This window comes from Eucalyptus grandis, chromosome 4 (genome assembly GCF_016545825.1).
Source record: "Eucalyptus grandis isolate ANBG69807.140 chromosome 4, ASM1654582v1, whole genome shotgun sequence".
Lineage (NCBI taxonomy): Eukaryota > Viridiplantae > Streptophyta > Magnoliopsida > Myrtales > Myrtaceae > Eucalyptus > Eucalyptus grandis.
The window spans coordinates 33,148,237-33,290,153 of NC_052615.1; the positions used below are offsets into that span (position 1 = coordinate 33,148,237).

Sequence of the window (141,917 nt, forward strand, 5' to 3'; positions counted from 1 at the left end):
GTAATACTCTTGCTTAGGCTTGTCTACTTTCCATTTGGGCTAAGTAGGCCTCCTACTCTTGATGACTTAGTGTAATTTGGTCAAAATGAAGTTGACCCATCTTAACATTGTGGCTTGACTAGACGCTACCGAATTTAATCATGCAAAGCTTGATTTTCCGCTCAGGAAGTAGTCAACCTTCTCGACTCAATTCAATGGTAAATGATAGTTTAAGTGAGAGAAAGAATACCCATAAGTGCCTAAGAATTTACATCGAGTTGGCCCGTTTTAACATTTTAGCTCTCTGTCCAAAAAAACATTTTAGCTCGACTTAATTTGATTATGCAAAGCTCGGTGTTCAGCTCGGTAAGCAGCCAACCAGCTCGGCTCAATTCGACCGTGAATGTTGGTTTAAGCTAGAGGAAGAATGACTTCAATTAAATTAGACCGTTTGATAATGCGTGGAGCTGTATTCGTATCTTGTTGCGGACGGTGGAAGCATTTGATCGAGTAAATACACGTCCAACGCGTGGACAACTTGGCTCCTTTTCCGAGGCTGCCCGCCATTCCCATGGAAATGGAAACCCCATGTCCAGCAGGCACGCTTCCGAAACACCCTCATCGTTCTTTCTTCTTCTTCTTTTTTTCCCATCTACTCCTTTTCAGCCTTCAATTCGTGTAAATCGAATGAGATCATCCAAAAGGGTGCTGAGAAAAGTACGGTTGAGGGTGAGCTTGGCATTTTCCAAACATGCACATGCGCTGTTCGACGTAATGCCCAAGTCGTGTTGCAGCTTCATGGTGATCAACTACGCGCTTCTCGCGTATGCTTAGAACATCTCGACGTTCCCGAGACCATACTGTATAGCAATCGAGATGTGTTCATCTAGAAACTTTAAATGCCGCTGTACTGTTATTATTTATTCATTAGCGCGAGTTTACTGTCCACGTTCTCTCATATTTATGCATGGAAGAAGATAAGATTTTTGGAAGATAGTTAATGGTGATATATAGGAATAGGGTGCTCAGTTTAATGTTATTTGTTCCTTTTCTTTGGCAATATCCTATTGTTAGTAATTGCATTTCAAAGCTTTCTTTAATGAGTACTTGCGTTATTAAAGCTCGTCTTTCCCTTGTAATATACAGGTTTTTGTAGGGTCAAGTTGTTCGATTGCTGGGATCAAAAGATGCTTCTTGGTGAGCTTGAAGCTTTTTGGTCTGCATAGATTGGCTTTGAAATGCAAAGGCAGGTCTTTTACTCAAAGGACTTGATGCTTGATTGAATTCCTCAAATTGGTGAAACCGGGTGTCGGCTCATCAAAAGCCTGGCCATTAGCCTAGTAACCCTGGTTGTCAAGCAGGGTTGATGAAGGGGTATCTCATTTGAGGTTAGTAATACAGTCATCTGTGATAGCCAATAATGCGAGATGAAGATTTTGTGCTGAAACTATATGTGAGCTTGTGCAAGTGTTGGGTTATACTGACTTGTACATGAATGGCTTTAATGAAGCAAGGAGAAATTATCGTGCGTCATTGCACTGGAAAGAGCCATCTCTTGAGATTATTTTTTCCTCACTTCAGTCAGAAGAGAGCTTTATCATGGAGGCAAAATAGAGAGCTCGTATTCTGCAAAAACACCAAAACAGCACCAAATTCAAGTCAAGCACTTTTGCTGGAGAAAGTTGGAGTTGCACTTAAAGATCACAAAATAGAAGAAGCCTGGTATATATTTAAGGATTATAGAAAGTCATATGATATTCCAGATTGTTCCCTCATCAATAGATTGCTCACTGGACTTTCGTACTCACCTGACCCACAATGGCTACGCAGAGCTTGTGATTTAGTTTTCAAGCACTGGAAGAGAAAATCGCACCTTTTTCATGTCGAAGTTCTAGCTAAGTTGGCTCTCTCAGTAGCGAGAGCTAAAATGCCTGTTCCCGCCTCGATGATCCTCAGATTGCTGCTGCAGAAGAAGTACCTACCGCCCTTTGACATATTGAATTTAGTATTACTGCATATGGTTAAGACAGAGATTGGGACATATCTTGCATCCAATCTACTGTTTCAGATGTCTGACTGTTACCAGCATATAACCATACGCGGGAGCAATCTTCGAAACAAGATGAAGTCTGACACGATTATCTTTAATTTGGTGCTTGATGCTTGTGTGAGGTTTGGATCAGCATTAAAAGGCCAAGACATAATCGAGTTTATGGCACAGTCAGGAGTAGTTGCGGATGCACACTCGATTAATATCATTGCGCAGATTTATGAGATGAATGGCCAGAGGGATGAGATTAAGAACTATAAGGGTCATGTTGATCGCATTCCAGTTGCACTTGTTCCTCATTATCTGTCTTTCTATAATAGTTTGTTGAGCTTGCATTTCAAGTTTACTGATATCAGTGCTGCTGCTGAACTTGTCTTGGATTTGGATAAATATCGCGAGGCTCTTCCTCTGAACGTTGAACAGAGGCCTCACCTTGTCTCAGTTGGATCTCCCAATCTCAAAAGTGGACTGAAGATGAGAATTCTGCCCGAGCAATTGGATATTGATCGCACCTTTGAAGCAGAAAGGAAAGAAGATCTTGTTGCAGTTAGGAATGGAAAGTTCAACCTCACCAGCAAAGCTCTTGCCAAGTTCATATATGGATACAGAAGAATTGGGAGTATCAATGAGCTTTCAAGGCTGTTGTTAAGTATCCAGGAGCAGAAGGCATCACCAGGCAGAAATAATCTGTTTCTGTGTGTGATTAATGCATGCATAGGTGTAGGTTGGATGGAGACTGCTCATGATCTCTTGGATGACTTTGAATTTTCTGGGGCTGCTATTGACTCTTCTGCGCATATTGCAATTCTGGAAGCTTATTATGAACGAGGCATGCTTAAGGAAGCAAATGGACTGGTAAAACAGATGAAGAAGAGTGGTGTGCTCAGTAGTTGTTTTGATGAGACGACCATCTTCACTAATGTTCTGGAGAAAGCAGCCACAAGTGAACCCAGTTCTAATATGCCATCTGCTGTTGAATATTCTGATCTGACCAAAATGCTGGTTCAAATTATTGAAGAGGAGGAAAAGTCCACTCCGTGTGTGCATTACGAGCTGAATACCTCAATTTACTTTTTCTGCAAGGCCGAAATGATGGAGGATGCTTTGAAAACCTATAGAAGAATGCAAGAAATGGAAATCCAGCCCAATGAGCAAACCTTTGCAATTTTGGTGCGTGGGTATTCATCTTTGCAAATGTACCGCGATATAACCTTCTTGTGGGGGGACATGAAAAGGAGTATGACACAGGATAATTTAGTGATAAGCAGGGATATTTGTGAATCCCTGGTGCTGAGCTTTATTCGAGGTGGTTACTTTGAGAGAGTAATGGAGGTAATTAGCTTTATGATGGATCATAAACTGTTTGCTGATAAGTGGATGTACAGAAAGGAGTTCCTAAAGCTCCATAAGAATCTTTACCGGAATTTAAGTGCATCGGAGGCTAGAACAGAAGCTCAAAGAAAGAGGCTTGAGCATGTTCGTGAGTTCAGAAAATGGGCTAGGATCGACTAGTTTCCACTTTCCGACGGACAAAAGATGGGCTTCATACTCAGCGATGCACTAGTTATGGGAAGTCAAAGCAAAACGTCAAACTTGCATACCCTATAGTTTTCTGGAGATTGGAGTCATTGATATCTTCACGCCCAGTAACCAGAGTAATCTTCTGTCTGGTTTTTCTGTCATCTCTAAGTTAATGCCGGTGGAAATTACCCATCCTTTCTAACATCATGCATATCAATTGAACTGTAAATTGTCTACTTTGTAAAGCTCTTTTTTCTCATTTAGTGAGGTACATATGCCATAATTCATGTTTAGAAATTGGCTGTGGCCGAACACTGAGATCAGAAATGGTCGGTACTTATCTCTAATGCTTGAACCATCACATTCTTCCTATCCTCTCGCCTTGTCATTTTTCTTGACGTCTAATTTTCACCACCAGTTGAAGCATGAGCTTGAAAGCAAGGCGAGATGGCGTATGGAATAGCAAGTCTAACTAGACATTTAAAGTCAAGAGTCACAGCTCGGTAACCCTCCTGTCGTACTTTGGCTGTTTTGTGAGTTCATTCATCCCTCTCGTATGATGCAGTAGGCGTTTGTATCCGGTGTTATATAAAGATATGACACGGATAAAAATATCTCACCTAGTCTGGGTAAAACTTTCGCACCTAAGGATAGGGTGCACCTGAAAATCTGTATTGCACCATGGACAGCCCCTCTGCCTCACAGCCACGAATGCCGTCTTCTTCCGCACCGCCCATATTGCCTATGCTCTCCCTTTTCACCCGCATGCTTGTGAGAAGAAAGTCGCCAGGATCGCCGACCTAGTCGCGCGGCTCGCGACATACTCAGAGAGGTGCAAGGGCCTCATCAAGTAGCCCTTCGAGCTCTTCCACTTTTGTAGCACTCTTGCCGTCTTCGGTGTCGAGCATTGGCCTAGGGTCAACCCTACACCAATCCTAGACTAGTCCAATCCTATCGGCCATGGTGCAATTTCCAAAGGGATTGAGTCAGTCCTTAATCCTGGATCCCTGGACCAATACAGTGCAGGTTGGTTCTTGGTACTTGAAGTTTAAGGTTGTTTCAACCCAAACCAACCATAACTATATATTATATATCTAATACATTATTTATAATTTTTTTATATAGAGAAAATCCTAAATCAAATGGCGTCGACAATATTAAACGACTCCTTAATGAGGAGTTCAAGTAATTTTATACTATTGGTTGGTTCTTGGTACTTGGAGTTTAAGGTCGTTTCAACCCAAACCAACCATAACTATATATTATATATCTAATACATTATTTATAATTTTTTTATATAGAGAAAATCCTAAATCAAATGGCGTCAACAATATTAAACGACTCCTTAATGAGGAGTTCAAGTAATTTTATACTATTGGTTGGTTCTTGGTACTTGGAGTTTAAGGTCGTTTCAACCCAAACCAACCATAACTATATATTATATATCTAATACATTATTTATAATTTTTTTACATAGAGAAAATCCTAAATCAAATGGCGTCGACAATATTAAACGACTCATTAATGAGGAGTTCAAGTAATTTTATACTATTATTTAATAGCTTAGATTTTTAATGAATTTACGACATCAACAGCCATAATTTACAAAGAAGGAAAATATCTCTATGAGGAATTCCCACGGTGTCCAAAATGGCATAAACAACTCCTAATGGCGTCTTCTTTTAATACTCGTTATTTTTTATCTTTTTTGTCCTCTTACTCTTCAATTTGCCGAAATTGAAAGAACCAACTTTCCCACTCATTGCTCAACACTCGCTCCGCTCACTTCTAGTCACTCGTGCCACTCAAGGCTCAACGCTTGTCGCTTGTGTTGCTTGCCTCTCTTTGCTGACTTTGCTTGTCGTTGAACCCATTGAGTCGATCTGATCATTAGTTGCCTTTTCAGAGAGTACAAAAAATGAAACAAGAAAATTATTGGTTGGTCCTGAATTGACCTGGAACCTAATTGAACCCATTAGGTCAGTTTAATTCTTGATCCCAAACTCAATAAGGTCGGTTCTTAGTTCCCAAAATGAAGGACCAATACTATGTACGTTGGTCCTAGGGTTAGGGGGAGGGTCAACCCAACTTGGACCATACTCATTCCTAGTGTCTTCTCCCCTGCCAACCAGCCTTGGATTTGGGCTAGCAAATGGACTGGATCAAGACAAAGTAGGATTCTTGCATGACGGAGGTTGACGTCGAGCCCTAGATCATTAAGTACGAGACTATACGTGATCATATGCACAAGAAAATTGAATAACTTGGAGAACAAGGTAGGTGCTAGTCGGAGTTAAGGTTGGTCAAGATATTGAAGTTCTAAGTGATGGGAAGATTGATTTGATTTTTTGAAAGTTGTAAAGCTCGATTGTCATGTACATTTGGCGCTCCTCTAGTTTTGCGTCAGTTATGGTCACATGTCCTGGGAGAATGTCAATTTGATTTGAGATATCAGTATCCATGTTAGATTTGGACATTTACCGAATAATATGTAGGACATTACAAATTCCATCGCGGCTTTATTACATCCAACCTTTCCTATCTAGTAAAAACATTTAAGACAACATAACGCAACTTTTGATATTAACTTCACAGTTGTTTGCAATTAACCAATGGGGCCGGAATCTTTATTCAGGCCCGGATCCCGGCCTGAGAGGGACGTAAGGGGTCACTCTCCGCAGGGAAGTTCTCCCTCTGTTTCCCTCATGAGCAATTTAAGGACTTGCTCAAGTCCCTACTTGGGCCAAGGATACCAGCTCGGCTGACCCTCCCTACCCCGAGAGGGTCCCTGGCTTGTTCCTTGGATTTTTAGGGGGATTCCCTAGGATAACTCCTTACCCGGTAGTTAACCCGCATAAGCTTGGGAAGTCTTTTAAAGACCTGCTCGGGTCCGAAAAATTACATCTTCTTATTCAGAGGAAAAGTTGCTACCTTAAGATTGATACATCGTTCTGACCAAAAAAAAAAAAAAGATTGATACATCGAGACTGTCTTTTTTTTTTTTTTGGGGCATTGACGACTCTGATGATCCATGAAAATAAGTTTTCGGAATGAAAGCATCGACCCAACCGGTCCGGTCCGGCGAAATTCGAACCGGGAACAGTGTCCACCGAACCGGTTCAGCCGAGTTACGGACCGAGTCGCCTCAGTCATTCGACTCACTCTCCAAGCCGCGTTTCAGAGAATGCGTATATAACCATCTCTGCTCGCCATCGTCACTAAAACCTCGCCCCAATGGATTTCTCCGAGCAGGACGTCGACGTCTTCGGCGAAGACTACGGCGACGGCCGCGCCGCCGACGGAGACGGCGGCGGCGGCGGCCGCCGGAGCGCGAGCCGCCAATCGTCCTCCGGATCGTCGTCGCGGTCGTCCTCCTCCTCCTCCTCCTCCTCCTCCGCGGCGTCGTCCTCCTCGTCCTCCGGATCTTCGTCCGACGGGGGGGACAGCAGCAGCGACGGCGGGAGCCCCCGCAGTGGCGGGAGGGAGGAGGACGAGAACGGGGAGGATTTGGAGAACGTCAGCGGCGTGACGAGCAGTCACCGCAGTGAGTTCGAAGAGAAGGAGACCGATCTGTTCGGGTCCGATAACGAGGAGTACTGCAAAACTCCGGCTACTAGTCGTTTTCCGATTCCCGGTGCGATACTCTTGTTCGCGATTCTTCAGCTTTCGTCTACTTGTTGCCGGATTTTTTTTTTTTTTTCTGGTTCTTGATAGCGTATGATTGGAGCTCTGAGTGCACGCGTTTTCCTGTATGTCGGTTGATTCGAGGGAAAGTTACAGTTCAGTTTCGCCGGAGTTTGGAGTAGTATTCACGAGGATCACCGAACATAGGCTTCGCACGCGGGCGAAACTAGGCAATTTTCATCTTTTATGAACAAACAGCCATTGTACTTGAACAAATGTGGCCTTTCCGGCTGTAATTTAGCAGAATCGCTAAGAAGTAATGTTGGTACTTTGTGTCTATTTCATCATTTTGCATCCTTGTGCTGATCAGTGTATCTCTCTTGGCAGTACTGCCCCCTATTCGTACCAATAACAGTCAGGGCAGAGGGACCTTTGGTCGAGGTCGGTGGCAGGGCGGGCATCCAAATGGTAGGGGAGCAGGTATCCTTCCCCGCCCTGGACCTTATCCACCGAGGCAAAACTATGGTTTCGGACCGAAGTTTTCCAATGGTCATCGTGATGAGCGTTTTGTTTCCGAACTTAAGCTTTCCAAGAGTGAAGAAACGTTATCGAGGAGATGCATTGCATTTCAGGAGGTATTTGACAGCTTTTAATTAGATTTTCGCTGCATCGGTTTTAGTCATGTGATTGTCACTTCATACGTCACGTGCATAACTCAAAGCATGCAACACAAAGCGATGACCATTGCTATTGGTATTTTTATTATTTAGATGTTATTTGCACAGATTTCATGACTGAGAACACTATGCCTTTTATATGGCAATGTGGAATGACCAGTATAATGAATATCGGAACAGAATCATTGTGGTTGTTTTCCTGCTGATATCCAGTTTTATTGTTTTTGGAGATGACATTAGTAGTGGTCTTTTCGGAATGTACACTAATTTCTATTAGCCATTGATTCCTTCTTTAATGAGATGCTGGGGGTAAATTATATTATCGGATTAGGAAGACCTAAAATGGTGTGCATTATGATTATGTGCGCTGATTTGTTTAACAGCCATGTGAACTTGCTTGCTATAGCCGTGCAGAAGGTGGAGATGTCTACTTCGATGATCGCACCTTGGTGAGCTCTGGGTGCTCCTTTCTCTGGTTCATTTCCTGCTTTAAGTCAGCAAGTTTTTCCAATTCAGGCTGTACCTCACCTGAGGCTTTATTTTCTGATTGTAGAGGCTCTTTAAACGTTTCATAACAGAAGACGTGGGAGCTGATCTCAATGAAGGTTTTGACACTTTTATTGAGAAAAAAGGTGTGCTTGCTGTTTTCATGAAATATGAATTGTTGCAAAGACTAATCCTTGACGAGAGTGACATTAGAAATTTCAAAAATGGGCATAGGATGCTCACATGTGCCTCTCTCTCTCTCTCTCTCTCTCTCTCTCTCTGTGACAGACTTGGGTTCCGAGGGTTTTGGCGACCTTCTTGCTTGCGTAAGGGACAAAAATATCCCACTGCAGAACATCCATTTTGTGGTATGGGACATGCTGCATTTGACTTGCATCTACTTGAATTTTTCTTAAGTCCTAGGTTTAATTTCTTTCCCTTTGGGTTTCTGTGACTGCAGACATTCCGGAACAACCTCAATAAGGTAATATATTTTCCTCTTTATGAATTTATAGGTATGGAAATTTTTTATCAATTCATAAGAAACATTGTGGTGCCAGCCCATTTACGAAATTGAATACTGGAAAGGCATAATAAGATTTCTACTCATCTTTGAGTGTTGAGCCATTTCTTTGTCTTGTCATGTAATTATTTCCTTTCCTTCATCGAGTACTATTATTAAATGCTCTTATATATATTGCATGTCAATCCTATTTTGAGGAACTGAAAGTACATGTGACGTTCAATCTGAAGCCTTCACATCGGTGTCTTATGCTATGTGTGCTATTTTTGTTTTGCAGATATTGGCTACAGCTTATATTAGGAATGAGCCTTGGGAGATGGGCGTGCATAAAAGGAATGGGGTTGTCTACCTTGATGTTCACAAACTTCCAGAAAGGCCTCAAAGTGACTTAGACCGCAGAAGGTACCATTACACGTGTACTCAAGGGTGTACATGATTTGCTTGACCTATTTACTCAGATATGGATATGAAAACTCTCTTTTGTACTTTTATGATTTCCTTCTCTTTCAGTAAACTAGGTTCCTCACGTTGAAATGTAGGCTAGATTAGCTTCTGAGTGGCTTTGATCTTATTGGTAGTTTTCTCTGCATGAGAACAAGGACATGAATTTATAGAGAGTTTCTGCTGGAAGCTGCATGTCAGATGGATAAAACCAATCTTAATAGTTGAAACTTGTGATATGTCTTTGGAAATCCCCTTTTATTTGCTTCTTTTTTGGGGAAGAGAAAATAAGGGGTAGGGGTGTTCAAGTTTACCGACTACCCAGGGGATGACATTTGAAGCAAACGGATCATTTTCAGTCTTCACTTAAATGAATATATGTTCAATACTCAACAATGTTACATGTTTTATAGTCATTTCATGTTAAATAGGCAAACCAACATAGGTGTGGAATTAGATTGCAATCTCTATGAAGCCTTCTGAAGTAGGTGTTTTGTGGGAGTGTTGCTCCTCGATTTTGTACTTGTAGTACTTCTTGTGGGCATTTAACTTATGGGGAACCATTTTGGCAGGTACTAGTCTTTCTTTACTATTATGGTTTTTAACATGACACTTAAATCAAGGATAGGCGCTTTTCTTTTGAAGGAGTATTCTTTGTTAGTTGATGTCAAGATCATCTTAATAGAATTTGAAATTGGATCTCATTGCAGTCGTTTGCTTATGTATTTAGATCTTACTGGGGATATTGCTTTGAGAACCTTGCAACTGAAGACCCCCAAAGAGCTGTGGGAGAAGGGATACATCATGTCAATGCCAATGTTGAATACTGTTCTGTGATAAAAACTAAATTGGGGGCTCATCGAATATTGATGGGGGCTGAAATGGATTGTTGTGATGCAGCTGATGATGGAAGGAGATTTTATATTGAGCTGAAGACCAGCCGTGAGGTCAGTGAGATTGTTTGTTGCTTGTGTCCTTTCTGCTACAATTTATCTTCTTTTTTTAGCGTCAAACAATTAGTGGTCTTCACCTTACCAAAAAAAAAAAAAAAAAAAAAAATTAGTGGTCTTCTCTTTATTTTCTCCTCTTGACATATTTACCTACTCTGCAGTTAGAATATCACACTGAAGAAAGATTTGAGCGAGAGAAGCTCCTTAAGTTCTGGGTAAGCTTAGCTTCCCATTTTCAATGTCATGGTTCAATTTATGTTCTTTCTTCCTTCATCCATTTTTCTGTAGCTGTTGATATGTACTGGTGAAAATTCCTTTAGATAGTCCTCTATATGTAATTTAATGATTGTATAGACATAATTTAAGTGGACATTTTACCCTCCTAATTTCGGATTGATAGTCTCTCTGTGTGGATTACCTTACTATTTCATGTATCTTGTACATTTCCCACTTAATTACTGCCAGATCACTGACAAATCACTTATCTTTTGTCGCAGATTCAAACCTTCCTGGCCGGTGTTCCTTGTATAGTTATTGGATTCAGGTAGATCTCATGTCTTGTCTTCTTATGACATTTCTATCACCACATCTGTACTCAAACTCTGAGTATTACATGGTGGTGAGTTCGGAGTAGGTTGGAAGACCCTATTTTCCTTCTTAGCTCTCCTAAAGGACATCCAATGCAGAGAACTTCTTCACTCCTCTGTTGCGTTGCCTTATCGTATTATAGTTTCTGCATTATATGTAGGTCTATCTTGCTACATTGAACATTTTAGCCCTGAAAACAATTGATGGGCGACGCTGTCATTGTAGGGATGATGCTGGCCGGCTTGTCCGGACAGAGAGATTAAGGACCAAAGACATAACTCAGAGAGTAAAAATGAAGAACTATTGGCAGGTGAGTCATGCTTGTGGCAATTCTTTGTCGGATGGCACTGACAGTTTTGCTTGCTCTTTTCCAACCAATGCACATTTGAGCCATCTTGAGATTGAACCAATTACATCCTTGCATGGCATGAACTATCCAATCCATGTCAACAATGCTCTGTATGATTATCATGGTTCCTTTTCTCTAAGATTAAGTTGGTTTTATGTATTGCTGCTGGATTAAGACTGAGGTTATTAAATCCGCAATGCAAGAACTTGAGCAAGAGAAGCAGTTCAATTTCGTTTTCTTATTCAATGAGAATTGGTTTTACTTTTTGATTTCCATGAGCGCAAGCATCCTCATGGGGTAGGGAGGAATACAAGTTGCACTTCAGCTGTCCAAAGTGAATTTTTTGGCAGCATTCTTTCTTGCTTCCCTTTGCGTGAATTGAAAATGAAGTTGGCTGGCAGGGAGGAGTGTGCCTGGCATTTGCTGATGAAGTCCTCTGCTGGCTGTATGGAACAGTCAAAGAAAGTGAGATTCACATTTCTATATCTCATTACCTTTGTAAGATGATTGCGTAGTTTTGTGGTGGTAACACTTACGATCTATAGTGATGTGACCTTCTCTTGATTTGGTTGTGCATTTTCAGATGAAGACTACATACTGCAGTTTGCTCCACCATTTAATCGTTTGGAGCTTCTGCAAGCTAACTCTTGCCCTGATGCGATTACTAACCATGTCACGCAATTGTGACATTTTCGGAGGTTTGCTCTGAAGATCAACATACGCAAAAGGGTATGTCTCTATGATCAACACCTTTTCCCCCATTCTCTGTTCTGCCTCAAGTACAATAGGAAATGAAGCCAACGCTCTATCTCTAATACTGAATTTGGCAGCGCCCAATTTTTGTCTCCCCAGAAGCTTCAGACCTTGTAAATTGGGCAAAGTGGTAACTGAAGATATCAGTTTGCTAACTCAGGCATCGTCAGAGCTCAGGCCATCATTAAAAGCAGGCATAAGCGGGGATCACCATTCATGGATGTGTAATAGAAGTTTGCTTAGAACTTCTAGCACGAGAGACGTTTTCGGTTTCCCAGCTTTGTCTGTGCATCTGATTAAATCATTTTTCCGAATCTGCTGCTATAATTATTTGTGCCCTTGGCACTAGAAATCCGGTGGCCATTTGCGACGACGCCATCCTCAAGATGATGGCATATGCTCGCGGTAAGCAGTTGTGTAGGGAATGTTTGACGGTTCTCATAAAGCTGGGGTTCGATTCTACCGTCGGAGTGTATGTCGTATTACAGGCCTGTTGTCAAGTAGGGGCTAAGCTTAGTGACAAGACGATTTAGACGAATCAGAATCCATCATGTTATGTAGTCATCTCGGCATGCTTTTCTTAGCATCGTGCCCCATGAAAATGGTTTTGCGTTGACAATTCCCGAGTTCCTTTTAAGGTCCGATTCATTCTGGTGGCGAGGTCGGCATATTCCGCCCACGTCCTCTGGTCTACCCCGGATGTTCCTTTTCTTTCTAATCGTCTCTCGAAAAATGGCAGTTGATTTTTTGATTTATTTTTTTAAAATTCCGTACTCGTGGAAAAGCAAGCACTCTTGGACCTAAGCAAGTCCTTAAACTGCTTCACCTTGAATCGGACATCCCAGGGTGCTCAGTTAGCTCATTTTACAGGAGTTTAACTGGGATTACGGGATAACGTCCCCATTGGGCTTCCCTGTCAACCCCTCCAAGGGAGGGGAGCCCACCTCGGATTCTCGTGAAGCCCTTCTCCTAGCATATTAGGCAATGAAGAGGCCCGGTAGCCCCCACGTGAGTGGGCTATCCAGGGTGGCGGACGTCTCTCGAAAAATGGCAGTTGATTCTTTGATTTATTTTTTTTAAAAATTCCGTACTCGTGGAAAAGAACTCGATTTTGATGGTTGGGGGCATTTAAGACGGGGTTCTTCGACGCCATCGAGAACTCGGGGGGGCGCCCTTCTTTCGGTCAAGTCTTTGGGTGGAGAATCCTGAGCAAAAATCTAAGTCGACCACTGTTGCTGCCCTACGGTAAACCGAAAGCGACCGAAATTCGTTTGAAAGAAAAGGCGAAAAAGAAAAAATGCTTATTTGGCTGCTTGTGGGGGTGCGGTATCTGCTGCGCTGTGCATTGAGCGATGGAGACGAGATGGAGAGGGAGAGATTTAGGTCGAGCGGCGAGGGGCACGGGATCGTTGTCCCGTGACGTGGCGGGCGGATGTCGACATACATTCCCACAGCTGTCCCGTGGGCCCCCACACCGTCTCTGCGGTCTTTTTTTTTTATATTATCATTCTTTCTTTCGAATTTCAAATTACCCTTCTTCTCTTTTTTTATTTTATTTATTACCCCATGTTGTCCTTTGTTTTTTTCCCTTCGGAATTTGCTGAAAAAGAGGGCTTACGGTGGTCCGGATACCAGCCCGAAAATATCCCCCACAGCCACACTTCCCTCTCGCCACCCCGTGTCGCGTATGCCTACCCTCCCCCGTTCACGAATAGACGTGATGTCGACGCGCGGCCAAGCACGTGATCGTGGTCCCCCTCCGGACGGGCTTTATTTTTTTTTATCATCGGAAGAAGCCTATGAAAAAATAGTAAAAAAAAAAAAAAAATCCCGATGGTCGGTCGCCACTTTGCCAAATTTATTTCCATTCAGGATCAATCTGACGAGACCCAGCTCCTTCCATAAATCACCTGTTTGATAGGCGAGACTAATCTACAGGAGCCTAGACATTAATCATCGTGAGAAAATATCTCTCGATGAATGTTTTCCACGTGCCGATCACATCTGTATCGTCACGTGTAGTGTAGTGATTTTGTTGTTCAATGCAATCTTAATTTTGGATAGAGCTAATATCTTTTTGTGTGAAATGAGTATTGATTAGATTGTTAGTTCCATATGTTTATGTAGTTGCCAAAACTACTGATTTGAAATTAATAGAGGGATTAGCTATTTAATGACCTATTCTGTAGAAGGTCAAGCAAAGAAAATCTTTGGGAAGTCTTACATAGAGTAAAGTCGTCATCATTACATTCCGGTAGAAAAAGCCGTGACAGGCAAAAACAATAAATGCATTTAAGTAGTGCTACTAAGGCCTTCGAGACGTAACTTAAAAATTGCATAGAATCACGGCTCATTATTCCTTTCATAAAAATATACCTCAATTAAGAAATACATCAATTTCATCCACATCGTCACCAACACGCTATTTAAACAGAATTAAATTATGCATGAACCGTGATAATAAAGCCCACGACACGTTACATAAAACTCAAAAAGGACAAGTGGCGTCATTATTAACGCGTCTCTTTCACATATTCGTGTATTACTAATTTTATATACGATGACCGAACGAAGTAGATTTCAACCGGTTGCCGTGATCATGGTGCATGCATTGAAAAACCAGTTTAGAGCTACATCGATCGGCAACAAATATTACAATCCCATCGCAAATTGTTCCTGCCCCGACAAATCAAACATAGAAATAAGAAAAAATAGAGAGAAGAGCAAGCAGCAAAACGAAAAAAAACACTAATAATAACTAATAATCCCAGAGATTCCTCATTGGCCAAAGCTAAAATGCTCAAGCTGTACCCCGCCGATTTATCGGCACCTGCACCATTCACGCCCCCTCCTCCTCCTCTCTCTCTCTCTTTCTCTCACTGATTCCTCCTAAGCCTTCGAAAATCTAATCCCCCCAAAACGCCCCCACTCTCGAAAGTTTGCATCCATCCTCGACAACGCCCTCCAGAAATGAGCTCCCTTTCCCCGCCGCCGGAACCCTAGCCGATCTCCGGCGAACCTAGGGTTTATCGCGCTCCTTTTCTCCCGGCCTCGCTCTCCCTCTCCCTCTCCCTCTCCCTCTCCCGTATGCCGGCCTCCTGGTAGGGGGGGAATCTCGGCGGAGGAAAGTTGGGGTTTTTTTTTTTTGAAGGAGCAGGAGGAGGAGGAGGAGAGGGGATATGTATAAGGACAGAGGAGGCGGAGGAGGCGGCGTGTCGTCCAAGTCGGAGGTGGTGGTCGGCGTCGGCGGCGGCGCGGATCGGAAGCAGAGGATCAACATCCACGAGGTGCTGGACAAGCACCTGCTCGAGCGGTCCTCCCCGTCCACGTCCCGCGTCGTCAACGGCAAGGACAAGCCCTCCCCCCACGCCGTCATCCTCGGCAAGGCCCCCTCCGATCACCGCGATTCCGCTCGCTTCAAGGCCAACTCCGATGGTTCGTCTCCTCTCCCTCCCTCCCTCTCTCCCTCCCTCTCTCTCTCTCTCTCTCTCTCTCTCTCTCTCTCTCGTGATGTGTCGTGTGGGTTCCTTCTCGTGCGCGTCGTTTCGGATTCAGTCTACTTCTCGAAATGAAAGAAAAGGGATTCTACCCTGCGTCTGTGCTTGTTTAGAAGTGTTGGTTGTTTCAGCACGGTGCATACCCATCGATACGTATATCTGTCTGTATGAGTTTGGATTTGCTCGGGTATTTCGACGATTCAAGCTTTTCAGCTCTTGATGTATTAGAGCTTGTTGAAAAATTGCGGTGTAGTTTTTTCTTTTATTAGTTTAGGAAAAGAGTTAATTGTGTCCCCTGTCGAATCTTGGTATTACGGCGGAGTTTTTTATACTTGAGTTGCCAAAATGAAGTGTGATTTTCAGATATCGACTATTCATTATGGCATTTATTATGTAGTGGATTCTTTTGTGTGTATTTAATTGCTTCCCTGTGTTAAGATGATCTCTCTGTCTCTCGCTTTCTCTTTGAAGCAATTATTTGTAAGAACTTGTACCTTTTCTATGTCATTGGCAAGTTAATGCGCTGCGGAATTTGCAGTTCTTGAGGATTCTGTAGAAGCTATTGGAAATGAGTACATTCTCTGGTCCCTCTTAAGTTTGGGAGCATCTTCGATGTCCCCTGAAAATAAGTTTTGCAAAAATAAATGAGCCTTGATGATAAGCCGACCTAAATAGATTAGAGTGTTTCTCCACCCTCGGGCAAATTCCTGCATGTCTTTAAAAATTGTAGACTTTAAATATGTGCTTTAAAAGAAATGATCAGTATCTTAGGAGATACGACTAGTCATAATCAAGTTTTCTTTGGAATGCATATTCATAAATTACTTCTGTGAATGAGGTCTTGCTGTATTTGTAGGAAAGAACAGTTGGTTGCCAGTCAACTTCTAGAAATCCAATTGCCCATTCGAATTTTTGATTAACCCTGCTAATTTGTCCCAGGCTATTCCCACCAATGGTCATTGACTAGTTTTTGGTGTAGTAATTATAGTGTGTGATCGGCAGCATGGACTTACATAGTGGAAGAGTACTTATGTAGATTGGATTGGTTATACTAGTTAAATCAAGTCGTCGCTTCTTGACTGCAATTCTTGTTTGCTTAGGAAGTTGTGAATGGTCCTAGTAATAATACATTTCAATATTTATCTATATGTTTGATTATAAATTGTGCATGGGTGTTCTTTTTGAAACTTAGCTTCTCTCTAATCACACATATTTAGGATGGTGATTACTTTATCAGCACATTGATTTGAGGAGGTATATGCTTGTCTGTTATTACAACTTGAATGACCGTTCTCCTTACAAGTTGCTTCTTGGTTAAGTGAGAGCATTGCCTCAAGTCCATGCTAGAGGATGGCCAGCAGAAAATGTCCATACTTAATTTAGAGTAAAAACTAGGTTGTTTTTTTTTTTTAGCACAAGAGGTCACTCGTTTCTTGCAGTTTCCAACATAACAAATACATGAGCTGAGACAATGCAACGCAGTGTACCCTCTCCCCCAAGATTTGCAACACCACCAACCAGAAGCCTTTGGGCAGAGAGTTTCACTGCATCTCCCTTTCCTCATAAGTAGACATGCATCGCACAGAAGTCAGTGTAGTCACCGGCATGGAGTCCCCAGCCCTCCTTAGGTCTCCCTGCTCTGACTTACGAGCACGCTGGGTTAGAGTTAGAGGTGCCATTGGAGCAGCGGCAGCAGCTGGAGATATTTAATGACTAGCCAAAAATCCAATTTCATGCTAGCAAACAGTTGTTGAAGAAAGAGAATAACATGAGAATTGCAATGGAGTCTGTTTTTGCATAATCTTTTTTTTGGCTCCACCACCACCACCGGCATCATCATCATCATCATCATCATCTCTCTCTCTCTCTTCTTTTTTTTGTACTCTCTTTTCATGTATACACATAGAAACTAAATCACCCCCATCTTAAGATCAATGAATATAGAAAACCTATGCCATCCTTCAAAATGCCGGAAAACCCTGTATCAGAATCAATACAGCGCTGCTTGTTAACTATACACTGGTTTTTGTAAAATAAATGCCAAATGTGATATTCCAATTCTATTCGCCACTGCCCAGCTCGTCTTCATCTCGATCTGGGTCAGACAAGATTTCCTATGGAACTCTTAAGGCCAAGTTAGGTTGACATCCTCAATAGGATAACTTGCTGCATATGGTTGGAACCCTATCTTTCCATCGATATCTGGCCCAGGCGAGAGCTTACCTTCCTCTGTGGATTCTTGTTAGGATCTGTGTTTACATTTAAAGGTGAACTTGAGCTCTTAATATTAATTTCATTATCGGAGTTGTGATCGACAACCTTTTTCAGGCTTGGGCATTAGAAAAAAAATTCGACTGTGAAGGGTCATCTTGTGTTATTTAACTACAGACACTAGGTTCTATGTTTCAGCTACATGCATGAACCCTCAGCTTGTCTTTGAATATTATTTCTAATGCCACAAATATTGGGGTTTGCGAGTGGGGCTGTAGCATCAGGCTGACAGTACAGTTTATAATCAGAGCGACATTACATGTAAAATGTGAAGTTGACGTAGGGGAACCTTTCCAGAAGCTCAAGTCAGTAGTGGGGGAATGAATCCTCCACTCATAGAATGAATCCTCTTTTAAGTAGGAGTTCTGCCAGTTGGCTCTGTGCTTCGTTTTGTGAGACATCATTTCATATGAAATCACTGACCTTTAAACCAAAACTGACACCCCTTCTATGAAAAATGCGTATAACCATATTCCAGTTCAGTCTGGCATGGGAAGAACATAAAAGCATGAAATCATCACAGGAATCTTTTGATGACATGGATGCCTTTTCTAGCACATGCTGGAGAGTCAGTTAAAGGATTGTAGTTTACTAAATGCTTCGTATTCTGGCAGAAACAAATTTTATCTGTGTATGTCGTGGTTTGTTGGAGTGTCCAGTCATTCCTCAGTTACATCACGGCCCCTAATGTAGTTTCATTTTCTAGACCTTGCTTCATATCTGATTGCCTTCAGCTTTTGCATGAAGTAGATCTTATAGAACTGGAGTATCACTTTGTTTAGGGCAACATGTGGATTTTTCCTTATAAATGAAATATAGCCTTCTACTACTTAATGCAGCTAACTGTTACTTTGGAGCTTTCTAATTTGTCCTCATGGTTGTTCATGGTTGTTCATTGTAGAGGAATCTGAAACAGATAGCGAAGAATCAGACGTGAGCGGTTCTGATGCAGATGACTCATCTTGGATCTCATGGTTTTGCAATCTTCGAGGAAATGAATTCTTTTGTGAAGTTGATGATGATTACATACAAGATGATTTCAACCTGTGCGGTTTAAGCAGTCAAGTTCCTTACTATGATTATGCACTTGATCTGATTTTGGATGTCGAGTCTTCTCATGGTAAGCAAGAGCACTACTATCATAATGCTGGAACAGTGATGAGAGCTGTACTGCATATTGCATGTGTTTTGTAAACCTGGGTTCTTCCATACACGCTTTTCCATTCATGGTCGGTTTTGTTTCAATTGTTTAATGTGCATGGGTTATAAAGATTCTCCTACAGTAAGCTTGGAACTAGAAATCGTGATGTGGCATGTGTAAGGATTGGCTGCTCTGGTATTTCATCTGGAGTTTTAACATGTTAGTGCTTGTGATGCATTTCACTGGTATGGGTAGGTGACATGTTCACTGAGGAGCAGAATGAATTAGTTGAATCAGCTGCAGAGATGCTTTATGGCCTAATTCACTCCCGCTATATACTGACTAGCAAAGGAATGGCAGCTATGGTGAGATTGCACTCATGAGCACCTGTTTAGTAATTAATTAGAACTTTACTTAAATAGGTGACAGATGTGTTATCTTGTTTAATATCAGCTGGAGAAGTACAAGAACATTGACTTTGGTAGATGCCCAAGGGTTTATTGTTGCGGACAGCCATGCCTCCCTGTCGGGCAATCAGATGTTCCTCGTTCAAGCACCGTAAAAATATACTGCCCAAGATGTGAGGATATATATTATCCTCGATCCAAGTACCAAGGCAGTATCCTTAATTATATCATATTTCTTTTCTGATTATATTACAGCTAATATTCAGCTAGTATGCATTGCATCTTAGAATGTGATAAGAAATGGTTGGTAATCCTTTGTAGATCTGTGATATTTTAATTTCTCAGAAGCAGCCTGTGTCGACTGAGACAAACATGTGCCTTTCCAGCATTTAGACTTTTCTTCCTGTAAACATGTGTTATTATGAGCTGGGGGATAAAACGACCCACCTAGACACAGAACTTGTTTTTTAGCTTGTTTAACTCAGGATATGAAAATAGAAGGTATGACCAATACCAAATGAGGTCCATGTGATCGGGATGATCATCAAAGACAAGTATTTGATTGTTGTAAAATTGGTGCATGCTTTTCTTCAGTTTCTGGTTTGAGAATCATCAGTACAATAGGTCCAACCATTGTTTCTTTTTTGATAGATCCAGCAAGTGATTTATGATGTGGAAGTGTGTGCATTGCCCTCAAGTTTGAAAGCATCCTTAACTCTACCTAGACATTGATGGTGCATACTTTGGAACTACATTTCCTCACCTATTTCTGATGACATATGGCCATCTGAAGCCACAGAGTACATCGCAGAGTTACGTTCCTAGAGTTTTTGGGTTCAAGATGCACAAGACATGATGAGTTGCTCATACAGGGGATCATGAGTACGGATTCTGCCTGGAACAAATGCTTTCTCATGGTCCGTGTAAAGTGGCTATTCAACGAGACATCATGTCAGGGTTCTTCAATATCTTATCAACGAACTATTCACATACATAAGGAGGAAGTAACCGGCATCGGCTTGGGCTGGCATCGGCTGGCATCGTAACTACATTCCTCTGCACCAGAGGAAGAATCACTTCAACCTCCTTGGGATGGTTCCTCTGCTTTTCTTCGCTTTTAGCTGCAATCTAGTTGCAGTCTTCTGGTACTCTTGTGTGTATCATTCCGTAATTCTTTAATTACCGACAAATGAAGCTGAAATTTTTCAGGACATAAGTTGTTGAGATCGAGATTATATGATTCTATGGCCATGTAAAGGCGTTGCTAGCTTTCATAAGGTAACCCTTAGAAAAAGGAGCCTGAGAACTTTATGTTGAGTTGAAGGCTGGATGGATATGGTTTTTCACTGTCAATCCTTAAGTCTGCATCCGCCCTCAGGATGATTCTGCTTTCTTTTCACCCCTTGGGTTTGGGCCAAGAAGTGAAAAACCTGGTGGTTGATTATTTTCCCCGTTGAAAGACGTCCTTTTACATGCGCCGTGCTCTCTCTCCCTCTCAAGAAAGAACGAAATTTCCGCACTCTTTAATGGCTTCCCGTTACTTCTCAATATGACTTTTGATGATATTTGAGTACCTAACTTGAGTTGATTGGCGTAAGTTTTACGTTTTCATAATCGACGAGGGATGAGGGAAAGGTCGGCATTCGCCTGAATTGCGGCGATGTACAATCATGATGTCCCCATCATTAGAAAAATAGGGATTGGACATCAGAGACATTATTGCACAAATTGACTCCCCGCATCATCTAGAAATATAGATAAATGGACGGCTTGGACTTGATGAATATGGACATTCCGGTCATGCTTTCAAATGTATAAAACCCCAACTCTTCCTCAAAGGGAGTGTTCATGTAACGTGGCATGTCCATTTTTTTCTCCAATGATAATAACATAAAACATATAATCTCAGACACGTTCTTAATCATCAGATGAATTCATATGGGACATATCAGTTTTTCTCATTTTCGTTTTATATTACATAAGGTGGTATTTTGGATGCGCTTATGATAAATGAGAGGATGAAATGGGTAGTCTATGTTTTGATGTGCTATCAAACATCAACACGACGAGGTGCTTTGTCGTGTTGTTGGATAATTTATTATGGTGTTCTTATTTTTCGAAATCTCATTTCAATGCCTCTATCTCTCTCTTGATTTGTCATTTCATCTTCCCGTCCCTAGTCAAGGTTCACAACATATGTACGATATGCAAAACTCAAAGCTAGCATTAGCAACACTTAGCGGAGGACCTGTCCATTTCATGTATCCTTTCCCAACCTCTTGATGGATACGATCAAGTAAATAGAACACGAAAAATTTGTGAAAGATATGGCTACACTGTCCTACCAAGCGATTCAGGGAACGTGGGCGAGATGAGGACAAAGGGTTGTGGCTAATGCAAGGCCATGAAAATGAGATGCATGATGCATAAGATGGATAAGAACAGACCGGAAGCCACCCACTCCAATCTCTGAGTCACAGATGTGGAGGATTCAGCCCTTTCCCCAATAATATCATAGGATATATATTTAAATATATGATGATTAAAAAGATTTTCGGTTGCTTCAGACAAGCACTGACCACCACATGGATTTGACTCAGCTTTTATTGTTATCCTAAATGATATGTCGCTCATTCAGATGCGCCCTTTTGAAGCTTATTGCGGAAAATCCGTTGATATTCAATAATAATGATAATAAGATAAACAATTCTTATCTTCTGACATTCGCGTTCAAAGCTGTCCAGCCAGGTACAGGATAAGTTGACCCACCTTGGTTGGATTGAAAGTTAAATGTGCCGTAAGTTGTTTACCTAGAGATGGCCATAATTGCATATTACTATCTTTCATGTAGAATTCGCATCTTAGCAATCCTAATCCAAGCCCAGCTAATGAATTTGCTGATCTAATGCAGTTTACCATGAAATTGGGAAGGAATCGGTTAGTATTACAATTGTACAGGAAGCTAATTGAGAGTCGTGTTAGGTCATATTAATGAATGCTCCATCATATTTAATGAATAGACTTCATTTGTTTCGTAAAAAATGAGTGATTCTAATTCTTTTAAAATTATCGCTTATATAGCTTAGAATAATTAGTTAATAAAAAAAGTGTTCATTATCAATAATAATATATATACACATTTTCATGGAAGATGAAAATATTTTAGTTCATTCAGTTTTTTAAAAAAATACAAATGATCGATTGTAAGAATGCTTTTTAAATAATTTATTTTTCATCAAATAAACACGTCCTCACAGGAAAAAAGAACGATCTATTCGAAGTTACCATTTTCTTTTTCCATATTTAGTTGCTGAACGGGCGACATCAAGATAGCGCGATGCTATTTTTGCCATTCAAATGGCTGCATGCACACCCATTTTTAATAAGAAACTTTCTCGGACTTAAATGCCCTTATTTTAAAGCAAGCTGACGCAATCTGTATTATCCAATTTGGTTCCCTGAAAAGAAAATTTTAGATGTAGATGTTGCAACTTAAACAACTTATCTCGTCCATTTCTTCTTTTGCCTTTTCAGTTAGAAATGAAAAAAGAAGAACAAATCCACAAGAGAATAGTGGATATTCTCGGGGCCTGATTCGCAAAAGGAACTTCTATTAAAATCACTTTGATAACTACATTCATTACCCATCATCTTGTATAGACTAATCTATTTGATAATTGCTCCTCTTGTGAGATAATCTTTAACTCGAAAAAGGAGCAAATTATTCAAATTTTTATTTGCGAGTTCAGAGATAAGGTTTGGGTTTGTTAAACTTTTTTGTACACATTCAAAATTTCTTAGTATCTTAGACGTGGGTGTCTCTCGAAATAAAAGAGGAGATGTGAGAGGAGAGAGAGAGAGAATTGCAAGCCCCTTCATTCATCAATTTAATTAGACTTGCCTTCTTGCAGAGGATATTAGTCAATTATCATAATAGACCGAATTCCCAAAAAAAAAATCCAACTTCAGATCCATTTTAACTTTTTCTCAAGTTTTTTTGGTCTAAACTCTAGGTTTAGTTCTAAATTTGCCTCAAACTTTCTTTTTTGTCTAAAACAAAGTCACAAACTTCAACTTTACTCAACCACTGTGATTCGCCCCAATGGCCACCCTTCCAACATGGAAGGGGGAGGTGAGGGGTTCAAATCCCCACCTTCTCAGGGGGATGAGAGTGAGGACGCGTAAGTTTCAGGAGTGGGTTTCAACTCCCACGCCTTGCAAGAGGCAGGGCAAAAGTCAAAAGTCTGAGAGTGAGTGTAGCGTAGGAATAAAATAGGACTGACAAAAAAAAAAAACTTCAACTTTACTCCCAAATTTGCCCCCCTAATCTTCCGTCCAAAAGACATTATTATTTTTTTGATAATCCAAGGAATCCCATAAATCGATAGCCGGCGATCAAACTCTGGAGAAGCAACTGTAGGACCCACCATCACATAGTACTCTAGATAAGAATTTCTAACGACGCCTATGATATTCGAACTCCTCCTTTTCATAAGGGCACAATATTCTAGGTAAGAATTCCTAACAACACTCTGAGATTCAAACTCCTACTCTTCGAAAGGGAGAGTCTTCGTAATGGGGAGAGAGCCTAAGCCAATTGCGTCGCTGCGAGCGGTGGTTCCAAAAAACATTGTTAGTTGTCCCTAATTTTCTTAATTTTCTATGCAAAGAATACTTTTGTTTTGGAAATAATTTCTCACATCATCTTGCTAATGTGGATTTATTATTGATATGGGATTACCATGTCAAACAATTAATGGCGATTTTTTTTTAGACAGAGGATTAACGGGAGAAACTTGATACAAAATTAAAAGTTTATAATTTTTTTAGAGGCAAAAATTTTCCTTAATTTTCATACTAAAGAGCAGTTTCGTTTTAAAAGATCATTTTCCATGTTACCCTGTTGATATTGATCTAATACCATTGTGGAAATGCCACATCAAATATCTAATAACAATTTTTGAATAGAGGGTTGACAAGCCAGATTAGAGACTTGATTAAAAATGTACGATTTTTTTTAGATAAAAAAAATGTCGAGGTAAATCTCAGATTGGATATAAATTTTGAAGTTTTTTCAAGTCGAGTATAATAATATCTCACTTTGCTGCGCGTGCAGCCATATGAGATGTGAAAATAGACCCGTCCTAATATTACTCTTTTTAACAAAATTCTACATATTAAATCCATAGCATCCACTTGGAGAACGAAACATGGCCAAGAACCTATTTCCCTGAAACCCAAGAGCTGAGACTGAACCAATCGAAATCTCTGAGTACTCAAGTTGACTATTTGCTCATGAACTTCACACTGTTGGACAGGAACCCGCCACCAAATCAGTCTATGAAGCAAAGCTCTTGGTCAACCTATCCCGTCACCAAAACCCACCCACAAAAATAATAGTTCCCCTAATTTTAAAATTCTTGAGGGCATGCCTCTGCTGCATATAATTATAAGATAAACTTAATAATCAATCTTGTCATCACCACATTATCAAGTGTCCTATCTGCTAATCCCCACATGATGCCTGTCAAATCTAGTGTTATCGTCTGATTTTTTCTCTTTTTTGACTTTTAGGGTAAAACCGCGAACTGACCCAAAATTATGCAGATCCATTGAAACCAGTGGCACGTAACGTAAATTGCGAGAGAAAAAGGGGGCACTTTTGAATTACTTTTTTGCTTTTTATCTCGAAAAGGGTAAGGTAGGAGGGGGGAGTAGGGACCTGCCGGCAAAAAGGACGAGAGGAAAAGCGCTGGAGTAGCCGCAAATTGGTCAACTGGCGGACCGCCACGTGGACAAAAGCGAGGGGGTTCACCGGCGACCGGAGCTTCCGGTTACCCGCGGGGCCTCCCCTTGTCACGAGAGAGAGAGAGAGAGATGGTTTCATGAGAAGAGGCGAAGCGACCGCTTGGTGGCAGCTAATTCCCAGGATCCACCTTGTGAATTGGCATTTTTGCCCTTCACGTGACTAGGGATTTGCAGTTTTGCCACCTTTCTCGTTGTTGGCAACGCTCTTTCTTCATTAGTGAATCGATGGTTACGTTTGTTCAAAAAAATCGATGGTTACGAAAGCCGAAGTTCTTTTTAAATTTGAGCATACATATATTTGTATATATATTTATGATATTTTATATGATTTACTGGTATAAACTCAAATATGGATGAAATCTAACTTGTATGTTTATTCTTTAAAAGAGCAAAGTTGAACGTAATATTATAATATTTTGTGAGGTGAAAGCCTAGCCAACTATACATCCATTCTCATGAGCACCAACATCATGTTTTTAGGAGTCGTGTAACTGCAGTTCAAAAGGTAAAAATAAGTTGCACAAATAACGCTCAAAAGCCTATTTATCATTAAGAAACATATCCTTTTATTCTTCTTTCTTATATTTTTCATTTCATTTTTCTCCAACCTTAATCCTTTTATATCATCAATCCATAGATACGAAACCTATATAGTTTCCAGATAGAATAGTGAAGCAATGTTGGGAGAGGGGTTAATGAACACAACGCTATAGAGAAATTATGCCATTAAGTGATTGACAAATGAATATTGAGGCAACTTGATCATCTTCGACTTAAAAGGCCTGTTTAACAACTATGTAAAAAATCAACACTTCAACTCTCAATGAGAATAAGTTGGTTTGATATCTTTAAATATAATCAACTTAAATGATTCAATCAATTCACTTAATTTGATGGGCGAAAGATGAGTTACCTAGGTAATTCAATAAATAAAAAAATTGCTGGTAATCTCAATAAAACACACCAATAAGAATGATCTTCTAGGTTTGATGGGAAATTTATACTATTTTGCTATCAATTTCCAATTATCATCATGCAATTTTTTATTTCTATCAGAGGCTCTTAATAGTATAAGTACTTAAATTTAAGCACTTGAAGTCTCCAGCACTTAATTTTGAACTTACCACACAATTCAATTAGGGTTTGAAAATTCGTGTCAAACCTTAACTGAGTCATTTTTTTCTCCATTTAAGATTTATGCACATGGGAGAGAGAAATGAATAAAAAAGAATCAAATTAGTATATTCCGTCCATCAAATCGGACTGAGTTGAGAAGAAAAACTCGATTACATCAGCTTAATAAGTCGTACAATTCAGCACCATTTTATAAGTTTCATGGCTCGATCGACAACGAATTTCAGGACTCCCGGCACGATTATTCTCTAGGGAAGTGAGAGTGCCCATCTCTGTAAATTCACGCGAGGCGGAGGGGCGTTTGCGTCAAAGCATCTCCGGATGACTCGTCACCCAATCCCGAACGAGATCTCCTCTGCCCCTCCCTCCCTCCCCCCCCACCCACCTGTTCCTGTTTCTACAAAGAAGCACACCCCTCATTCAACACCCAAAACCAGAACCAAAAAACCACTACCTTGACAACATCAAAAACCGCCCCCACCCACATAAACTCGATTCACACATGTTCACTCGCCTTGTCCGAAACACCACCCCCCTCCCACCAGATATAAAAAAACCAAAGATCGATCCTTGATCCTTCAATCTCCCCCCCACCAAAACACCACACCAAAAGCAATAGAACAGAGCACGGAGTCGATTGCAGAGCGAGAGAGAGAGAGAGAGAGAGAGAGAATTCTCGAGATATACGCGCGCTGACCACCTTCGGTTGATTAATGCATCACAAGGAATCCGAGCTCCTGATCGGGAAAGACAGCGCCGGCCTCTCTTCCGATTCCGGCAACGCCCACCAGCAGAGCTCGGGTCCCCACCAGCAGGAAATCGCCGGCCTCGCTCCGGACCATCATCATCATCCTCATCTCTCCATCCAGATCCCGCCCGCATCCGAAACCCACCTCGACGATGAAGGCGCGCGCGGCAACAGCCCCTCCACGAGCCAAAAGACCAACCTTTCGACCCCCCACAAGCGACCCATCATGACCCAGTCGCCCCTCGCGTTCTGTCGCTCCAGCTCGCACTCGCCCGTCGCCGGCCGCCACCCGCACCAGGGCCTCTTCGGGTCGGGTTCCGGGTCGGCCCGGTTTTCTTGCTTCGGGTCGCTCGCGGGCCCGTTCGGCACCAGAAAGTTCGCGTCTTGCAAGTTCTGCCACCAGCTGTGCCGCGTGCGTTTGCTCGGCGTGCATCTGCGGTTCCTCGTTCTCATACTGGTGCCGGTGCTCTACTTCTTCGCGTCCAGTCCTAACCGTTCTTTCTTGCTCGAGCTCATCTCCGTGGTTTCCTTCTCCGCGACGCTGTTGATATCGCTCAATTTAGCCATCCCGAGATTCCCCTCGATTCGATTGCTGTTTTCGCGGTCGTTTCCTGCGAAGATCGCGCCGTTTTCGGCTTCGAAACCGGCTCGGCCTGTTGTTTGGTCGATCGGGCCGAAACCGAAGGTCGAGAAGAGGGCGACTTCGGGTTCGTGGGTTCAGGTTTATCGCAATGGGGATGTTTACGAGGGCGAATTCCACGGAGGGAAGTGTTCAGGTAGCGGGGTTTATTACTATTACAGGAGTGGGAGGTACGAGGGGGACTGGGTTGACGGGAAGTATGATGGTTATGGCGTCGAGACGTGGGCCAAAGGGAGCCGGTATAGAGGACAGTACAGGCAGGGTTTGAGGCATGGAGTTGGGGTGTACAGGTTTTACACAGGGGATGTTTATGCTGGGGAGTGGTATAATGGGCAGTGCCATGGTTGTGGAGAGCATACTTGTGAGGATGGGAGCAAGTATGCTGGAGAGTTCAAATGGGGTGTCAAGCACGGGCTCGGTCGGTACCATTTCAGGTAAACTATCATAAGAATGTAATTGATTTGTAAGTGCACTGAGTTGGCATTCCTATAATTGATGCTGATTGTGCGTGTCTTTTTCATGGATATTCCTCACTTATAGTTCACAAGGAGAAGGCACTTCATTTGCTTATTTGTCCTTCTGTGAGAATCTTGAAAATGCATTTGTTGTTGCCACTGTCAAGTTTGCTGTGATAGAACTTGTTGCATAATGGGTTTGCAATTAATTTATTGCCTGAGTCCTTGGTATTTTCTAGAGGATGCAGCGGCTTTTGGACAACATACACAAGCTGTTGTCAATGAGACCAGCAATTGTTTTATAAGTCAATGATATGTGACAAGTGAAAGAAGAACTGAAGCCTACTGATTACTCTGTTTCAATGCCAATCATTGATAGCTTTCTGAGTTTCTATTAGTCATCACATTGAATGTGGACTTCCTTCATGATAGTGATGACTTTCTTGTCTGATGAAAAGGGCAGAGAGTGCAAAAGTTCATGCATGACCTGAGTCTTGGTTCTTTAAGTTTCATTGTCAAATTTGTCGCATAAAACAAGGAGCATGGTGCCTTATGTGCAAGACAGAGTGTAATGGTCATGTCTGCCTGAGTGCTTTGTCCTAAAGTTCCATTATTAAATGCCGGGACCTGTTTGTTGGAGAACTACTCTAAAGCATTCTTACTTTTCTCGAAAAGCTGTTATTACCGTGCAGTTGCTGCTAGGCCATAAGTACATCAAATTTTATCCTCACAAAATTTATCAAGTCATGGTAACTTAAAAACTCATTAAGGAGTTTTCTTTATAAACTGCAGAAATGGGGATACGTACTCGGGGGAATATTTTGCAGACAAGATGCATGGCTTTGGAGTGTATCTGTTTGGAAACGGTCATCGTTATGAGGGAGCTTGGCATGAAGGCATAAGGCAGGGTTTCGGCATGTATAGTTTCCGAAGTGGGGAGACTCAATGCGGTCACTGGCACAAGGGGGTTCTTGATCCCCCTGGCTCACCAAGCTTTGCTGGGGGACCAAACTCATCATCCAACATGCACTCGAAAGTCCTCAATGCGGTACAGGTAATAATTTCCTCTTTAGATATGTTACTGTTTGCAACTCTGGCTTAATTTACCACCATACATGGGGGACTATTTTCATCTTACATGCATGGTTGGGAATGAGGGCGAGTCATCACTGGCACTCTGCCTTTACTATCTATTGCAGAATAGAAAAGTGATGGGCACTCTTTAATTTTCTGTTGCTATACCTGTGCTTCTAAGGATTTTCAGTTGCAAAGGCATTTGCTATGCTTGTTTCTAGGAATTAACTCATTCATTGCGGGAGTGATTGTGTCATGGTATCTTTAGGAGACCAACTTCATTCCAATAACCAACAAACAGGAAATGGGTTTCTCAGTGATTGCCTTTGCCCTCAGGAAGCACGACGAGCATCTGAGAGAGCACATGAAGTCGGGAAGGTGGACGAGCGGGTGAATAGAGCTATAGCATTTGCTAATAAGTCGGCCAATGCAGCGAGGGTAGCTGCAGTGAAAGCAGTTCAAAACCAGGTGTATCAGGACCATACCCCTGGTGATCGGGCATTGCCGGTTCTCATATCTTAAGCAACTAATCCAATTGCATTGGACAGATGCCAGCAAGACAGGTAGTAGTCGGAGACACTTTCTTCTCCTTTTGTTTTTCCGATTTCCACTCAGTTTTGGCGACTTGCGTTATTGCATGCCCATCAGTCGCATGTAATCCCTTTAAAAGCGGTCTTCGTTTCTGCGGTGCCCTCCTGGAACCACATACAGTCATCAAAAAGCTAAAATGGCTGATTGAGGAGCAGGATGAGGTTTCTATATGTACTGTAATAAACTTCTTGGCTTTCATGTGAATAGACGTGTTGTAGCTTTTCGCGAGAGAACTGTATATGAGGGCAAGTCAATGCCTTGGCCCGTTTAAAAACAGCTCTTTTGTGTATTAATTCTACACTGCCGGGCTGAGCTGAGAGCTTCGGCAGTTGAAAAACAGAGCTCGAACGTCAGCAATTTTACTGAGCCTGCATTTGTCAATGTCATCTTCAAATTCGGCGTTTCGGAGTGCAGTGGGATCGCAAAACAGCCAAAGGATGGCTCTCTACAATGTCCTTAAAAAGGCATGTCGAGTAGCTCGAAGCCACATCTCTCGCTGTCTTTGAGAGGTCAAGTACCTGCGTAGCCAAAGGGACTCTTGCAGGTTCCACAACCGTTCTGATCACAAGATCAGGACTTAAAAGGACACCGAGGCTTCATTAAGTTCACTAGTCAGTTCATAGAAATAGATTTAAGAAGAGTTTAACATCCTCAACCGTATTGCTACCCAGGAGCCAAAACAATTCCAATTGGCATTGGCATCGATCCAGACCAGTGTCGTATCACTTAAGACACAAAAGTATCAACATACTAGGATTGCGTTGAGTATCTTTTTGGTTCTTGAAAACAATTTTTATTTTGAAAACAATTTTTATTCAGAAATAGTTATCTTCATTCCTGTGCCCGAGAACCAAAAAAAAGAATTTTTTTTTACATTTTATTTCTGTCGCTTCTCTACTATAGGGAATAGAAAAATTAACCGACGTTATTAAATGGATTTCAGTTTTTTTTTTTTGGTGGTTCCAGGAAATAAAACAACAGAATTTTTTTTTTTTTTTAAATGATGGCTATCAACGGGCCTTAGAAAAAGTGGGCCGTATGGGCTCGGCCCGGCCCCCACGAGGCCCATTTTCCAATCCACGGCCGGTGGACTCCAGGCCCGCAACGCCGAGGTGCGCCGGCGTTTCGAATAGGCGCGTGAGCGGGAGGGGAAGGAAGGAAGCCGTTTGGTCTGGTGGAGGGGGGAGTGGCGGTGGGCCCCGCGCGAAACCGCTCGAAACTCCGCAATATGCGCGGCTTAAACGCCTCACGATGTTGGCTTCCCTGTAATATAACCTCCCCCAAAAAACTATTTTCCTTTTTTAAAAATCAATATTTATTAAACAAAATTTCTTTCCAAATTTTTCTCCCCTTTTCCTGCTAAAGAAAAAAAAATTGGCTGTAATTTACGAGAGGCTCCTCCACCACCACCACCACCACCACCACCTCCTCCTCGGACCTCCATAGTTTTATACCACGCATCGCTCTCGATCCGATCGCAGCACCATCCGTTCCATCCGTCGACGACGACGACGACCGCCGCCGTCCGGCGATCATCCTCCGCCCCGGCCCCCGCCCCCGCCTCCGCCGACTCTCCCCGGGGCCGCATTCTCCGGCTTTGAGGCGCGCGCGATTCGTCCGCCGGGCGATGGTCTGTCCGCGACGCGGGGGCCGCCGCATTTCCCGAGCACGCGGTGTCCGCCGGTGGCCGGCCTGCTGATCGGCGTCTCTTCTTTCTCCCCGCGGGATACCGTTTCTCGAGGTCCTGACGAGTGTTCGCTAGAGTTTTCTCCGAGCGAGAGGAAGTTCTTCGTCGCGAGATTCGGCGTCGGGAGTTTGGAATATCGTCAGCGGCTCGCCTTCGGGGTTTCCTCTCGGCGTCCTCGAGAATGGACGACCTGTCTGCGATCAGCGAGGAGCTGGCGGAGCTGGACGGGCAGATCTCCGACATCCTCCGAGCTCTAGCGTAAGATTCGGTTTTTTTGCTGTCTCCGCGGTTTTGATGCGTCGCGGCTGCGTGTTTTGGAGTCGATCCTGTCCCCATGGATCGGCATTGTGTTCGCCGTGGTTGATCTTTTCGTCGCATGCTTGGTGAAACCAGATTCGTAGCGAGACTGCCGTGTGAACGCGATCCGGAGTAGCCTGTACGCATTTCGGACCGCGTTTGTCGTTTTAGCTCTCGTTAAGCTCATTGTTTTCCTGGTATCCTTCATTATACGCATTTCGGACCGCATTTCGGACCGCGTTTGAAATTGGAGGACTGATCACGGGCATTGTTGTTCAAGCTCTAGCACGATATGCTTTTTGATCTGTGTAAACTGCTTCGTGGCGTGTGTTCGAAGTCAATTTACCCTCCTGGCTCTGTCGTTGTGATGGTCTGATTCTTTCAAATGCTTTGATTGCGGATTTACGGTGACGCCATACAATTGTAATTCCGAGTCCCATTCTCCAGCTAGCTCTAGCTTAAGCTCAGCTTTAGTTTACTGTTCTCTGTTTGTTAGATTTCATAGACCGCAGCATTTGTGGTTGCTCTTGTGCACAAATGGATTGAGAAAATTATTGCGGGTAAATGTGCTTCCTGGTGTCATTTCTTTTATAAGCTATGACATATAATTTAATGGTCGATGCTATCTCATTGCTGTCCTCGGTAGTTAATATAAACACTTTGCATTTAATAGTTTAATTCCAGTTTGATCTCTGTGCTGAGCTTTCTGGTGTCTGTTCATTACATTTCAGAGGCTAAAAGTAGTTTCTTTTTTCTTTTCTCAGAAATGGATTCCAGAAACTTGATAAGATCAAGGATGCCAACCGGCAGAGTAGACAATTGGAAGAGCTTACCGATAAAATGCGTGAGTGTAAGAGGTGAGTGTATGACCGATTATGTCCTCTCTCATTAATGCTTGTGCAAAGAGCTTTTACTGAAGATATGAACCTCAAGTGGATCTTGCTTGTTTACCTAACTAGTGATTGCTGCGACACTGGCAGCCTTAGTATGGTTGTCTGAATCTTCTAGTCCATGTTAATGAAGAGGTGCCACCTGATTGGTTTTGAATTTCTACATGGATTAACTGCAGAACAATAGTTTGCAGTGTGAATCCCTAATTTCAGTTAGCATTGAATTATAAAGATTGCTCCGGCGTTAATTTGGACATGGACAGAAGGACCCAGGCCAGATGCTTAAAGTTTAAGTCTCTGCTCTATCATCAGACAATTCACTTAATTTTCTAAACCCACCTGCCAGAATGAAACATGGTCTGTCATGTCTGCTAAAGACATGCTTGGATGTCACCCTTATAGTTAACTTGGAACTGTAATGTGGTGATTGGACATGTCCTATAAATGATTTTGCTGCATTGTTTCTCCTTCTCCCAGTACTCTATATAATGTTGCTTAATGGTATCATTTCAGGCTCATTAAGGAGTTTGACAGAGAAATAAAGGATCTTGAGGGTAGAAATGATGCAGAAACCAGCAGAATGCTGAATGAGAAAAAGCAGTCAATGGTTGGCTTTTTAATAGGACATTTCATCGATGATGTTGCTGAGCTTCATGTTTTGCAATGAACAGAATTAACCATGCTGTTCAATGGGTATTTTTGCAGATAAAAGAGCTTAATTCATTTGTCGCCCTAAAAAAGAGGTATGCTCGTGTCCTAATTCTGCTTCTGCAAGTAACTTCAGGAGTAATCTTTCTTAGAGGAACCTACCATAGAGATCACTCATTCTCTTTTTATTCATTGCGTACCTGCTAAGCAATTACCTTCACTACATGTACATGTCAACTTTAATTGATTTTATCTGTGTTGTCCAGATGATTGAACTTCATACTACTATAGTAAAACTGGTGGATGCTTCGAAACCTTTTATTGAACTTGTTCACTTATATTTTAATGCTGTTGCAGATACACAACAAATCTAGAAAACAAACGAGTTGATCTCTTTGATGGGCCCAGTGAAGGAATTGGTGAAGATAATGGTTTGCTCGCTTCATGTAAGTGTATCAAAATTATTATAAAGCGGTCACCCATCATACTTAACGCAATTGGAATAAGGTTTCATTTCCCTAGTTCCAATTTTATTGTTGACCTCAAAATTACCCTTTACGGGCTATAATATAAAGGTTTTGCAGCAAGTTAACAACAAATGATGCTCTTTCCACAACTTTGGCAATTGGAATAAGGTTTCATTTCCCTAGTTCCGTTTTATTGTTTACTAGGACATGCTTGTTCAATGCATGGATAGCGAATAGCAAACTCATTGCTCTGAATCCAAAATCTGTATGCCTCGAAAGTAGGCAATCAAGCGAGGATTGAATTTGTTAAATGTAACTTTAAACTTCTTCAGAACGCGTTGAGCACAGAGAAGAAATTCATGAGAATAATTTTCTTGTGGTGGTAAAACAAATCAAATTTTGAGAGTGTGATGAATTAAACTCTCTTATTTACTCCACTACATACATTGTGAATATTGTAAACATAGGTCCATATGATAGGCTTGTATAAGGCCAACCGTGGGTGGTGTCAGCTTTTATTGTCTTGGTTCTCCTTGTTCCAAAAAATAATTTTTCTCACAAAAGCATCGTTTAATTCTCATACGAGCTATTTTGTGGTATATTGTTCTGGAGGGATATTGAGTATGTTGCTAATGCATCTTCTCGCGGCCCTGCAAGTATACTCTTTATGTTCCCATTTCTTACCAGCTTATTCTCGATTGCGTGCAAACAGCCTCAAAATTTTGAAGAGCTTGTTGAGATTCCCCTTTTGACTTAATAAAAACTGAAGTTACTGGTAAATAAGGGTGGTTCTCCAATAATTTTTTGATGTTAGAGAAGTTCAATTAATCTTCTTTTTAACTGGTAACTCATTTTGGTGTATTTTTATATTTCATTGGCAAGAAGTTTACTGGGTTTTATGCTGCATATCTTATTTTCTGTATTATTCAATGATGGGAGGTTTCTTGAGTTTTATCCGCATCTTGTCTCAGCCATGACAAATCAACAGCTAATGGACCATGGAAACCAGATGATGGATGAGACAGATCAAGCCATTGAGAGGTCCAAGAAGGTTTGTTACTGCACCATGACTTGAAACTTTTTAAGTTGTGATGTCAATCTCATCAGTATCTCATCCCTTTTCCTTTTTTTGGGCTATTACTATTTAGATGAGGACTTCTGTCACCTGTTTAGGCTTCTTCCAAATGTTAGACTGAGTTCCGTCTTCTTGATATGTCTAACCTTCCTAGATCTCCCCAACAATTCTCCCTCTTTTATTTTTTATTTTATTGAATTTTTTTTTTTCCGTTTTTCGTTTTGTTTCGTTTCGTAACCCCTTTTCCTTCTATTACATATAAAGATATATAGCACAAATTGGATTGGGAAAATAGCAAAGTCGTACATGCTGTTAGTATTTTGATTGATAAATTTCATCTGTGATGAAGAAGAGCATTAAGTTTTTCTCTTCATTCCGATAGACTGTCCAAGATACCGTCAATGTCGGAACAGACACTGCAGCAGCTCTTAAGGCTCAGGTTTGTAACAGCAAATTGACAATTCAGCATGGTTGTTTTGGTACAGAAATTAGTTTTTCTCTTATCAAACAACTGTTCCTGTTTCCAGACTGAGCAAATGAGCAGGATTGTAAATGAACTGGATTCAATTCATTTTTCAATCAAGAAAGCATCTCAGCTGGTCAAGGAAATTGGTAGGCAGGTCAAATTTCTTCACACTTCTTTCTTTCATTTACCAAAAATTGCTATTATTCCACTTAGCTGTGAGAGTTCGATTTTCCTCTGATCTTTTCTCTTTGGGCTTTAGGTTGCAACTGACAAATGTATTATGGCGTTTCTCGTCCTCATAGTCATTGGCGTTATAGCCATCATAATTGTGAAAGTAAGTGCTCTGCTCTTTCCATGATAGCAAAGATGAACCTAGTATACTCTTCTTTTTACGTGAGGTTGCCTTTGCATGAGGTGAGGGCAGTGTTGATCCTTCTATTGATGTAATCCACGCAAGTGACTTAGGTCCACCTTCTAAACTTCATTCATGTTCAAAATATGATTGCGCCACCAGTAAATCAACTGTTGTGCAATGTTTCACTCCTCAGACATTGCATCTGTGGGATCGAACCCTAATTCTTCCTAGACAAGCTTGCGCACTTTTCCGATTTCTGTTCTTTTACTTTTAACCTGTGCATGTGGAAATTAATTGCCATCGGTTGTATGGTTGGCTTCCTGTTCTTCTTGCAGATTGTTCACCCAAATAACAAGGACATCCGTGATATTCCGGGGTTGGCACCTCCTGCTCCTACTCGGAAACTACTTTGGGACCGAAAGGAAGATAGATGGTAACCGTCATGTGGTAGATCTCGTCATCCACCCAGTTGTTTGATGGCTGTGGCGCTGCAGGCTTCCCTTCCCCGTCCCGTCTGCTGAATTCACGAGCAATTTCTCTCGAGTATTTCACTTGGATTCTCTCGGCTTTTCAGGCTATATTCTTTTCATTAGTTTTGCTCCCCAAAAAGAATTGAGAGATCTACTCAGGTGATGGATATCTGTGCTCGTAATTTTTCAGACACTCCTCACCTCAGGATAGGAGTCACCGGGTTGCATTCATCTTTATTTGTGATGTGTATTTGAACAAAATGGTCCAGAGAGTTTGCTGCTTGCTTTCCTGTCTTTCTTCCCAGTATATTAATTATCAGGATGTAACTATGCGTTCGCGTTTCCGAAACGGCCAATTTACAATTAGATCACATTATTTCCCTGATGTACTTTGGGACTGCTCTCTCCATTGATGAATTTCATCAAAAGAATAACAAAAGCCCCCGAAGCATTACTTTCGTTGGGCATATTGTTCTGCTGGCGCAGACAATTGGCGAATGAATGCAATTACTACATCTCCCGTGTTTAAATAACCGAGAGATTTTATAGTGCATTTGTTTGGAGGCATAATAAAAGAAAACGTTTTTAGAGAAATTATTTTTCAAGAAAATTGATAACTTTCATTTGTTTGATGATATAAGATCGAAAATATTCTTTTTGGTATTTGGATTTTATTTGGAAAATGATTTTAATTTTATAAATCTATCTTGAAAAAAATTCAGATTTTTAAATAATTTTTTTAAATTTTATTCTTTCCCGTTCTTTCTTTTTCCTTTGTATTTTGTTTATTTCTTTTCCTATTTTCCTTCTCCCTCTCACCCGCCTCTCCACCTCACCCACCGCTCCTTTCTCCTATCCACCATTGCCGCTGCTGCCATCTCCGACGACCTCGCCTCTCTTTCCCACGACTCCATCCACCCGAAGCTTGGCTAATCTTGAAGCACAGTCAATCTCGAAGCTTGAAGCTTGTCCAGTCTTGAGCCAAAAGCTCGGCCAAGATCTAAGTGCAAGCACAGGCGGACGAGGCTTGACCTCGAGCGAGAGCGACGGGCTTGAGCTTTTGACCTTGCCGGCCTCAATTGAGTTCGACCTCATTGGAATATGGTGAGGTCGAGCCTCACCACCCCGTGCCTGTGTGCAATCACCGAGTTCCAACGACCGGCCAAGGGAGAAATAAAAAGAAAAAACTTAAAAAGTTCCAGAGAAGCAATTTCGGAAAATTCCCACCTTTTTAGATTTAAAAATTCACCATTATAAATTTATACACCAATATTTTTGTTGATCAAAAAGTGTTCTTAGCTGATTAGTTATCCTCTTTCCAGGGTCAGAAAGGCAACGCTAGAATTTTCCCTTTAATAGGAAGCAATCTTGGCCCGAGAACCATCTGAATTGAAACTGAAAAAAAAATACCTCCTTGGGTTGTTTCACATTGTCAAAACTGCATGTACGCGTCGACAAATGTACACGGTTATGGTACAGGTAAAAGATGGAAAGTCAGAAGAAAAGGAGGCACCCTGCTCATAAAATTAGGGCAGCCATTTCTGTTTGTTATAATGAAGTAATGCTCCTACCTATCATCTGAATTTACCAAGAAAGTGTCACCGGACGAACCAATATGTGCTCTCCTAGTCAAGATATATGGTCTGCGATTTGCTGGCAAGCCCGTTGTAACAAAACCAGACGACCTTTCAATTTTCTCGACGACTAATAGCCTTCCAGTAAATATAGAGCTCGTCATGAATGCAATTGAACCGCTGGTTCATCGTGAACCCGCACAGGCTTCCAGTCAGAATCCTCCTTGGTTTGTCTCAATGCCATGAAGTGGAGAGCGTCACTTTTGATTTGATAAATGTGACATGCCCACGGATATGACTCTGGCTCAGTCCATATCTTTTGCTCTTCGAATTCCGTCTGCTCAGCAAGCGATTCTGCCACACAATAGACTAAGTCTGGTTGCGGTTCTGTGAAATTGGGTATGGCAACACATCCAAGAGAAACAAATCCCTCTGGTGCTCGAGGATGCCAAATTGAGATGGGGGTTGTGTAGTCATCTAAGCAGTTTCTCCACACCTGGACAGTCGATCACAGTGGTATCATAATATTTTGTCAGACCCAAGAATTGAAGCAATATAAAGAATATGGCACCCACAAACATGAGCAACGCATTGAACTGCATCGGATTAAGTGGGCATGTGGTTTCCACTTTCATCAACCTAAACGCATGGAAGTCCAGGAGCGGAGCACATTGTTCCAGATGTTTTTAGGAATACGTAAATTTCAACGTACTTTTGTCCATGTGCGTCTCTCTCCACATGGATGTACAATATTTTTCATAACCAACACCCTTTCCTTATTACACTTGACTCGTAAGGATTTAGATGACCCAACTTGCAAGAGTCTGAGACAACTGTGACTCGACCAAAAAGGCAGGATACTCCATAAGGTACAGAAATTAGCCTCTTAGATATTTTTTTAAGGTCATGTAGCCTCTTCAGATTTGAAAACGCCCTAATTTTCCTCTCAAATTCATGTTGTGATTGGTTCCTGGGTGCCAAGAAAAAGTTCCATTTCATGTATGCTCAAAAGAGTGCCAGTTTAGGTCTCCTTACCAGGTCATAACCTATTGGAAGGGCAAAAAGTCTGTCGCTGTTACTATAAACAGCGGCACAATTTGGTGGATGTTCACCAACTCGAGCTATATCTCCAACAGAAACATACCTACAAGAGAAAAGCAACAGGTCCAAAATCTATTAAGATATCAGAAGCCAACAATCATCACCTGAAACGGAAACATGTTAATAACTGCAGCTACAATATTGTACTTCATCTGGCCAAAAGAAAAGGAGAAAGCTATATATCATAAGGCCTAGAATGACCTCACTCACTCCCCCTCTCCCCTGCTCCCCATATGGACTGGAAAGCATGAATTCTCTTACTAAGTACTGATGCGGGAGCATCGCCCCATCACGCATCAAGTACTCTCTGAACTGCTAGCAATCTCTATCCATTCCTGAACTAAACCACTCCATCTCTGTCTCTGTCCCTCCCCGTCCCTTCCCCCCATCCCACTTGGGGGAAAGAAAAGGACAGCGTGATCTGCCTAATGGCTTCCAGGACCTCCTTAACAGCAACTAACTACAGTTTATGCATTTTAAACCAATATGAAAATCCCCAAAGTACATAAACAGAAAAATTCAACTCTATTGAAATAAAATTCATCAAGAGCGTCAACAACTTTATAGATCCACAGTGAAAACCATCATAACACGAGCTGCATGAAACCTGTGTGACCTCTCTAGTCCATAAACCTCTCTCCCAATGACTATCACAATCTCAAATCGCCGTACCATCTTTTTATCCAACAAACCATCAATAGGTACCCAACTCGCCTATCAGAAGTCCCCATTTGGATGTGAAGAGAGATACAAATAACATAGTTGAATTTCATTCCCAACAGGGATTGAATTTCTCTTTTTTTTTTTTTTTTTTTCATTTTGCATTTCTCGTCAAAGAAATAGAAGAATTTCCATTCCATCAATCAGTATTGATTAATGGGAGAGATGATCAGCCATTCAGTCACTTATCATAGTCACCACCCAGCAATGTTTTCTAATACATGAGTCATCTCTAGTGAATCTAACACATCATTATTACAGCTGTCTAGTTCTAGATGCTAAGGGTTGGTTTGATAGAATGGGAAACTAAATACTGAGAATTTTAGTACCAGATTTTAATTGCTGGAAATCTTGAGTACTGTAAATAAAAGTAAAAAATTGCTCGATGATAACTGAAAATTGATTACCAAATGCTATGAGTTTCTCACCAAAAAACGAATGATATCATCATTGGTAAAACTGGTAAGATCCTAATTCATTGTCATTGCCTTTTCAATTGAATGAACTGATTAACCACTTAATTAACATATTAAGCAGACCTTTTACAAAATTGAACCTGTCAAATCAATGATAATTAGGATTATCAACGTGCTTTGCTAAATTGCTGAGTTTTCAATTTTCATCACTTAATTGGGCTATCAAACTGGCCCCAAGTGAACAATGGTTCCCCTTCTAAACCCCAAACTTGTTGTTAGAGCACAAGCACAAGGAACTCTGCACCCACCAAAATATTTCTGAAATCACCATAACTGCAACATACCACAAGGACCGTGTATGCTGTCTATGTGATAAAAAGACTAGGTGAAAGGAATTTCCTTCATGACTGCCAAAAAAAATCAAGCAGCATATCTGATATCGCGTCAAACTTGAAACTTACCCATTTGGACAAATGGGTCTCCAAATGCTACAGATTCCAGAATGGTCTGAACTCTGATAAAAGAAAAAATTGAAATTTCAGTAACGATCAAACTCAACAAATTCTCAAGAGATACCCCAGTAAAAGAGAATCCAGTAGATAGAACATTGCAGACTGAGATAATTGAAGAAGCACCTGCTTTCTGCACAGATTGCAACGACCCTTTGTTTCTCGTTCGCTGCTCCAAATCTTTGTGAAGTTGATGCTATGTTTAACAAATTTCCTATCATCTGGCACAGAGTTGGAAGAGGAGAACTCTCTCGATCTTACAATGGCCTTGTTCAGGTTAAGTGTCTCCCTCCCATCAGCCTCACTCCAAGCAAAATATACATGTCTCTGGCTTGAAGGAACCTATGAGCAGAAAACTCACTCAGAATCACAAGAATAAGCAGTCATTAAAACAATCTTATCCCACAAACAAACCTTCAGAACATGGCATTTCATGTCAGACTGATATGCTTTCCACATTTTCCGCACAACTGAACAGACTGTGACTGCTTGAGGTACTGTTCCCTCAGTTTCCACCTCAGTAATGCATTTAATAACTCTCACAAAATTTTCAGATCTTCTAAAACTTTTAAGATGAAGGATTAAGTGGGAGGGCTGGTTACATCCTGCTTTTGCCAACTCCAGTGCCATCAACTCTTGCCAAGACACATCCCACATGATCTTGCAAGGTCTCTTATCCATGTTATTGAGATCCAGGCACTACATATGCACACACAATTAATAGTATCACAATTTTTGCATTTTTATATTTAATTGGTGAAGGTATACATATTTTAAGATTCCTTTATTAACCTGAAGCAGCATGACCCTCTTGCTGGTCACCAAAACAATCCTTTGGTAGGGCACAACAAAATGTTCTTCATAATAATCTGACCAGGCAAATTTAGACGGTTCCTTGAAAATTTCAGTGCATCCAAATCGCCTGCTAGCTTCTGCAAGGTAGAGTATCATCTGGAAGCATAATGTGAACAAATAGGTTAATCATTTTTCATCACTCCATAAAGAAGATAATCATCATGCTTTCTTCTTAGACAGTAACGCATAATTAATTGTGCTAAAAAAGATAAAAGGAGAATGTATGCAGAGATAACTACTAAATTTTAAGCAGGCACTGAAGTTTTAGACAGGTGGAATGTCTACATAGCAAAGCCCCAGACAATGGGGAGAACACTTTCTGGCCTATTGATGCATGTACACCATCAACATTTCACAACTAGCACACAATATGCAATGTTCAATCTAATGAGATCTTTGAGACTATTCATTAGAAAATGCCTCCCAATAATTTTTACCCATCGCAAGAATGGGACAAGTGTTTCATTTCATTTCAACTAGATCATACATTGTTTGAGAAGTCTGTTTTTCAGGACTACACTTGTGAAAAGCTACTTTTGTGTATGTATATTATTATGAAGGGATGTATAAAATAGTAGGATCTAAAACCACTTACTAAGCCAAAAAAAGTGCTTTGAAAAAGGATAGCACGTGTGCAACTTCATTTACTGGTGTTAATGTACTGCGACCAAAGCTGGCTTTAATAGTGACAGAGTTGCACATGAGACGTGACATAAGCAATGTCTACGCCAAAATATTAAAAATTATCCTCAGCTCATAATTGTTTCGATCCATTTTAACAAAAAAACTGATGAAAATCTTATATTCTGGGGATGTTCTTGCCAAAAAGATAAATTGTATTCTTCTATGAGAAACAAAGATAAATGAAGAACTAGAATTAAGAATGAACTTATTGGCTTTATTGCTCCGGTTCTGGCATATTCGATCAGGGTCACAAAGCTAAAACCTCTCGTTGATGTTGAAAAGTTTTCTGACAAACTGTCTAACATACACTAAACAATATCACAGAAATATTTTAGCATCTTTTTCAACACTTCACCAATAGTATAAGCAAGACCTTATATGTAAAAGATGACATGTGGACAGAAGTGCATAACACAAACAACAGCAGATTTGACCACAAGAACAGTAAATGAGAGAAACTGACAATACGGGGAAACATTGGAATTTGAACCTTTGACCATGCTTTGATATTAGACAGCCATTTGCCTAAACAGGTTATAAGTGTAGGTATAGCCTATTCTTCGCCATTTCCAATCAAGACAGATGACATGGATAAAAGAAGGCATTAATTTTTTACCTGACCAAGTGCCTCTCTCTCACAATAATCTCTCAGAATGCCATCAGTGCGGATAGCTCGAGGATTTCGGATTCTGTGGAAGCTAGTCTTGCTATTTAAAACTTCCAAGCATTTGGCACAGCTTGCCCCTACTCCATCAACAGTCATTGAGAAAAAGTCCAATGCTCCACTGAGTGGTTGAACGACAATCCCAAGGAAAGCACGTCCGACCCCATGAGCAAGTCCTAGAGGACCACTCTGCTTCGCACTCTCCACAGGCTTTGTCACCACACCAGACACCCCAAAAGCAAAACCTTGTGCTAGGGCTTCTGTCCCCCGAAGAATTCCATCACCCACCCCAGTGATTCTCCTTGATCGTACCTAATCCAACATACAGTGATGAGCTCAGTTTAGGAAAGTAACTGATATAAATCATCAGTGAGAAGTAATTACCTGCTTTGAACGTAATTGCAGAAACTGACCATCACTTGAAAGCTCAGCAAACCCTCTACTAAGAGAGGCCAATGTTGAACTCGCCATCCCAAGTACATCTACTGAAAACAACAGATGTAAAGGATTATGTATCAAGTCCCTCATAATACGATTTCCAATAGCAGGAAGGATAGAGCTTTTGCGCATGAATCTGTCTTTGCGCATAACTCTCCTCAGATGCAGCTGGAGAAAAAAGAAAAAAGAAAAAAAAAAGAACGAGATTAGGATTGGTTCAGTGTCACGACAAGAATGGAGCTTTAAAACTGATCAATTTCATAATCTTAGTCCCATGGACACTCCACCATGACCAACAATTGTTGGTACTTCATCGACATTTAACTGTCTAAGAACCGACATGTGGAAGTATTAACATGACATGCAAAAAGCTGGATATTCCATAGGCCAAAGTGCTACTAAAAAGACCAACGATCTAGCATCACCTCATGAGAAAGCACAGGAAATACAATAATAAGGATCAATTATTATTGGGAATCAAGCTCACCTGTATTTTAAATGCATTTCCAATAGCAGACAGGACGGGACTCCAGACCCCCAGAACACCATGAGGTCTCTGAGCAGGTGCTGTCTCTAGCGATACCTTCAGTCTGACCTCTGAAATATCTATTGAACTGGTAGAAGAGACAGACTACGATTACGTATCTCTTCAATAGTCTTCATTATAAGAAAGTAATATTTGAATAATCGGATCCTCTTTCTCAAGGGAAAATTATGCATCACTTAGTTGAATGTTAGTAAAAGAAAATGTCTATCATGTAGAGAAGGGAGGTCTACTGGAATAGTAAGCAAATTGGAGAAGTTCTGAGCTTCATTATGAGGTTGCGACAGGCCCAATAGTTGGGTATTATGCTAGAAATCTTCAGATCAACCAACAAAGGATTTGTCATGGGGTAGGGGATATGCAACTCTGCATGAGAAAATGAAGATGCCACCATAAAAGATACCATTCTTCATGACTAATGCTACTGTAGCTAGAATAATGAAATCAGTTTTTAAGATATACTATAACATTGACCAATTGGTATTCAGCAAAAAGGTTTGGATCTACCAATAAGAATTTTGATGGGACAGGAAATTAGACTGCCTGAAATTACAGAGATGTACAGTAAAAAGTCCTTGCATCTCAATGATACAGGGATGGACCATATTGATAACAACAGGAAGTCAGTGATCTGTCCACATCCCAATTCGTATGATGCATGGACTGATTGTGGCCTTTAACTGATGATGAGATTTTTACTATGAAAATGTCATACTATGATCCACGGGGATGGAAAGAAGCAAGCAGAAATTTAAGGGCTGCCATTTTGAAGGAAACTCAATGACTCGTGGCTCCAGAGGGCTTTCTTGGCTAATACCATTGGTGATTTGAAACCTGAGTGATGATATTTGATTCCTGAAGATATTCTTTTCGCATACTACAAAGGACAGAGAAACCAGTATACACTTGAGTCCTTATTATCATAGATTCAGATCACTAAAATCTGCCTTCATGTCTCAAATGAGACAGCCAGGAGGCTTTGCTAATTCCTTTTAATAATGATTGCCAACGGGTAAGTCAGCACAGTAGTAGTCGTAAATCCCCTGACAGATAGATGCATATGACACTACAGGTGCATAGCTATAAGTATTCTCTACCAAAGACAATTAGATTCTTGTGTGCCCTTCTATTTCCAATATTGCATTCATCACAGTCATCCTTCCAAAATTGATATGGAACTGAAGAATCCATATCAACATAGCAACCTAGTTCGATCAAGGCAGTGTCCTAACCAGGATGTCAACGTTAACAAAATTCAGTATGCTATGCCCACAAAATGACCCAGCAAGTATCACCACTTCATCAATGAGAAACAGAAGCAAAAATGGAGAACATGCGTTTTGATGTCATATATGATTATGCAATGTTGTAGGAGACGATTCCAAATCAGATTTAGAAAATTAGGTGGCATTCAACTGTGCATCTAGAGTTATCCTTTTCCTAACTGTATGAGACATCCATATTACTAGCTACACAAGAGAATCATACTTGACTTGTATCTCTGGATCAACTTGTGTGACACTAGAAGTTTGGGGCAAACGGTCCATCTGGATGTTACTGTACAGATCCACCAAAGCCCAAATAATAGGTTCATGGATATTGAGCCTCCACCACTTATCCGTCACCTGTCATGTCAATTTAGACTGGCATCAGATTGACAATATCTGCTTCAATGTTGTCTTACCACATAGGCATTCAACATTACCCGTATCTGTACACGTGGATAGACCACAATGCCATCAGGGTTCTCATTGCAAACTGTAACAGTCATTTTGAATACTGGATGATGCAAGTCAGTGGCCTGCTCCGGAGCTAACAACACAGGCATAAGAGTTAGAGGGAGCTGGTTGTCAATCTGCAAGCACCCCAGAATGAGCTTGAATCTGGAAAACAAACCCCAAATAAGGACCTTCTTCGCCCAAAGCTAAGATTTTGGCAATTGTTCAAAGCAGAATAATATATAACAATTAAAATTCACTCATATTATCCTCCTCACGAATAAAATATGCTAATTAAGTTTTCCGAAGTCGAAGGTATACTTAAATATTCAGAAAGGCTGCTGGAAGCAAGCATCAGATGAATGTCTTTTAACTCTTTCTTTTCTTCTGCTAAAAGAAAAATCAGCATCATCCATCTTCAATAGATTGCATTTACAATACCATACTAAAAAATGTTTCTTCCTTGAAATTCACTACTTCCAGAGAGTGGTTGCAACATGCATTATGGTCATCCACAAATTCATATTCACTTGCTGTATCAACGTGCTTAACTACACCACCCCCCCCACCAAAAAAAATAAAAGAATAAATGACAGTTTGAAATATGCGATTAGGCATTGCTCTTTAAATTTGCATATCACTGCACAAAGAATTAAAGATTTCTCATTTACTTGTCATTAGGTAGTGTAGGGTGCGTTTGGATGGGCATTTAGAAAGCCCATCCAAGCCCCAAAGCCCTTTCACCCAAAAAATGGGTGTTTGGCAACCATTCCCAAGGAGCTTTCAAGTGAAAGTTTCCCCTTGGGAATGCTGAAAGCTCAAGGCTGGTGGAGACCAGCCTTGAGGCTGCGTTTGGTTCAGCATTTGCAATGGACTTGAGCCCAATGCAAATGCTGAAAGCCCAAAGCTACTTGGGAAAAATGCGATAGTATTTAGTAAAAAAATTTTGCAAATGAGCTTTGTGTTGAATGTGTGTTTGGTAAGAAGAACATTTGCAATGAGCTTTTGATGGGTATAATGTGTATATATATATTTTCTTTTCTTTTCTTTTTTTTTTTTGAAAAATCAGCTAAACCCTTCGCCGGCCGGCGAAGGGCTGCGGCCGCCGGCGGAGCCAGATCTGGCGCGCCGGCGGCCGTCGGGCCGAGGTTGCCGGAGGTCGCCCGACCTCGCGCGACCCTAGGCGGCGGTCGCCGGGTCGCGCGACCCTCGCTGCGGCCGCGAGACCCGGGCGGCGGTCGCCTGGGTCGCGCGGCCCCCGGGGTCGAGCGACCCTCGGCGGCCCGACCTCGTCGCGCGACCCTCCGGTCGCCCGAGGTCGGGCGACCTCCGCGACCCTCGCCGAGGGTCGCGTGACCCTCGCCGGAGGTCGCCCGACCTCGGGCGACCTCGGCCAACGGCCGCCGGCGCAGATCTGGCTCGCCGGCGGCCCGCAGCCCTCGCCGGTCCGGCGAAGGGTTTACCTGATTTTTCCAAAAAAAAAAAAAAAGAAAAGAAAATATAATACCCATAAAGCCATTTCCAAATGTTTTTTTACCAAACGCACGTTCAACTCAAAGTTCATTTGCAAAAAATTTTACCAAACACAAGCTGCATTCTCCCAAATAGCTTTGGGCTTTCAGCATTGCATTAGACTCGGGGCTTTGTTTGGTTCAACTTTGGGGAAATGGCTTTGCATTTCCCCAAGTATATTTAGAAGAATGGGCATTTGGTGAATGCTGAAGTGTTTGAGAGTTCTTTTTTGGTATAGCATTTTGCAAAATAGCTTTGAGAAGAAAAGAAAAAAGAAAAAAAGAAAAGGAAAAAGGAGGAGGAGATGTTCTTGACGCAGAGGAGGGGAGCGAGTGGGGGAGGCGGCCGATGGGCGTGGTGGGGGAGGCGGCGGGTGGCTGTGGGGGGCGGCCGGTGGGGTCGTGGTGGTGGGAAGGCGACGGGTCGCGCGACCCACGCACCGCCGTCTGTGGGTCGCGCGGCCTCGGGCGCCGGATCGGCCGGCGAGCACCCGCTCGGCTGTCGCGCGCGACGCCGCCGAGGCCGCGACCCACGCGACGGCGGTGCGTGGCAACCGGATCACAGGCGGCGAGCACCGCTCAGCCCGTGGAGTGGGTCGCGGCGCCGCCTCCCGACGACCCACGCGACGGTGGTGCGTGGCGACCGGATCTGCTCGGCCCCGTGGCGTAGGTCGCGCGACGCCGCCCCGAGGCCGTGACCCACGCAACGGCGATGCGTGGCGACCGGTGCTCGGCCCGTCGCGTGGGTCGCGCGACCCGGGCGACGCCGCTGAGGTCGCGACCCACGCGACGGTGGTGCGTGGCCACGGCGGCGTGGGGCGACGGTGGTGTGTGGCCACGGCGGTGTGTGGCGACGTCCGTGTGTGCGTGACCAGCTCCAGCTGGTTGAGCTCCGCCGGCTGGGCTTTGGTCTTGAAGAAACGAGGGAGACAAGGAAGACGATGAGGGTAAAACAAGAAAACTCAATTATCAGTGAGGGCAATATTGGAAGAAAAAAAATTCATTAAACCCTCCTTCAGCATTCCGAAAATGCTGAATGCCCAAAGCAGGTCCCCACCTGCTTTGGGCTTTCAGCATTCCAGAGCATTCCAAATGCTAGCATTCCCCCAAGTATACCTCAAAATGCTGAACCAAACGGCTGAAATTTTTCCCAAGGGGCTTTCGGGGCTGAAAGCCCCTTGGGAATGCTGAACCAAACAGCCCCTCAAAGCCCATTGCAAATGCTGAACCAAACGCAGCCGTAATCTTCAGGCTGAAGCACTGGTTTCGAAAAGGGGCAAGGGGCATGACATGCCTAAATCCTACAACTATGAAACAAGCAATATACGGCTATTTTAGATACAAATATTCTCTAACCTGGTTGCTGTCCCCCCATCATAGCTGGTTGAATAAGATATGAAGACCCTCTCCAAGTACATGTATGACAACTCTTTTGGCCTATGGTCTATAAGAGAAACTCCTAGAGCTCCCAATTCCACTATAAGCTCCAGAGGAGTCACTTCATTCTGCTTTTTTGCTGGCAATTGAGTACTTCCTTGATTTCCTGTAGATGTGACAAGCATATTTTCATCTAGATTTGATGTTTTGTCATCTATAAACCTCCCAACCTTGACATCAACCATCTCAAAAACATGAAATTTCATCTTCAGCTCCCCCTGCTCTACCAAGTGAAGTCCAGACTCCTCCAAATCAAATTTCCAAATTCCACTGCTACCTTCATCCACTTTAGCTTCAATAAATTTCTGGCCATACGGATCTTCCCAAGAGAAATTTGTTGTGGAGAAAGGTTCCATCTGAATCCAATAATTCTCATCAAATCCAGCTTGGCGGATGCTGATTTTTTTATCTCCTGTCCTGTTCTCCATCCTATTCAAGCCAAGAATAGCTTTCATAGGTCAACTACAACACAGTGCAACCAAAAGAGACTGACAGCATTTCCCAAAAGCTACATGGTTAGAAAGCCAAAACATATAGAATGTCTTCATTTATAAGTTAGTTCACTAAATTAGTTCAATAGTGAAAAGCTACCTGATTGGACCAAATGCTGACCCGAGACGGAACACAACAATAAACCGCGATCCCTCCTCATAGCCGCGTATCTCTGTTTTCACAAACTTCCGAATGCCAGCTTGTGTCCTCAGAACCAATGAAATGGTATCTTCTTTTGTGATTTGAATTGGATATGACCACTCAGTATCTCCTAATCGAACCTAGAAATATAGTAATACTAAATTGATCAATTTCTCAAGGAATTATATGTTTCATGCGCAAAAAGAGACTATGAATCAGTAAAAGCAAAAAAATTTCATACATGGGCACATGGACTCTTCTTAAAAGATTGAACTCTAGGCCCTTTCATCATCACTACATCTAAAATACCATCAGTTTTTCCATTTTATTTCACCATGTTACCAAAGAAAAAAAGCTTCATTTATCATGACATGATGGTTTTCAATGCTCTCCATCTGCAGCAAATTCCTCCTTCTAGACTGCAATAAGTAGACTTTGCATGCAGGCAGGTAGAGCTGAACATGCATCAAAATGCTTTCATCAGGCACAAACTGATAAGTGGTACTATTGCTCACTCTTTTGGATTCAATTTACTAGCAACTCCAGAAGTAAGACAAGCCACATCATAATATGAAGCTAAATCAAAGGGGAGGGGGAAATGCAATCAGTACTTTGTGTCACTGTGGCGAGAAAGCTGCACCGTAAGGGAATGTCAAAGGTCAGCATCCTCTTCAGGGCAAAATCTACCAGAGCTACACAGTAATAAGGGCTGGAATCGGATACTAACCTGGAGTTTATTAGGTCCATTGTCATCATGATAAGGGAAGGAGACTCGAAAATCACATGCACGAAGAACCTTTGTGTCATCTCTGCAGCTTAACTTAAGCAGGATATCCTGACCCAGTCTGTTTGTGAAAGTAATAAATGGTCGGATGCAGATGACCTGCAAAAAAAAAAAAAAAAAAAAAAAAAAAGAATGCAGATATAGTAAAAGATCTCATTCAATATTATGTTTCTCACTCCTTTCACTTGCAAAATGGGTAAAAAAGGAAAACAACATATGAAATACACCAAAGAATTAAGGAAAAGATGCCTGCCTTTGTTGGAATGGACTGGTAGGGGCATGGTTTTGTAGATACAAAAAGCTTCACACACTTCCCATCAGCATCATAGGCGTCAATATCCAGTGATCCATCCTGAGGACCAAGAGAAAAAGTAAGCAAGAAGACGATCTTCAAAAAGCACAAAAAGGGTTTCTATGTACGTTAGAATACCATGTCCCCGAGCAAAGAAAGATCTTTCACAGGTCCAAAGTGCCCTTCACCAGAAGAAGACACTGATAGGCCCAACATATTGAAATTCAAAGCAGAGGCAATAGTGTGACCATCATATATTTCGCCTTCTGCTATTTCCTCGAAAACTTTTTCATTGCTCTTTTTAGAATGAAAAGGAAGAGCAAATTTCCTGGTAGATTTCTTCCCTCCCATATCTATAAATCGCAATGTCAAAGGCGGACATCTGGAGATTTCAAACCAGTAAGGAGCATACACTCTAATCACTTTTGACAGCATGGGTTGTTCTCTTTCATAATTTTGCTCGAGAATAATTTGCGCAATCCTGCAGAAAACAGTATCATAATGCATGAGGCTACCTAGAAAAAGGTGGTTCCATCAAAAAAGCATTGCATAACAAAAAGGTTGAAATTTGCTCTCTGACCTGCCACTAGTAGCACTTTTTAAGCTCATTGTTTTTGCTGGCACTCCACGTGGATGAGAAAGAAGAATAGCTTCCTGTAAAGGCAGTGTCAGAAGTGGATGGAGTAAGAGGTCATCATATCCTAAGAAAATCATGCATACATATTCTCAGAGAAATAGAGAATAAAGATATTACATATATATGTAGAGGCTAAGGTGATGTCTTACATGCACTGGTAACCATCCTCTTTGCGGCAGCAATGAAAGGAACAATTGGTTTCTTATGTCTGCATTGTACACATTTACAGGTGCAGCAGGACAAAGCATCCCTCTTGCACAGGCAGCTGACTGATCACCAGCTTGCATTTCAAGAACAGTGAACTCCACAGCAAGAGGAAGAAAATTAGTTAGAGACAATGGAGCTTTGATCACAATGTTCCAATCCTGAATTGGATCCAAATGAATGTCTTTGGCAAGCTCTGTTGCTTGTATGCTTACACAGAACCATAGTTTTTGGGATCCATTTGAAGAGGTTCCGTTTAGTGGGGTGCAATACAACAGTTCATCAGATTCAGCCAGTGCTGAAACACGTATTTCGGAAATTCCTTTTGGTTCACCAGAATCCTCTATTTTATTCACCACAGAACTCCAGGAATATTCATCGGAATCATGTATTCTGGAAGGCCTTAATTGCAGCACATAGTATTCTGACTGAATTAATCCTGAGAGAGGGAGAGGGACAGCGTCTCCAGGACTCAATTGTCCAAGAGAGATCTCCAGTTTCTGATGACCTGATACTTTCTTTCTGGTTCTGACCCATTTTCTTTGCCTAGCATAATTGACAGATTTAAGAGAATCACATGACTCTGGCCACTTCAGACTTTCAACATCAGGGGCATAAACCCAACCATCAGCAGTAGTTACTGACATCTTACCCAAATGCCAGTCATCGATCCAATTCCAACCCGGTGGTGACTCGGACATTAAATTCTCCTGCATTAATTTGTAGATGATCATCAATTGGGACAAGATGACATAAAGACCAAGGATGAAATTGTAAAACCATAATCAGAAGTAGAAGTAAATTGTGTGAACAGCTGGAACATGCGAAAAGTGATTGTTGGAATGTACCTTGATTTTATGGCCAAAAAGATATACTGAGGTTTTGTGTTCAACAATAGAATTATTATTATTATTATTATTATTATTATTATTATTATTATTATTATTATTATTATTATTTTTGGCATAATCTATGCCCATAAAGTTTATGCTACAGAATTTAACATGAACATTATCAGATTATCAGATACTAGCAGAATTATGGAGTGATTGATAATACTTCTGTTTAAAATTGTGATTTGGAATACATACAAAACTATCAAAAATAAATAAATATTGTATTTTTACGATTTTTATTAAAATAAAGAAATATTTTTAATTAGATAATGGGATTAAGAATAAAGTAAAAGTAAAACTTTTCAATGGGCCAATTTACTTTTTATTAATAATTTATATCAAAGTACACCCAAATTAATAATCTATATAAATTAATGCAGAGGTACATACTATGTAATTAATCCCTTTCTTTGTTTTTTTTGGTTTAGTTAATTTAAAAATTTAGTGAGAATGGAGCACTGTGGTGATGTGGCTCCCTTCTGAGATTCTTTTTAAACTGCCACAATAACAATTCGACCGGTTCACCCACTTTATGGTCAGCTATAAAAAAAATGATGGAGCGCTGTCATTACATTCTCCTGCCTATTTCAGTGACTCACTATTGAAGTTCCCGTTGTAGAATACAAAAGATCAAATTAAGCCAAAATTTATAAGAGACTGGATTTATTAGAGACAGATGTTACTTGACATTGAATTGGATGGACATGTAATAATGAATGACTATACCTGTGGAAATGAGGAGCTAACCCAGCCAGAGCTTGGTTTGTACTCCTCTGTTTCAAAGAACTCGTGCTTTTCAGTTTTATCGTCCTCAAATTGCTGCACTTCAATCCTACTAGCATCATCAAGTGTTCTATCATCTAAAGCTTTGGACTTAAGGCATAAATCAAGTGTGATATCTGTATTGTTCCGCACAGTGACAAGTGACCTTATATCTACATATCTGTCACCATCCTTAACAGTTACTTCACTTGCAATTACATCATTGCCTAATCGCCAACAAGCAGCAGGTGCTGCATAATTTAGCCTAACTGTAGTCCATGGACCTTCCCTTGAAGGACTGATTTGGATATATCCAGATTTTTTGCCAGACATACAGGAATTCTCCCGAGTCTCCACCTCATATCCTGGAGACAATAGTATGCCACACCTTATTCTCCCACACAATTTCTGACCTTTTGTTTCTTCAACTGAGTTCTGCATTAAGAATTGAGAATAACGAAATTTAGAAGCTCCTTCCTAACACTACCTGTGTCACTGTCCACTTACATACATGTAAAAACCTTATTGGGTAGAGACCTGGAACAAATCCTATCAAAGCATGTGAGTAGAAAATTACCACTGATTGTGCAGAGAACAAATCCATCCAGGATAATTTATTCAAATAAGCTGATGGGCTTAAGCTGTCAGGGATCTTTTCTGCCACCTGCTTTAAAGGAGATGAAGAGAACCCAACAGGATTACCTGTGACATGAAGAAACAAGTTACAAGCGACTCTCTCACACATGCTAAACCTTCAAGGGCCCACAAGGTTGCAATAATTAGTCCAGACTACAATACAAACTTACTGAAATTCAGTAATCTTTTTTATCAGCTACTAAAAATCATGCTAGTTTAAATTGTTATATATGTAAGTACTCTCTATTTGATAGAATGTTTTGTACAGATAAAATTTTGATGTTACAAGAAGTACTTTCTATTTGATACAAAACAGAATGTTCTGTAAAGCTAAAATTTTGATGTTACAAGGTCGGTAGAAACACGATAAGCTGTTACATGGAGACAGTACATATGAGTTGACAAACACAACAAGCAACTTACAAATACTACAGTTCTATCTCACTTCTCTATTATTTGAAAGTTTATATAAATCAGAGTAGTACCGTTTCCAGTGTCAATGACAGTTAGTTCCACCTTGTAGATGTCCTGCACCAAAATGAAAGTATGAGTTGCCATCAAAAGAACCATGTAGTCTTGAAGCAAACATATCAAGAAAAGGACTGACATCCCTCAAGTCTATAGTAGAATTTAGCAAGCCATTCTAATGGTCTGATGATGTCAAAAAGTCAGGCAAGGTGGAGATATAGGTTCAATCCTAACACTCCCATTTGACAAATAATAATCAACATATGTTTTGATTGCAAAAACACTTAGCTGTAAAGGCAAGCCATGGAGAGGGAGTATTATCTATGTCTGCTTCACCTCTCCAGTTCTGTTTAACACTTCTTACTAGACCATCTACAGGTCAATATTAACAAACCTGAACACCTGTACTAATATTCCCTAGGTCTTATCCTCCACCAGGTTTCCTTATACTCAAACCTCCACTTTAGTAATTCCAAAACCAAAAATGTGCCTCCTTTTGGAGCCAAGCCATCTGCTTCATTTATCCTAGGCTACACTTTATTTGCCCACATCCTGTTATCAGGCTACCCAGCATTCAATTTCAATAAGAATAACCCAACTCAGCTTTAGTGTCGTTCTCCAATGACACAATTCCAATGCGTCTCACATTCTGGAAGATATTGAACAAATCTGAAATCCTTCGTGCCAAATGCACTCACATTACCAAAGTCGTCCTTTTATGTTTTGTCTTAATCTCAAACAGATTCTTCATTTGCAGACCTCAGCATAAATAACAATAAATTCTCACTCGACCTAATCAAAATGACAATTCAAGATCCTACAACTTTGCGTTCACATTTGGAATTCACATCTAGTTCTACCTATTCTGTTCAAAACAATGACATCATCTGCAACACAGAAGTCATATATCAGCTTTTCTACTACTAGTGCAGATGGAGAGGTCTCAAAGCTACAATCAGGCAGACTATTGCTAAGAAGTTCTCAATCTTTGCAGAGAAGGAGAATTTGCCCAGAGTAGCTAGAGATATAAGATCAAGCCTCTGTCCAAGAAAACCTCAGCCTCAATCCATACACTAGTTCCAAGAATCTCTTCAGAGAAGGTAATCATCTTTACTGTTGCCCACTCCAGTTCCCACGTGAAATTCCCACAACCAGCTTGGCCAATCACAGCTGAAATTTATAATGCCATATCTCTAGATGAGGAGTCAACATTTCACAAAATCTCCATAATCTCTGCATCAAATCCTCAAATAACTGGTAGCATCATTTGATCTACATGCATAACATCAAACTCCTCAAAATTGATCTTTTAAAACTCAACTTATAGTAATTATACAAGGTTCAAGTCCTTCACATCATATCCTCTAGATAAGACACTAAGCCGTGGTGGAAGCAGACTAATAAAGTTAACTCAAGAAGGGAACTAAGATAAACAGCACTAGTGATCAGTGTGACGCGACTGACAACTTTACAGAGAAGATCAGGCCAGTATCCAGTGTTCAGGCAAATAAGAGAGACGCTTCCAAGTTTTCTACTGATTTAACCATATATGTCCACTGCTTTAGCAAACACATGTATAATGTGAGAAATTCCTAGCCATGCAACTATGAGATTGACTTTCTTGAGAAGCTCATTCTACTATAAGCTTTTTTTTTTTTTTTTTAAAGAAGAAAAAAGAAGAGGAATTATGGACATCAACCTAGCTAAAGCTTTACAAAAAGGGATGTTATACATACAGGGGAATCAACTTTGAAAAAGAACATTTCACCCCAATTGACCAGCTCCTGATCAGAAGATGAGGAGTGTTCTGAGCCAATTCCACGTGTGCGCGCACTTTGCTGCTTGAGCAACGATTCACTAGAGATGCTTTGGTCTTGTATAAGGCGAATTGTCACTGTATACTGTTTGGAAGTTGATCCTTCTACTCTTAAGATCTGCAGAATAGCAACAGAATCAGCATACACATATGGAATAACCATCAAAACCTTGAAACAAAAGAAATAAATGAGAAGGTATAAACACTCCTCGTGTTAAAGCCATGGAGAACGGACAACATGTTTCTAGACAGATAAATTCAATGAAGGTAAACCGAGGATTACACTCATGGACTAGCTAAAAACCCATGTATTCACAGGAATCTGCACATCAGACAAACCCGCTTTTCCAAAACTACAAAACAAGTTTTATTAAAAAAACAGAGCCTTTGTAAATAGAATAAATTTAGAATACAATTAGTAAACATCAGCTACACACCACAAGATTGCACAACAAAAGCAGCCAATTTGGCTTCTCTGAATTAATTACAGATTGGAGAAACTTAGTCCCCCATAATTGCAAGTTAGGCTCAATTATGGAAATTGTTAGAGATTATTTAAGCATTCCAAGTACATCTAGTCGTCGTTAAAAGAAGTTTTAATCGAATCCCCCCCAAAAAAAAAAAAAAGTCTTCTTAGATGTGAGATTGGACTTTTTTTGACATAATACCTTTATCTTATTTGCAGATCATATTTTGTAAAGATCAAGATTTAACAACAGATTTTACATAACTTTCTTGTACATGCAAGGATAAAATAAGAACTGTTGGTCCATTAACAAAAAACCATCTGATCAGCAACCTTAGTAAATATGTGCATGGAAATATTCGTTTTAGTTAGGTAATCTGGTTCTTCTTATATCAGAATACCACATGATAAAACATATATCTCTTAAGTACAGAGAATTTCTCAAAGAATTTCAGTCATTTTGAGAAGATTCATTAAGAATCTAATATCTACTCACGGTGCACCTCAATATTGTGCTTTATAGATACTGTAGGCACTGCTCATGTTTTCTAGACATCCAGACTCAACTGTAATCAGAGAGAATTATCAGGTAGGTCATTTCACAAACATGGGTGTCTCAACAAGGAGCAAGCACCCAGGACTTATGTTACGAATAAATGCTGCTGACAATTACGACACAGAATGAAAGAGCACATCTAGAGTAAATGCATGTTACAAGCAATGAAAATGAAGAATATTCGAAAAATTAAGCTTGTCTCCAGAAGCAAAAAGGTAATACAGAAAAGCATCAGCGGTATGATTGAGGCACTCTATTCGTGTTTTCCATGTCTCAAGGCAATCACCGCGCAAGTACCAAGGTTTCACAGATCACACAAGTGAACATCTGCTCATATGGAAGGAATACTTTTCCTTGACCACTGTGTGATCAGTAACAACTATATATTCGATGTCATAAATTCCTAATGGTGCAAGTTCCCCCCGTAGATTGATAGACATCATATCTGGTCCAGCAGCCAACTCTTTTTTCAAATTGTCAGGAAATACTTATTTTAAACTCGAGGTTAAATCAACCCGTGCCATACAGTCGGTAGAAGACATTAACCTGCGCATCTGCTATAAGTACAGTCACCATGGCTCTGACGTTCCCTCCAAGTTTTCCCTTCATATGAGAATCTAACATATTCTTCAATACAGGAACTTTTAGTGGCTTCATATCCCCAGATGGCATCCTAATAATATTTGGAAGTCCCCTGATTTCCGTAGCGCGGATAAAAATATCTTGGCCAAGTTTATTCCGCGGGATGATGAAGTAATCTCTCTTGTGATGAACACCTATAATAGATCCTCCCCCAGAAGTTGAAGAACCTGCTTCTTCTTTCTGCTGCTTCTTTTACAAAAAAGAAAACAGAGAATCTGGTCAGGAGGTTCATCAGTGAAGCAAACATTAACTATGTAAAAAAGAATAAAGAAGATAAGTTAATGAAGAGGAATACTACTTCTTTATCGGATTTATGAGCATGGCTTAGATTGCTCCAGCTTGCGTAGGCTTGAATGATCATATTGGCATTGGATACAGAGACATTTAGATTTAAATCTCTTCTAGAAGCAATACGCAATTGAGAAGCTGCACCAGGGGCATTCAGGTCGTATTGGTATCTACAGCAGACCATAAAGCAGCATTAGTTTGAAGGAAAATACTGAAGATCATATTGCTAATGAGTGTGACAGCATTCCAATAACAACATTGCAGCAAAGAGGACCGAGAAATGTCAAACCAAAACTGAACCAGTTTCCCCCCCAAAAGGGGAAAAAACCAATTTAGATTAAGATGTTCTTCGGGGGCCAGGACACAAATGAAGAATTAAGTCCTATAAGATGTTCAATGATTCAGAAGAGGACCAACTTAGATTAAGTCCTCATCCCTTTCCTCCGGTTATGACTGGTTCTGATCTCAAAAGGAATAAGGTTATGAACCTAACTGAAGGCCAGGCCAATCTTGGTCGAACAGGTTAAACCGGCTGGTCCCAACTGGCATTTAAAACAGTGACTGACATGTGATTACATGCAGTACAAGATGGCTAACCTTAGCAACCCATCAACAGGCTCAACCAGTGGCTCCCACGCTTCATATTTATCATTATATGATCTAACATTCAAGGAGAAGCTGGCAGTGGAATTTATACACTCTCCTCTTCCATGTAAAGTGAACCCTAATCCACTTAGAGATACGTTAAACAGGGGAACCATCTGCAAAAGTTCAGCAATACATAAATTAGCAAACTAGGACTAGACGAAAAAGATAGTTTAATCCATACAAGAGAAACAAATTCACATTTTTAATTGATGAGAAAGGGCAGCCAAACTGTAACCAAATACAAATAGCACCAACAATGTTTCATGCAGCAATGTCATTGTGGAGGCACACACCGACAAAGCAGGAGGGTTTTTCAGATGGGGAGAGAGGGGGTGGGGGGATGGGGAAGGAGGGAGGGAGAGGGAGAGCCCAGGGGGAAAAGAAGGCCTTTAATTGTGTGCAAGAAATGATGTCAGTTTCTATTCCCTCCCATCTTTAGAAGCTTTAATGGGCTGTCAAAATCACCTAAAAAATAAGTCTTGAAATAAGCTAGTAGGCTTCCCTTCAAACTTTTTGAAATCATTGGTATGCATGTCTTTCAAATTTTCATTAGGTATATCTAACAATCTAACTAATTTACAAATTGAGGCTCATTGAACTTCAAGCCAAGGAGCTCCTGGTGAATGATGCTTTGCAAGAGCCCCAACTCTGTAAATATCGACCCTTGGTATATAAAAAATCCCCTATCAGGACTCACATGCCAGTGCTTCCATTGCAATTAGGTTAAGTAAGCATTCTTAAAGATAGTTGGGATAAGAAATCTGACCAGACCACCATAATCATCAAAAATTGCTGCAGAAAAAGTACTGATTTCCGCATTAATGACAGTATCATCTAAACTGTTTGTTGAATCTGCCAGCTTTAAGGCAAATCTTTGTGGAGGCTTCTTGAAGCCACTACGTACAATAAAGGTTCCCGAGTCATTTCCAACTGCCCAGATGCTGAATGGTTCCGTATTAGTTTTGGTACCAGAAGTATCCCACAAACTTTCTTCCGAAAATTGAGCTCCACTGACCATATCACTGCGAATGCATCTCAGAGCACTGATATCATATTGCTTTGGCATGCTCTTGCAGGCGACACAACCTAAGGAAACATAGCCTGGAGGAGCTTGAGGCATCCAAAAGGAGATACTCTCCACACCTCTTTGTTTCTTAATCTGACCAACCGCTAGAAAATCTAAAGGGGTGCTGAAAAGCTCTTCACCTCCAGTATCATAGAGAACAGTGCAGGTGCTTGGAGGCTCATATCTGTTGCAAATTATGAATAACACTATAATCATTGAAAGAACATTGATATCTTAAAAATTCAGGATGAGGTATGCCGTACCCTTGCACAGCAATGTCTCCAAAGTAGACCATTCCCTGTGGAACCACGGGACGCCATATTGATAGTCCCCTTCCTGAACTTGAGCCCTGATTCAACCATACCAACTCAAAATCAGTAATTACCTCAAATCGGCGGCAAGAGCCTGCACCTATTGATCTTTGTGGTTGTGGGGCGTCAATATGACCAGAAGAAGCTTGGGTATTAGGGCTTTTATAGGCCCTGGGCGAATCAATAATGGGAAACATTAAATGACGCAATTCATATGCTACGTTCAAGAGGCCAGTAATAGGATCCGCCGGCAAGAAGGTACCAGCCGAGTTGCAAACACGCCAGAATGCTAAAGTAGATGAGCATCTGCAATCAAAATATGAAGCAGACTTCAAATCAAGGTCAACAATTGATTCTCTAGTCAGATCAAATCAAATATTGTTAGAAATTCCAACCCAAAAGCTTAAGCTGATAGATGGAGAGAGATCACATGAATATAGAGAGCATTTAAGACTCGTTGTCAAGCAATCTAGGACAATACTTCCAACACGCCCTCTCACATGCAAGCCAGATAACGAGCGGCACATGGAATTTTGACTACACGCGGGAATTTTGACCATGCACATTCACAAAAGGGATAGTGAAGGCTCTAATACCATGTTAGAAATTCCAACCCAAAAGCTTAAGCTAATAGTGGAGGGAGACCACATGAATATAAAGAGCATTTAGGACCTGTTGTCAAGCGATGCGGGACAACACTTCCATAAATATGACTTGTAAACATTCTAGGATCTTAAGAGAGAGGGACAGAGAAAATACCCAAAGGCTATATCTATTACTTAATTGAAAGAGTACATGCAAGAAGTAGAGCGAGAGACACCCAAAACTTACTTAAGACTCACTTACTTACTAATTCCTAATAACACTAAATATATTTCAACATGATTAAACAGTGAATCCTTAAAACAGGATGGTGCAGTATCAAATAAGCAAACTGACTTCTAATTCTTAGCAGCAGGAATTGACTTTAGCAAAAAGAGTAATAGTAAATCTATATGCTTGTGGTGACGAGCTGAATGAATAAATCCACTTACAGATTGTCAGATCTGATAGTAATGCAATCCCTCAATGGACAAGGAGTGACTAAAGAAGTCAGGATGCAAGAGACAGAAGATAGTGGAGGCTCTTTCCTTCCTTGTGAAACCACACAGCCAAGGGCAACATAACCTTTAGGGGCTTCAGGAAACCAGACATGACAGCTTGTGTCTCTCTCATCAACAATACTCCTCAGTGATCCCTCATTACCGTTTGACCATTGTTCAGAACTGATTCCAGCACTCAAAGTTGGCCAAACAAGTCGGAAAGAAAGAGGATTTTTTACTCGTGCAAAGTTGGTATTGACAGCTATAACTCCTTTGGTAGGTGGCTTTTCCCTGTCAAGTGAGGTGTAATAAGCCCCATATTCGAGAAAGAGGAAATGCTTCTCAGAAAACAGAGAAGTATTCTCACTTACGTTGGCGTCAGATAGTCCCCAAGAAGAGCAAAACCAGGTGGTGCACGTGGCCTCCAGAACATGTACACTTGGCCATTCTGAGGATCTGCAAGGCAAAGCAAATTAGACTAGAATTCCTGGCTGTAAGCCAAAAATTGCTTGGAAGCACATATTGAGATGCAAGAATAACGTTTATTTCCCTATCAACCAAAGAACAGAGACTAGAAGATAGGGGTTGAGATTTGTTCTATCTCCTTTACTATCTTTTAGTGCCAATATAAGAAGTCATCCACAATACACCAAGGGAGCCAATTGCTCAATTAACTGCAACTTCAGGACAAATTACATTTAAGTCCCTTTAATCAAAGCTGCCTTCCAATATAGTGACTGTACTTTTAATGGTGACAAAATAAGGCCTCAGAATTATCTTGGAGATGTAATGACATCTGGCAAATTTCCATGGAAATTACACATTTTACATTGACTTTCCGGCTTTAGGTGAGAAGCCAGAATTCAGCTATCTATTCTAGCCACCCGCTTATACTACAAGCACAGTGGACTATGTTGTCATCACATCAAGCTGGCAGAAACTTTACATGACGTAGTTGAAGGAAGAACAACATTGAAAAACCAAGAGAAGAGTTTGTCACCAAGGTTCCATGGCTTCCATTGAACTGTTTTCTCTGAGAACCAGTAAAAACTCTTAACTTGATGGCCGGTATATGTTGAAATTAATCTAGCCATTACCTAAAGCCTGTCAAACCAGCTATTGCTAGATTGATAGGAAGGCGGAGATATTCGGTTGGAGCTATGCAACAGAGTTTCAGGATAAAGAGAAAGATCAACCAAACTGTTAATGTGCAAGAACCTAAGTATAGGCATCTGAAGATACTTTAAACAACCTTCCATCAAAATTATTAGGGGAAATTACACAGAACTCTCCTGACCATTGGAGGTAGTACACATTTGCCCCTGAACTTTCAACAGTTACACATTTTCCCCCTGAACTTTCACTTTTCAACTCGTTTTTTTAATAAGAATCTGTCTTTTACCCTCGATTTCTGTTAAAAAAAAAAAAAAAAGAGAAAAAAAGTAACTAGAATATTATATCACAAAAATAAACATCACTAACCATATTAAAGAATAAGAAATTTTACAAAATTATGAAATGTTAATGGAACTGATAAAATATTTTGAAAAAAAAATAAAGGAAAATTGCCTCAATAATAAAATAGTAAAATAACATAATTTTGATACTCATCATGTAACTTTAACAATTTATACTTTTTAATGCTATCATTTATTTTTTATTTATTTATTTTTTTGGTAAGGTAAGAATCACTTATTTACTTTTTCTGATATTAAAATTTTATTAATATGTTTATCTCCATTTCCTTTATTTCTTTTATTTGTTACAGATTTCAAGGGTTCATAAAAAAAGATGAGATGAAATTACACACTTCTTAAAAGTGCATTACCCATGCCAATGGATAATATAACAGAGGGTTAGCAGCTGTCGCAAATTGAAAGTTTAGGAAGGTAATGTGTAACGGTTGAAAGTTTAGGGGCACAAGTATACTATCCACAAAGTTCTGGGGGTTTTAAATAATTTCCCCAAAATCTTGTGCGGAAATTTTGCAAAGCAGCATTTAGTATTAAGATATAAAAGAATGACAGTTTCAAATATAAACAACATACTTCTTATAGTTCCGACTTTGTCAAACTGAGAGCAGACAACAGTAATTTTCCTCGACGTCATTCTTAGAAAGGCCAATATGTCCTCTTCAACAGCTAAGAAGAGCTTCAAGATACTGAAGGAAAAATTCATAAATATATCGGAAACAGATAACTGAATGTTAGTCTTCCCAGAAGCATTTGAATAATTTAAAGTGGTATCGAATGGCTCCAATATTCTGATCCCATTGCTCTCCATAGTTAAACCTAGTGCATTTGCACTCATTTCAATGGTCTCATTCTTCATAACAAGCCTGCATCATATATCACATTAATTGCACGTGAAATTAGTGCAATCAGCACAATCAAGAACCGTGAAGAAAGTGCACATGATGAATTCGCCAATAGTAAAAACAATCTGAAACAATGCAAAATGATGAAAAGTCTGCACAAGAGAACAAACCTGCAAAGTACATCCAATTGGGCATGCAGAAGCTTAGACAATATTAGTGATTGTGACTCGGCCACTTCCTTTGAAGCACTGTAGAAGGTAAGCTCTGGACCAATAGCCTGCAACAAGTACAACTGTCAATCTAACAGAGTTTGTGGAAAAAGGTAGATGGAGATGACCAAGGAACTGGATCATCTTACACATCAGAATACAGGTGAGCTAGAATTGCGGTGAATGAATGAGTTTACTGTACTTCGTGAACCTGTTGTTTAAATTGGCTAGCTTATCGCTACTTTTGTCTTTCAGACATTATCAATGCACAGTTGGTTCTCTCCTAAGTAAACTGCAGACCAGTTTAATCTTTCAGACCTAAAAATACTTCTGCCCATTTCTAAAGGCAAAATCTGACGTGCCATACTGGCCTCCTTGTCAATTTACAAATGGCCTTCTATTGAGCCACAAGGTTCAATCAATTCATCCAAAATGAATCAGCATAAATGGAATGGGTGACAGGATAAAAAACCCGCCAATAAAATGCCCAGCTAGAATAACTTGTATTGCTCCAGATGCCAACGATGTAGGACGATGAATCCACAATAAAGAACAAATCTATAGACTCCATACCCATTTTATTAAATATAATGCTTTTTAATAAAAATCCTTCTTATTCTTCATCATGCTTCATTTTATTAAACATAATGTTTTAACAATAAGTAACCATTTATGAGCTCTTTACATGTCAGATTGGTGTGAACTGATCAAGGCCATTTGTACAAAAGACTAGAACAAATGGAATTTGGACACGTGGCACAACCATTGATACTATTTTATTCAGCTCTCTAACAATATATGGATAAGCCTGTCTAGTTAAGCATCTCCCTTCTCTTAGGAAAACACTTGATGCAGGCCACAAGATTGATACCTGTTCAAATATTCCGTTGGTATGAAACCTTAGTGAAGATGGACCTATGCATCAGTTCACAACCCAACGAAGAGTCCCGAAAGGATTCTTATCCTACTTGAAATAGTAGCCATATCAATTAGGATATGAATCCTAATAGCATTTCTTAATCTGCTTTTCCTTATTCTAAGAAGGATATCATATTTCCTTTCTTACAGATTAGAATTGAGACATTACAACATTAAATATCAAAATAAACCATCACCTAACCGCCTAAGTTTTTAAAACAATTGCAGTGGTCTCGCAAAAGCTCTCACGTATTAGAGCAAAGGGTCCTGAGTTCAATCTTTCTAGGCCCCTTATTTGCCTACCCAATTATATATTTTCAGGCTTCAGTCTTAGACAGAAGCTAGCCTTTTAAAACATTTAAATATTAGACTGCACCATTGTCACTTAAGCTTTTAGAACAATTGGTAATGGCTGTACAAAATTTTACAAAAGATTTTTTATTTATACTAAGAGTAGGAATATTTCGAAGAGTATATATACATGATAAAAAGAATTACTTTTAATGCTTCAACTTGTGAGATGCAATTCTTTTATTAAGTACAGTCATCGAGAAAACCCAAGTGTAATACTTAGGAAGCTTCACGTACAATGCCATTTGAGCTATTTTTTTTAAATTATATTCATGCTCTCTACTAAGTTGAGGTCACTGCTTTGGGACATATTCTCCTACATCAATTCTTCTAGACAACTGCCCCTGGTATATTTAACGAACATTTTCGCGGTTCTCTAGAACTCCACATTCTCTTCACTAGGATTTTCAGTCAAATAACGAGGACAAAATCTTAAAATAAAATAAAAGATAAAGGTCAGTAAAGCTTAAACTGAATAAATACTTAACCTGCAACTCAATGGTGAACTCTGTGGATCTTACAACAGCATTATTTGGAGGGAGTTCTTGATTAACATCGCCCTTTAAATATGGTCCACAAGAAGCCTCATTAATTTCTTCTAAGCAAACGTGATCATCCTTTAAAGCTGTGTAACTACTGTTGGTACCTAGCAAAACGCAAGAATCCAAGTACCTTCCGTCCTGTGGAAACATATGATACTTATTATTCTTGATAGACAGTTATAAATTGCAAAGACCGAGATTAATTAAGAAAGATGATGAAAATTACCTTGATAATGACATTTTTGAATTGAAGCTTTTTCCCATTTGCCACATATATCATTGTCTCCTTGCTAGGAGCAGAGAGATTTTTACCCCATCCATCTTTGAGATATAACGTTCCACCTTGACCATCATAAATGAAATGATTGTACCTCTCATTATCGACAATTAAAGGCCTTTGAGGGGAGAGTGCCATTTCAGCAGACGGTTGCCTGTACACCGACTGATCCAGAGTAACTGCATCCACTATATTTAAAGCTAGTGATTTTTCACCGTCTTCATGAGACAAAACATCGCCAATGGATGGAATGAAGAATTCAACCACAGCAAGCAAAAAATCAAGGGCAACAAGCAGTTGTGGTCTCTGAACACAAAGGGACATAAACGATGATGACTGACTAAATTTTGCATCAAGAATGAGCATTGTAGGAACTATTTTGACATCATCGTCATTTGTGGCATCAACGTAATCTCTGCTCCAGTTCTTGTAATCAATTGCTGCATTTATTGGACTATTTCTAATGTCCTCCGGCTTTCCAATCGCCAATCTTAACCCCTCCTCAGTACCAACACGATCATCCATCACAGTGAAACCATCAAGTGATGCTGACAGGAAGCCATCTCCTGCTTTGTTAGATTTGTATAAAAGCCACATACCATTGACCTGAAAAACATGATGTAAATTATGAAGTTTCAGCTGGAAATATTCAAGAATAGATATCCAACAACAATGACATGGTTCAGTAGCATCTAACAACACAGAGTAGTAGCCCGTGCATATTGAAGAGGTTCATGTCGCATGCCAAATAGAAAGCTCTCATTCTGAGCAAGCCGGATGGAATGCCATTCTTCATATGATGAGCAATTTCAAGGAACTTATAGTTAAGGAACATTATCAGGATGAAAACTTACTCCGACAGTAGCCAGGGATGTATCTCCCCCAATCCCAGTTCGTAGGCACAATACGACCAGATCAATAGCCACAGAAACTTTAGTCATTATCCAGGATTCACCATCCTGGGTGGCATATTCAACATCAGAGACTTGAGGTACAAGAGCATCTGCCTCAGTTGAAGATATCCTAGAATCAATCAAAGAAGGCGCAAGATTAGGCGTTTCAGAAAAATTAGCCTGTGCACATTCAGTGATTATCTGGTACTCCCTATTTGATAAAGCAGCTTTGATTTCCTCAATCTGCAGAGAATTAAGACAAGAAACAATTAGTGAATGAGGAACAGACGATATGTTCTCTTTGATTGAGAACCCAGCCCCAACATGAATATGCATTACCTTGATGGCCACTTCAGAACCAGGAACTCGATGCTTTAGGTCTCGCAGTGACCTCCTGATGACAACAGAAACCCCCTTAACATCTTGAATTATGGATTCCCCCAACTCAGTACCAACGCCAACATTCAAGTTGATGTCCTCAATCTACATTACGTGAAAAAAAAAAAACACAAAAAAGTTACAAAAAGAAAAAGAAACAATGCAAAAGCATAACAGCAACCGGAGAAAATAAATGCTCTTGAAAGACAAAAGAAAGCGGCCCCTGATTTAGAAGCGTATAATTTTGTTATTTGCACCTCAGATGTAACCATCCAATAACCTATAGAGTCGTGATTTTTATTTTTGGAAAACAACTTGCTCAATGATCAGAAGAGCATAGATCTATTACCGAAATTGTCAATATGTCCAGATGGACAGCACTTATTTCCCTTTCACTGCCAAAAAGCCACTGAAAACTGTTCTGGACAGTAATATGGACGATGTCCAGCTTCAAATAACTGTAAAAAATATTTGAAATCATCAACTCTTGCTCAGCTATTAAGAGTAAAAGGCCATGAGAAACATAACAAATGACAAAAAGAATGGAAACAAATGTATCAAGTTTGAAAAAAGAAACAACTCACTCAATGCTATCTGTTCGCCGAGGCATCCATATTATAGGTTTTCTAAGTGAAAGATCCAACTTCACAGCAGGTGACCCCTCCAACTTCACAGCAGGTGACCCCTCAATTTCACTTGTTGTAAACCACTTCTCAGAGTCTGTTACCTGATCCTTTACCTTAACATTCTTTGAATTGCCCGGAGCAAGACCCATAAAATAACTAACAACCTGCATAATAACTCTAATGGCTTATAAAAGAACTTAATTTGCGGACATATATTCGAGTATCTTTTTAACACAAGTTACCTCTTGGATGAAGCGATTAAGATACACTACACGAACTTCTGAGAGCTCACCCTCAAGGGAAAAATCATAACCTTCATAGTCATCATCATTGGCACTGAATGAACTAAAAAGCAACTGCCAAATCACAGATTATGAAGACAGTTAGCATTAAGGGAAGAAATCACTATAAAAAATAAAACAAAGGATATGAAGGAAAATGCATACATCCACAAGGGAGTATATGAATGAAGAGAACTTTCTCCTACTCTAAGGAAATGAAGAAAACTACATACATCGACAAATGAGCTGCCTCCAGGATTTCTCATATCACAAATCCAGAAATACATATGGTTGCTGGGGAGGCTGTCGTCACTGATCCGTAAGTTCCCCAGAGCTGCCTTTATGCGGAAGGAGGAAGGGAACACCTTTAACATAAAATAAGAATTTGATCAGCCAAGAAAGTAAGACTAAACCCCGAGGCCAAACAGAACTAGAAGTAACAAAGGACGCATAGCTGTCCTGACAAGATAAAAGAACCGACCTACCTTAATGTCCGCCAGTAAATTATCTTGCAATAAAGTAGCAAACTTAGCTTCATTTTCATTCATCAAAAAAATCTGAGCACGAGACATCTTCAATGTCAAACTAAAAATGATCCTTGACTTCCCCTTTCCTAATAGGCCTCTGACAACAGACCCCTCAACTGCCTCTGAGTGCTGATCATTTCCCACGTCCTCTCCATGGGTATCATGCTTGATTATAGCTACTGAAGAACTCTCGCTTAAAGATTCACATTTCTCATCCTCAGTGTTAATTGCATCAACAAATTCCATGATCGCAAGAATGGTTGGCCTCCGGCAGAAAAAAGACAGGGTCGCAAGAGTCACTATGACCTGAAATAAAAGATCAGGAGAAGATTTAATATGTTAAATAGAGAAAGTGAATGTACTTTTGGACCAAAGAAATTTCTCACCTGCTTATCAATGTTATGATACAAAGCAGAGTTGTGATCAAGGACTATGATTTGGGCTTTGACAAAACTATTAAGTGTATCCTTTAATTCAGAATCTACCCCCTTAGTCTGATGGGTGTCAAAAGGGAGGAGACCAGGAGTGCGAATGAAACTCGGGGGTTTCAAGGACAAAGTTTGAGAAATCGATGCGAGATCTGCTCTCTGGTTATCAGATACATTCGTAGATGACTGCATAGGCAACTCAACAGAATCAGCCAAACTCTCAGGTGCCTCATAAAACTTATCATCTCCTTCACTTGCTAATCCGTCATCGCCATTAAAGCTCTGACTTTTAACACCCTCAAAGGGACAAAATACATCAGCACCTCCAATGAAAGACCTTGCTAGATAACGATGCTTGGAGATGCCGTTACTAGAGACTAAGTCCTCAATTTCCAATGATCTCAAGACAGTACCAATTAGCATTTCACTCGCTCTAACTGACAGCTCAACCTGTTCAGAAAATTCACATCCCTTCAGAGGAGAAGTCAATTGAACAGTAATCAGGCAAATCGTGCATAACATAAGCTTACCTGCCCACCAATAGCTCGAACTTCAAATGAACGATTTTCCTCCGCAATTAGCACTCTCATAAAGCCCTGTGCACGCTACAGAGAACAGCAGGTCTGCCTGATATCCAAGTGTTCACTAACAGTTTGCCTCGATGAAAAATGGAAGTGTAGGCTTACCTGGTTATTATAATAGAAGCAGATTTTTAGTTCATCTAGAATACCAGTAATGAACACTTTCTCCACAACCGTATCTTGGCTGGTGTAATCTTCCTTCTCAGAGTCCTCAAGCTCTGACGAACTTTCAGATAGACCTACAATTGGTGCAGACCCCTGCAAGGTTTGTGTGAGAAAGCTGTAATGCTAAGGCCCAAAAGGCAAGTTAGTTTTGATGATGCATTGCAAAGACCTAGAATAATATCTATTTCAACTCAAACTGTCGCCACCCCCGAAGACTGGGTTATAATTGGGGTCTATGCTTTCATGATGCAGGTACCTATAAAGGCAAGAAACATAGATTTAAGAACTGTCAAACGATTAGTCTGAAGGGTTATCACTATCTGCCAGAAGTCCAATTCTTTGGTAATCATCTCCCTTTTCCCTTCTCTTTACTTTAGCTGTTGCGCAAATTCTTTAAAATAACAACATTAAATCTCTTTGTGGCAAGCACGATCCAATATATTTACCAGGAAAGGAAATAGCATCACATAAAAATGCCTAGGTCCGGGTATCTAAATTAAAGGAGGAGAAAGAAATCACTCTAAACTCAATAATAAGTTCAATAACATCAAATGCGGCCCAAATTACCGAAGCACGATAAATAGCTCCTTGCAATCTTCTTTGCCAGACTTTCATCAACTCATCAGTATCGCATCTCATGATTAAGGCATTTGCATCTTCCACGACCTATATGAGATAAAACATATTAGACATCCCAGACCAAAATCAAGCTAAGATCCAGAAATTAGTCTTGTTCTCTAGTACGATTTTTCTTGGTTATCCAGCAAAACCTTGCTACTAGATCGTGCAGCTGCAGAAACAGCCAGCACATTGTCCACATCACCAATAATTTCTGAAGGAACTTGGAATACTTGTTTCCCTCGCAAGCTGCCACATATGATAAAAGAGTGACTCAAAATTCACAAAACCACGTGCAGAAATTAGCATGAGTCAACGTGTCTGTTTGAGACATCTGAAATCGGCAATATATTTTCTATACTATCTGGAGAACGGTGACCAGTCAATGACAAATGAAAAACTCCTGAAGTGCAAGATTCTTGAGATAATTCACACGATTACTCAGGATCTGACTAGCTGCCTAAGAAAATTTTTCAGATTTATACAATCAATAAGCAGCTCCACTAGCTTTACAATGGATCACCCCATACATAAACAAAAATGGCAACACTGGATATTTAGCCCGTGCACTCATCACATTGAATGAGTATGCTGCACTTTGGGAGCCAAAGAAAGTTATTGAACATGGTATGAAGAATAGTCTGGTGGGAAGGCAACAACTAATGAACAAGCAGCAAGCTCTTCAAATGAAGTTATTGGCCAAGGTATTTTAGTCTGGTGAGAAGGCAACAACTAATAAACAAGCAGCAAGCTCTTCAAATGAAGTCAGCCAATTTCACCAATCTAGAGCTATGACAAACTTTTTTGGTTAGAGGAAAAATAATCACATTCCTCTCACTTTCATCTGCTCAGCTTTGTTTCCTTGATAGTTTATCGCGTCAAAAAAATGACACGGATGTCATATTTCAAGTGTCAACGATATTTAAATATGGAGCCACACCTTCATCAAGCAGCAAGCTTATCCATTAGATAAGTTAGCCGTATTCCAAACATTTCTACATTATGTCAAAGCAGGTCCTGTTCATGAATCTCCCCAAACCAAGTATTTATGAATCAACTTTCAAGCTTAAGCCTTAGGCCAAATCCCAACGTGGAGAGTGTCAGACTACTTACCATTTAAAAGCGCATTTGTTAATTAGATAAGCATTAACTTAGTCCATTATAAAGTATAAATACTAACAAACACATACTATACAGAGCAGAAGGACGACTAAGCTAATGAAACACTGATCCCCGACAGTGGAAAACCCAAATAGCACCCCATGTTTTATACAACAAGGAATTGGCATCTGACCTGATGTATTGCTTGTAAGATCTAGACGCAGGCCTGTCAAGGACATAAAGAAAAGGCCCAACCAAGCAAAGGAATCTTCTTTGCCAAACAGCTTCTCTATTTCCCATACCCTGAAGAAGAAGTTATCAAATCCAAGGGTAGTAAAATGTCAAAGACATGTAAGTTCCTTAAAGTGAGATTCTTGACAAACCTTCCGCACAAGGAGAGATAACCATCCTTCCAAATCAGCTTGGCTCCAGGGGCGTATGGAATCTGAACTATCACTATCTTCACCCTGAAAGATCTTTAAAACCTGCATCAATCGATGATATCGAGCTGGAGAAAAATGGAACCCCAATGATGGCAACTGCACAGCAATTCTTGTTGAAGGGTAGGATGGATCCTCTAAACGATTCTGACATGTCAGGAAAAATTGCCTTCATCAGTGAATTCGCAATAATAACTGGACAGAAAGATGTAGTTAACTCATGACTGCCGTACAAGCAAGAAACTTTCTCTAAAGAAATAACAATTGCTACCTGTTCCAGCACCAACATTACGCCACATCTATCGATGATTGGCAAGAAAGTGTTACCACCTAAGTAAGAAGGTCCTGCTGATCTAGATGTGGTTTGGCTCCAAAAGTAGTCGCCATCAACAAGAAAAGCTGATACATCACTTAGTACCACTTTAAACTGCAAATACATAAGTGTCTCTTCGGTTGACTCCTGGGCATTATCATCCTGCATTTGTATGAATCCCCAAGTAAGATTTGGCTCTGTAGCATGCATCTTCAAAGTAAATGATCACTTTTCTTAGACCAACCCCTGTACGTATAATTAAGTTCCCCAGATCAAGAAGAAGCTTTGTTGGATGAATGTCATCTGGCCTAAATTCGGTAGGGATTGTGATCTTAGGAGCAGCAATATCCAAGTCCAGCAAGAACCTGCCATGATATCAAGATGTCAGTCCCACAACATATCTACAATCACAATGATCGTCACCTGAGACCTTTAATCTCATGAACCCAAATTTAGCTTAAGCCTTATTTTTTTAGCAACAATTTTTTTTCCAAAAGTTTGAACTGCCAGAAAACATGCCTGCAATGGACATCAACTATATGCCTTAACATTTTTTCTTATATTCCAACAAAATTGCCAATTGGAATAATGGAAAGCAGCTCAGAAATTCCATCAGAAGGCATAACTAATATGTTTTTACAAGAAGTATGCCTGTAAACTGTCCCGGCATTTTTAATAATTCGTTAAAATTTACAAACCTTGAATGATCCTTGAGTGCTCTGTTCATTTGCTGCTGGGCAGTTCGCTTCACTTCATCAATTGTCATCTGAGAATATAGAGAAACAATATAAAACCGATATTTGAAAGCAAAATCCTGGTCAGACCAAATATATAGAATACAATATGGAATTCATAACAAGGAGTCAACACTTTCTTAGAGGATGCAAAATTCATATCTTAATTTGCAATCTCTATCAACTAAGCAAATATGCAAATAAAGCTGCTTGGGCAAACCAAAGAACACTCAAGGCTGGCAACTGAACAAATGAGATTACTAAACAGAATGACACCTATAAAAAACTTCAATTATATACGCTAGAGGTATGAAAGGGTAAAGTGGTCTTTAGGGCTTTAGGCCGTATTTTATCAATGATTATATATAGACTCTTATTGAATAATACAATACAATTTCCCCTTTACATAGTATCAAAGCCAATAGAAAAACTCTAGTTGCCAAAGCAGCTACTCGCCTCCGTCGACTAGTCGCCTAACAGTCACCTCACCAGCCACCACCGAACTAGACAGATTTCATCGGAATCCCCTTGTCACGCTCGATTTATCTTTGCGAATCTAGATCCAACACCAGCGAGTGTTGTCTGACCGAGATCTGGTGTCGGTCCAGCGTTGACCATGCAAGATCTGTCATTGATCGAGCTCCTCGGTCCTCTAGGAAAACTTTGGGACAGCAAAGGATGTTGTCCAACCAAGATCCAGCGTCAGTCCAGTGTTGACTAGGTAGGATCTGTCATCAATCGAGCTCCTCGGCCCTCTCAGAAAACTTTGGGACAGCAAAGGATGTTGTCCCATACTCTTTTCCTATGTCCGGACTATCAGTTCAATTGGTTGCTAGTACTATGACAAGCTTGTTAGTCTATAGTATGAAGGTTTAATTCATGTAATATTTTTCAATTGTGTTTGATTATTAAATTGTTGAGGTTGAGTTGCTTGAAGGAAAATAGTGGTAGTTTTCTTATTATTATTGGAGAATGGATGATCATGAGCAGAGTAATACTGTGATAACTGACGTGATTTCCTCTTCTTCTAATCGCATTAAAGATAAGAAGCTTGAGGGTAGTGCTTTTCAACAATGGAAGAAAATTGTGAAGCTAACTTTGACAAGCAAAAATCAGCGCACACTTAAACCCAAGGATGACAAGCCTAAACCCAAGGATGATGCGACTTGGGATGTTGTTGATGCACGTATTCTTGGTTAGATGCTGAACTCCATGGAGAGTAATATAATTGATCTAGTAACTCACATTGACATAGTCAAAGAACTATTGAGAGTATCTAGTTGTATCGTATTCCAGCCAAAATAACCCTTCAAGGATTTATGAGCTATCGCAAGAGTTTTACCAATCAGAGGGGAACAATACTTTGCAGATTTGAAGACGTATGAGAAGTTGAATGCTCTTCTTCCTATTTTAGACAATGTCTAGCAAATGCAACTGCAAAGAGAACCAACTGTAATGGGATTCCTACAGGGTCTTGGTCCAAACTATGAAACTAGAGGAGAGACTATTGCATGACTCACAGATACATTTGCTCGAGTTCTTCGGGGTCTCATGAATCTTCTCAAGACACCACATCCATGGTAGATGAGCTCTAGTGTACCAGTCTCAAAGTGGTGGTGGTGGTAGGAGTGATGGAGAAAACTATGGAGGAAATAATGGCCGTGGTGGCTGTGGTGGTAATCGAGGCACAAGAACAGGGAGACCCAAGGACATCAGCAGCTTTATGGAGTCCCACAATTTTACTGATAGCTCAGGGGCTGTTTATACTGGTCAATACTGCTGCAAACCTAGCTCATATTGAAAAATTTTGCTACAAGTTGCATAGGAGATCATAGCAGCAACAACAATTTGCAAATGCTGCATCTGGTATTGACTATTCTTCTCTGCCACGGTCTTTTAAAGGCAAGGTAGTGATTATGTCTGATGAGGAATTTGCCCGGTACAACTAGTTTCAAATTTCATGGCCTACTTCTTCCAATGCAACCCTGATACAAATAACTAATGCTACTACATGCCTTTCAATTGCTTTTTGCTCTTGGATCATTGATTTAGGGGCCTCCAATCATATGCCAGGTCTTTCAAGTATATTTTCCTATCTTACTCTATCATCATCCATTGTTACCCTAGCCAATGGTTCATCTACACAAGTTAAAGAAGTTGGTACAGTTCATCCAACTCCTCCATTGCCACAATCCTCGATGCTTTATCTCCTATAATTTTTACTTAACCTCGTATCTATTAGTAAATTAATAAAAAATTCCAATATTTAGGGACATTGTACCCTGATTCTTGTATTTTCCAAGATCTGGCTATGAAGAGAACATTGGTAGAGGACAAGGGGCAGGAAGCTGTATGTGCCTGAAGATGTTCCATTGCATGCTTTGGTGTTGCTTCCCTACATTATATCCATTGTCGTCTTGATCATCCTTCGCTCAACAGTCTTTAGAATTTGATTCCAGTTTTTAGTCTCTTTCTAGTCCAGAGTGAATCATGTCAACTTGGCAAATTGCATTGTGTCAATTACCAGCCTCAAGTCATTAAACGAGCAGTGTATCCTTTTTCGTTAGTTCATCCGAATATTTGGGGTCCTTGTCGTGTGGTCTCCAATTTGGGTTTTAGATACGTTGTTACTCTTGTCGATTACTATTCCAGAGTCACTTGGCCTTATCTAATGAAAAGTCATTCAGAATTGTTTCCTATATTTTGTGCTTTTATTTCTAAAATTCATACTCAGTTTGGTGCACATCTTAAAGTTCTGCAATCTGACAATTATGATCCATGAATCTTCTTGATACACTCCGCAACAAAATGGAGTAGCTGAAAGGAAGAAGAGGCATTTATTGGAATTCACGAAGTCCATGTTTGGGATGAAGGTCCCCAAAACATTTTGGCCTAATGCCGTCCTGAATGTATGTCATCTCATTAATTGTATGCTTCTTCCATTTTGCGAGGTGATATTCCATTTTTTACTTTATTTCCCAATCAATCATAGTTTGTCTTATCACCCCATAATTTAGTTGTCTGTTTTGTTCAAGCTCATCGACCTAGAGTATCAAAACTTGATCCCAAGGCCATCAAGTGTATGTTTCTGGGTTATTCTCATACTCAAAAGGGATACCGCTATTATTCAGCATCATTGATGAAGGTTTTTTTTAACTACTAATGTTTCATTCTTTGCATCTACTCCTTATCATGATGTTCCAATCGCTGTTTCTAAGATTGTTGACTTACATGTAATCACCATTTGGTCAACTACTCCAGCTATTTCACCGGTACTTACATAGGAACCACCTCCTCTCTCAAGGTCTATACTCAACATTCCATTGCAAACTTTATTTTATACTCTTTCTTGTCTCCTTCCTTTTGGTCCTTTTTGTCCACTATTAACCAATATCCTCCCCAAGTCTATAGCCAAGGCATTACAAAGCCCTGGCTTGAGGACGGCTATGGAAGAAGAATTGAAGGCCTTATAAGTTAATCAAACTTGGGACTTGATACTTCTTCCTCCAGGCAGAACTACTATTGGTTGTCACTAGGTATACGATGTGAAAGTCAATCTCGATGGTTCTCTTGCTCACTTAAAAGCAAGACTTGTTGTAAAAAGGGTACGCTCAAGTATATGGGATTGGGTATTTGGACACTTTTTCTCCTGTTGCCAAGCTTACTTCTGTTCGTATTTTGATCTTTCTTGCTGCCACATATAACTGGCCCTTGCTTCAACTTAATGTCAAGAATGCTTTATTGCATAGTACTCTTCACGAGGATGTATTTATGGAGTAACCTTTGGGATTTGTTGCTCAAGGGGAGTCTAGGAGACTGGTTTGCAAGTTAAAAGGGTCTTTTTATGGTCTAAAGTAGTCCCCATGGTCGTGGTTTGGAAAAAATTTCTGAGGTTGTGCCCTCTTTTGGACTGTTTAGATGTGGAAATGATCACTAGTCAGGGGGAGGCAAGCAGTTCTTAATTGTGTACATTGATGATATTATCATCACAAGAGATGACTTGATCGGTATAACTAAACTAAGGCTCTATCTTTGGCAATAGTTTCAAACTAAAGACTTAGGGAAGTTTAAGTATTTCCTATGAATTGGGTGGCACATTCACAAAAAGGTACTGTTGAAAGGTACTGTTGTGTCAAAGCGAAAGTATGTCCTGGACTTGCTCATTGAGACAAGCATGTTGGGATCAGAGCCTCTTGATTCACCTATAGAATAATGAGTTAAAACGGTTGCTAAGGGAGAAAAGATTCTTGATAATCTCGAGAGATATACAAGACCGGTGAGTAAACCGAATTATCTCACAATTATTCGACTAGACAATGCCATACCAGAAAGCGTGGTAAGCTAGTTTCTCATTGGGACACAGTTATTCGGATTTTGATGTACTAGAAGAAGGCTCCAGAGAAATGAATTGTTTACCAAGACCATGGTCATAGCAGAGTTGGAGTATTCTCTAATGCTGATTGGGCAAGGTCTCTAGATGATAGGTAATCAACTACGGGCTACTATACCTTGGTTGGAGGAAATCTAGTGTCATGGAAGAGTAAGAAACAAAGCATCATTGCCCACTCTAGTGCTGAGTCAGAATATAGTCATGGCACATGTGACATGTGAATTCAACAGCTATTGACTTACACTTAAAGCTTCAGTTCTTATGTCTTTATGGTGTTATAATAAGGCAAGCAGTACATATAGCTTCCAACCTGTGCTTCATGAGAAGACTAAACACGTTGAAGTTGACTGTCATTTTATTTGAGAGAAGCTGCTTAGTGAAGTGATCCTTCCCAGTCATATTAGGTCCGATGAACAATTTGCAGACATCTTTACTCAACCTTTGGGTAATGGGAGGAAAGAAATATTTGAAACAAGCTGGGCATGATTAATATACTTAAGTTTGAGGGGGAGTGAGGTATCAATGGGTAAAGTGGTCTGTTACAAGTATAAAAGGGGAAAGTGATATTTAAGGCCTTAGGGCTTATTTTATTGGTGATTACTTAATGTATATTTAGACTTTTATTGCATAGTACAATACAGTTTTCCTTTTATAGTATATAAGCAATCATGCCATCATTTTCTCAATCTATCAATGCCAACGCATCGAGTGCAATTTCACAGAGAAGCATCTTTAGAAAGTTATCCCACTAATCTCAAAGCTTCCTAGGAGATCCAATAGTCCCGGTATCAACTTTGGTATTGTTTACGAAGGCTTCTCAAAAGGGGACTACAGCCATCTATCAAAAACAGATGATCGCCCCCTCAGGAATGCATACTTGACTACTACTAAGGAGGACACAACCATATTCCAAGACTAACAAACCTGCACAGCAGCTGCAGTTTCCAGAGCTATCTTCTGACTGACACCAGAATTGCTTTCAAAAAATTTGATGACTTGGTCGATAGAATCCTTCAGGTACTGGCGGAAAACACTGAATGATCAGAAAAGAGTATATAGAGAAAATTTAACAAAACTGGATGTCCATAACTAAACGTACAGTTACATAACATGGAGAAGCTTTGGCAACCATGCTCCAGTCCACTTTAGCATCAAAGGGCTTATAACAGAAGTTACCAACTAAAGAGTCGCTAGAAGTTGCACTCTGCATGAAAGAAGAGAGGATGAAGAATGCTTAATTTGAAGAACAAATTAAAGGGTTCTCAAATTTATCTTGAGATTGATTCATCATAAAGCAAAAGAATCTTACTTCAGCCAATAGACCTTTTGGTGATGATAATTGGTATGAGCCCAGTTTTATATCAAATATTTTAGTCTCTGGATAAAGTTTGATTGAGCAATTAAGGTTTTCACAAGACAATGCAGCAAACTCCAAATGTTCATCAATAAGCTTCGATGCGTTATGCTTCATATGAATTTCCACAAGAGTGTGAAGGGAATCTTTCTTTTCATCAACGATCACAGACTGGCCAGCATCTTCTTCCTTATACCCTATGATCCTATTCAATTGATCCCAGTCTTCCTCACTGAAATGAACAGATTCACTTTCATCCTTGAGAGATGACCTGCTCCTACATAAGCAAATATTAAACTAAATGAATCATCATCATCATCTATGCAAATTTTCAAAGAAATAAAGGACATCATTATTCTAGTAACAGATATTTACCTTCCAAATGACCACCATGACTTCTTTTCCTTCTGCTTCCTCAAGTAAAGATCCGTTTCAGCCGACTGCTCTACAAATTTATGAGCTAACATCCTACAGAAGTAGCCAGAATCGTTTAGAAGTTTCGAAACATCAGACACCACAAGATATATGATTCTGTGGATACTCAGAAAGTCCATTAGTCATATGAACTAAACATAAGTGGGTTCTGCATTAGCTAGCAATACCACTATATATACTACTATCATCATCGCAGTTGTCTTTCATCATTCACATCCAAAGGTGGGTCATTCATGCACGTTACTGTGCCACGTGGCATGACTGTATGAGACCATTACTCCTCGGGTTCTTTTTCATTAGTCACCCTTCCACTAAACCATTTAGTTCTCTATCCACAGTTAGAGTAATGATTATAATATTCTCTACCAACACAAATTAAATTTCTGTATCCAAAAAATACGTGCATTAATCCATTATTACACAGATATTAAGAAAAGGGTAAGGTTATTTTTTTCTGAATTTCTGCTCTAGTAAATGTGATTAGAAAAGCAAGGATGCCTGCAACTTTTGATATGTGGTGACAAGAACAAACAATAACCACGGTCCTTAACTACCACAATTAGACTTTACCCTCCATTTCTTCAACAAAATTAGAATCTCATGCCCAACCTCAGATAAAAAATAAGATCGATTGTGCATAATAATGGTGAAAACATCTTTCTAAGCCCGTTTCATGCAGAGGTCAGATAGCATTGCCTACCCCTCAGAAAGCTAAGCTTCATTTTAGAGATAAAGGAAAAAGATTTTAAGGGTGGTAATTTTAATGGTGATAAGCAATGGAGTCAAGAAAGCCAAAGTAATTCCTTTCATAATGCTTCACTTGAATGAGAGGCAAATGTTGCTTACACTCTTTTTCTTTCTCTTTCTTTATTAGACTAACGTACCGAAGGATACTAGTCATACAATTAAATTGCAGTACACTACAGTAATGGTTAATGTATGTTAATTTCGGCAAACACATAGCAATGCATGTCATGAAAGTAAAATCAGACGAACTGCACAACTGCAGAAACCAAAAGGTAAATAAATTAGAAGATGCAACATTAAAGGGAGAATTCCAGACACTAGTACTCCGGTAGGAGAAGAATCAAACCAGATCTCAACCTGTTAGGGAACAGCTGCTTCAAATTAATGCATTTCATATACGATAAGAGGACGAGAAGAAAGTTGAGGAGAGCCCTTGTACCTCCATTGAAGAATCACTTCAAGGTCAAGTTCACGATCTAACTCTTCAATTTCCTTATTGTCATCAGCTATTGCTCGACTTGGATCAGATTTTAGTAATTGCGCATAAAGAGAGATATACTTTTTTCTTAATTTTGCATACTTCAGAACCTGCTCCCATGACATTCTGCCACTGCAACAAAGATCAATGCTTTCTCAGTATTTACAATATGAATTTAATTGGCAAAGCTTACGAAATTTCCAAATAAACAGACTACACTAAGCTCCATTAACATTTGAGAAAAGGAATACCCAAACACAAAAAAGCAACCAGAAGGTCCACAACATCAAGAGTATCTTTTGAAGGTATTTAACAGCATCGATAGATACTGTGTAAGCTGAACCAAACTGCCCAAGCCCCAGGGGGCTCTCCAAACAACACACGAGAAGGATGGCCAACTTTTGGAAAACAAATCTCACAGGGTCAGAATGCTTCCCCTCCATTTCAGAAAATTCCAGTAGTTTATTTTCCACCTCAATGGAAGCTAAGCTTCTGTTTTCAAGGATTGACACTATTAAGCTGAACCAAACTCCCCAAGAATATCCACAGGGATCAGACATGCTCCATAACACAAAAAAGAGAAGGAATTCCAACTTTTGGAAGACAAATCTTAGGGAGCCAAAACGCTTCCGGTCCATCTCAGTAAAATCCAATATATCATTGCCACACCCAATGGCAGCTACAATCTTGTCTTTGAAGATTAAACACTGTTGGCAGGCTACATAAAGACAACTAACCTGTCTAGCATACAGCCTAGGCATCACATTCCTAACTACCATCCACGTGTTGTGCCCTCAGGCATGACTTCCCTAAGAGTTACGCAGCTTAATAATTTATTTCGAAGCAATTCATGGAATTCGGCACTTGGGAGGACTCTTCTCACCAATAAAAATACCAAATTGTCGTCATCTTCACATTATTCCAGGTAAGAAAACGCATAAAAGAAACAAGGAAATTTATTGGTTGCACAGGTCATGACATTGCCGAAAACATTATAAATGGTCCACAACAGTTATACTATCAAAAGACAAACATACAAAGATGATAAAATAAAACACGAAGGTTAGTTAAAGGCTTCCAGATCTCAAGAAAATTCTGTGCCCCCAAATGAACACAATAAAAAATTTGACAGCACAGATTTTTATATAAGAGGTATTTATAGGCCAGTGGTTGCTATCTGCAAAAACTCAAATCAATTTTCTGGACATCTGAGAATGCAAATGCAATAGTCCAAATTCAGAGTGGAACTAGATTTATGTGGTTATACAAAGAGCCCCAACAGTTAAAAGTCTGCAATATAAGACTCTTTAAATTGACCCTTTAGGCTTAACGTGATACTTGAATCATGAGTTGAACCGCAGAAATCATGGCCGAACGTTTACCAGAGAGAATCGGATCAAAATTCCCATAATTCTCTCATGTCCTCTCAATGTTGTTACACCTTGAGTACGGAAGCTGCTATAACCGCCACATGCCATTACCCTATTATTTTCCCAGCACTATGATATTATATGTAAAAATATCAATCTTGAGTCTCCAAGCGACGTTCCAAAGTAGGACTGATACATGTGCACTTCTCAGTCCAATAGACTGTAAACCCAACAAAAATGAAACTATGCAGACAGCCAAATTCAGTCATGCACAAGAATTTAAAGAGGATATTGCAGATGAATTTAAAGAAACTGTAGATGTGAAGAGGCTTGACAGGAAAGGCTATTGTTAAAGCAATCTAGCCTTCTGAGGAAGCTCAATCAAAACATATTTGATCAATGTGACTCCTGTTATATTTTTGATAGAATGGTCATCCTTGATGTTATTTGTAGTCTCAGTGAACGGAATTGAAGATGGGATGTAGCAATGAAAAAAGATTCTGTGTTGGGATTCAAATGACAAGACATTCCTCCAATGAATTGCAACATTCAACTAGGTGAACCATAAAATTTTGCTATTCTTGGTGGTCTCTAGTTTCTATCCTACAAGCCACGGTCTCTATTCTTCCAGCATGTATTTATAGGTGCTTATAAACAATTCTGAAAGCATTACATAAACAGACATTTCAGAATTTTGGATACCTGGCCTTTTTCAACTGGTCAGAAACTGCTCTGTAAGCATACTTCCACCAAGAACTTGGACTAGATATTACAGAAGCAAGTGGACGAAAATGAGCGTATTTCAGCCGTTGGTTGAAGACAGCAAAATTATCGGCTAATTTTAGCATATCCCTGTGTCCATCCTGCAAAAATGATGATGAGTGAAACAGATAGTCATACCAATTTATAAAGTCATTAGTAAGAACAAAACATGATCAAGAAGAACCTTTGAAAGGCACAAAGTAACATCGTCCAAGTTCACTGCTGCTTTCTGCAAAGGTTGCTGGCTATTGTGTTCATTTGGCCGCGATTTTACATATTTTGCATTTCCAGTAACAGGTTGTAGGATATACGCATGCTTCTTTGTGAGCCTGTTGGCTGGCTTTCCCTTGTCAGTGCCAAATCTGAAAACCTACACCTCACAGAGAACCATAAAAAAAATCAGTTGTCCCATTAGTTTTGATGAGCATTCAGACGATAAGCTGAAGTAACTGTCTACCTGGACCCACTCCGCAGGAAGCAAATTCTCCCATGGCTTGTCTAACTGCCAGGGAGAAATACCAGAATCCAGATAAAGCGCTATTTGCTCAAGCTCAACTGACTGAAATGTATACAAGGAGGAAATCAGAAACACCAACAAATTTTAGTCAAAGAACCAAGAAAATGCATTATGGCTCTGCTCCCCCAACAGATAAGACGAGCCACTCCCCATTTGCATTTTCTACAAAAATTCTAGGACTTGAAAATCTCTGAGTCATTCAGCAACAGATTAGCTCTGTGGGCAACCGACATCTAGCAATTCAAATTATCCACAACAAAAGCTTGTGATATTCTGAGTCCATCGAAATGAAATCATTTCAACAATAGAACATTACAAGTGCAGCGACAAAAGAAGATGGTGACCTTTTGAATGCGATCCAGTGAACCCCCAGTAATAAATGTCTCCTTTCCATTATCATCAGTAGTCACAGCTACCAATTTCTCCAAGGTTAAGCCCATTGCAAATGGGTGGCCAGGATTGCTGGAAACAGAAGAGTTGGACACCAGCTAGGAATATCTTCTAACCAATGACTGACAATTATCAAATGAAGAAAAAAGTTCTTACCTTTCCAGATCTTCATATCTGATGTGTATATTAGTTATAGAAAGCTTCAAGTTCCCAATTATTGTGCTTATCAACGAGCCCAGCCAGGATGTGTTCTTGAAAAGAAAAAAAAAGCTTGACAACATTGAATGTAAACAATAAAGACACATCATGACTTTGCCAAAAGAAAGATACATATAGCACTGTCATTATATAACTGGAGTCATGTCCCAGGAGAGATCATTAAAAAAAAAAATTACTTGGCAATGGACGCCTAGCAATGGCTAAAACTACAAAGGCTGACATAATGTAGCTAAGACAGCTAGAGACTAAAGCCACAGAACTTAAGGCTCTGAGCTATATACCATGACCAATCTCTGTCAGATCATACTTATATCAGCTGTGAGGGAACTCATTGCATGAGCAAGGATGGTTCTCTTAGTTACCATCTCATAGAGGATGAGGATTGACAGCAGAGGGCAATCATTTCAAATCAGAGAACATCTGATTCGGGAGAACCACTCCTACAATTCCTTCCGCCTCATCACGCTGAAACTAAACATTGAAGTTCCAGTCTAGGCTCAGGAGAATGCTAGACCTCTCTCTAGGAGGTTTTTACAAGATTTGACTGAGTGCATTACTCATCCAAGAGATTCTCTTGATAGAAGGAAGGATAAACAAAAGTTTTTCCTGGGACTTATGGCCACTATCCACTGCCCACGGAGGAAGTCCTCTAGGTACGGAGAAAACTCAATTGTCTTGTGCACAATCATCAACAACAGTCTTGATTAGTTGCACTGTAGTTTATCATCCATCAATCAGACATGCTTTTTCACAATTTAAGTGCCCAACTCTTGTCACGGTATCTCTTCCTAATTAACTTCAAATCCAAGAAAAATAAATCCAATACATGGGGCCTCCTGTAATCCATTAAACAATGTGCTTCATACGTCTACAAATAGCAGCTTTAAGGTGCCAACTTTGCCAATTGAGTATGTACTGAAGTTCAATCGAATATGAGCAATGAGAACTTTCCATTACTGTTGATTACTATAATATCTCGTGAAGTCCAGGACTAGGCATGTGATGCCATGACACATCAGAGGAGCTGGGCTGCCTTCCTTTTATCTACTCTTTCTGCTTCCTTTCTACGGGAGTGTAGTAACAAAGAACTCTACAGACACAGTTTTTACTGTCAATCACTTCACAAAATGGTTTGCACATGTCTTACCACTTCTGATTTCAGTTGTTGAGCCCTTTCCAACAGCTTCATCTCCATTTCCTGGAACAGTGAGAAAAGGAGTTAACTTGTCTTTACTTCCGACAAGTAACTTATCTTCATTGTGCATAAAAACCAAAGAGATGGGAGGATTAATTCCATTACAAGCCTACATACATCTTAAGAACAGCAAGAGCACTCAAGCACTCAGTTTGGCACCAAAAAGTCCTCCATTTTTCACACAAACTCCTATCAGCAGCAGACAAACTAGTTCATCTTAGTTCTAATCCAAAAGAGAACATTTCTAGTGAACCTTTCCTCCTGAGGTGTCTCCTGAGGAGTAATGACATTATGAAAAGCTTCATTTCTTTCCACATGAGGAGTTAACTTATCAACTATAACAATTTCACTTAACAGAGACATCTAATAAATTACAGCTCACTGTGTCTTACCCGCACTATGCTTTTCTTAGCTTCTTGTACCGAATCCTCACTAGAACCTTCAACACGAGTTGAAGGTTCAGCTAATAAAAAAATGCGATCCAGGGAAACCAATACTGGCTCTTGGCCAAGCCTGCTCCAAGGAACCTATAAAGTGGAATACATCAACCAGGTCTTGCATAGGTATTTAGCTCCAGAAATTAGCAAGAGTAAAGTACAAATAACACCTGAAGAAAAAAAGGAAGCAATGCACAAAACACCGAAAACATAAGTTTGAGGCATATATACAAGTTGAAATCAGCCTAGGAGAACGTACTAAAAGAGAATCACTGCAAAATCCATGTTCATTACATACTACTCCAGCCCGGATGACAATGTTGAAGAAATGGGCAATAATAAAAGCCAACACTGTCAAAGGCATCCAAAATCATGGTCTACAGAGCATAAACAGAGCCATCTAACCTAAGCAAGAAGTTAGGTAGCATTATCCTAAAGAGAGATTCACCTACCTTCTTCTTTCACTGGGGTTGCGTGCTGGTCATCATTTATGCTTTTCTTCTACATTTTATTAATTTTCTACACATCATTACATGACATCCTAAACCAGTTAAAGTAGAAGCAGATAGTTGAAACAGATTTTGCTGCTTGTTTATACCAAAAGACACTACTTTCAAGGCACTTTGCCTCTGCAAGTCATTAGTTGTTATCATAACCCCAAGCAGTTTCTTCATGAGAAAAAATGGCACGTTTTCTCAGTGCCCCTCTACCTCTGCGCTGATATAGAAGAAAAATCACGTAGTACTCCTTTGACACAATGTAGAGTAGACAATCCAAGGATCTTACTGTGAACTAGCCACAAAACCCTGTGCCATGATGCATAGGAAATATTTTCTACTATAATGTTGCAAAACTTCTCATGCAATGCAATAGATGAGGATAAAGATAATATTATTGAAAGAAAATTAGAAGCAACAGTTGACCAACTATAAATCAAAAAAATTAGGATAATATTGATCTGCTGACTTTTCTTATATAATTTCATTCAAAGAAATTGTTCAAGTACATCAGGAAAGGACAAAGAAAGAACAAAAAGATAATATTGATTTACTGTTACAATTTTGTCTGCCCAATAACCAACTTGATCCCCAAGGTAAGAATAAGATGAAATTATTGACTTTACCCAGATCAGCTATCATTTGGCTCATAGATTTTGAACGTGCTGGACTCTGTATAGACTACAAGCTCAATCACATAAGCAATTAAAGTTTAAATCTTTCTTTTGTTGAAGTGAAGTTGATGGCTCCTACGAGCTACTACATTATTTCTAACCTGTTCTTCTTCAGTAGAATTTCTCCAAGATGCAAGATGCAGAAAGATTGAGGATGCATTTGTAATAATACCAAAGTTTACATACAAAAGAATGAGGTACAAAGTGTCTCCATATCAGAGACGATACATCAGATACTGTATCATTATCTGTTGACTATGATTCTACAGCCAAAATTAGCCACAAACCTTAAGTTTTACGGAACCAAGAAATCCTGCCTTCACCTTTACAGGCAACTTTAAGGCATTGAGTGCCTCTGGCTTCAGCTGCATGTTTGTTAGCACCACATCACCTATTCAGTCACAAGTTCGTCAGTTAAATGTCCAAACTTGTAAAGAAAATTATTTACAACTGAATATAATAAAATTATCTCAACACTATGCATACCATCACTGCCTCAAACAAATTTTAAGTTCACAAGTTCTACCCCAAACATGTACCTTGCCGAAAAGCTTTAAGAGGAAGTGTGTAATACCCTTGGACAGTCAAAATGCCAAGAACTGGCTCACTTGCAAAGTATATTCTGCGGGACGATATGCTACTAGAAAAAAGTGAATAAGGTAATAGCTTCGCTGGCCAAAGCATTCATCAGCAAATGCTTAACTGTTTTATCTGTTGTTGGAATAATCACCTACTAAGCAGCCAAGAATAAGATGGATTTGTCATCAAGGATCTGTGGAATTACCAAGCATTTCAAACTTGTTCTCTCTTTTCGAGAGATGCGAAGTCTCTAAATGCTCTCTAACAACCTAAGGGATAAGTTTTGTTGAAAGAAGCCATCCATAGAAATATATATTTGCGATCTAGCTTATCTATTAATTTGAAAGCTGCAACCGTTTTTTCTCTCACTATAGAAGTAAGTAACGTTCATGCAACACGTCTCAAAAAGCACTTCCAAACAACAGCCTGCATAAGCCATGAATAAATGAAGAAGCATGCATCAGCAACGCATCGTTAAGCTCAAAAGTTCACACCAATAGAAGAACAGACAGTAATTCCATCCTGGAGACCCGAAAAGACCGAACTAAACCAGGCCAATCAGGCTAGTCATTGAGCCGGTCCAGTTGTTTGGGCCTGAGATGCTCAGGCTTGAATTCGCCCAGAGCAGCCTAAAATATATAATGTATCTTTATCAAGTAAATTGACGTCATATACTTGACAATTGTATGTTAGAGTTTTGAGATTTGATAATGCATGATATTCTTCAAATGAATTAGAAAAGGGAGAGAAAAATTTGTGCTAAAGCCCAAAACAACCCAGCTTATCTGACTAATCTCTGACGGGGCCTTTATTCCTTCTTAGGGCCAGCCCCATAGACTGAGCCCAGAAAACTTGGGGCCAATCAGTTCAGGCCAGGCCATTTATCCGTTTAGACCCAGCACATTTGCACCCCTTCTAAGAAAAATCCTATAAAGCAATTCATGAGTGTTCAAAAGTCTACTTTACAAGCTTAAACCATTATGTGGAAGTGAACCAGATGTATACAAGGCCCATGTAAACCATCAACAAATGAGAGGATATCTCAACACCCCCTTTCAGGTGCAATGCTGACTAAAACTGCAGTGGAATCGATGAGCAGGGACCCAAACACACGAAACAATAATTGGGACAAAACCTGACCCGCTTAAGCTAGAAAGTCCAACCTAAAAAGGTTAAGGACCTACCTGAATTGACTTGTACTTTTTATTCTTTGATTGATCTGATTATCATATCTCATGCACTTGGACCTTTGTTAAATCCAAAATTCTTGAAACTTTCACAACACTCAATGTTGATACGTACATCCACATATAACCTTCCCATACTTTTCTGAAAACAAAAAACTATCTAAAATTTGTCGGAAAAGTGAAAAGGTACTTACTGCTTATTGAGAAATATACTAGACCCTAAGCCATCAGGCAGAAGTAGAGCTACAAAAGGTCCATACAAATCTCGTAGACAAAATTGTGGGATACTTTAATAATAGGTAAGATCCACACCCAAAAGCTCACCACCTTGTGTGGAAACGTGGAGTAATTGTAGGCCAAGAGAGCTCAAAGTGCCGCTCCCAGAAGGCTTTCAAGAGGTGCCAAAGGCAGAAATGGATTGAATCACACATCAAATAGGGAGAGTATCGTTACGCAATACGAGCCAACACTGAAGAGGACACAATTTCTTAAGTGGGAGAGTCTGAAGAATCGCAAGATTCTTACATCTGAAAGAGAGGCTATGTTAAGTGATTCATGAGATCCCCCTTGAATGGTCACCACCTTTTGTGGTTTTTGCTCCTTTGGACTTGGCCCACATGGATGAAGTCGAATCGTTACACAAGTACAACACAAAGTACTAAAAAAATGTCAAGAAAATGCTAAATATATATTGAGCACCTGTTTTCAAGTAATAAATGGTTACGTGCTATTGAAACCAAAAGGTCCAAAGTTCGACTCTCTATACTCTCCTTAAACCAATTACTTAGGTCATACAATAAAGCCCGAGAATTCTTTCATCCACATATATCAAGTTCACACATTTAAGGCCTTCATCATTCCACTGGCCTTTGTGGAAGGGTAGTGTTAAATTACAAAATATAAGGCATGTTTTTCTCTAACAGCTTAATTTATCGGCAAAAAGTTCCAAATGTATATCCACATTTCTTTTGGCTTTAGGGGGAAATGCTAATTCATATGGAATCAGAGTAATACCTTGACACTCCCTCTTACTAGAATTTTGTTAGTTTCATGCTATTGTGTTCTATCTCTGGTCATCCAACCACTGTGGTGTTTATGTAGAGTTGGACTCACCCACAAGGGGAGAGTATCAAAATCATATGCCACATACATCACACGGTTGTTTCATGACATTTTAAACCTTTAGGGATGACACATGTGCTTTACGAGCAGAGAAGCCTCAAAATACGTCAGGCGAAAGTGAAGCTGAGTGAGCAAAATAAATTGAATATGTCCTAATGCAGCTGCAAAGTTACCCCACTTTAAAAATGTGCTAAGCCAGCACTACTCTAGCCAAAGGCAACATTTCAAGGGTTACAGCAAGCGGTGGACTCAATGCTATCATCTAAACCACACCAAAGAATCAACTCCAGAAGCCATCTCCAGAAATCAAACGTCTATCAAATCCAAAAATTGGATAAGCCACAATACAGCAACTCGAGACACAAACAGACAGTACGTGAGCAAAACCATCACGACTCAAAACCTGAACGGATAAGCGCCACCCATTTCGACTTCGATCCTGGAAAACTCGTCCAACGCGCACAGCACCCGCCACTCCCAATCTCACGCCCCAAACACACTTCGCAGAATCGACGATTCCAGGGCATCGATACTGGAAAACTCGTCCAACAAGCACAGCACCCGCCATTCCCAATCTCACGCCCCAAACACACTTCGCAAAGCCAGACGATCGCAGAATCGACGATTCCAGCGCATCGAAGAATTCGCCGTCTCCCCCGCGCGCGCGCACCCGCAGCCGAAACCGATCGCTACCGCACTCGAAATACAGAAACGGCAAGCGGAGAGAGGATCGTCACCTTTCCAGACGCTGATCTTGAGAGCCTCCTTGTTGAGGCCTCTCACGTAGTTCCCCAGGTACCTCTGCAGGAGGTTCGCCACCTGATCCTCCAACATCTTTCCGTCCTCCTCCTACCTCCCCTCTCCTGGTCTCAACCTCAATCCAGCCCGCGTCTCGCCGGGCCGCGACGGTCGCCGATCGAATCGAGAGCCCGATCGAGAGGAACGGGGGGAGCAGGCATGGATGAGAGGCGCGCAGATTCGCCGGCAGCAGCGAAGGTCTCGAAGGCGGTGGAGCTTCTGCAGAAACGGAGTAGTTGAGAGAGCGCGAGAGCGCGAGAGCGAGATATTCGTGTCTTGATGGCCACGTCTGCACTGGGACTCGCTAGGTGGACTGGATGGTGAGAGCCGGAGGAGCGATCGGCTGCGACGCGCCCCTCGGGAGCTCACCACGTGGGCGTCAGGCGAGGAGCCGCGTGGAGCGGGGGGGATAGCATTGGGTGGCGGAGGTCGGCTGTCGATGCGATCGGCTCACCGTGTCTACCGACGTCGAATGGCGCCGACGTCATCTTATCCCTCTTCGGAATTGAACGCGATCCGGAGGCGGTGGGTGGGGTGCGAATTGTGGCGCCAAATTAGGAGAGAAGGAAAATATTCTCGATATTTTATTCGTTCATTTTGGGTAAGAAATATTCTCAGTATAAATGCTTCTTCTCCTGTTGAGATTTAGTAAACGGCTTTCCATATGCTTTCGCACACCTCCTCAATGTTAAGGCCCTGTTTGGTAACCATCATCAAAACAGTATCCGATTCTAATTTTTTATTTTCGAGAGCAGTTTGGAAACAAAATCGTTTTTGGTAAAAATTTTGTTTTCGGAAACAAATTTTTATTTTTTTGTTCCCGAAATTAGATTTGGAACAAAATCAAAAATTTAAAAAAAAAATTGATTCTTATTCCGAAAACAAAATCAAGAATTAAAATCATATCCCACGATTGCCATCTGCCGCCAATCGCCGACAACCAATCCAGCGAGCTCGCTGGAGGCTCGCCCAGCCAAGGCGAGGTCTGGGCCGGAGGCAAGCCTAGTCACCAGCGAGGCCGAGCCTCGCCGAGGCTGGGCAAGCCTAGCCGGTGGCTAAGCGAGCCTCACCCACCCCACCAAGGCTCATCAGTGGGGCTAGGCAAGCTTCACCGGTGGCTAAGCAGGCCTCACCCAACTTTGGCAAGGTCGAGCCTCGATAGGGCTAGGCAAGCCCTGCCCAACTACCGACGACACTTGGCGACGAGGGTCGACGACCTCCTTGTTTGGTGGTGGCTAGGACTAACGACCGGCGACCAAAAGAAAAAGAACAAAGAGAGAAAGAGAAAAGAGAAAAAAAAATAAAAGGAAAAATAAAATTTTATTTAAAAATTAAAATAAATTGATTTGTAAATGTAATCAATTGACATGATACCAAACGCAATTCTATTCTAAAATCAGAAATTTTGGACGATTCTGGCTTAAAATGTTTAGAAATTATTTTCGAAAACGAGAATAAAAAATAAAAATTTATAATCGAATTTATTCCGATAACATAATCGTTACCAAACGCGCTAAATTTCCTTCGTTTCGTAAAAAATATCATATTTCTAAAAATAATTATATTTTTCAAAAAATTATTTTTCAAGGCAATAATTATATTTTTCAATATTCATAGTTGAAATCTAAAAATAAAAAAAAAAAATATTTCTTACTATTCAATATACGATTTGATTTTTTTAAAAAATTACAAAAAAATCGAATTTTATGTTTGTAATTGACCAAAAATTTTGTAACTTTAATTATTATATATATATTTTTAAATTGAATTTTTAATTATTTTTATTTTTTAAATCGAACTTTTATTATATTAAATTTCCATTTTTCTTTCGTTTTCTTTTGCTTTTTTTTTCTTTTTTTTTTTCTTTTTCCCGTTTTCTTTTCCTTCCTCCTTCCTCCTCTTTCTTCACTTCTTCCTCCTTCTTCCCCCTCCGCCACAGCCGCCGAGGCGATGGTCGACTACCTGATGACCGTCTAAGACGTGAATCGATGAGCTCAAGATTCCGCCAATCCAAGCAAGCAAAAGCTTCATTGAACGAGGCGAGCTCGAGCTTCACCGAGGCCGGTGAGTTCAAGGCTTATGATCTCTTTGTCGACCTATGGCAAGGATCAAGTTGGCCTATGGCTAGTCGCCAGCCACCATCGTGGCTAACGATGACCAAAAAGTAAAAGGAAAGGGAAGAAAAAAAAAAGAAAATAAAAAATCAATTTAAAAGCGAAAAAGAAAACATAAAAATAATGCTTTATTTTTTTCACGAAAAGTAATTTCCAATAAAACATTTTCAAAATTTTTTGATGTTCATTTCACTGAAAATGAACTATTAAAAAAAAACATTTTATGCTATTAGCAAAACTTCTTTGAAAATGAGAAAAATGTTATCCATTTTTTAGAAATATAAAACGATTTTCATAATTTCTTCCGCCTCACATTCTTTCACCAAACACATTTTCCATTTATATTCACATCCACCCAAAATCAAATTACATATTTTATCTCATTTTTTTTCCAAAATTTTCCAAATTACACTTCGTTTCCTTCCTCCTCCTTTTCTTTATTTCTTCCTATCATTAGATTTTCCTGAATCATCCTTGCTTCTTGCTATCTTTGACTGACTATTATACGCAAGTGCTTCATTTTTCATTCTATGCATTAGTTACCTAATCATGCGCACGAGAGCGTGCTGCGTGCCTTGAACCTAAATTATATATTTCAAGCCAAAAGAGACATTTGTTCGAATTTTATTTTCCAAAGCTACCCTCCAATAATAAATGACGCTCACTTATCAAGTCTTTTTATCGTAATTCATTTTTATGTTGCACAAAAAACGAGAAAAAAAATTACTCTAGCGCACAGAACTAAAGATAAGCAAAAGGAAGTGACTAGTTTTGGACGATTCTCGAAGGCACCGATCTGATTTCTGATTCCAAAAAAGTGGAATTGATGATTTTTGGTTCCACATGAAACCACCCGTCCGGATCGGATGATAATCTTTATTTTTGGAACCTAAGTATCGTACTCTCTCTCTCTCTCTCTCTGCGCGAGGCCTCCCGCATTTTGTCACTTGACATGCGAGTCGCAGCTGCTCTCCCACCGTTCATGTTCGGTCACCGTTCTCTCTCTCTCTCTGACTCCGAATCCGTCGCCACGTCCCTCTCTCGTTTAAAAACCGGACCTATCTTTTAACCAAGTGGCGTGCAGCAGGAACTCTCTGTCTCTCTCTCTGTGTCGGTAGAGTGGAGCCATCTTTTGCAAGGATCAAAGCTGAAGACTTGTGGCTGGAAGTTGAGCTTAAAATGTAAGCGGACGTGGCTGTCGTTGGCTACAAGTCAAGGGGCTGCCCTAGCAAGTTTTGGCAAAGGGGAAAAGACTGAAGTCTTTGCTGAAAAAATTGCAGGGAGCAGAGGGGTAAAAAATGAAGATGCGGAGGAAAGTGAAAGGGGGAATGGAGTGAGATATCAGGCAAAAGGGAGAGACCCTGGAGGGTCTTCCTGAGGTGGGGCGGGGGGAGGACCCAAAAGGATCGGGAGCTTGCTGAGGGAGAGGGAGCTCGACTGGGAACACGAAGTGAGGTGAGGTCATTTTGTGTGAAGCTTCTCGAGCTCTTCTGGCCGTTTCTACGGCAGTTCTCTTCTCTTGGCCGAGAAAGTAGAGAAAGTAAATGGGAGAGTGAGGACCAGAGCTAGGCCGAGAGATGTTGGGCCGGACTGGACTGAACTCAGCTTGCTAAGAGTGTCGAGGATTGAGGTCAAAGAGAGAATTGGGAGTGTCTTTTCTGATTATAGGCCAAGAATCAAACCACCTCAAAACCTGATTGCGAGCTTGTATGGGAATTACTGTTGGAAATTTTCTATAATATGAATTTACATTAATTAATTAATTTTTAATTTAAATAATTAGGTTAATGGATATTCTAATATTTATTAAACCCTAGAGTGATCTTATTAAATTGAGTATTGACATCTATTAATAATTGGCCTAGTTGAATAGTAAAGTGTAGGCAATTATATTTAACTGAAGTCTGTAATAGAAATAGCCCAACATACTATTGATTAAGGTTTGTTAGATCTCATTTTTAGTCTATAAAAGAAAGGGTAGGCTATACAATTGTTTTAATCCCATTGAAAACTGAAATAGGTAAGATCTGGTATTCCAATAGTTATTATCATAGTGATCTATTTTTTTTTTAAGTGAAGTAATGGCTTAAACAAGTACACTTTAATTACACTATGTTCATTGATTTCAGTGTTTACAATCATATATAAATCCGATTCTTCTTAATTAATTAATTGCTTATGTAAATAATTTTCTATATGTGGTATCATAGCATATTATATATGATTGTAGAACCCAATTTTTTTTTATAACAAATTTGATTTTTTTTTTCTTTTTGAGCCGAATATGGACGTTATTTTCCGTGCGGATGTTTTGCTCAATTGATCTTGAAACCATAGGGCTTTTGTTTTAGATGTCGAGATCTTTCCAGCCATATATAATTTGTATAATTAATTTTATTGGGAATTGAGTGAGAATTTTAAATTTGAAATTTTAGGGTTTATACATGAAAAAATTATAAAATTATAAAATTACTTACAATTGATTGATGTTCGTTCTAAATCGTTGCACGAGTATTGTTATATATATGTTTTTGACAAGATTCGTGAAAATGGGGAGAAATTTTCTGTATTCGTATTACTCGCATATCAATGTACGTGTATATTTGTAGTACAGTAAATGAATCATAAAATATTTACACAATATTAATTTTCCTAAAGTAAAACATATCTACGATTATCTATGATTTGCTTAATCAATCTTCAGACTAAATTAGATTCCTTCTCCAACACTCCCCCTCAAGCTGGTGGCTTATAAATGTCAAAGGCGCCAAGCTTGCTTAATAGATATCTGTGCTGTCTCTGGCATAAGGGCTTAGTGAAAATATCTGTAGGTTGTTCCACAGTTGTGATTCCTCGAGTGGCAGCAACCCCTTCTCGAATTTTCTCTCGAGTAAAATAACAGTCAACCTCGATGTGCTTTGTTTTTTCATGAAAAACCGGATTTGCAACCAATTTAAGAGCTGCGCCATTGTCACAAAACAATTCACTTGCACTGTCGACTTGCACACCCAGATCTGAAAGTAATCCCCGAATCCAAACTATTTCGCACACGATTTTTGCCATGGCTCGATATTCTGATTCAGCTTATGACAATGAAACTGTCGATTGCTTCTTCGTCTTCCATGAAATTAAAGACTTTCCCAGCTTAATACAGAAACCAGTAATGGATCTTCTTGTCATTGGACAAGTGGCATAATCCGTGTCACAATAGGCCGTCATCTTCATGTTGCAGTCGTGAGATAACAAAATTCCAAGTCCCGGACATCCTTTCAAATACTTCACAACCTTCAGTGCTGCGTGTGATCGCTTTGGGTTATGCATAAACTGACTGAGTATTTGTACTGCATAACATATATCAGGCCTAGTCATGGCGAGATAGATCAATTTCCCAACGAGTCGCTGATAACTTGATGGATCTTTGAGCAATGGATCGTTATTTAGAGAAGGAGAGTTCGCATCATATTCATACGTTGTCAATTTGACATTCTGCTCAATAGGTATAATAGCTGGCTTGCATCCCGATAATCCTGCATCCGATATGATTTCCAAGACGAATTTTCTCTAAGACAAATTCCCTCATTGGATCGAGCTATCTCAATACCAAGGAAATATTTGGGAGGTCCCAAATCCTTAATATGAAAGGTCATATGCAAATATTCCTTGAGTTGCTGAATTGTGACATCATCATTTCCCATAATAAATATATCATCGACATAAATTAATAAGTATATTGACGAAGTACCTTTGGTCCATGTGAACAATGCATAATCATATTTGGAATGTATAAAACCTGTATTTGTGAGCGTTGCAGTAAACTTTGCATACCATTGTCGAGAAGCTTGTTTGAGTCCATAGAGGGATTTGCGGAGACGACATACTCGAGACTAGGGGTGAGCAGCGGTTTAGGGTCGACCCTGGACCGATCTGGACCGGCCCAACCCCGCGGTCTGGTCCGGTTCCCAAGGGGACCGGGTCGGTCCTTGGTCTGAATTCCAGGGACCAACACTTTGTGCGGGTTGGTCCTCGGTCCTAAGAGTTTTGGGTCGGTCCAACCTGGACCAACCCCGTATATTATATTATATTATTTATAATTATTTTATATATTCAAACCTAAGTAAAATGTCTATTATATTATACTATATTGAGATGTTCTATCAATAGCACTAATAGTAATTTCAATTTAAAACTTTTGTTAAATATTAATTATGTGTCGTTTGTTTTGTTTTCAAGTGTTTAGAAGTTCAAGTGAATTAACAAGATGTGAAGTTATATATTCATGCTTTATATTAAGTATTTTAAACTTTTTATGATTTAATTGCTTTCAATTTGTGTTAAATGGTAGAAGTTTTTAAGAGTAGAGTAGTACCGCGTTCTTGCTACGGTGATTTGTTAATCAAGTGGTGTGAAGCTCATTTTTTGGTTGAGTAGACTCTACATGATCAAATGCTAGTCAAGTGGTGCGAAGCTCATTTTTTGTTGAGTAAACTCTACATGATCAGAAAACGCTTTTGCATATGGTGTTATAAATATTAAAGATAGATGATTACAAGAACTTTCCATCTTGTCCCATATCTCGATGAGCGGTTAGCGGATATGAAATTTCTATTATTGTGTCATCTTAAATTTGCTAAATATGTATTGGTATTTTATAATTTAGTTGCACAATATCGTATTGTTGATGGATCATGGATACGTAATTTGAATTTGTAGGTTTGTTTTTTTAGGAAGTATAAAAAATAAGACGAAAAAAATTATCGATCGGTCCCGGGTTGACCCTGGAACCGGACCGAACCCATTGGGTCGGTCCGGTCCTTGGTCCCAGGCTCAATAGGGTTGGTCCTTGGTCCTAAAAATTGAGGACCGACACTGTATGGGTTGGTCCTAGGGTTAGGGGATGGCCCGGACCAACCCGGACCATGCTCACCCCTACTCGAGACTCCCCTTGTCTACGTAATCCTGGTGGAAGTTCCATGTAAATTTCTTCATCTAGATCTCCATGAAGAAAGGCATTATTCACATCCATTTGATGTAAGTTCCAATTACGCATTGCAGCAACAGATAGGAAAGAACGAACAGTCACTTCTTTAGAGACAGGAGAAAAGGTCTCATGATAGTCAAAACCTTCACGTTGCGTAAATCCTTTCGCAACTAGCCGAGCTTTGTATAGCTCAATCGAACTATCTGCCTTATATTTTATTTTGTAGACCCATTTGCAACCGATGGGTTTTTTGTGAGAAGGCAGGGGAACAACATCCCAAGTATCATTTGCTGTAAGAGCAGCTAATTCTTCCTTCATAGCTTTTTGCCATCGAATATCACGCGCTGCTTCCTCATAGGAAGATGGTTCTTGTTTTTCGAATATTCTACTAATACAGCATGTGTGCTCTGGCGATAATTTAAACATAAGAGGAGACTGGATATTGCGTACCTGGTGTTTCCAAGGTTGGACAAATATAGTCTTTTGTCCATGTTGGAAGTCGCACCTCTCGTTGCGAGCGCCTGGGCATTGGAACGGGTGTTTGTTCAGCAATTAGTGATGAGAAGAAGCCATTATCATTTTGCTGAGGTGATGAAATGGTGGAGTAATCCGAAGATCCGGTAGGTAAAACAAGAGATTCAACGGGTGCCGTTACAGGGCATGATCCAGAGCATGACTGATCTGGGGCAACCCAAAAATACTGTGGCTGCATAAATATATCTTCCACTGATAAGAATTGTCGATGATTTGATGTTGATATTGATGACTCATGTGCAGATGCCATCTTCTGGAAAGGGAATACATCTTCATGGAATATAACATCTCGGCTAACAAAGAAGCGACCTGTAGATATCTCCATAACGCGATAACCCTTCTGCAAAGCTGGATATCCCATAAAAATGCATTGAAGAGCACGAGGATCCATTTTATGATGACATTTCATATTTGTCACATAGCAAAGACAGCTAAATACCCGAAGATGATCAATCGTCGGTTCTTTGCCAAAAAGCATTCCAAAAGGGGTGTGTCCATCTAATATTCTAGTTGGTATGCGATTAATTAAATAGGCTGCCGTGACCACACAATCTCTCCAAAAAGATTCAGGAATGGAAGCTTGATATTTTAGTGCTCGGGCAACTTCTAAAAGATGTCGATGTTTACGTTCGACAACACCATTTTGTTGGGGAGTGTATGCACAAGAACTCTCATGGAGTATTCCTTGAGATGATAAACAAGATTGACATTCATGGGAGAAAAATTCACTGCCATTATCTGTTCGAATCCTTTGAACACCTTTATTGAATTGATTTTTGATCATGGACAAGAATTTTGACAAATGTGAAAAAGTTTGACTCTTGGATTGCATGAGAAATATCCAAGTAGCACGAGAGTAATCATCAACTATGGTGAGAAAATAATAGGATCCATCACGGTGTGGTGTATGGTAGGGCCCCAAAATATCCATATGAATTAATGAGAAGACACTAATTGCACGAGAGGTGCTATTTTGAAATGTTGCTTGTGTTTGTTTTGCCAATGGGCATATCTTACAATCAGGACAAGGAAAACGAGCACTATGACCAAGACGCTTATGAGAAAGGGAAATTTTATTTCTTGAGATAATATTACAAAAAATGGATAAATTAGAATTTCTAGAAAGATTGACCCAAAAGTAGAGCCCTTATTCCATTCTACCCAAGCCCATCAGTTTCCCAGTCGAAAGGTCCTGAAATGAACAATTTTCAGAATTGAAAAAGGCTTGACAATGATTGTCCTCACAAACTTCGGAAACTGATATGAGATTAAATTCGAACTCAGGAATGTACAGCACATTTCTTAGGACAATATTTTTGCTAAGGTATACAGTCCCAATTTTTCTGACATCAGTGACAATTCCGTTTGGAAGGCGAACAGATATAGAGGACAATATTGTGTGGACATCATAGAATAGACATTCATTGCAAACTATGTGGTCACTGGCGCCAGTATCAATAATCCATGCATCAACTAAAATATTCTTAGTGTCGCATAATGAAGTACCTGAAAAATTGGCACTCTTGTCAACTGCCCTCAATTGATTTAGTGCCTTCATAATTTGCTCATATTGATCCTGGGAAAGTGATTGGTGAGCTGGATTATTTCCATATGCAGATACCTGATAAGCAGAAAATCATTTCCCTTTTTTTTCTTTGTCAGTAGGCTTACCATGCAATTTCCAACATGTTTCAATAGTATGATGGGGACGACGGCAATATTCACAATACTTACCCTTGAATTTAGAATTTTGTCCTCCCCCTCTATATAATTCAGCACCATAGGGCAGCGAAAAGGGGCCGTCAAATCCGTGTGATCGGCGCTGATCTGGACCGTCGGATCGCACAGTATAAGAGCCGTCGAATCCATGTGGGCGGCGCCGATCATGGCCATCAAATCGGGCAAAGCATAAGGGCCGTCGGATGCTCTTCCACGCCTATAATCTCTGTCAATTCGGAAAGCACAGTACCGTCGATCCCCGCTTCGATCTTGACCATTGGATCGGTAAGTTCTAGGGTTCCCAAAGAAGTCTTCTTGTTCCTCTCCTCCCTCTGTTAGTCAAGCGTTTCCTCCCGAACGCGACCCAGCCGCTTCCTTGATGTGACGCGCGAAAAACGCCATGGGAGTGGCCCAAGTTCTTCTCGGGCGCCGCAAGCACAATGCTCTCTCCTCCCCTCTCTTGTCCGGTGGTCGCAAGGCGCTGATTTTCTTCTTGGACAGCAAGTTGAAAAATGCGACCGAGCGGCGGCACCGGCTCCAGGGCGAGGATCTGTGAGCGGAAAGGTATCCAACTATCATTTAGGGCTAATAGGAAGCGAGTTACTTTCTCCCTTTCCTTAATCTCTCTATACTGCCTGATTGTTGTCTCTGGGCCTTCGAGTTGCTCCTTCGCGGCTTCGAGCTCGTTCCAAAGGGTTGATAGGCGGTTGAAGCAAGTGGTAACCGAGAGGTTCCCTTGCTTCAATTCCGCGAGAGCTTGGGTCAAAGAAAAACTTTAACCCGATCAAGTTTTCCATACATTTCTCTAATGTTTTCCCACATCGTTTTTGCATCTTCTGTAGGAGGAAGTCCGGCGGCGACCTCTGCCGTCACACAGTTCCTGATCCAGGTTCGTACCAAGTGGTTGCACCTCCTCCAGTGGCGTTGCATGCGGTCGTCGGGCGGAAGAGGGACAGATCCATCAAGGAATCCGTCCTTGTCTTTTGTAACGAGAGCCCGGTGGAAGTCCCTTGCCCATGTCGAGTAATGGTCTGGTCCAGCAAGTTGAAGCGTGATTAACTTCAATTCCGGGCTGTCAGCTGGTGAAGTATAAAGCGGGTCGTAGGGTTATGGACAACCGGCGATGTTCGAAAAAGGGAGCGGAATGAACCGAGGTGGAAAATTCGGGTAAGAGTTAGCATAAGGGTTTGATGGCATTCCACCCGAAATGAATTCGGGTCTTTGACCCGGGGAGGTGAAATCTGGATCTCCAGTTGGGTTCGGCTATTGTTGTGGAGCCCACTGTTGGCTGAATCCAGGAGTCCAATGATGGGTTCCGTGAGCCCATGACCCTTGAACAAGAACCCATGGCATGTACGGCCATTGGATTGTAGCTGGGAACTGGCTCGTGATTTGAGCCGCTGGGTGTTGAGCAGTTTGCTCAATTTCTTCAGAGACCTGGTCGGATGAGGATGCGGGTAGAATTTCTTTGCCGTCTGGATTCTGCATGTTGGATGTAGCGTTGAATTCCTTTCGATGTGCTGATTTTATTTTGCAGGTACTGATTTGCAGCAATAAACTAGAAAACAATCGAAGGCAATAAAAATACGCAAGGTGGATCAAGAAAAGAGCTCGACCCTCTTTTGAGATGACAAAAAGAAAAAGAAGAATTCTCACTTAGTGTGTCAATTTGTTTTGCGGGCAAAGCGTTGCAACAACAAAATTGAAAAAAAACAAGTGAGGGCAATTCAAACGATTTTGTGGAAGCTATGTCAGAACCGAATGCTCTGATACCATGACAAGATTTGTGAAAATTGGGAGAAATTTTCTGTATTCTGTATTACTCCGCATATCAATGTACAGGTATATTTGTAGTACAGTAAATGAATCATAAAATATTTACACAATATTAATTTTCCTAAAGTAAAACATATCTACGATTATCTATGATTTGCTGAATCAATCTTCGAGACTAAATCGATTCCTTCTCCAACAGTTTTGGCATCATTTTGTTGCATTAAAGTAAGTTTTTAGTGCTTAAATTTAAGAAAACTGAATTTTAGGCCATGGAAGGTGATCCGAAATTTTGAAGCTTACATGTGGAGATTTACTGGTTTTTTTTTTGTTTAATTCATTCTAATAAATTATATTGATGTTATATGCAAGACCCATGGAGAAATTTCATCAAAAATCAATTATTCTATGTGTTTTTGGAGCTTCGGGTCGAAATCGGGTCTTGTGACCCGGTTTGCAGGTAATTCGGGACCCGGCTGGAGGTTGAAGAAGACCTTCGGCCGGGCCTGGGCCTAAATATGGGCTTTCGCCCAAATTTTCTTTAAATTTCGTGGGCCATTTAAAACAGCCCATTTCGTGAGCTATTCTCAATTAAAAGGAAGATGGGCTCATGCACACATGGGCCATTTTTCAGCAATTTTTGGCCCACAATTTCCAAGACCAATATTATTTGGTGTGGGCTGTGTGAGGGTTTGGGCCTCACGGGTCTGGCCCGCGGTCCGATTTGGGCTGGTCGTGGGTCCTGGGCCTGCGGAAGTCCGAAATATTAAAATAATATTAAATTTAAAATTTAAAATTTTAAAATATATATTTTAAAAAAATTGTGGCAAAAATTATTGTTTGATAAATGCAATATGATATTGGGAAGCGGGTGTTGTAAAGTGTTTCATATTTTTTGATGAATTTTAGACATAAATTTTTTAAGTTCCTTATTGATAAAAATTAATATATACAATTACTCGCCCAAATGGAGTTATTGTGTATATTAATTTGGAAAATAGCATGAAGATTAATTCCCACAAGATAGCCACTATTTCATTAAAGAACAAAAGAAACCAAGAATCTACCTTGTAAATGAGAATCCTAAGCAATCTAAGGTACTGGCGAGGTGGCAATCAGTCCACTAAACAAGAAATAGCAAAGGGCCAGTAGTTGGGTTGTAGGATAATCTCATTTGAAGACAGGCACTATCGTATTCCCGAGGGTAATCTGAAGCTTTGAGGTTCAAACAAAAAGGATACAGAACCTTGTGGTGGGAAGATGATTTCACACATCAAGTAACATTTACTAGCTTGCCAATGTTCTAATGCTATGAAACCATCTAACCTACTTTATTTCCAAAATTCTCTGGGACGCTGTGCTAGTAGATTAATCCAATCAAGCAAGCACGTTACTTCTATCTCAAAAGAATATCTGGTTCATGCGCTACTAACCCTGATGGTCTTATGATAGCAACTGGATGGAACGAGACTCAGGAGACGTTCGGCCTCCTCACGGCTCACCCGGTCACTTCGTTGTCATCCCTCCACCACATCGACTACACCAACCCGATCTTCCCCAACACGACCCGACCCAAGGCCCTGCGACACCTATAAAACAAGGACCAAGACCACCAGACAACATCAGAAGCAAGAAGTTTGAGCATACAATCACTTCCTAGGTAGCCCCAACTTCGTCAGAGGTGCCGATTGGCATGCTTCATGAGCATGGGCAAATATTTATAGCAAATGTCCACTTTCCAATTTTTAATCAGAAGGAGCATTCTCATCCTATTTTCCAATTTTCAAAGACGATATAGCAACCTCCTTCCTTACATGTTCAAGCATCATTCAGTCTCTCTAATCTCGTGAAAGCCAAATTTGACTTCACCAATGATGTGGTGGTATATACAAGAATAGTCTTATGTGTAAACTGTGTAGTTCGTGAACCTACTGAACCAAAAAAAAAAAAAAAATTTAAGACTCCCACTAGAATGGCTCCGGCCGATCAAATTTTGTCAAGTTCCCTTTGCTTTAACTCTATATTTGTCATCTATTCCTCAGGGTTTACCTAGGTTCAATCAAACTTTGTTGACAAAGATTGCAAGTTGAGATAATGGAGAGAATTCCTCACCGTAAATGTTCAATTCGATTGTTCAAAAATTGAAAAGAAGAGCCCAACACCAGAGGACACCGACCGTGCCGATGGAAAACCTTCATCCTATTGGACATAGTGATAAAGACAATGGAAGAAAAGAAAGTCCTAAATGCATCTCAAATTGAGTTTAGCTAGTCGACGACCTCCCCTCGGGACTTAAGTCTCGAGAGCAGCACGTAATCACCAAGCCCAATCACTGACCGGCTCCGCAATGTGCAATGGTAGGACACGTGGCTCAAGCTCCACTCCCGCCCCGCCATAGCTAGATCTTTGTCCCCATCCCTCCACCTCAAGAAGAAATGGCCCTCCCTCCTCCTCCGGTCGGTTGACAAAGCACATTTATTACGGCCTTAATGTGCTTCGTCGGCGACGGCAGGGGAACGACCGCTTGACGAACGTCGGAGCAGCAACGAGCGTGGCGAGAGAAGCGAGCAAGCGAGCGCTGGAGAAGGGTGGCCATAATGTGGTTCGTCGGCGACGGCGGGGTTACGGCTGCTTAACGCACGGCTGAGTAACAACGAGCACAGATCGAAATTTTGGGATTCAAAATTTCGAAATGTTGGTGTGAGAGAGAAATGGGAGAGGAACGGCTTCTCTTTCTTCCGAAGGAAAGAGAAAATGTTTTCCATACTAAATGCATTGTAGAGTAGAGAGAGGATGCAGGCTAGGAGGAGAGAGAGGACGTGCAGGAGAGAGAGCGCCTCGCGCTTCGCTTTTTCGAATTTGACCGAGTGAATGGTGGGTCAGGAGAGAGAAACGAATATATCCATTTTTCGAAATATCCAGCGTGGCACCGGTTGACACGTGTCGCCCGATGAGTGGCCTCTAACTAGTACACGCTAGAGGTACCTAATATTTTCTCCTGCACCTAGTATTTTCTTGGGCGGCGGAGATCGGTAGTTGATGCGATCGGCTCACCGTTGATGCCGACGTGGAATGGACTACGTCATATTAAACCCCCTCCCCCCTCTCCCAAAAAAAAAAACAAAATAAATAAAAACCCCCTAAAACCTCTTTTTTTCTCCGGAAATGAACGCGATTCGGAGGCGGTGGGGACGGGGTGCGAATATTCTCAGTTTTTTTTTTTTTTTTTTTTTTGCCTTTTCTGGGTAAAAAATATTCTCTGAGTGAAGAGGCTTCTTTTCTATACGTGCATCTTCTCGCGCCTTCCGAGTCTTATTATATTTATATTCGCATCTTCCGAAAATCAAAGTACATCTTTTTATCTCATTTTCTTCCGAGATTTTCCAAATTACCCTTCATTTCTTTTTTCCAGGCCTGCCCATTTCTTGAATAACTACCCGCTTTATTTCTTTCTTCCTATTATTAGATTTTCCCAAATCATCCTTACTTTTCGCTATCTTAAACCCGACTATTGTACATCAATGCTTCATTTTCTTTCTATGCACTAGTTACCTGATCATGGGCACGGGAGCGTACCACGGGTCTTGACCGTAGACCATATATTTCAAGGCAAAAGAGTCGTTTGTTGGAATTTTATTTTCCAAATTTACCATCCAATAATATATGATGCTCACTCATCAAGTAGGCGCGTTTGAAGTAACGTTTCGTTTAAAAATTGTTTAAACGAGAAATAGAAAAAAATGTTTGTTTGGGGGAACAATTTTTAAACAAAAAATGCGTTTGGTAAATCTGTTCCGAAATATAAAAAGAATAGAAACACGTTTGGTAAATTTATATAATTTTTTATTTCTTTTAATTTTTTAATATTTTTATTTTATTTCTTATTTTTTTATTTATTTTTCCTTTTTTTTTATTTTTCTTCTTTGGTAGGCCCCAGGCTCGCCATGGCCGGCGACGACCAACGAGGGTCGGCGGCCTCGCCCGGCGGCCGACGAGGCTCGGCCTCGCGGGCCACCGCGGGCGATGGCGGCGAGGCCGAGCCTCGCCGCGGCCAGGCGGCTCGGCCTCGCCGGATCAGGCGAGATCGAGCTCGCCCGACCTCACCGGGTTGGGCGAGCTCGAGCTCGCCGGATCCGGCGAGGCCGAGCTCGCCCGGCGGCCGGCGAGGCCGAGCCTCGCCGTGGCCGGGCGAGGCCACCGCCCTCGTCGGCGGTCGCCGCCATGGCCAAGGCTGGCGACCGGCCAAAGAAAAAAAGAAAGAAAAAGAAGAAGAAAAGAAAAAAATAAAAAAGATAAGTATTTCTAGATTTTGTTAAAGAAACAAACAAGTTTTTTTGTTTGCTGTTTACATTCTTTTTTGTTCCTAGGAACAAAAGAACAAAAAAGGAACAGAAACGCACACAAACGCGTTTCTGTTCCTTTTTTGTTCCCAGGAACAAAAAAACAGAAATTTTTGTTCCTGGGAACAGAAACAGGGTGCAGCCAAACGCGCCCCCAACTCACCACTCATTTTGTTTCTTTGTATAAATTTTATCGTAAAATGTTGAACAAAAATGAAAAAAAAAATTACTTTAACACATAGAACTAAGGATAAGCAAAAGGAGTTGTCCAGATCGGATTGAACCGACCAGTTCTGGGTAATTCACAGAGACACTGATCTGGTTCCTAATTTCAAAAAAGTGGAATCGGTGATTTTAAGTTTAATTCCACATCAAATCATCCATTAGGATCACTCGGACCAGAATATTGAATTTTCTTAATTTTCTTTTTTTTGTTTGAGTCCAGAGGAGCTTCTCTTGGAGGAGTTGGAGCCAGGCCCAAAAGTATCCTATTCTCTCTGTCTCTCTCTGCGCGAAGCCTCTCGCGTTTTGTCACTTGACATGCAAATCACAACTGTTCGCTCACCTCTCTCTCTCTCTCTCTCTCTCTCTCTCTCACGAACTCCTAATCCGTCGCCACGTCTCTCTCTCTCTCTCTCTCTCTCATTTAAAAACCGGACCTATCTCTTTCTCGATCAAGCAAACCCGAAAGCAAAAGGGACGGAACAAAAGAGAGACCAAATCAAGTGTCGTGCAGCAGCAACTCTCTCTCTCTCTCTCTCTCGGTGGAGTGCAGCCATCTTTTGTAAGGGTCAAAGCTGGAGACTTGTGGCTGGAAGTTGAGCTTAAAATGTAAGCGGACGTGGCCGTCGTTGGCTAAAAGTAAGGGGATGCCGTAGCAAGTTTTGGCAAAGAGGAAAAGACTTAAAAGTCTTTGCTGAAAAAATGGCAGGGAGCAGAGGGTAAAAAGTGAAAGGGGGAATGGAGTGAGATATCAAGCAAAAGGGAGAGACCTTGAAGGGTCTTCTTGAGGTAGGGTGGGGGAGGACCCAAGAAAATCGTGAGTTTGTCGAGGGAGAGGGAGCTCGACTGTGAACACGAAGTTTTGTGTGCAGCTTCTGGAGCTCTTCTAGCCGTTTTCTTCGGCATGAGAAAGCACAGAAAGCAAACGCGAGAGCGAGAGCGAGAGCTGAGCCGAGAACGTCGGGGTGCAAGGTCCAGTCCGGACCCTAGTTCCAAATGGAACAGGGGGTCATTTGTCGGTTCTCCGTTCTAGTCACTTTTATGTAAAACTTGCATGGGAATTGCCATATGTATTATATATATATTAATGGTGTGTTTGTTTTGCGAGAGAAAACGTTTTCCTCATTTTTCAGCGTTTGGTTCATTTAGGAAAATGAGTTAACGGAAAATGTTTCTAATCAACATAAAATGTTTTCTTTCCAAAATTTAAATTCACGAAAACAATTTCCCATTTTAAAGAATTGGAAAACGTTTTCCAAAATATTTTAAGGTCCTTGCTTAATGAAAAATTTATTATTAGAAAAAAAATTAATTAAAATTTTTGAATTTATTATTATTATATCTTTTCTTTTCCTTCTTTTTTCTTGTTTTCTCTTTTCTTTTTTTGCTTATCAACCTTAACTCCTCCTCCCCTCTCTCCTTCTCCTTCGCCCCCTCCCTTTGGTCACCACCGCCGCTGCCTCCTCCTCCAACCCTAGCCCCTCCTGCGCTCCTGTTGCCTTTGCTCCCTCCTCTTCCTCTTCATCAGCGTCTTATGCACCTTCATTCTCCAATGGATTCGGCTCCACACCGGCAACTTCGGCGTCAATGCTCTTTGGTACGCTGTCATCGGTCGCAACCGGAGGATCGTCGCCCTTTGGAATGGCTTAGCTTGCTGCGAGCTCCTGGTCCATGGCCATTTGCATTGAGTTCCCCTTTGCCATTGTTTGCCTCGTTGGGGAGCTTTGCTGCTTCTCTGTTCGGTGTGCTTGCGCCTTCTTCCAGTGCGAGCCTAGGTTCGTCCTTGTTTGCGACACGTACGCCTGTGCCTCGGGCATGGTCAAGGCTCGCCAGCTTGTGCCTGTACTTGGAGCTCGGCCGAGATTTGGTGGACGGAATCGCTGCAGAGGGAGGTGAAGTCGTCGAAGATGGCAATGATGGCGGTGGACAGGAGGAAGGGGCAATGGGTTAGGTGGAGAGGCGGCTGGGAGAGAAGAAAAAAAATAATAATAACAAAAAATGTTTATTTAAAAATTTGATTTTTATCTGAGAGAAAGCATTTTCCAATGTGGTCCAAATAGGAAAGAAGGTTTTCAATGATATACCAAACAAAAACAAAAAAAACTAATCGTATTCCTAGAAAGTATTTTTCAAGAAAATATTTTTCTCAATCGTTGAGTTTTCCATGAAACAAACACACCATAAGCCAAAACACTCGATTAACTCACTTTTTATTCCTTACAAAATCACATTTTCTAAAAAAAATAAAATAATATATGTAAGTGAATTCTATCCACGATCTAAGCACTAACTTGTCACTTAATGAATGGTTATCCTTGCTCATTTCATCTCCTCGGAAAGAAAGTGACCACCATTTTCGTTTTGGACCACTCTGAATCTATTATTTTCTCGTTTTACATGTTAATTCAACTGTACACATGCCGTGTGCTCAATCCTAGTTTTCTTTGACCATGACATAGAATGCGTGTGTTTTCAGGCTAAAAACATATCGTATCCGTGCACGCATCTTTAAAATTCATCTACCTCACCAGTTATATAATAATCATGAATACTTACATGAATTAGGAACTTGTACGGTCCTTCGCTCTCCTAAGAAGCCGCGCCCCATTAGTTTTCTCCTACACAAAATGTCATACCTCACAAGGAATTGTGAACAACCGAGATTCGATTCTCTTTCAAATCCTATGATCATTAATCGCCAAGGATCAGATCTTCCGGATTTGTAGAAGTTAGGCATTTACTTATCATAATCTCTTCTTTTTTTCTAACACAACGTTGAGAAGATACTAATCATTAATAGGTCAAAATTTACCTTTTTTTTAAAAATATAAAAATCACCCTTACCCAAAAAAAATAAAAAAATCACCGATTACAGGACAAGATTACTAGCAAAGTTAGTAGAAAGTTCAATAATAATTGTGGTAGACTTTGAGGATGTGTTTATTTCGTGAAAAATTAATTTAGAAAATATTTCCTTAAAAGAAATAGCTAGCGCTCTTTTGAAAATTAGTGTATGAAAAATATTTTCGTCGTGAACACCAATCCACGTCCAAGCATTTCCACCGATAAGGAAAATGCCTTCGCGTTTGGGAGAATTTATACATACTTTCGGACGAACTCCAAGAAAACCACAACACAATTCAAAAGTCAAAAAGAGTTGGCCCACTTTGACTGCTTTACTCTATTTTGCTTACGTGGTTTCGTGATGAAACAAGAGGCCAAGCTGCACATGGGCCTCGTGCGGCATCGGCCTGCTATGTCCCCACTCAATCTGTGCTCATTAGCTGTTCGGGAGCCCAAACACGAAACAACCAAATTAAAAGAAAAATTGAAAATTACAGAAAAATGTACATATAATTTTCTAAACATTTATTTGCTTTCACACATATTTATTATACAAAATATCAAACATTTAGCACTTAAATAAAATCAAAATATTAAAAATTGCAAAATATTAAACCCCCTCCTACAGAGGAGCGACTGCCAGCCAAAAGGCTGAGATCATCCTTCTTCGAAACGTCATTCTATAGCCGAGGTCCACCTAATGAGGTGATTATGACCGATTTCCATTAACGCTGTTCATACACCATAATGCCTTTTCTACTCCTCTCTTCCCCTCTCCCCCTCCGCCATGGAAGTCGAGAAACAGAAGCTTCGATACCGAAAACAGCGGAAAACGATGAAACGCCATTTCGATCGACAGAGCAGGGACCCGCTGTTCGCAGGAAGTCAAGAACTCCCCACCCCACCTGTGTTTGATTCAATAACTCAAATCTTTGACTCCCACTGAACTGAACTGATAGCTAAAAGCTGGAGCCTCTTCATTTCTCTTGTAAAGTAGGGCCAAAATTACACAAGAACCGGAAAAGAAAAAAAAAAAGAAATCGAAAAAAGCCAAAACCAGAGCCATCTCATTGAGCACATTCCCAGAACACAACCACAACCTCAACCTCACCCTCAACCTCAACCTCTGTATATCACATCCATCCCCTTAAGACTTATACACCCGCAATCGAGAAAACAAAAACATCAAAATGGGTCCTTTTTCTCTATTCTCGTCTCTCTCCGATTTCCTTCTCTGTGCTGCTTTGTTGGGTCGTCTTCGTCGTCGTCGTCCATCTCCTCCGCCTGTTAATACTCTCCTTGGCCCTTCTGCTCCGTCAGCCACGTCCAAGAACCAAAGATCTTCGTCTTTGTTCCACATGAGTTGGTTTATGTGAAATAGTTTTGTGTTCATATTATATACTTATGTGATAATTAAGCGAGCCAAAAAAGTGGCGCCTCGATTTCTAAGCGGCTGCGACAGTGCCCGCATGGAAAGAGTAGTCCTGAGCTTTGGTGGGAGAGGTCGATTTCCTCTGCTCCTTCTTCTTCCTCAGAGCTTTCATGGAGGAAGAGAGGTTCCAGTTCTTCTCCTTGGCCTCGTCCATCTCTATTTGCTCTTGCCTGCAGTCTACACTGCAAAATGGTGTGTCCCCTCTGCAAGAAACACCACGTGACAAACTCATATCAGACACACCATCTCATCCAACATCAAATATGATTTTCAACGTGAAGAATCTGAGACGCTTAGTAAATTTTGGTGTTTTTTTTTTTTTTTTTCCGTAATAAATCTCTGCTCTTACGCAGGAACAAAGTCTTTGTTTTTCCGGTCTGGTTAAGAAAATTTAAGAAATAAATCAGCCCGGAACAAGACGACGGAAGCCAAGGAAATAGATCCAGTCTTTGCTAGTGAAGTCGAACAATTAAGTGACGCAAAAAAAAAAAAAAAAAAATCGCCAGATTTCTCTGGGACTTTCTCCTCCAGCACTAACAGTACTGGCAGGAAACTTTTCACGGTCAAATCACCAATCACTTCACCTCGGCAAACCGGGAGACATAGAAAAGACCCACAAGAAAAAAGGGCGAATAAAAAGGTGGCCAGAAAAATCCAACGGACCTGTACATGAAGATGTCCCTGTTGCTCATGAGCGGTTTCTTGCAGAGAGAACAGGAATCCAAGAAATGGGGCTGGTGGTCCTCGGATCTGGCGTCGTAAAACCTCGAGGACGACCTGGGGGACGACAACACGTTCCGGAACCCGCTCCGGGCGGAGCAGAGGGGCCGCCGAGACACGAACGCGTGGCACTGCTTCCCGGACACCCCGGCCTCCATGTCGGCCAGGGAGGCCAGCCCGTCGTCCTCCTCGATGAAACAGGGTCGCCTGGCGGCCGCGGAGTCCATGGGTGGTCGTCTTAGAGCCAGTTCGTTCGAGCAAATTTGGAGTTGCAGTAGCAGCCTTGAGAGAGAGAGAGAGAGAGAGATGGAGGCAGAGGTACAGAGAGAGAGATGGGGAAGAGCAGGCGCAGGAGGAGTGGTTATAAAGAATTGGTGCAGAGGGGTTTGGGAAGGGTGGAAAACAACGGCAGGTTTGGAGAGACGGGAGCAGAGCGAATCAATTGGCTGAAATGTCCCTGCTTCTCGACGTCGGGCTGAAAAATAATTCAGCCCTCGCCTGCAAATGACGGAGCCCGCCTCTCGACTTGGCCCGAATTGCGAGAATGCCACTCGAGAGGGACGGCTCGAACGTCGACCGAGAATTTTTCGTGCAAGCTAAAAAGCGTATTTAAGGAAAGATTGTCCCGGTGGTTGAGCATTTGACTTGAATGCGACACAAATTTGATGAAAGTAATTTTAAGAATCTAAGCCTATTAGTTTTTGAACGAAGTCTTATGGCGATGCTTTTAGACGGGATGATATTTATAGACAGGTGAGGCGAAAAGAGTTTAAAATACATGTCGTGAAAATATCAATAAAATCCAGAGTTACTTACACTTTGAAATAAGGATATTTCCAGATTTTATATTGCTGAATGAATTGAGATGTTTAACAAGACTTATAGCTACGTAAGAATTGAGAAGGAAAATGATTGTATTGCATTATATGCATTGCAATTCGTAATGTTGAAAGGGAAATAATTGTTATTATTACATCAATCCTGTCTATTAAGTTTTCAATATAGATGAAAATATTATAATAATTTATGTGGCACACTCAAGAACTAGTAGAGACTATAGAAATAAGGAGACCGTATACACCGTTTTGATAATGGAATCATGACTATATGTTATAGTATGAATTGTTAGCATTCTCACCACTACAACGATGGTAATCGTCATTTTCACCATCCATACCATCTCCCCTTTAGAAGTACGTGGGCAAAATTTTCAGCTTTTTCCTAGTTAGAACAGGGAAAAACCAAAAGTGTATGAAAGATGGTTTGTTTCATACAATCATTAATTCACAAGCTTAAAAGTAATGTACTAGATATATGTAGATAAAAGCAATACATAAATCACGTAAAATAACACATTCTTTTCACAATGAATCAATCAAAGCATCGACGTCCAACAAAGAGATTCTTACAGAAATACTTATAAATACAAATGATCTTGTTACGTCTTCAATTTGAGAATTATAAGTACGTCTCTTTCGAGTCAAACACGTACAAGGCCGTTTATGAACGATGATCAAAGATCGCAACATTAATTTTTTGTATAAATACAACAACATTTTTTCTTAACATAACATGATCGGGATATTACCTCAATACAAAAATGGCCGTTTTATCATAAAATTTTCTCAATATATGCGGTAATTACTCATTGATTAGTGAACCCTTGTTGATTTTCCTTGATTCGCAGAGTGGGAGTCGTCACGATCCATCGATAGCTCTCTCTCTCCTTTCCCTTTCCCTTTTCCCTCTCCCTTTCCCTGTCGACATTTTCTCGTCTAAACCCAAAAACGGTTCGTCCACGACACTCCGCTGCGGGAGAAATATCGGGAGTGGCAGGCAATTCCGTAGTTCGACGGTCCAGCCGGGGGGCAAAACGGAGAGGAACCGGATGCCCTCGCGGGAGCGAGCAAACGGACGTCCCAGATCTGTCCATCAGCGAGGAAGGTCCCCCCCACCCTTCGCCCTCGAAACCTACCCCACCACCCTCGCGGGTCCCACCACTCCGAGTCTCCGCTGCTACTCCGGTCTAACTCAAATGACTCGAGCTGGTCCCACGCTCGTACAATGCGCGTCGCCGTCACGATCTCACACCTTCCCCCCCCTCCCCAACCTTTTTCTCTCTCGGACTGTACTATTTTTGCTCTGGCCTCCAAAAATGGCGGTATTGTCACCGGGGTCCCGGCCGACGCTTATTAATTATGTTTTTTATATGAAATTTCCATATTGAATAAAAGAATAATTTTAAGAATGTCTATAGCATGTAATATGATGAAATTACGCATGAAAATTTATAAATGAATTTTAAATAACGCATTAACTCATGTTCAGAGAACTTTTTTAGCAAGGTCCTCACACATGTGAGAAGAAAACTCGTAAAGTGCCTAGTCAATTGGTCCCAAAGCCTCCCGACCAAAATAAATCTGGTCCTAAAGTCATTGAATTTAATTACCCCTTTTTCTTCTCTCTCTTCTTTTTTTCTTCTTTCTCAATTTGGACGTCTTCATGTTACTATTGCTCAAGGATTTCGCTCATATTTCTCCGTGATTTTCTTTCACGTGTGATCTTGAAGCATTCATTTATCAAATTTAATATATTTCCATTTTCGATAGATTATTTATGCACGACACGTGAGAGACGATACATCAAGAACCACGAACTTCCTTATTTAGTCGTTTAATAAATGCCTACAGCGTAATCGACAAAAAACAAAGGGCCCATTATTGGATTAATTTTTTGGGTAGGTTCAGATGACCTTATTTAAATTTAATAAGCTTTAAAGTCAAAGAACCCATTCCACGTGAAGGGAGGATGGGATGCCGAGTGTTTCTTTAGGTCGCCGAGCGTTTTCACCAGCTGTGCTTTTGCCTGTTTGGCTTTGGAACTCTCTAGCACCTCCACCTCTTTTCCCATGATAAATTCTCATTTAAACAGCCCAAAAAGGTAAGGTAAAAGAAGAAATTACTAACTCTTACTAAATATTCAAATTTAAGCTAGACTCGACTCGATTGGACTAAATTACATACCTAATTTTACATAATAATTGAAAATAGATTTTGTTAGCATAATAGTTATTGACTTATTATTAAAATAATAGCATGTCGTGAGCCTTGAAGAAACGGACCCTATATTTTTTGTTATTCAAAATAGGTTATTATTCTCATGCGAACAATTTCATAAACATTTTTATTGGCAATCGTAAAGGGAGGCTCACTATTTAAATATCATAAATCAGAGGCGATATTTCCAGGGAGGTGAGGCGCACGCGCGCTCCGCCTCGCCCACGAACGCCAACGCCCGGCTTTCGTACGTCCACCAACAATGATGCCACAATTTCCCAAAACCCACGGTTTTGGCAATCTCACTCTCGCTCCAAGACAAAATACAAAAGGAAATAAAAAAGAATAATTAAAAAAATCATGAAAACAAGAAAACAAACTCCCCCTTCACGTCACTCCCCCCCGTTCACTTTTACTCCCGGATTCCTTTGTCGTTTTCCTCCCCCCTCTCTCTCTCCTCAACTTGTCACCGGGCCCCACTGGCAATCAAACCCATCGACTACCGGGCCCCACCTGGAGGCGAGGGCGAGGGCGTGGGCGTGGGCCCCACCCGGTTTGATGATGGTGGCGTGGGCTGCCATCATTGGCCTTTCTTTTCTAGGTCTCTCTCTCTCTCTCTCTCTCTCTCTCTTCTTTTCACGCTCTCTTGCCAAAAATCGTTTTAACTATTTCTGAAGAAAATTCCAAGTTTTCTTCGACAGGTCATGGTCCGCGACGAGCTCCGCCCGAAATCTCGAAAACGGTCGACCACTCCACAAGGGCGTGAATTCCTCGTTATAGCCTCTGGCTATTGGGAATCCTTTCGCGTCGTGACGAGAAATGTTCAAAATAGAAATCAGCTATTAATAAAATAATTAATATCACAAAAAATCTTAAATTGATATATTCAATAAATTTATCTTAAATTAATTTATTATATTTATAACAAATTTATTCTGAATTATTTTTTATTAAATTTTATCATTAAATTGTTAAATTTGTGTAACACGTAACACCGTTTGAAATTTTACCTTCAATTTATCACAATTTTATTAGTTTGTAATTTTTCATGATATTTATCTAATTTAATAAAAAAAATATAACAATTTGAGATTTTTTTTGTCAAAATATTAGTTTATTATAAATTTAGTACGAGTGTATGGATTTTGAATTTTTCGTAATTAAAAATTAATTTATAGCAAATTTATCATATATATATATATATCTTAATATGAGATCTGTTTTATGCTCTTTCGTCACAGTAACAGTAAATACGTACGGATTCTTCTCCCCGTTTACCTTAATAGTAAGCAAAATTCCTTTCACTTGGTAATCGTCGACGAATAAAATATCGCAATTTTATAGTTCGGGGGGGAACCGGACAAAAAGCCGAGTAAGACGCAAAGGGGGCCTCATGAACCGTACTGTGTTCCTTCCCCCCTGCAGCGCTTTAGCGCTGCGCGCAGGAGTCGACCTCGAAGTGCGGGCAGCGTGGCAGCAACTGCAAGGCGGGGGCAGGCAGAGCAGAGCAGGAGGCTGCTGACCCCGCTGCCCGTACACGCTGGGGCGGGATGGCGTACACGTGTGGCCTGGGAACTCGCGCCGGCCTCGTCCCACCTCGGCCTCGTCGTTCCGCGCCACGTTTCCGATAATCGGGACAGGCGTCGCTGCCTCCGCTGCCTCCTTCCCGGAGCTCGAAGGCGAAAACTTGCGACGCTCGATGACGCGTGATCCCCTGCTTCGCGGTCACGGTGGGACCGCTTTCCTTGCCCCACGGATCGACCCTCGTTTTTGGACCTCGCAATATTACCTTTCTTAACCTACCCTTCCACGTTGGAAGGGGGTGATGGTGGGTTTGAATTTTCATCTTATTAGAGAATTGGATTGGAGGCGAACTAATTTCAAATGTGGATTTTAACTCCCACACCTTACATCATAGTAGAGTAGAATTGACAAAAAAAAAAAACTTTTATTTAAAGAAATAATGACACGAATGATAACATCAACTTTTAATTTGTTTAACTTATTCCTTTAACTTTTGCCTAATATTTAATATAATTCATTAACAATAAATTTCCAATAATCATCACAAATAATATGAAGTATTTTCATATAATTTACGGATTGTATTGAATATGTACTAAAATTTAATGGATTGTGTTAAAAATTGAGTTAAAATTCAAGTATTACATTGAATAAATAAAAAGTTTAGAGTTTACGTTGTACATAAAGTGAAATTTAAAAAATTATCTGTATCATTTTCTCTTCGTTTGAATTACGTCAAAAAATAAAATAAAATAAAATAAACGTTTTCAAATTTTTAGAAACTCAAAAACTTAATAAATAACCCCACGTGTCGATATATGTGTTTTTTCCATAAAGGATTTATCGGACGTTTTATGATGGAACGCGAGGTAGGCGTCCGACAGGAATGCGCCGGCAACCCGTTCGGTCTTCCCCCAGTTTAGTGAGGAAACCACGGGTTAACCGGGGTTAACGTCAAAGGCAGTTGGTTCTTTTAATACACGAGGTTAAATGTTGACAACTGGAGAAATAAAAAACAACAACGTCCCGACGATAGCGACACCAGGGACCCTAATTTGGTCTATTACTTTATTACATATTATTCGAAACAATGTCGAGGCCTCAGTTGGCTCCACGAAACGCGAATCATTTGTAAATTATGTTCTTAAAAAATAATTATTTATATCACTTAAAATAATTAATTGATGAAAGTTATTTTAATTATTGATGATAATTTACGTATTAATAATTTCATAGACAATGAAGAAAGATCATTGATTTATTTTTACAAGCCATATCAATGTTTATCATTCATTTTTGCGAAACAAACAAAACCTTAGTGTGATTTGATTTTAGGAAATATCCCTATTCTTTAATTAACATGACAATATGCTTATTTAGCTTGAGCTTAATCTTTTTGAAAGTAGCATGAGTGGAGTATTCTTGTGTCATCTTGAATGAATATCTATATAAATCGTAAGGACATTTAACAATTTAGAACATGCTTGTTTGGCGAAAAGTTGACGATTTGAAAAATATTTTATTAAAAATGATAGCTTAGATTGCCTCATGTATTTAGTAAATGAAAAAGTTTATATTCTCGATAATAATATATATTTAAATATATTTGTAGATTATGGATTTTTTATTTATTTTTCGTCATATGCATGTACCGTAAATTTCTTTATGAATCTATTTATGCAAATTTATTTGGTGAGTGCATACCATGCACAAAATCAACTCGGGAGATCAACCGCTATCAAAACAATGTCGTACAACCGAGAATTGGTACGATTCGTTTATTTGATCCCAGCCAATGTACGAATCCAACAATAATTGTTTGGCCTGATCACGCAAGTTTACAAAAATGGTAAGCAATCAGCATATACCAACTTTGCTTTTTCCATCTAAACATGGACGATCCAATGTACCAATGCACGTGGTTTTGGAAGGAAAACTAGGGCTTCCGCCATGATTGATTCTTTCACGGCATCTTCCATTTCTTTTCATCATATGGGGTGGTTAGGTGGAATTTTAGAGCAAATTAAGCTGACTTTCTTGCTAATTGGAAGGGAACCAAAATTAAAATATACACAACATGTGTTTTTAATATATCTCAAACTCAGTCTATACATCCCTTTCTGCTATTCAAGCGGAGCCGGAACGACCACAGGTTTTAGTTTCAAATTATTCTTGATGTGTGTAGTTTCCCATAATTTACGTGAAACTTGCATTATTCTTTTGTTGGCAGTGCTTTGTGAGTATCGCTCACTAATTAATGATTTTCCAAAGGACCACTATCGAAAATATTAAATATTAGAGGAATTAGTATGTCACGAGTTTGAGTTGGTGACCTTTGCGCCGAGGTTTCCTAACTAGAATAGGTCGAGTGACCGGAAGACAAGAGAAGCTTCGTGATTAATGTTGTATTTCTTGACTTAACGATGCTGATTTCCCGCTATTGACACCGTGCCAATCTCGGGATTGGTAATTTTCTGTCCTTTTGGCCTTTGAAAAAAGGGAACGAGTCAGTCCAAACCACTTGATTTTTTACACGGGAAATTGCGGGGTCAAACATGGCGAGTAATAATATCAAAGAATGAGGAAAAAAGTAAGAAGAAAAAGAAAAAGAAGTAGCTAGCTGGAGTCTCCTTTTTGGGGAGATTGGGTACAAACTTGAAGTATAGGGTTTGGAATTGAAAATCTTCAAAATAGAAAACGCTAGAAATGTTTCAAAAGAGATGCGAAAGATCTTGTAAATATTTTCCAGAAATTTTTAAGATTGAAATATCATTGTTCTTGTTTTAAAAATCTTGGAGATAAAAGCGATAAAATACGTTCTTAATTATACCCAACTATACAACAAGCTTAGATTTTATCCCTCATTGTAGGGTTTTCCCATCTTAAAAGGGTATTTAAGTTTATTATCAAAAGGCAGTGTTTATATCAAAATAGTGTTTTAATAGCTTCACCTTTTGAGTTCTCCCCCCATTTGCATAACTTATTTTCTCCATTGAGAATTTTATTTTAAAAAAGAGAGAGAGACTAATATATCACCTCAATACCTTTTGCTTACTAGTCCTGAGCTATAGAAACAAACATAAGCAATGATAATATCGGAAGTGGAAATGCCAAAAATAACAATTTAAAATCTCTTACAAACTATGAAAAGATAGAGAAATATCATATGCTTGCACGTGTACAATCTTTCATATCGTAACGTAAGCAATGAACTCATTAATCACTAGAATTAAGTTGTCCAATCGAGATTTCGAACAATGAATCACAAGAAAAATACATAGAACGTTCCATAGTGGGAATCAATTATCAAAAGCACAAGTTAAATAAACTCAATGGTCTGTCCATAAACTAATCTCCACTTTGGAAAAAAAAAAAAGTTGATACCCATTAGAATGTATGACCTCATGTTAAAGTTACATTGTTTGAACTTTGAATAAATCGCATGGACTGAGATTGAAATGATGAATCGCAAGATACTTGCGAATGTGAATCAATTAAATATTTAAGACCACACAAAGGCAATGGGGCATCATAGCAACGTGTACAAACCATAATGGTTTAGAACCAAGCCAAGGACCACATTGTTATGCCAAAGTACAATAATATCATTCGATACCTAGGCTAATCCTACCTGCGCACATGCTAATGTTTAATTATCTCTGTCTTCATATTATTATTATTTTAACTTTTCTTTCGAGGGTATTTTAATGTTATTTTTTTAAAGAAATGATTTATTGCCATCGAGAGAGAAGCACCCGAAGTGGCTCCACATGTATGTCTCTCGCCGCCCGGCATGCCCTTGATTTCCGAAACCCTTTTTTCGGGGGTCGTCGTGGTTGATTCTCCTTCTTTTCCTTTTCTTTTCTTTAAATTTGTCTTTTTTACTTTAATTCGGTTACCCTTTTTTTTCCTCCACTTTTTAGTATTTTACTCAAATTCCTTTCTTCACTTTGCAGGCTTGTAGCTGGTCGAGGTGGCAAGGTGGCACCTTCTCAAGCGCCTCGCTTTTGTCTCCTTCCTATTTTTATTTTTTTGAACAAATTGTCTCCTTCCTATTTTGATGGTTCTATAATTTAAGTGGGAAGTGAATCTTTTCTTTTTTAGCCCTTCTGACAAACAAGGCTCCGTAGAAAATTAATAATTTCAGGGATTTTTTTTTTTTTTTTTTTTAAAATTAGTGATTCATATGATTTGAAAATAAATAAAAAATATAAATTATTATCGATAATAATTTATATTTGAACATTTTTATGGATGATCAAAGTAGTTTTCATTTATTCATTATACAGGTGATACAAGCGATAATTTTTAGTAAAATATTTTTTAAATTATTCATCTCTTGCGAAGTAAACGGCTCCAAAATATGGAAAAAATAAATTGATTATGCATTTTGCGCCTCTCGTTTGTTTAACAAAGCAAAGAATTAACTATTAGATTTGGTCGCCGGGGTTCAGAAGGTCCGCACCGCTGGCATCAGATTCTGCGGGAGGGCCACGTGTGGAGCGGAGGCGTACACGTGTACGGAGCATGGCCGGGGGTGACGTCGCGGAGGAACCTAATGAGTCATAATACTGAACAAAATCTTTTGAGTAAATATTCCTTTCACATATTTTCTTCCCCGAAATATTCTCCCCTTTCTCTCTCTCTCTCTGTTTAATTTGATTAGAATACGAATATAAAGTACGAAAAAGAAGACAAGGTCATGTGCGGGCTCCATTCCTCCTAGAAGCAGCAAAAATATAATTCTTTTTCGAAAGTTCAGAGCATGATTGAGAGGAGCATGTGGGGCGATGCCGTGAAGACCAAATCTCGTGGTAAACATGCACCCTTTTGAGCCTATTTAATTAACTTGATTTTTCTTGGCTTGCGTTACTCGCGATTTCTTGATGTGCTCCGCCCCCCACCACAAGAATTTGATAGACATTTCCTATGGAAAAATTCACATTGGTTGTGCCATGCTCTGCCATGGGGCTTGATGGAGGCATGCTCACTTGATCGTCTAATGTGACCATCTCTCCTTTGTTTTATTGATCTAGATCATGATGGTTCAAATTCAACATCATGTAAATTAGACTTTGTATTGCGTCTAGGACACCATTTAACAAAAAAATATAAACTTTTAGGGCATATAAGATTAAAAGTGTGCAACGGGTCCAGTTCAAGGCCGGTTGTAGATAGAATTGGTTTAGTTTCCATTTCCACTATTCTCGAACCAGGTTAAGACAGGTTTTCTTCCCAATTTCAAGATTGGAAACCGTCGTTTTCCAGGTTGTATTGGTTCTGAACTAATTTTCAAACCATTTTTAGAACTAAGAAATACTTTTGCACCCTTTGAGAATCAAAAATGGTCTTCACGATGAAGAAATTATTAAATATGTTTCTATAGTGAAATGGTGTGTTTTTATATTATATTATAAGAATTGTTTTTTTTTTATAGTATAAAAGCTTTTGCTATTAATAAAATTATACTCTCATTGATTAAGGGGCGCGTTTGTAACGTTTTCGGAAAACAATTTTGAACGAAATAATTTTTTTCTATTTTCGTTCTCGGGAACAATTTTTGAGCATAAAAATACGCTTGGTAATTATAAAAAATTTATATTACAAAAATAAAAATGCATTTAGTAAACTTGTATATTTGTGTTGTTTCTTTTAATTTTTCAATATTTTTATTATATATATATATATATTTTTTTTTTCTCTCTCTCTCTCTCTCTTTTTCTTCTTTCTTCCTTTTGGTTGGTCACCCTCGGCCATGGCTGGGGACCTTGCTGGCCCCCGGTGAGGCTTAGCCTCACCGGGCGGGCGAGGCCGAGCCTCGCGTCGCCCAGGCGAGGTCGAGCCTCGGCGGTGACCTCACTTGGCCACCGAGGCCACCGGCGAGGCTCGGCCTCTCCAAGGCGGCGCGAGGTTGGCCTCGCTGGGCCATCGCTGGGCAACGCCGACCTAGCGGTGGCCCGGCGAGTGGCCCGACGAGGCCAAGCCTTGTTAGGGGCCGTCGATCGGCTTAAAGGAAAAAGAATGAAAGAAAAAAGAAGTGTTTTTTAAAATTGTTCTTGGGAATAAGAAGCAATTTTTTTTTACTTCTTGCTTCTATTCCAAATCTGTTCTTTTTTTGTTCCCTAGAACAAAGAACATAAATTTTTGTTCTGGGAAACATAAACACTTTCCCAAACAGGGACCTAAGTCTATTAATTGTTTATAGTAACCATAAGTTTGTCAGTTTTTGGCATAAACATCTTGTTTTCCCCTTTTCATTTTGAAGCATGTTGTACCATCAAATTGATAGAATATCAATGATCATCAGTGATCCACGGCAAAGAATCTTTGTAGAGTAACCAATCTATTACCGATGAATTTGGGGTGCGTTTGGGTAAGTTTTTGGGAAATGTTTTTGCACAAATGTAAAGGATTTTAGGTTAAAGGATTACTGTTGAATGCAATTTGCATAATGGACTTTGGTAAAGGAGAAGAAAAATAAAAAATAAAAATTGCGACAACACTAAGTAATTTGGAAGGTCCGATCACAATGGTTGTTAAGGTCACACAACCTTGGTCTAAGCGCCCTCAAAGTTATGCAACTTCAGGCGAGGGGACATCGAGGCCATGCAACTCTAGGCAACCATTGTGAATTTGAGCGACCTCAGATGAGGCCAAGCAAGGGAGGCAACATTAAGGTCGCGCAACCTCAAGCAAGCCAAATCTAACAAAGACGATGAGAACTCAGCCATGCTCAAGTAGGCGATCCATCACTCCGTTGATTAGGGATTGGAATTGTAACATCCACAGTTTTGGCCTGTGAGAAATGGCTATGGTACCAGTGCCTCGATAGTGTAGATCGGCCAAGGACCGCTCCAAAGATCAATCACAAACCGATCAGCTTGATTGAAAGGGCGACAAAGGGAGGCCTAATCGAAGGATTAGCTATGAGCCAATCAAGGGATTAGTAGTGAATCGATCCACCAATCACGTAAGGCAACTTGAGTAATTTGGCCATGGATCGACTACTCGACTATAAGGGTTGGTCGTAGAATAGTCATGCACCACCATGCATTGATGGATGATCATGGATCGATCTTGTATAATCATGCACTGGTCGCGGGTGATTCCACTTGACATGTAACCACTGCGAGCGATCATAAATCGATCTTGTGCAAACGTAAGTTAGTCGCAAATCGATCAATTCCATACAACCACATGACAATCAATGGTCAACCATAGATTGATTATGGTTGGTCAAGAATCGATCATGGATCACTTGTGATATATCACGAGCCGGATATGGATTGACTTAGCAACCCTGTCGCTTGACCATGCGTCGGTTAGTCCTAGTCATGTGTTAGTCCATGAGCTCGGCCTTATGCCAACCATGAGTCGGCCTTGTGCCCAGTCAGCTTGGCCTTGTGCTTGGCCAGGCCGCCAACCTAGCCACATTGGTCAGAGATGGCTATGTTCAGTCTCATTCAGTGGCGAATTGGCCACAAACCTTAGCCCAGATGGTGCAGTCAATTGTGGATGAACATGAAAAACTCTCGCCCAATAATGTTGGCACTTCCATCGGCTTTCTTCTCATGTTTGCAAAATATTCTTTGGAAGTTAGTCAATAAATAAATAGAATGACTCATCAGCTTAGGTAACAAGGAACTTAAGTGGCAAGGAGGAGGATTTGGTCATAATTACATGTGACGACTTAAGTAGCAAACTACTTGAGTAATAAGAAACACGTGACCATATCTAACAACCACAATGGCTGCATTTGGGAATTGCCTTCCCAAGTAGCTTTAGACACCTAAAGGCCTTTAGGCCAAGAATCAGTTGTTTGGGAATTTTTTTTGAAACCCCATTGAGCTAAAGCCAGCCTTCTGAAGGCTGAAAGCCCAAGGCAGCCTTAGGGGTGCCTTGGGCTTTCAGCTTTGGCCTTGCCCTTCATTCTACTGTTCCCATCTTCTTCTTCTTCTTCTTGCGAGTGGGTACTGTTCATCTTCTTCACGGATACAACCTTGCTCGCACCGGCCACTATGCTGGCATCCCTCAACCGCGTTAGCACCACCTGCACCGGCGACCCGCGAGCCCTCTCTTCTCCAACGTCGTTCTGTCGGCCCCACCAACCACCGTCGCTACGCCTCCACCAAATCTGAACCCGAGCGGACCGCTGCCCTGCAGCAGATCGCGAACCTCGCCGCGCCGATCTCGCTCAACGACCGCATCACCGCTGATTGCTGCTCGCCTCCGCCAGACGTCGTCGTCGCTTAGCAGCTCGCGACCCAGTGCCTGAGGCCCTCACCGCTCGACTGCTGCTGTCCCGATCTCGCTGCTTGAGTGCCCCGACACCTGCAGATCTGAGCTCGCCTTCGCTCGACGCCATCACTGCCCAGCAGCCCGCGACCCAGCACCTAACTATCGCTGTGCCGGCCGAAACTTCCACTTGCCCTTTGCAGGACCTCCGCCTCAGCAGCACACCTCCGTCGCGCCTCTACCCACCGTCCTCCGCTTGGTTGCCGACCCCCGCGCTTCGCTGTGACGCTGGTTTTCTTCCTTCGCCAGAGCCCGACACCACCGTGCCTTAGCACCACCGCCCGCGAGCGGTCGTCGGCGAGGTCCTCCCACGACCTCGATGCCCTAGATCTAAGTCGCGGCGGGGTCACCAGAGGTCGAGGCGGTGTTGTGCAACCTTGTTGCCCCAAATCCGGGGTCGCCGTAGGTTGCGGCGGCGTCGTGTGACCTCGGGTGGCCTTTGCTGACGGTCTTCAGGGGTCGGCGGGGTTGCCGGAGGTTGCGGCGGCGTCGTGTGACCTCGGGCGGCCTTTGCTGGTGGTCTTCGGGAGTCGCTCGACCCAGGCGGCCTTCCCTAGTCATCTCCGGGGCTGCCTAAGTTGGATGTCGACCGCTGGCGATGAATTTCGATCACTGGCGGCCGCCTGCCAGTTAATTTTTTAATTTTTATTTTTATCATAAAAGCCCTTTGTAAATGTAATTCTCTCAAACAACATTTTGCTCAAAGGTATTTCACAAAGAGCTTTCAAACTACAATTTACCAAACACAATTTGTATTTTGAAAAATATCTTTAACTCAAAGGTCTTTACATTTTCTAAAGACTTTCCCCAAAAGTCTTCCCAAACGCACCCAATGACCAAATCCTAGGCATTTAATGAGGGCATGATTCACCAACTTAGGTGGCAAAGAACTTAGGCAAAAAAGAACTTAGGTGGCAAGAAGGTGATTAGTAATGATCGATATAAGATTTGGCTTGGAGAACAAGATAGGCCAAGTCATGATTAAGGAGTGACTCATAAGCTTAAGTGGACCAATAAGAAGACAGCACAAAGGTCCTTAATCATTCCTCTAGGGATCTCGGGTGCCACTTCATCAAGCTAGTTGTGCCACCAAAAGAGAATTTATTGGGGCACTTGTTAAGGCATTAAATGAAGAAGAGCCTACAAATAGAGTACCACCCTTCCATTCTCGCCACTCTTGGCTCATCTCTTCCCTTCCTTTCCTCTTGTGTTCTCTCTCTTTCTCTCGACCTTACTCGTCGTTCGCCCTCACCACTTGGCCACTCTTGGCTAACCGCTATTACTTCATCGATTGTAAGTAGAATTCCTAACTCTTAGATAGGACAATGGATGTGTGCTCACCCGTTCTTAATTATGTGCACGATGACAAGTTTTTTGTATGGTTTGCTTATATTTTTACATGCATGAGTTACGATCACGCCTTGGGTCATAAAAGAGTCTCGCGTGGCATCAACATTGAAGCGTGTCGGTTTAAGCCATGAGTGGCTTGGTCGTGTTCTCATTCGGGCTTAGTTGTGTATATGTTGATGATTGTTTGTATGATTTGTTAACGTATTTGCATGTGTAAGTATGATCACGCCTCGAGCCATGGATGAATCTTGTTTGATTTTGGATTGGCATTGAGGCATGACGGTCCAAGCCTTGTTTGGTCTTGGATCGGCATTAAAGTGCATCGATTTGAGTTTCGCTTGATTTCAGGTTGGTGATTAGGTGTGTCATTCAAGCCATGACTTTCGTGCCACGCTTGGCATATTAGTATAATTATTATGTTATTGCATATTAGTCACTGCATACACACATTTGCATGAGCATGCTCTTAGGCCTTGTTTGCATTGGCTGAGATAAAAGATAATGAATTGGCTTATGTTATGCATGACATGTGGTCACATAAATGAAAGATAATTGCCGTCGATGCGTCTTGGTAGTAATTTCCAACATATTATGGAGAAATCCTTGAGAAGGATGGTCCAGGAGCATGCCTCGAAGAGGACTATATTGGTGTGGGACAAGTGATAGTCCAAGAGCCTGCTTCTACTCAAAATGATGCATGACGTTGCCTCGTTCATGAGAACGGAATATCTTGGTTGAGTAAGGAAGCCCCTAAAAGTATAGGATGCCTAGCTTGATGGCCGAATGCCTTGGTTGATGCAAGGAAGTCCTTGAATCATGGGATGTCTAGCTTCATGACTAGATGCCAAGCTTGAGGATGGAAACCCTGAAAGTGTGGGAAGAATTGTTTGATAATGGTTAATGAACCTTTTATGCATGTTGATATGTGTTGTTTGATAAATTTGTTGGTAACTTAAGGTAGATTGTGTTTTGATAGCTATATGTTGTTTGATATGCTTATTGATAAGTTGAAGATAGATCATGCATTGATGGTAAGTCGAAATGATTCACATGCATTTAGTCAAGTCATAGCAATAATATTGCTATTTACCTACCATCAACGCTTTAGCGCGAGTGATGTTTGCATGCTAGGTTTGGCGACAAGACGTCCTCATATATGAGAATTATTGATTTTACTTATTGAGTTTCGATTCACCCTTTTGTCTTTCTCAGATTTGTAGATATAGAAGTATCACCTTTTTGGAGTTGAGGCCATACTAGAGGAGATAGAAATCCGTTGGCCTACATCCAATAGAAGATTAATGTAAATAATAAAGTACCGATAGAAAATGGTTTGTAAATATACTGATGTTGAATAGAAGTAGTGTGCTTTGTGCCGTGTTTTCCTAATTGCTTGATTGTTGTGTTGTTTGGGAGATAGCTTCAGTACATGCTTCTGCATGCTCATAAGAACAAGATAGAATCAAAAGAAATGGGTTGACAATGCACATAGATATCGCAAGAATAACCCTTATCAGGTCATTATAGAAATTGAGCACAAGCGTCATGCAAACCTCGGTCGATTTGTGCGAGCCTTGGTGACCCTTGATTCTTTAGACCTCACATTGACCCTCTAGATTTGGCGTCATTGAGCTTCGACTATCGACCCTCAGTAACCTTATTAAGAGACAAGCGATGAGCAAAGGAGAGAGATGAACAATGCCATTTCGGGGATAAAAGTGAAATACAAAATTTTTATTTTGCGTCGCCAGGGATACAACAAATTGATAAGGGCAAAATTGGAATAAAAAAATTATTAATCATGGGTTGCAACATTCCAAAAAATCCCTAATACCCAATGCGGGTGAGTAGTGGACTTGAGTCAAAGGCCTTCGGAGGACTTTAAAAATGCGATTACTCCAATAGCCTCTCAAAATTATTTACCGAACAGCTTGGCATTAACCAATATCTCTTCAGAGGCTCAAAGGATTTCGGGAATGCGTCCCATCAGTTTCAGTGCGGGTCGTAGGGTCCTACTCCACCAGCCCATCTTCTAAAAAGTAATCGAAAATCATGCAAAAAGTTCCCATCAAGCGTAAGAAAAGAAGAAGAAGAAGTAAAATATCAATATCTATCTATATCACCTGGTGTAAGTGGCGAAATAATTGAATTAAAGTCACTCCCGTATAAAGAAAGCTACGAGCGCATGCAAAGTGTCCTACCACGACACGGTCGTGCATCATCGAAACAGACCCACCATCCTCGAAATGGTTGACAGTTCATTAGATAGCGACGGTCTGGGATCGCCATTACGATGTGTCCCCATAATATTTTCTTAATCGAAGCAGAAAAGAAAATATCCACATCTTTCTGTCGATCGACCGTGGATGTCGTCATCGACGCGAGACCGGGGACAACACGCCTGAGTTGATGGGGAAGCGTTCGATGCGGTTTGGCCCGAGAGACACGTCGCGTTGTTGGGGGAGAAAAACAATCATCTGCCATTTTTACTTTTGTTGAGGAGCCTCTCTGACAGGGGCGTCAAGATGGTCATGATGGGGTCTTTGGCCTCGCCTGTACCAGATGGATTTCGCTCTTGACTTCGTGCTTTTCTTTTCAAGGGGCTCTATTTAGCGAAGTGGGAATTGGAACGATTCGCGATCGCTTCTGACGAGTTTAAGACGTCCGTCCCGTGATGAGAGGAGTGGGAAATTTCGGAGTGAGGTGTTTTGAGGGATGGAACGAGGTATGGAGAGAGATGAACGTTGTAAAGTCCACGACGGGTCGTCGTCTACGGGGAGTGGAAAAGAACATGACATTTCCTTGGGATATTTGAGGGAAAAAAAGGATAGTTACGAAGAACGTTCTTCTTGCATCCAATATCAAATGCCGTCTCCACTCTTACGATTTAGATTGTGAGTTTTACGTTTTTAATACTGCTTTTGCATTATCACAATTCTACTTATTTATAGAATTTAGATTTTGGGGACCTTGGAGGAGACGTCAAGCAACAACTGTGGCGTCGACAAGGGTTGGCGAGAGAGAGAGAGAGAGACTCCTACAGAGTGATGATGTGACTAAAACATGAAACACTAGACTAAAACGACATTGTTTTGGATTTAATTCTTATTTTTTAACCATAAGCTTAATTAAATAAAGTATATAAAAATATATATATATATATATATATATATATACACACGTTATTTAAAAGTGGCCATTGGAAAGAGTCGGCGAGGGTCATTGAAGCCTTGACCAGAGTCAACGACCCTCGCCAATTGCAGGCAAGGGCCCAACAAGGCCTCCATCCACATCTGGGCGAGGGTCGCTAGCCCTTACCAAGCTGTGGTAATCCTCACCAAGAGTCGTCGACTCTTTTAACCTAAAAGCAAGTCTAACCTTGAATAATTGCCGGGTTACATATTCTTTTTTTAGTATTCATATAGGGAATGCATTGTTGAAAATTGAATTACAACTACATTCTTTACGTTGTCTAGTATTGAAGAAAGCATATGACGAATGGATATATCATGTGACAATGATGACACGATATAGCCGATCAAACGCCATTGTTGTGCTCTTGCTTCCGATCAGCTTATTACATCACGTGTCACTGTCTTGGTAACTTAGTTTAAGTGTTGGGTGTGCACTTCTAACGTTTTCAGTTTAACGCATTTTTCCGGTTGGGGAAAGGATAGGAGGAGAAGGAATACGATGACCAGCCCATGGCTCGATCCATTCCCTCTATACAGTGGAACAAAACGTGCGACGGCCCAAAACTTATGTACCACGATGGGCCATTACTAGGTTTCCTAATTATTAAATATGATGGGCTTTCTATTAGCATTGGGCTTCGGTCCGTATCTCTTGCCGCTGAGCACAGAGCGGTCACTTTAAAGCCCAGAGTCTAGCTAAACACTCCAATAAAATCCTTTCCCCCCTCACTTTTTTATGCTAAAATGGAAGTGCGTTGCTATTGAAAGACTTCAAATTAGACCCGTCATTAGATATATTGAGTAAATAGGTCATAAATGGGTTCAACTACAACATTGTTTTTTTTTTTTTTTTTTTTTTCAATAGCACAGTATAATTGTTAAATAAGTCATAAATGAATTTATAACTTAATTGGATCCAATTCATTTCTATGACTTTTTCTTTAGTTTCTTTCGCCTTCCTTTGATCTTGGACTCATTCACTCCACAGTCTCACCTTAGTTTGACTATAAGTTTAGGTAGATTTGATAAAATATGAAAGTACTTTAACAATATGGATCAAGTTGGGAATGCATTGGATGTGAGTTGAGTTAGATATGAGTTACTAGATTTATATTATATAGAAATGAGTTAAAAATGGATTAAATGGGTTTATTTGTATCAAATCATTTATGACTTGACCTGACCCACTAGTGTGATGGATCTATCTCAAATAGAGACAAAGTTCAAAACAAGAGATAAAACCCAATCAACACAAGATTTGAAGGAATTGGTGGTTCTTGTATTCTCATTCTTCATTTTGGCATTTAAATATGGCGGCCGCGCATGTTTTATTAGTTTTAAGTCAACATCACGTAACAATTGATGGTCTACAGCAAAAATCCACTAATTAGGTGATGATTAACAACGCATATGGGAGTAAAAATGGATTGATTCACCCGAAGTACTCAATGATTGTTGGAAGTAAGTGAATAAGACTGAGTCGATGGTTGGTCATAGTCCTATGCTCGGAGATCATTCATTTGAAACCCACATAGGCTGCGTTTGTTTGTATTCTTTTTTGTTTTTAAACACTTTTTTCTGTTTTTTTTTTTGTTCCTAGGAACAAAAGGAACAAACGCGTTTGGGTGCGTTTACATTCCTTCTTTTGTTCTTTTGTAAACAAAAAAGAGCAAAAAAAGAAAGCAACAAGAAAACACAAATTTTGTGTTTCTTGTTTCAAAACACTTTTGAGAAACACTTTTTTTTTTTTTCTTTTTTTCTATTATTTTCTTGTTCTTTTTCTTTTGGTAGGTGCCGGCCTCGGCCATGGCCGCGGCCAATGAGGGCAGGCGGCCTCGATCTCGCCCATCCGGCGAGGCCGACGCTCGCCCGCCCCGGCGAGCCTCGAGGCTCGCCGTAGGCCCGGGCGAGGTCGGCCTCGCCGGGCAGGCGAGCTCGAGCTCGCCCGGCCATGGCGAGCCGACCGGCACAGGCGCTCGATCTCGCCCAGGCGGAGCTCGGTGATCTTGCCCAGCCATCCGACGCCTGGCGGTGGCTCGAGGCTCGCCCGGCCGGCGGCGAGCCTCGGCCTCGCGGGCTCTGGCTCGCCTGGCCGTGAGGCCAACCTCGCGCGCCTGGCGAGCTCGATCTCGCCCAATCCGGCGAGGCGAGCTCGGCCGGCGGCGGCGAGCCTCGCCGGCGGCCCCTTGACCAAGGCCTTGGTCAGCGACCGGCCAAAAGAAGAAAAAAATGAAAGAAAAAAAAAAGAAAAAAAAAAAAAAAAAAAAAAGAAAAAAAAAAAGAAATAAAAAAATTATCCAAATTTACCAAACATGTTTCTGTTTATTTTTTATTTCCGGAACAAGTTTACCAAACGCGTCTTTTGTTCAAAAATTGTTCCGGAATGAAATACTTTTTTCTATTTACATTTCCTAGAACAATTTTTAAACAGAAATACAAACAAACGCGCCCATAGCTTCCCACAATCTCATCAGTCGCAAGTCCAACAACCCCAACCAAGAGGAAAAAACTGAAAAATTAGAAGAGGTGGAAAAAATCGGTCCCTTTTTTTTTAAAATTATATTTGGGTGAAAGAAGAGTTCAAAATTCAAGATAGAATCTTTTGTTATTTATATTATGTGATCCCACATTTTCGGACCTACATTTTCTCTTTAAAGCGGCGATTATTCGACATGTAGTATTTTCACGCTTCATACTTTTTTATGAGAACCACCTATTTTGGTAACCGTCTTGATGGGAGACGGTATATAAAATGAATGGTCGTTTATTTCTAATGGGATAACTATAAGGTTTAACACAAACCCCCTCTTTTGAAATACACCATTAGTATATATGAGAGAATTGGGTTAGTAATGTGTACTTGACATTTTGCTAAATTTTCAGGATTTTCTGACGAACGTGAATACGAACAATGGCTGGAGGTTTCTAACCGTCAGGTTAGCAGTTCGACTCCCAGAGTCCGCCACAACTCCCAGAGCAGTTCCGTGACTTAAGTGAGAGGCCCCAGCTGGTGGGTTGCTGTGTTAGTCTCCCTCGAGGTATAGATGATGCTGTGCTCCCGTAAGGTGAGTTAGGCCGGATCCTCAACATAAAAAAAAAAAAAATAATAATGGCTGGAGGTTTGTCTATAATCGATCTTGGTTTTTGCATTTGGTTTTTACTTCTAGCATCTTTTTCTTCTTCATTTTCACATACATTCTTCTGGAAAATGATAAATTCAAGCTTTCTGTGTTACAGCTGAATACATACTGTCAATGGAAGGGCCCGTTAGGTGCTGCTACAGGATTTCTAGCAGGAGAAAATTGCAAACTTCACTTGCATAAATCAAGTTAGCATCTTGCTTATTGTTGGGCAATCTTGTTAGCTTTTTTCCAAGATGGTCTATTTGGGTCGTCAGTTCGATATTTCAGCACATGCACTGGTGAAAGGTCTCCATCCAGCGGAAGAGCCAGAACGCAGCCAGTCGGGGAAGGACGTCTTTCTCTCAGCTTCATTATTTTGTTGCATTGTCGATGATAAAAACAAAATCTCATTCAATCTAGTACTGCTAGAAAAGAAAGAAAGAAAAAAAATAAGAAAAAATGGGGACGACCCGAGGCAAATTAAACAAACCATGTCGAATCGAGAGTTATTATATCGTCCGACTGTCGGTGGAGTCAAAATTCCACTGCCAATGAAATAAGTTAGCCGGTTCAAGCTAATTGATTAAGTTGCCATCTAGACATGTTTTATTGTGGTCAATATTCATCAACATGCACAGTATTTTCCTTCAGTACAACCACTTTGATAAGACATTTTTTTTTCCATTTCTTTTTGTAGGACTAGCGATTTTCTAATGCATTTTTCTGTACTGACCACTTTTTGGAGAAAAATCTCTCTTAATATTGTAGCAAAAATATCCCATTTACCATTTGCTCTGGAAAAAAAGTTTAGTATTTTTTCCGAATCGTATTTATACATATGCTTTTTACAGAGACCATGCATGTATAATATATTTTTAGTTCACCATCTTACTTACACGAATAATTAATAAAGATCCACATACATATTTAAGAGAAGAATTGCTCTTTCATATAAACCGGTTTGTGTCAAACATTCCAAGATTTATGGATGCTTTTAGAGAACACCCCCCCTTCTCTCTGTGATAACAAATTAGAAGCTTTTTAATCTCAAAGACACTCAATCAAACAATTACAGTCGAATTCATAAATTTTAGTGCTTTTGTTTCGTTTTTTCCTACATATTATTTTTTCCATTCTTAATGTAAATTGTAACAATATAGTCCTTTGGCCTATAAATTGTATATTTGCATGCGCATTGATACCCCAAATCTCTGAAATTATGGGGAAAAAAAACCTTTGGCAATTCGAGGGTTTTCTTATAAGGTGTTAAAGATTATTGTTACATTGGGAAAAAAGGAAATAACATCTAGATATTTAAATAGGAGTCTCATTACTGTTGTTATATGTAGCATTATAAGCAACACTGATGAGGCGAATCAATGACTCAATTTTGTTTTAGCCAAAAAGACTAAAAGCATTCGAATTCATTTAGAGAAATAGAAAAATGGGTATTGCACAAGTAAAGATAAAGATGAAAAAAAAGAGAGTTCTTTTAAAAGGAAACGAAATACTCAAATTTATTCTATCGATGGTGGAATCTGGACTGCATCTTTAGCACGCGATATAACAACTCTTTCTAATTTCCCAGAATCGAAACTCTATCAACGGAAAAGAATCAAATCCCGCACGCCCCAATTTCTTCCTTTGCCACCACCATATTTTCCTAAACATCGCAAGAGATCGATCTTCAGATGTCCCTCAGGCTCAGCTTTCTAGTCTTGCCTCTTCGTGCCAAGACTCGGGACCTGGCGAGGACATTGCTTGGCTAGAAAGAAAGCTGAGAGAACCTGAAGAGGAGCCCCTTGCAACATAGCAAAATACATCACTGTTGACGACAGAGTCCAACTTTGCCGGGCAGAGAGGGTCCTTTTATCTGCAAAATCCCAGAATATTTCCAGAAGGGTGTATATTAAAATTAATAATCTTTTCTTAAGAAGGAAAAAATTTGCTCACGTGGGAAATCTGAACACAAAAATATATTTCACCACCGCACCTAATTTGAGGTTTTGGGGGGGAGGAAACATCTCTGGCAGGCCCGAACCCAGTGCTTGAATTCATCATGGTGTCAGTCCAGGGTGGTGGCCACCCTCTCTCTGACTCGAGCCTCTCCTTGTTCATGAGTCTGCTGCACATTGTACCCCAGTTGGAGGAGGTGGAACCCATAATTTTCTTCTTATTCATCAAGATATTATACATATATGTTAATGTATATATATATTTTTTATAATTTGAAATCGAATCGAAATGACTCAACTTGGGTTTTTCCTTGATGGTGTTCCAACTTTTTGGATGATCACCCTCCTTCTAATTCGTTAAGAAGCACATGAAAAGGAAAAAGAAAAAGCGAACTCTCTCTCTCTCTCTTTATCTCTCTTGTCCTTTTGGGGATGTATTCTGGATCCCCAAGGCAAGAAATTCCTCTGATTGCGAAATGCCATATGCCCACAAAGATGATGGCGTCTCAAGATCAAATGACATGTCCATGGCTCTGCGTGGTTGTCACAGTACTTTGTCAGCTAATAAAGTCAAAAAACATAAAAGAAAATATAGGGAAATAAAAAAAAAAAAATCGCAAAAGAGAAGAAAACGAGAGAGAGAAAGCCAAAGCATTGCGCTAAAGATCTTGCCTTTATCGCGCGTCAGATTTGACCCTTCATTTCTCCATTGTACCATCAGGACCAGCTCCCTCCAGTGCACTGTCAAAAGCTTCAGGACGCTCGGGCTGGAGTCCATGTTTGGATTCTAATGAGATCTTCCTCATGTATGCCATACAACACACTGCGTTTTCATGCAACTGAATGCGAAACAAACCAAAAGCAAAGCGATGTAAAATCAGAAAAGTTATGCGATATGAGCACAAACCATGCCAAACACTTTCGATATGTTGTAATCGAATCCTAGCAAGCGAGCGGAAGTATTTCGCCGGGCGGCCTCAGGCTAGGGAGTGGAAAGATTGTCATTAGAGATGCAGATAAGAACGCAACGGGTAGACAATGCTGTTGCCCTCCACCCAAACCCTAACCTCATTTCAGCTCAGCCTAACCCATCATTCCAACCAACTTTTATCACCCATATTTTTGTCATCTTCACTCCATTAACATACCAAAACCGACACCGACCCATTAAGCCAAATCATTGTCATAAACAGTATAGAAGAAACAAAAAAATAAAATTCCCCTACTACTTGCTTTTGCACACATTAACTTTTCAGTCGAGTGGTTTCATGTACTTCTCACGAAAGGGAGGTGGACCGAGGCGACACTGTTTTGTGCAATAATAAGAAGCGGACACGGCAACATGTGTCCATCGACATGTGCCCATGATATCCATTCACCAGTGTCTGCTCCACCGATGATTCATCTGAGAAGAAAGAAACCCTAGAAAAACACCCCAACAAAAGGAGAGGGGGAGAGAGAGAGAGAGCAGCAAAAATTTACAAGTGCTCTTCTTGCTTTTTCGACAGGTGAAATCGTGATCGTCGGTGAGGCGATCACTGTGGGGCTTGTAAGTCCTTGTCCATTTGCCAGAACTTCCTAAAGTTAGATGGCGATTCTGTTCGATCGGGTCACTTAGTCATCGATCACTACTGACGCTTTAGCTTTCGGTCCCATGATCAAGAATCTTGTGACATATTCTATATGGGGCTATTTACATGCCACCTTAGTCTACAGATATCTAGTGCATTATAAATGTCATTCGGTGGTTCACTATGCCAAAGTCCAACCGAACCTATTCCCCCCACCTGCCTTTTTTCTTCGTTGAGAATTGAGCATTATTGTTGATTATAGGACTACTTTTTTAGTAAGGTAAATGCCATCACTATCATCTTTGAAATAATTCAAGAAGGTTGTATTATTTTTAAATATATAGATAAAAGTGCCCCTAGCTCTATGAAGGCCCCAGAAATTTGACTTTGGAGCAAAAGACCTTTCAGCCGATCTTCTAGTTACCCAATCTAATCTCACCCCCTTTCAACACACGATCAAAGGGGGCAGGCATTTGATCCTAGCATGTTCATATATGAAATTGTCGTATACGGTGCATGGTAGGGTTTCCTGATAGTTATAGGCGAGTAGTTCGATTATCACGCTTACTTAGTTGAGCAAAAGAAAAAGTAAGAACCGTGGATACGTGTTACGTCGTTGGTGACGATAAGGATTATTCACTTATAGTAGTATCGGTCGGCGGTTGCTTTATTTGTTGTCTCGTTAAGCTTAGTTTTATCAACTCGAAATTCTCATCCTATGCAATTATAGTTACTTATCACTTGGTGCTCTTTATATTTTCTGAAAAAGACAGAGCGAGGGCTACCACTGATAAAAGCCAATTTGCAACATCAAATGGAGTTGACATGGAAATCGAGCGACGATTAAAGATCACCAACCAATAGCAAAGAGAGAACCCATGATGATGAAGATGGTGTACCTTTTCACATAATAACTTTATTTCAGTCTTCCGTCTCAAAGTGTTCTCGTGGGCATGTCTGAATATATATTTATTTTTATCTTCTACTTAATCTAAAAGTTTACAACGAATAATTTGTTAACTTTGGATCCTTGTTATTTTGTGAAACATAAATGATTAGAAAAATTCTACAAATGATCATTTATATTTTTTGAAATAATTAGTTAATAAAAATATTTTTATTATTGACGACAATTTAAGTCTAAACATTTCGTAGATGATGGAAATGTTTTTCATCAATTTGTCTTCGTAAACGATATAGAGGATTATTCTTAAGAATTTTTTTTTTAAAATTATTCATTTTTCACAAAGCAATATGCCTTTATAAATGTTGACATGTAAATTCATATTAACGTATTTCATAATTTCTTGATACTTGAAAAATATTTTAATGTTTGGCGGAAAAGTAAAAAAAAATTGCATTTTCACTTCTTAAGAAACGCAAACAAACGGTACCAATATTTTAGACTAACTTGTTTTGAATATATGGGACATGCACAATATTTTTCTCTTTCTTTTCAATAGAGTTTTGAGATGAGATGTGGTGGTTGATGGGGAGGTTCGCCGGCGGTTGCCGCGCTAGTGTCAGATGGAGAAACCGATTGATTCCGCAAGGCAATGTTGGGAGTTGGGGGCCGGTGAGGGCTAATGCTATATGGTTGGTTTGGTTGTAGGAAAAGTTTCCTTTTCCTTTTCCTTTTCTTAGACGCGTTTGCTAAGTTAGAATTGGTAAGCTATGCAAGCACACTTCCGAAAAGAAAACGAAAAACAGACCCTTTGTTTTCAAAAGAGGTGGTGGCAGCGGTCCATGATCGTTGCTTCCTTCTAATTCCAATAAACGCCAGAAAAATGCGGGAGATTTGATTTTGAAAAGCCATTTTGCCATGGGAGCAAGACCAGTAAAAACTGAAATTATTGGGATAATGTAATTTTTCTGTGGGAGGACAAAGCATGGTCTAAGTAATCATAAATTTCGTGGCAAGAGATCGAAATACCCGGCATGATATAAATGACATTTTTGAGTGTCATAAGTCACCACTAGTTCCACTCATCAAGTTCATCCCCTTGAATCGTACGATTCCTAATTTTTTTATTAAAAAAAAATCCCTTAAATTTCCACAAACTTCGAGAACTTCTAGGAGCAACCACTAAAAAAAAAGTTTAAAAAAAAAAAAAAACCCTCTCCTAAGACTTTCTTGAAATGGAAAATAATATAAATGGAATTTGAATTTTAACCAAATATCCAATTTAATGCCTAAACCTTTAATTTACTCAATGTAGTTTTTGAATTTTAATCTAATAAATAATATATTCCCTAAGCTTTGAATTTGTTTAATGGGGCATTTGAATTTTTGGTGCATATTCAATGGAATCCTTGCATTATATGAAATTATTAAATGTTGTCATTAAACTTGAATTAATGAAAATATAATATTGAATATTTTCATATAATTCAATAATTTTATTAAATATGTACTAAAAATTCCATAGGCTATATTGAACAAGAATTCATAAATCACACTATACATTGAATTAAAATTTGAATATCACATTTGATTATTGAGTATTTTAGTCATTATCCCTAAAATCATAATAATTGTCCCTAAGTAGATTCAATACTCAATCCTGTGTACAGCTAAGAAGGCACGATATGACCACGCATTGGAACTGCACGAATTAGCAGAGAGAGATCAAAACAAGGATGCAACATGCAATGTGACCCTCAACATCGACCATCATGTCCATGTCCCCACGCACGACACGTTGCCATTGCAAAATTGCACTCAAGCTATGATGACAGGAATCAAAAAGAAAAAAAAAAAGAAGCTATGATGACAAAAGGAACTGTTCATAGAATAAAAGAATTTATGTAATTTCAATTTTTTTTCCCAAAAAAGGAAGAGGGGGGCAAAAGAAGAAGAAAAATAAGAAAATGCCACGCAACTCCGTGGCCCCCATGTACAGAAAAAAGGCTCGGGAACACATATTTCGCTCCAAATGGGAGTCCCCTCCAAATTAAAAAAATAAAAATAAAAAAAGGAGGGAGAATTTATATTTTCGAACGGGAGGCCGAGGTTGATAGTCTGGAATTTTTATTATTTGCCATAATAATATTTCTCTTTCTTTCATTTTCTTTTTCCGCTCTATTTTGGGGGCGCTCTGACCTTGTCTCGGATGGGCCTGGGCCTCCCGCATTGGGCTCGGGTCTTGGGTTGGGGCCTCAGGAAAGGTAGATCTCCACGCTCGAATTCCTCGCCGCGAAGCACACCGGGCAAGCCTGGACCACCGAGTCGCACTCCGTGCACACGCACAAGTGCCGGCACGGCAGCAGCACCACCGACGCCGCCCGGCTCCTGCACGCCTTGCAGCTCGGCCCCGACGCCACGACCCGGTCGGGGTCGACGTAAGCCGACTCCGCGTCCTCCGCCACCTGGCCCTCCGCGGCGGACCCCGGCCCGCCCCCATCATCCGCCGCCGCCACCCCGGCCCTCCGGTCCTGCCCGCTCATTACGAGCTGCTGCAGCTGGGCCTGCATCGATGCCGCGGCGGCCTCCTGGGCCCGGGCCTTGGCCTGCCAGACCTGGGCCTCCACGCTGAGCTGGGCCGCGCGTGCCTCGAGCTCGGCGTACCGGCGCGTGGCCTTCTCCATCTCGGCGTCCTTCTCGCGCAGCTTCCGCGCCACCGACTCCTCCGCAACGCCGAGCAGCGCAAGGTAGTGCCTCTGCCTCTTATCGGCTAATGTGCGCCGCAACTGCTCTCCCTGCCAAAACGACGAATATGGCACCCTAAGAAAAGAGCTCGCTATGAAAAATCGATGGAGGAAAAAAAAAAAAAAAACCGAAACGCTAATTTCCTATTCCTCACATTGGGAAAAAAAAATGGTGGGCAAAAAAGGAAGGAAAAAAGGAAAAAGAAAATGGTTACCTGGGCATGGAGGAATTGGTCTATTTCATCCCTCTGTTGCTTGAATTGAGCGGCAAAATCTTCAGACAACAGGGACAAGCTGGCGGATGAATTCGAAACGAGATGATTTTGCTGCTGCTGCTGCTGCTGCTGCTGCTGCTGTTGATGATGATGATGATTATGATGATTATGATGATGGTGTTCGCCGAACGATAAATGGAGACCAGTGGAGACGAGGTTGGATTGGTGGTGGTGTTGGTGGTGGTGGTTGTTGTTGTTGCCGTGGTTGTGGAGCTGAGTGAGGTCGATGAGCTGCGGAGGCTGAGGCTGCAACGAATACAGATGGCTGTTGGCGTTCATGGGTGCGAAATTACTGGACGCCACTTCCGATCTCCCCCTCTTCCTCTGGTTAGCGCTCGTCGCTGCAACAACGTTTCGCCCCACAGAAAATACGATGAGAATCTCCGTAAATCAAGAACCGATATTTGTTCAGGACGACCCGGAAAGTCACCTCCTTTCTGGGATGAGCTTTGCGGGGAACTCACCTCCGGCGGCGAATAACATGTGGGGTTGGTCTAGGAATCCTCCGCCTGGCTGAGGCTGCAAGGAGCAATCGTTCACCTCCGGCGCGTTCCTGTTCATCGTCACGAAAATAACAGAGGAGAGGAACTGTGGATGGTCAGAACAATAGATGAAGAAGATGAGATGAGATTCCAGAGAGAGAGAGAGAGAGAGAGAGAGAGAGGTGGAGGGGATTGGTGAGGAAGAAGTAATAGCGAGATGGGGTAGAGGACGAACCTGTTGAGGAGGAGGATATTAGAAGGGTATTGAGCTTGAACGGCCATGGCAGAGTCTCTCAGAGGGAAATAGACGGGTCCTTTGGGGGGAGGGGGGCAAGAGAGATTGGGGAGTGGGCTTGATTTGATTTGGTGGGTGGCGTTTGTAATTTGTATGAGAGGCAGGGAGGAGAGAGAGAGAGAGAGAGAGAGAGAGGGCCAATAAGGAGAGGCAAAAGATGAGGGGGGGTGCGGCAAACAATGTGAAGCAATAAAGGCTAAGGCATAAGAAGCATGAATAGGAGGAGGAAGAGGAGGAAAGGATGCAGATGGGAGGAGAAAGAAAAGATGCCCCCCTAATGCTATGCGTGCCGGGAGGCGGACTCTTCAATGAAATATTTTTTTAACTCCGAGGGAGACGAAAAGATGAACATAAATCACCACCCAATTCACGCTCTCACGTATGCCCGTACAGAAAGCTCGAGAGAGAGAGAGAGAGAGAAGAGTCGATTGTTCTCTCTTCTGGTTTTATGCTTCGATGTCAAAAGGAAAACACCCCCTCAATAACTTTGATTTCACCTACTTTCATTTCTTTTCCTTTTCTTTTTTCCACCACCTCCTTTCCTTGTTTGCTATGACTTGTCGTCTCTCGCCAAGAGAGAGAGAGAGAGAGAGAGGCAGGCCTCCTATATGTGTTCTGACGTTTCCATGTAAATCTATCTGTTCTTGGGCTGCTGACCTGTGCCCGAGCCTCTTCTTTAGGAGGGGACTCTCGCCAATTTACAGCAATCGAATCTTTTGTGTTGATTCGCCAAATTCTCGGGTTTCACTTTCACCCTCTCCCCTGCTTCGTTTCCCTCCTCTCTCTCTCTCTCTCTCTCCCTCTCCCTTCCTTCTTTCTCTCTATTGGAATGGAGGAAAGAAGGGGCAGGTAAAGAAGTCTGAACAGTCTAAAAAAAAAAAAATGACAATGTGGAATGGGAAATATCGAGTTTTTAATGAGAACGAATGGGATATAATGAGATAGTAGGAAAAAAGGTGGGGAGGTGCTGTTGAGGTTTGCACAATGAGGGGGCTGGGGGTGGTGGGGTTTTTGCTTTTGCCGCTCCCGCTGCCGCTGTTTTTTCTTTTCCTTGTTTTGGAACATTTGACATTCTTGCTCCCCACTTGTCTTTTTAATTTTCTCCTCCCTAATCCCGCGTCATCCTAAAACTTTTCTTTCTTTTCTTTAATTTTCTCTTCATGACTACGTAAATTCATAATTCTCGACTTGTAGATTACTCCCGCATGGGACGATAAATTGAAGCCGTGATTTGGGGGTGGATACCCAATATTGTGCTTGAGTTGAACGTCCCGTGTGGAATGATTGTAGATTGGAGGGAGTTAGCATAGGAAATTTCGAAAAATCTTAGGCTTAAAGTACCGCGAATTTTGCGGTTTTTGAATCTATACTAGAGTTATAGAAGATTGTAGGGGTTTTGGAACTCTTTTTAAATAGGAGCGTGGGAGCAAAATGCTTGTTTGAAATCGAGAGGGATAGAAAAATAATCATCGAGAGGGAAAATGTGATGAATAATGATACTCGGTAGGTCATTATATATGCAAACTACCATTCCTACACATATGTTCTTATAAATAATACATATATGTAAGAATCTCACATTTTTTCTATATATTTTTATGTTGGTACGAATTTTCGCTTAATTTGTGAAAGATGGAAAAGAAAGGACATTTTTTCTCTTTTTTTTTTTTTACGAATTTGGCTAATTAGGGTTAATGCGAACCATTGGCACATTGCTAAAAAGATATGGGAAATAAGTTGGAGCCCTATTAGGTTTCGGCTAGGGATTTATATCAGGAATTCAATTGGACGATAGATTATTATAAGCTAATTGGTCAGCTAATATTTCACATACCGAACTACTTTCTCGGGACTATATATGCCCTACCTTATAAGGTTATGCCAAGAAAAAGAATTCAAGCTAATATTGTCGGTTTGTCTTGGGGCTTTTAGACAAATGAAATTCCTCAGAGATGTAGTCATGAATGATGGAAACTTGTAGTAATTTCGGAAATTTTCCGAGATTTTTACAATTATTTAAGGAAAAAAAAAAAGAATCCATGTTAGCTGGCTGGTTTCTGCTTTTCCTTTTTCCTTCCTCCCTATTTTATCAGGCTTTGGTGTGTTTGAATTTTACTTGGTTTTGAAGATTCAAACTTCTCTCCCCCAACAGCTATGCTTCCTCTCAATTCTTTCCTTATCTTAGAAAATGGAGAAGGTGTGTGCGTGCGTGTCTGGGTTGTATCAATCCTTCTGACCTAATTTCATGGGTTGTTAGTTGAGTCCTCTCTTTTCCATCTCCCCAAAGTTAAATGTCTGATCAAGATTTCTCCTATGACCTTGTCAGATGACTGAAACCTAACAATAACCTTAGCCCCCTTCAAAAGCCCCTAATTTAGGGTTCCAGACTTTTGAACAAAGCAAAGCACGAGAAAAAGCAAACGGTGCATTCCCTAATTTCTCATTTATTATCCGCAAACCAAACCGATCTTGACTAGGTGGGATTGGGAGTTCTTTAATCCCCAGCCATTGGTAATATAAGTGGGTGGCAATCAAGGTTTTTGCCAGGTAATAACTGATGAGAGAAGTTGTGGGGGGCTCCTCCTTTTTGTTGCTTTTATTGAGGTGGACCTCCATTGAAGCAAAATACAGGGGGGGATTGACATTATCGATAAGGTTATCCAACCTAGAAAATTGCAGAACAATATTTGGTCTAGCGTTCTGTATTTTGCATTGGTGCACAGCGAGAAGGCACCTGTCTCTACCCCCAAGTTGCGTACATTGACCTTTTCTGGAAAAAAAGGCTGTGAATAGCATCAGGGAATATTATTTTGTTTTTTTTGTCACTTGATTCCGTTAGAAGGAAATATATTCTCAACAATGGAAATGCTTGCTGGAGCCCCTTGATTTAGGGTAACATGAAAAAGAGTAATATAAAAAATATCGGTGAACATCTACATTCGAGAAATATTAGTTGTCTACTTAGACCTAGATATCATTATTTTAAAAGTCAAATTGACCGTCAATGATAGAATGAAGAAAACTTCGAGAGGTGAAAATACGTATGGAGTATCAGGAATTTGAGAAAGGTGGCTGCTGAGTTCGTCGAGACGTTGCCCATTTCAGGATGAGCATTCCATCACAAGATACATATTTTTTTCCTTTTCTTATCTTCCCAATAGCTGGAAAGTAAACCATTCGATAGAAGTTATAAATCATAACACA

General features: G+C 40.5%; 8 protein-coding genes and 1 long non-coding RNA gene across 14 annotated transcripts; 5 read left to right on the forward strand and 4 right to left on the reverse strand.

The window, feature by feature from the left end:
- Nucleotides 1-1,127: 1,127 nt before the first annotated feature.
- LOC104441970 (pentatricopeptide repeat-containing protein At4g17616) lies at nucleotides 1,128-3,920 on the forward strand. Its single transcript, XM_010055247.3, has one exon. The coding sequence runs from the start codon at nucleotides 1,475-1,477 to the stop codon at nucleotides 3,539-3,541; it is 2,067 nt and encodes a 688-aa protein (XP_010053549.2). The 5' UTR covers nucleotides 1,128-1,474; the 3' UTR covers nucleotides 3,542-3,920.
- A 2,844-nt stretch (nucleotides 3,921-6,764) lies between these two features.
- Nucleotides 6,765-12,560, forward strand: LOC104441971 (NAD-capped RNA hydrolase DXO1). 2 transcript variants are annotated; one of them, XM_010055250.3, is made up of 14 exons: nucleotides 6,765-7,184; nucleotides 7,562-7,809; nucleotides 8,235-8,300; nucleotides 8,405-8,483; nucleotides 8,626-8,705; nucleotides 8,798-8,821; nucleotides 9,138-9,262; nucleotides 10,032-10,248; nucleotides 10,413-10,466; nucleotides 10,749-10,795; nucleotides 11,065-11,149; nucleotides 11,590-11,653; nucleotides 11,772-11,917; nucleotides 12,019-12,560. In XM_010055250.3, exons 1-13 carry the CDS (start codon nucleotides 6,785-6,787, stop codon nucleotides 11,873-11,875), a joined length of 1,593 nt encoding a protein of 530 aa, XP_010053552.2. In that variant the 5' UTR covers nucleotides 6,765-6,784; the 3' UTR covers nucleotides 11,876-11,917; nucleotides 12,019-12,560. The 2 variants fall into 2 exon arrangements, with proteins under 2 accessions (XP_010053552.2, XP_010053553.2); XM_010055251.3 differs by having other exon boundaries at nucleotides 12,041-12,560.
- A 569-nt stretch (nucleotides 12,561-13,129) lies between these two features.
- Nucleotides 13,130-20,649, forward strand: LOC104441973 (putative casein kinase II subunit beta-4). The gene is made up of 5 exons (XM_010055253.3): nucleotides 13,130-15,376; nucleotides 18,611-18,829; nucleotides 19,106-19,215; nucleotides 19,304-19,469; nucleotides 19,983-20,649. The coding sequence occupies exons 1-5, from the start codon at nucleotides 15,121-15,123 to the stop codon at nucleotides 20,111-20,113; spliced, it is 882 nt and encodes a 293-aa protein (XP_010053555.1). The 5' UTR covers nucleotides 13,130-15,120; the 3' UTR covers nucleotides 20,114-20,649.
- A 5,970-nt stretch (nucleotides 20,650-26,619) lies between these two features.
- Nucleotides 26,620-30,088, forward strand: LOC104441972. 2 transcript variants are annotated; one of them, XM_039311628.1, is made up of 3 exons: nucleotides 26,620-28,021; nucleotides 28,835-29,096; nucleotides 29,385-30,088. In XM_039311628.1, exons 1-3 carry the CDS (start codon nucleotides 26,913-26,915, stop codon nucleotides 29,508-29,510), a joined length of 1,497 nt encoding a protein of 498 aa, XP_039167562.1. In that variant the 5' UTR covers nucleotides 26,620-26,912; the 3' UTR covers nucleotides 29,511-30,088. The 2 variants fall into 2 exon arrangements, with proteins under 2 accessions (XP_039167562.1, XP_010053554.2); XM_010055252.3 differs by having other exon boundaries at nucleotides 26,626-28,021; nucleotides 29,453-30,088.
- A 983-nt stretch (nucleotides 30,089-31,071) lies between these two features.
- Nucleotides 31,072-36,447, forward strand: LOC104441974 (novel plant SNARE 11). The gene is made up of 10 exons (XM_010055254.3): nucleotides 31,072-31,652; nucleotides 32,456-32,548; nucleotides 33,095-33,188; nucleotides 33,287-33,324; nucleotides 33,587-33,675; nucleotides 34,668-34,747; nucleotides 35,154-35,210; nucleotides 35,299-35,391; nucleotides 35,497-35,571; nucleotides 35,928-36,447. The coding sequence occupies exons 1-10, from the start codon at nucleotides 31,576-31,578 to the stop codon at nucleotides 36,027-36,029; spliced, it is 798 nt and encodes a 265-aa protein (XP_010053556.1). The 5' UTR covers nucleotides 31,072-31,575; the 3' UTR covers nucleotides 36,030-36,447.
- A 1,011-nt stretch (nucleotides 36,448-37,458) lies between these two features.
- LOC104441975 lies at nucleotides 37,459-89,554 on the reverse strand. Of its 2 annotated transcripts, none has more exons than XM_010055256.3 (64): nucleotides 89,210-89,554; nucleotides 85,872-85,975; nucleotides 84,369-84,503; nucleotides 83,929-83,979; nucleotides 82,719-82,813; nucleotides 82,517-82,634; nucleotides 82,113-82,214; nucleotides 81,840-82,025; nucleotides 81,596-81,756; nucleotides 79,485-79,655; nucleotides 78,239-78,331; nucleotides 77,819-78,140; nucleotides 77,609-77,713; nucleotides 77,434-77,529; nucleotides 72,084-72,151; nucleotides 71,630-71,750; nucleotides 71,344-71,547; nucleotides 71,016-71,219; nucleotides 70,826-70,935; nucleotides 69,684-69,780; nucleotides 69,481-69,579; nucleotides 68,854-69,006; nucleotides 68,698-68,772; nucleotides 68,126-68,617; nucleotides 67,698-68,045; nucleotides 67,446-67,577; nucleotides 67,174-67,287; nucleotides 66,890-67,095; nucleotides 66,655-66,763; nucleotides 66,267-66,410; nucleotides 65,889-66,170; nucleotides 64,984-65,640; nucleotides 64,704-64,895; nucleotides 62,908-63,014; nucleotides 62,469-62,758; nucleotides 60,792-60,876; nucleotides 60,373-60,711; nucleotides 59,291-59,644; nucleotides 58,728-59,211; nucleotides 57,911-58,074; nucleotides 57,324-57,483; nucleotides 56,930-57,208; nucleotides 55,282-55,479; nucleotides 53,563-53,605; nucleotides 53,019-53,143; nucleotides 52,406-52,876; nucleotides 50,729-51,493; nucleotides 50,523-50,596; nucleotides 50,081-50,423; nucleotides 49,904-50,002; nucleotides 49,594-49,749; nucleotides 48,825-49,006; nucleotides 48,153-48,662; nucleotides 45,273-45,450; nucleotides 45,056-45,192; nucleotides 43,511-43,637; nucleotides 42,970-43,191; nucleotides 42,538-42,897; nucleotides 41,175-41,333; nucleotides 40,797-41,081; nucleotides 40,509-40,724; nucleotides 40,335-40,387; nucleotides 38,672-38,780; nucleotides 37,459-38,132 (listed from the first exon to the last, which is right to left on the reverse strand). In XM_010055256.3, exons 1-64 carry the CDS (start codon nucleotides 89,304-89,306, stop codon nucleotides 37,797-37,799), a joined length of 13,053 nt encoding a protein of 4,350 aa, XP_010053558.2. In that variant the 5' UTR covers nucleotides 89,307-89,554; the 3' UTR covers nucleotides 37,459-37,796. The 2 variants fall into 2 exon arrangements, with proteins under 2 accessions (XP_010053558.2, XP_010053557.2); XM_010055255.3 differs by having other exon boundaries at nucleotides 56,930-57,214.
- A 19,188-nt stretch (nucleotides 89,555-108,742) lies between these two features.
- On the reverse strand, nucleotides 108,743-110,398 carry LOC104441977 (FCS-Like Zinc finger 2). Its single transcript, XM_010055257.3, has 2 exons — nucleotides 109,890-110,398; nucleotides 108,743-109,429 (listed from the first exon to the last, which is right to left on the reverse strand). The coding sequence occupies exons 1-2, from the start codon at nucleotides 110,171-110,173 to the stop codon at nucleotides 109,240-109,242; spliced, it is 474 nt and encodes a 157-aa protein (XP_010053559.1). The 5' UTR covers nucleotides 110,174-110,398; the 3' UTR covers nucleotides 108,743-109,239.
- Nucleotides 110,399-131,867: 21,469 nt separating this feature from the next.
- LOC108959247 lies at nucleotides 131,868-132,975 on the reverse strand. The gene is made up of 2 exons (XR_005550364.1): nucleotides 132,481-132,975; nucleotides 131,868-132,360 (listed from the first exon to the last, which is right to left on the reverse strand). It is a non-coding gene; the product is annotated as an uncharacterized LOC108959247 (long non-coding RNA).
- Nucleotides 132,976-136,784: 3,809 nt separating this feature from the next.
- Nucleotides 136,785-139,548, reverse strand: LOC104441979 (E3 ubiquitin-protein ligase BOI). 3 transcript variants are annotated; one of them, XM_039311759.1, is made up of 4 exons: nucleotides 138,654-139,548; nucleotides 138,401-138,524; nucleotides 137,877-138,277; nucleotides 136,785-137,712 (listed from the first exon to the last, which is right to left on the reverse strand). In XM_039311759.1, the coding sequence occupies exons 2-4, from the start codon at nucleotides 138,495-138,497 to the stop codon at nucleotides 137,173-137,175; spliced, it is 1,038 nt and encodes a 345-aa protein (XP_039167693.1). In that variant the 5' UTR covers nucleotides 138,498-138,524; nucleotides 138,654-139,548; the 3' UTR covers nucleotides 136,785-137,172. The 3 variants fall into 3 exon arrangements, with proteins under 3 accessions (XP_039167693.1, XP_010053560.2, XP_010053562.2); XM_010055258.3 differs by having other exon boundaries at nucleotides 138,401-138,489; nucleotides 138,654-139,540; XM_010055260.2 differs by lacking the exon at nucleotides 138,654-139,548 and having other exon boundaries at nucleotides 138,367-138,489.
- Between the last annotated feature and the right edge of the window lie 2,369 nt (nucleotides 139,549-141,917).

What these genes read in the sequence shown, in the direction of transcription:
- LOC104441972 (XM_010055252.3), top strand. Translation starts at nt 26,913, where the DNA reads ATGCATCACAAGGAATCCGAGCTCCTGATCGGGAAAGACAGCGCCGGC. An exon ending in CTCGGTCGGTACCATTTCAG is followed by an intron (nt 28,022 to 28,834) that starts GTAAACTATCAT and finishes TATAAACTGCAG; the next exon opens with AAATGGGGATACGTACTCGG. An exon ending in AAGTCCTCAATGCGGTACAG is followed by an intron (nt 29,097 to 29,452) that starts GTAATAATTTCC and finishes CTTTGCCCTCAG; the next exon opens with GAAGCACGACGAGCATCTGA.
- LOC104441973 (XM_010055253.3), top strand. Translation starts at nt 15,121, where the DNA reads ATGTATAAGGACAGAGGAGGCGGAGGAGGCGGCGTGTCGTCCAAGTCG. An exon ending in GCAAAGGAATGGCAGCTATG is followed by an intron (nt 19,216 to 19,303) that starts GTGAGATTGCAC and finishes GTTTAATATCAG; the next exon opens with CTGGAGAAGTACAAGAACAT. An exon ending in TCGATCCAAGTACCAAGGCA is followed by an intron (nt 19,470 to 19,982) that starts GTATCCTTAATT and finishes AACTCTACCTAG; the next exon opens with ACATTGATGGTGCATACTTT.
- LOC104441971 (XM_010055250.3), top strand. Translation starts at nt 6,785, where the DNA reads ATGGATTTCTCCGAGCAGGACGTCGACGTCTTCGGCGAAGACTACGGC. An exon ending in AGTGACTTAGACCGCAGAAG is followed by an intron (nt 9,263 to 10,031) that starts GTACCATTACAC and finishes TTATGTATTTAG; the next exon opens with ATCTTACTGGGGATATTGCT. An exon ending in TGTATAGTTATTGGATTCAG is followed by an intron (nt 10,796 to 11,064) that starts GTAGATCTCATG and finishes CTGTCATTGTAG; the next exon opens with GGATGATGCTGGCCGGCTTG.
- LOC104441975 (XM_010055255.3), bottom strand. Translation starts at nt 89,306, where the DNA reads ATGTTGGAGGATCAGGTGGCGAACCTCCTGCAGAGGTACCTGGGGAAC. An exon ending in CACTGGATCGCATTCAAAAG is followed by an intron (nt 82,215 to 82,516) that starts GTCACCATCTTC and finishes TATACATTTCAG; the next exon opens with TCAGTTGAGCTTGAGCAAAT. An exon ending in ATCATAACATTGATAAGCAG is followed by an intron (nt 68,046 to 68,125) that starts GTGAGAAATTTC and finishes CTTTTATTTCAG; the next exon opens with GTCATAGTGACTCTTGCGAC.
- LOC104441974 (XM_010055254.3), top strand. Translation starts at nt 31,576, where the DNA reads ATGGACGACCTGTCTGCGATCAGCGAGGAGCTGGCGGAGCTGGACGGG. An exon ending in AAAATGCGTGAGTGTAAGAG is followed by an intron (nt 32,549 to 33,094) that starts GTGAGTGTATGA and finishes GTATCATTTCAG; the next exon opens with GCTCATTAAGGAGTTTGACA. An exon ending in TTTGTCGCCCTAAAAAAGAG is followed by an intron (nt 33,325 to 33,586) that starts GTATGCTCGTGT and finishes ATGCTGTTGCAG; the next exon opens with ATACACAACAAATCTAGAAA.
- LOC104441977 (XM_010055257.3), bottom strand. Translation starts at nt 110,173, where the DNA reads ATGGACTCCGCGGCCGCCAGGCGACCCTGTTTCATCGAGGAGGACGAC. An exon ending in AGGGACATCTTCATGTACAG is followed by an intron (nt 109,430 to 109,889) that starts GTCCGTTGGATT and finishes TGTTTCTTGCAG; the next exon opens with AGGGGACACACCATTTTGCA.
- LOC104441979 (XM_010055258.3), bottom strand. Translation starts at nt 138,700, where the DNA reads ATGGCCGTTCAAGCTCAATACCCTTCTAATATCCTCCTCCTCAACAG. An exon ending in CATGTTATTCGCCGCCGGAG is followed by an intron (nt 138,278 to 138,400) that starts GTGAGTTCCCCG and finishes ACGTTGTTGCAG; the next exon opens with CGACGAGCGCTAACCAGAGG. An exon ending in ACCAATTCCTCCATGCCCAG is followed by an intron (nt 137,713 to 137,876) that starts GTAACCATTTTC and finishes TCGTTTTGGCAG; the next exon opens with GGAGAGCAGTTGCGGCGCAC.
- LOC104441970 (XM_010055247.3), top strand. Translation starts at nt 1,475, where the DNA reads ATGGCTTTAATGAAGCAAGGAGAAATTATCGTGCGTCATTGCACTGGA.